The sequence below is a fragment of the Mus caroli genome, unplaced genomic scaffold (assembly GCF_978045245.1).
Source record: "Mus caroli unplaced genomic scaffold, Mus_caroli_1 scaffold_19, whole genome shotgun sequence".
Lineage (NCBI taxonomy): Eukaryota > Metazoa > Chordata > Mammalia > Rodentia > Muridae > Mus > Mus caroli.
The window spans coordinates 44,166,096-44,278,481 of record NW_028227274.1 but is presented as its reverse complement, the minus strand read 5'-3'; the positions used below and the strand labels follow the sequence as shown (position 1 = coordinate 44,278,481).

The following is a 112,386-nucleotide window of genomic DNA, read 5'->3' as shown; positions in this document are numbered from 1 at the left end:
TCCCAGCACCCATAACTGTGTGTAATTTCAGTTCCAGGGGATCTGATCCCCCTCTTCTGAACTCTGTGGGTAACAGGCACACCTATGGTGCATAGACCCACATGCAGGTAAAATAGCCATATACATAAAATAGGTAAATAAAAAATTTAAAAATTACAGGAAAAGAAAAGCCAGATTTTACAAGACGTAGCTTCTATTGTCTTCAGTGTCTTGATTGGGCCACCACTTGAAGGACAATGACCCAGATGCCAACGAAGAGCTGGGGTTCTGTAAGGGCTTCTCAGTGCCAGGCCCACATCCCTCCAGAATGGTCTTCTTGCAAGTCTGCAAGAAACAGACTTGATCTTGTTCAAGGGGTTACTGACAGAGAAGGATGGGAGGAATCACGAACAGAGTAAAACAGCCCAGATGCATTTTCACAGGATGGCCAGGTCTAAACGAGCACATGTAAAACTACTAGACACAAGCCGGGCGTGGTGGCGCACACCTTTAATCCCAGCACTTGGGAGGCAGAGGCAGGTGGATTTCTGAGTTCGAGGCCAGCCTGGTCTACAAAGTGAGTTCCAGGACAGCCAGGGCTATACAGAGAAACCCTGTCTCAAAAAACCAAACAAAACAAAACAAAAACAAAAACAAAAACAAAAACAAAACTACTAGACACACATTACACGTATAATCGACTCATGTTTCCTTGTTGATAAGAATTGATTATATTATATTATTTATTTTTGTTTGCTTTATGAGACAGTGCCTCACCATGTAGTTCTGACTGTATAGATCATGTTAGTCTCAAGCTCACAGAGATTCACCTGCCTCTGCCTCCCGCGTGCTAAAATTAAAGGCATGCGCCACCACACCTGGCTTGATTATTTTTTAAAATGATTGCTTTGATGTGTTCTACTAAGGACAGAATTCTTTGGATTATTTAGGGATATGTTGCCAGCTAATAAATTTTGCATTAAAATGTTTCTGATCAGTCACACCAAAAACTCAATAAATAAAGAAAGAAAATATGCTAGATATATACACAAATGAATATATCTAATCATAAATACAATTATATCATTTATAAGAAAATGGGTGCTATCATATTAACCAAAAGTAGCCAGTCTCAGAAGAAAAAAATAACAAAAACAAAGCCAACAACAAAACCAAAAGCAACCACAGTTTCTCCCATGTGAAAACCTATTTTAAAGAAAGAAAGAAGGAAAAGACGTTTTAATGGAAAAAGGGACCATTTTGAAGGAGGAGCTGCCAGCTGGAGGGGAAAGAATAAGAAAGACTGGAAGCAGGGGAATATGGTTGAAATACATTGTATACATGTATAAAAATGTCACAGTATTATTATTGTTGTTGTTATTGTTGTCTTAGGGTTTTACTGCTGTGAACAGATGCCATGACCAAGGCAACTCTTATAAGGACAACATTTAGTTGAGGATTGTTCAGAGGTTCAGTCCATTATCATCAAGGCAGAAGCATGGCAGTATCCAGGCAGGCATGGTGCAGGAGGAGCTGAGAGTACACATCTCCATCTGAAGGCTCCTAGGAGAAGATTGGCTCCTGTGTGGTTAGGAAGAGGGTCTTATTGCCCACCCCCATAGTGACGCAGTTCCTCCAACAAGGCCACACCCACTCCATAAGGCCACACCTCCTAATCGTGTCACTCCCTGAGCCAAGCATATTCAAACCACCACAATTTATTATTATTATTATTATTTTACAAATTATATACAATAGTAGCATTTTAAAAATACAGAGCTCTGTTTCTTTGCCACTCCTACCTGATGATAGCATTTGAGAATCTCGCAAAGGGCAGCAGCAACTTTGTCCTTGGTGATCACAAACTTCGCTCACCGTCCACATCCACTGACACATAGGTTGATTTTCCATTCAGATTTCCTTTAAGAGTCAGAGATCAATGGTGGCTGGGCCTTGGTCCTTTGTGACTGTCCACTTAGGAAGGAAATTGTCCCAACTCAAAGACAAGCATCATCTGATTCTTTTTTTTTTTTAAAGGATAGTAAGGAGAGAAAGATAACCATTATAGTTCTAGCAAGCTGTGATCTTAGCATCATACAGCTTTGACATGCTAGGAGTGTTAAGTCACCCAAGGCACATCTGAATTATGACTTTCTATTTTTTTCTACAGATTCACTGACTCGCCTTATCGAAAGGAAATTTGTGGCATAGTTTGGTGCTGAGAGATCAGGGAACTTAGAAACAGTGACCTGGTTTCCCTGGAAATGGAAGAAAATGATCGTTTATAGGTCACTGGTTTTTGTTTTTTTGTTTTTTGTACCAAAAGCCTCTGACTAAAGTAGATTATAGCCTGCAGGTCCTTCACCTGTCTTTTATATAAATAAAATTTCCCAACAGTGCCCTTTCAGACCCACTTACCAAATGAATAATTGACACAAAGCCATTTGGGCCCCATATAAATTACATTTTTTTTCCTTCTGTGCTCAGTGGAAATTTGGTTTTCTCAAATGTTATAATATGAACTTCTGTTCAAAGGTAAAAGTGAGTGATAAATGGGTCTCTGAGATTCAAGAACTCCGTGATTCTAGAATATCGTATAGAAATCCATGAGCTCTGACTCACACAAACAAGCATAAGGCTCATGTTTTAATTCAATGTTGTAACCCAAGATTTATTTTTATGTCACATGAATCAGATTATTATTATTATTATTATTATTATTATTATTGTTATTATTATATCAGAAAATAAGCTTTCTTTAGCTCCTTTAAGAACACACTTCGGGAAAGATTTTGAAAGGTCTCAGAGCCTCAGTGAGGGGCCAGAGGACAACACACGGAAACCACATAGGAGTCACACAGCAGGATGGAGCAGGCCGCTCTGGGAGGGGGTGGCACCCGCCAGCTGTGTGCATCAGACTCCTGTTGGAATCTGTACAGAAAGGTGCTGACTCTCCATCTGCCTGCCATGGTGGATGTTGACAGATGCCTCATACACCTCCTCCTGGGGTGTCAATCAGATGACAGAGACCGGCAGGGTCTGGTCCCCAGATCCTGAAGTCTAAGATGTCAAGAGCTTGGTTTTGTTGTTGTTGTTGTTGTTGCTTTGTTTTTCTTTTTAATTTTTTCCCCTTTGGAGCACAAACTGAGAAATCAGAACATTCTCCAAATATGAAACGGGCTCAAAGGTAATGGGTAATCGTATTAATTACTTTCTCTTGGTATGATAAAACACCATCACCAAAAGTGGCTTATAGAAGAGTTTATCTTGGCTTATGGCTCCAGAAACAGAGTCTATAATGTCGGGGTGGGGGTTGTGGGGGTGAGGGGATGGAGGTGGCTGGTTCAGAAAACTAAGGATCATGTCTTCAACCACTTGCAGAAAGAGTGAACCAGGAGTGTGGCGAAGCTATAAAACCCCCGAAGCCTGTCTGCTTGGTTGTACTTCCAAGGCTACACCAACCTAAAACGTTCTAAAAACTTCCCAAACAGCACAACTGGGAACCAGAATTTAAATAGGTGAGCCTCTGGGGGACATTTCTCATTCAAACCACACATGACCAAACAAACAAACAATGACTTCAGTGAAATGGTGTGACCCAGTACCCTTTGATGCCCTGGAAGAGTCAGGGCTTTCTGGGAGAGTCAATGACCTATCAGTGGACTCTTGGCCAATGGGATCCAGATAGTAGGTAGAGGTCAAAAGATCATTTTTCCTTCCCTTCTGTTGGACTGCCTTCAGATGCCTCACCCATCATGCCCTTGGAATAGCATTAAAACGGCACCTGTTACCAACAGTAGGCTGACTGAAGCCTCCCTCCATTCTGTCTGAGGCTGCCTCTCTGGCTTCTGCCTCACTCTTGTACCCTAGGTTGTACCTTCCCCGGACACACAACAACAAGTGGCACCACACAACCCTCCCCTCCCCGAGGCTCTGACGTCTAAGGGAACATGGTTTATAAATACGTCGTGTTGCAGATGCGAAGTTTTCTCACGACAGTCTTCGCCTGGTCACTCTATGCAACGAGCTTCATTGGCAAAGCCCGAGCTGATTTGTAAGCCTACATTTCCATCGCTATCACTCATGCTGGAAACTTCTTTTCTACTATCCCTAATTTGTCTGTGTCTTCTCGGGTTGAAGGGAAAGGAATTGCTCTTTAGAAGGTCAGGGTTGGTGGAGCAGGGGTGGACAGCGGGGCTGTCCGCTCTCAGATTTGCTGCTGGTCTCCAGCTTCCACTTAGAAGCTCAGTGCTTTGCTACCGCCATGAGCTTCCTCTTTTCATAAGCAAGCCTCCCTGCCTGGCTCCTCCATGCTCTCCCTTGCTTTATTGTCTCTCTCAAAAAGTTGTTTACTTGTCCCCTAGTACTGTAATGAACTGCTTCTGGGACTAAATGTCCTTAAAAGCTGGCGGTTAAATCTTTACGGAAGGCTCCTTGAAGATGTCTCCAGTTTTAATTCGAATTGAGCGATACACTCCTATAGCTAGTTTGCGCATCATATTTATAGGAATTGCACTGGACTCCAGCTGTTGCCACTTATCAGGCCTGCATTCCCCAACTTGACCGGAGGTGTCCTCAACACTCGTTGCCATGGCATTAAGTGGCGAATGTAGAGTCTATGATAAAAGCCAGTGGCTGAATGTTGGTGGAATAACTGACTAAACCATTCTTGCCTTGGTCCCTAGGCAATGATGGGAGAATAGTTGGAAGAATTCCCTATGCAAGAGCTTCCCAGTAGGGTGGGGTGGGGGCGGGGTGGGGATGGGAGTTAGAAAGGCTCAAGGGTATCCTGCACTCCGTGGCAAGACCCCATTCAAAGAAATTATTACAATGGTTTTCACAAAAAAAAAAGAATTCATATATTTAATATAGAAGTTGGGAAAGTGGATTTGTTTTGGAGACTAGATATCAGTTGGCTCCACTTGAGAGTCTGAATATGCGAGAGAGCATGTTTATTTGCCTGTCTACATTCTAACTAGAAGGCTTCCTCCTCTTGCTACTGACAGATCACGACAAGAACATTCCAATTTTCACGCATGAAAGATGAAAAAATATTTTCTCATTTGCAGTCAAGTGCAGATCGTTCTTTTTAAAAATCCGTCTCTCGGCTGACATCTGGTGGACTAAGTCTAAAATGCAGTTTTATAAAGGAAAGATTGTCTTCTCAGATCCCACAGGTAGAAAATCATTAAGACTTAGAGCCAAATTGACTGAAGGCTAATTTTGCCTATATTGCTGGCATTGAGTTATTCCGAAGTAGCCATTATGCTGTGAGATTTGATGGGGAAAGCTCTCTGTGCCGCAGTATGTCTGGCAGGCTGTAAATCCTGCTCAAATGTCTGTCCATAGTTAACTGACGTCGTGAAATGTAATTCTTTAAAGCTCTTCCAGTGTGAAGAGACACATTAGCTACAGAAAGGTAAAAATGGGTTCCTATTGGACTTCTTGGTGGCAATATAATATAGGAAAAAACCATATTCTTGCATATGTGAAATCTTAAGGGGTAGGAAACACAAACATGGAAGGAAAATGTCCTCCTTAGGCTTTTTGTCAGCTTGACACAAGCCTGGGGCATCTAAGTGAATTTTGAATAGTAAAATGCCTCCATCGGAATGGCCTGTAGGGAAGTCTGTGAGGGCATTTTCTTTTCCTTCCTTCCTTCCTTCCTTCCTTTCTTCCTTTCTTTCTTTCTTTCTTTCTTTCTTTCTTTCTTTCTTTCTTTCTTTCTTTCATTTCTTTTCTTTTCCTTAAAAAAAAATTATTGATTTATTTGATGTATGAGTACACCATTGCTCTCTTCAGATACACCATAGGAGGGCATCAGATCCCGTTACAGATGGTTGTGAGCCACCATGTGGTTGCTGGGAATTGAACTCAGGACCTCTGGAAGAGCAGACAGTGCTCTTAACCACTCAGCCATCTCTCCAGCCCGAGGGTATTTTCTTGATTAATGATAACTGTGGGAGGGACCAGCCCATTGTGTGCAGTGCCATCCCTGGCTGGTGGTCCTGGGGGCGAAGAAGAGAACAAACTAAGGATGCCAGGAGGAGGCAGGGGGAAGCAGGGGGAGGCAGGAGGAGGCAGGAGGAGGCAGGGGGAGGCAGGAGGAGGCAGGGGGAGGCAGGAGGAGGCAGGAGGAGGCAGGGGGAGGCAGGAGGAGGCAGGGGGAGGCAGGAGGAGGCAGAGGGAGGCAGGAGGAGGCAGAGGGAGGCAGGGGGAGGCAGGAGGAGGCAGGGAGGAACAGGGGGGAAAGCAGGAGGAGGCAGGGGGAGGCAGGGGGAGTCAGTAAGTTCCTTGGCTGTCTCTGCTTCAGTTTCTGCCTCCAGGTTTCTGTCTTGGCTTCTGGCCTTGACTTCCCTTCAGGGTGGACTGTAAGCTCTAAGGTGAAATTCATCCTTTCTTCCTCAAGTTACTTTTGGTCACAGTGTTTATCAAAGCGGTTTAAAAACCCAACTAACCCAGCTGGTTACTAGGGAGGATGAGTGGAGCTATGACGAACAGGAGAAAGAGAGGACAGTGGAAGGGCAGAAACTGTCAAAGGGTATCTATCGTGTGTGCTTATGAAAACACCACAGAGAACCCCACCATTCCATATAGTTAATGTATAGTAAATATGCTCAGGGCTCTGGGGGAAATTTTATTTCTGTCTCGCTTATCTTCCTACTGACAAAATAAACATATTTTCAGACTTGCATGTACGTGAATGCTACCCATGCATGATTCTTCCCTAAAGCAGTAACTAATTTAAAGTGTCATCCTTATTGAACTCTGATTGATCACATCTCTGTTTCTAGAACGTGTGTGTTCCAACAAATACTTTTTACAGCTACTCAAAATTACTGCATAGCAATGCAGCGTAGTAGTGCAAGCCTTTAATATACTCGGGAGGCAGAGGCAGGCGGATTTCTGAGTTCGAGGCCAGCCTGGTCTACAGAGTGAGTTCCAGGACAGCCAGGGCTATACAGAGAAACCCTGTCTCGAAAAAACAAAAAACAAAAACAAAACAAAACAAAAAAGAAGCAAACTGGTGTGGCCATTTTAATAACTGACTAAATATACTTCAAACCCAAACGAATCAGAGGAGCCTGGGAAGAACACCATATACTTATCAAAGGAAGATTCACCAAGAAGATGTTTTAATTCTTAACAACTATTCACCAAACACAAGGGCACCCAAGCCCATAAAAGAAACACCACTACAAAATCACGTATTGACCCTCACACACTGATAGAGGGAGACTTCAATACACCAGTCTTCCAATAGGTTATCCAGACAAAAACTAAATAGAGAAATGCCAGAACTAACTGACATTATAAACCAATTGGTTGAGGGATGGGAGTGGGGGGAGCGGAAGGTTTCCTCTTGCTGTCTCTGTATTACAGCTTTTAGCCAAAGGTCTTCTCTGACCTTCAATGAAACAGCTCCTTTAGATAGATGATCTTAGCTTGTACGCATACACTTAATTCCAGGTGGACTTAAATACATGTACTTTATTTGGGGTGAACTAAGGGTATGTATGGACCTTGGAATGTGGGAAGGAATTTACAAGGTAAATGAAAATCCCTGGTTAGAGTTTGAGAAGGCTGTGAATAGCTCATTTGCATTGAGGGGAATTTCAGGAATCCTAGGTACTTGCTGGGCTGGTTCTTGGGTGGGTGAGTGAGGGGAGTTGAACTCCTCGATCTGCCAAGGACTACTGACCTTCTCCAGACAGAGGGTATGCAAGGTCTGGATCCCCAGACAAGATCAGATAAGGGCCGCCCTGCTGGTAAAGGGAGTCCTCCATTTTGTGCAGCACTCAGAGACACTATCAGGTGATATCACGGCAAACTTTGACCTTAATTAGCAGGGTTTCCCTTCAATGGGGAGCAGCAAATGACTCAGGTAATTTGAGAAGTAGGGTGCAGATTCTTTATTCTTAGTCATATTTTACTGTTGAAGCTCTAATGACAAAATGCTCCGTGTATAAGATACCAATCTGTACTGTTTGGTTCTTTTTCTTACTGTACAAGGAATAGCTCCTTATATATTACTCATTGCACTACTTCTCAGAAGATAAATGTGAAGAACGGGGGGGGGGGGGGGGCTGCAGGGATGGCTCAGTGGTTAAAAGCACTGACTGCTCTTCCTGAGGTCCTGAGTTCAATTCCCAGCAACCACATGGTGGCTCACAACCATCTGAAATAAGATCTGATGCCCTCTTCTCGTGTCTGAAGACAGCTACAGTTTACTCACATAAATAAAATAAATAAATAAAACTTTGAAAAAAAATGTGAAGAACATAATGCCTGTTCAAGGAAATACTTGTTGGAGCGTGAAGGTAGCATTCTGCCATAACTTTGCAAACATCCTCTCTTTTCAAGAGATGTCTGGCAAGTGCTTTGTCCTGGCCTCACATCAGTTCAGCAAGTCCCCTTCATTTCCCCCTTTTTATTCAGCCACATTTTGTGACATATCATTGAATACAGTTGCTTGGTGTTTGTTTTGTCAATTTTTGATGTTGGGAGGTTTTTTTTTTACCAGACCATTAAAAAAAAATAACAAAAGCAAACAAACAAACAATGTAAACATATATGATGTGTTTATAAAAAGATAAAGGGGTGGGGGATATGTTCTATGGAGGTGTGGTGAGGTGTGGGGGCAGGGGGTGCCTTGGCCAGCCCATGCTGAGGCATCCCTTCCCTGTGATGGACCAGCCACATGATGGTATAGTATAGAAGAGAGTTTATTTAGGGCATGGGAAAGGGAGTCAAGAAGGTAGTAGAGGCAGAGAAAGAGAGGCAGAGAGAGAGAAAGTAGAGAAGTAGAGGCGGTAAGTAGAGGCCAGCCATGAGCGCATGGAGAGGGAGAAAGGGAATGGGGAGAGACGGGGGATGGAGGTGAGGAAAGCAGAGAAGAGCAAGAGAGCAAGAGAGTGAGGAGGGGGCAAGCAGCCCCATTTATAGTGGGTCAGGCTGTTGCCAGGTAACTGTGGGGCGGAGCTTAGACAGAATGCTAACAATATAACCATAGGAAAAACTTGCAATCTTAAGTTGATTAAATGGATTTAACTTCTCCAAAGCTGTCAGCAATATGCCCCACCCCCCAATAATTCATCACCAGATAGTCCATGCAACTGTTCTGCAAATGTGAGATTAATATCAGACTGTAATTTCATTATCTCCTGAGTCATTTTACCATAATTTAATAAATGTTTTCTAACTTTATCCCAAGGGAACAAGGTCTCATTCTAACACACAGGAATAACACAGACCTGAATCACATCCCAGTTCCATCTTAACGAGTTGTCTTTGTAAGCTAATAACTTCATTACCCTAACGTAACCACAGACAATTTTAAATTGGTGATTTCAGCGTGCAGCACACTATCTATAGGTCTTTGAGCACTCCATAATTTTCCTGAATCAGGAAGCCATCTTTGAATATAATGTATGTTTTGAATGCTTTGATGTAGGACTGCTTGAGTAGTAACATCAGCGGTAGATGGCAGTGATTCTCAATACAGTGGCAATAATTAGTTCAACCATTCTTTCGATCTTTTTCTTTATTTGATTCAATATATGATAAAAACGCAGACATAGAAGAAGATTATTTCCAAACTTGATACAGATAGCTAAACATTAATCTAGGCTCAGAGTACATAAATGCTCTGGGAGCTCAACTGAACAGGAGTACTGGTATTTAAACATGTATATAAAGAACAATTAGAACAGGACACAAATCCTTCAGATTGATTGTAGCTTATCCAATCATAAACAAATAAGAAAGACAAGCATAATGCCATAATATTAAGAGACACTTTTGGGGGGGGGGGAAGAGAACATAGCCTCATTGCTAGAAGTATTTTTCCACATTTCCATTCCAGACCCAAATGTTACCCAATGCTGACATTAATTTCCACAGATGTTCTCGAGCAGCTGCTTTCTCCACATGAGGAGAGGGAGGGGCCATCCCACTCGCATGCCATACTAACTCCTCCAACCCATTACTATGAATAGTGATGGTATTACTATCACAGAACAATCCTAAGTCTCTGCCTTTCTGTTTGGTGTGAGCAGAAGCTATAGGGCTTCAAAGGTGCTGTTGTTTATTAGTCAAAAGGGCAGCTATTGGAGCAGGATCTTTTCCTGACAGAAAATGGCATCATAGGCTTTTTATATTAACCGAGAAATTTTATCAGTATAAGGGTCTAATTTTTGACTGTTTTATTAGTTAAAAATAGCAATTCAATGATTGTACCATAATTTTGGTGAAATGTACCTGATAGAGAATGATGAGCTACAAAAATTGTGTACTTTGATACTCTGTTGTTGGGTCGATAGCTATTTGGAAACGTTTTATCTCTTGATATATTGACACATTATTACTAGAAAATATTTTTCATGTCTCTGGGAACATTGTTTGTCATCAAATCTAAAGTCTATTTAACTGAAATTAACATAGCTGTTGCAATCTTGTTAGGGCTCCTATTTTTGTAATCATCTTTTTCCATCCCTTTACTTTCAAGCTATTTTGTATCCTTTAAGCAAATGTTTCCTGTCTTGCAGAAAGGACACATTTAGGTCTTGCTTTTTTGCCTCACCTGACAATCTTAGTCTTTCTACATAATTATTGATATAGCTGGACTTTTATCTGTCATTTATTATCTATCCCCTATGTCTCATTCCTACTTGATGTTTCTGTTCAGTTTTCCTGCTTTTTCTTTCCTTATTTATTTTCTTTCTAATTGATCTATTTGGGTTACCATTGCTGTGACAAAACACCATGACTAAAAGCAAGTTGGGGAGGAAAGGGTTTATTTGGCTTACATTGTCACATCTCTGTTTACATCAAAGTTGGTGAGGACAGGAACTCAAACAGAGCCAAAACCTGGAGACAGGAGCTGATGCAGAGGCCTTGGCGAAGTGCTGCTTACTGGCATCCCCTCAGGCCTGCTCACCCTGCTTTCTTAATGAACCCAGGACCACCAGCCCAGGGATAACACCACCTACAATAGGCTGGGCCCTCCCCATGAGTCACTAATTAAGAAAATGCCTTACAGGTAAGTCTTGTGGAGGCATTTTCTCAGTTGAGGTTGCCTCCTTTCAGATAACTTTGTGTCAAGTTGATAAAATACTAGGCAGCGCAGTCCCATTGCTGAAGACAATACCTACACAGCTCACACGGAGAACTTGAGCTGGTACTTACATAGAGACCTTACCCCTCTATTCTAGTATCTTCAGTATAGAAAAGTACTCTGCAGGCTATGACAAGGCTTGCTAGGGCAATAGTAGCACAGAGCTTATGGGAGCAACCAACCAATATCTGATTTGACTTAAGCCCACTCCATGACATGGAACTCAAACTTGACACTGCTCGAGACAACAAGAACCTAAAACTAGATAGCTCAGGGATCTAGGATAAAACCAAATACTTCTGTTTATAAAACAAATGAACAACAACACAAAAATCATAACAAAGCGACTCCTAATGATAATACAGCAAATGGGAACAAATCCAAAGACCCAGAATCAGACATTATACAGAGAATAGGATATCTTGGGTCACTGATCCCTAAAGGGGATGTTGCCATGGAATCCCTCTCTCAGAGCTCAGGGAACCCTGTGGAAGAGGAGATAGAAAAGGTATAAAAGCCAGATGGAGAGGACACCAAGAAAGCAAAGCTCTCTAAAGTAACCTGATCGAAGCATATACAAAATCACAGAGACTGAGGTAGTGTGCACAGGGCTTGCATGGGTCTGCATCAGTTCTTTGCATATGTACTATGGCTTCCAGTTTAGTGCTTTTATGGGATTCCAGAGTGTGAGACTGAGTGGGTCTCTGTTTTTTCTTCCTTCTCTTGGGTTCTTTTTCTTCTGTTTTTTTTTTTTCCAATTCCAATGCATTAGCTTTTGTTTTATCTTATTATTTTTTATTGTTTTCCCCAAGAAGCAGGTTTTCTAATGTGAGACAGAAAGGGAGTGGATCCAGGGAAGAGGTTGGGAGGAAATGAGAAGAGAGAAAAGGAAGGGAAACTACGCAGGATATATTATGTGAGGGAAAAAAAAATCTATTTTCAATAAAAGGAAAAAAATGCGAGCCTTTCACCACAATTCTCATTGGCACAATTCTGAGAGGAACACACCTTCTTATCTGTTACCTCTGGATCAGCAAGCAGATACAAGACCTGTCAGGCCCAGGCTCTCCCTGTGCATGTGGCTAGCTGTCCTAGAATGGATCCTCTTGCCTTATTTCTTTGAAATCATATTTTGCACAAATGCATTTATCTGCTCTGTGAACAATCTACTTTTGAGAACCCTAGCTGCAGAGGGTCCTTGGATATAAAGATTCTAGACATTCATTCTACCTCTGTGGTAATGGATGGCACACTAAAAAAGACTTAAATAGGCACTGAGTGAGGAGCTGTCTTTATTAACCATTGATGTCACGAATACTACTAGATTTATACCTAAAGAAGATCAAGTCTTTATATATGAAGATACTTGTATCCGCAGCAGTATTCACAACAGTCAGAGCCATCTAGATGCCCTTCAGTGGGTGGATGGAGAAACCAAGTGTGGTCTATTTATGCAATGGCATAATACCTCATCATATAAGAGAGTGACATCCTGTTATTTGCACCAACATGGATGGAACTGGAGGGCATATGCCAAGCGAAACACAGAACATACAGAGAGACAAGGGGCATGTGTTCTCACTTTCGAGTACAAACCTGGGTCAGGCTGGTAGATTCCACAGTGTAGAAGAATGAGACGAGACAGCAGAGAGACAAGAGATGGGGAAGGTAAAGGAGGTTGGGAAGGAAATCAGGAGGTCTTTCAGAAAGAGGAAGACAAGGAGGAAGAGGAGGAGGAGTGGGAGGGAAGCAGCATCTGCTCAGAAGGTAGCCAGTGCAGTTGTCCATATTAATATATAACAGTTAAAAATATGCCAACATTATTAGTCTCCCCCCTTCTTTCTGTTTTTTCCCCCTTAAAACAAGTCTTAGTATATTAGCCCAAGTTGTTTTAGAATCCACAATCCTCTTGCCTCAGCATGTCAACTATAGTAGTTACCAGTTAAACAGGGATATAGTTTTCTTGGTGTACAAGTTCTTGTGCATTTATATAAAGGGTGTGGCCATCTGACAAGAATATTCTATTGACGAGGGGTTTTCTTTTAGCTAGGAACTATTTCTGAGCAGTTTCCTGAGCTAAGTCTGAGAGATGACGTTTGAGTTTGTTTTTCTATCTAACTGTAAAATAAAGAACTCTCAAGTTACTGTCTGAAACTCATTTTGAAGTGGTAGACTCGACTTCATCATCTGGGATGCAATTTTTTAAGTGATATAGTCAGAAAATTACAATCCACACTGAAGGTGTGCCTTTGTGAGCTTTTACTGTCAACTTGACACAACCTAGGGTCCCGTGAGAAAGGAACTGTTTAGATCAGATTGGTCTGTGGCCATGTCTAAGGGGGGCTCCTTGACTGTTAATGGGGAATCCATCCCACTGTGGGAAGGTGGTCCTGGGTTATACTTGAAAACTAACTAAGCATGGTTCTGTGAGCAAGCCTGTGTTCTGGGCTCTATCCTTTATGCTTTCCCATGGTCTTGGTTGCAGCTATTTTCTGCAGCATCAAACTTCTGCTTTTTACTGCATCATGTGTAGCAGTATACAAATGCTCCCTGCTAGACCTTGTTAACCCCCCCCCAGCAAAATCTCTCCCGTAGTTACACAACTTGCTCCAGCTACCACAAACCATGGATTACCCCCAAATCCTTAACTCAGACAGTCTTTGTTCTCCATCATCCACTGGCTCTGCTCTTGACAGGATGGCCCACTGATTCCTTTTTGACAAACTCAACTGTCTTTTTTTTTTTTTTTTTTCTTCCTGTGTTGTCACTAGGCTGCCAGGACCGACAGACCATCCTTCTATAGACTCCCCAAACCAGACAGTTTCTTCTGTCCCCAAACTCATTCCCCTCCTTTCTGGGGCAGCCTACTTACAAGTTTCTAGACCCAGTCACCAGACTTCAGTTTGTGTCCTTATCAAAAATTCCATGAAATCTTATTCAAAATAATCTTCTGTTTGTAGATGAAGGCTAAATCCACACCTTTGGGGATGCCTCTGCATCTTTGGGGATGCAGAGGCATATGACTGACAGCCTGTTCAATGTCCTCTTGTGCTATCTGGGCCTATATTTGTATTGTGGTCTCGTCCTATGCAGGCTGGTCTTCCTTAACTTTATTCATGAAATGGAGATGATACTCACACTGCATAGCTATTTGTGAGGATTAAAGGGGAATCCATACTCAAAGCACCCACAAAGGGGCTGCCAAGTACTTGTTCTTTTTTTTTTTTTTTTTTTTTTTTGGTTTTTCGAGACAGGGTTTCTCTGTATAGCTCTGGCTGTCCTGGAACTCACTTTGTAGACCAGGCTGGCCTCGAACTCAGAAATCCGCCTGCCTCTGCCTCCGGAGTGCTGGGATTAAAGGCGTGTGCCACCACGCCCGGCTAGGTACTTGTTCTTAAGTGCAGGGTTTATTTCCTTGCTTGTATTTTCTCCTAGAAGTCAGGAGAGGAAGAATACTGCACATGGTGTTCAAACAAGAATTCTCAGGATCTAGAATGGCTCCTGTCATACAGCAGGAGCTAGAATGATGATTGCGTTTGCGTACGCATAGCCAACCACTGGTTGCTTCTGAAAGGAAGATCCATTTTTCTCAACTCCCCACCCAGAGTCTTAGGAATCTCTCATCCCATGAATACCGTCTAAGACAGCATCTATGGCTTTTCTGGCTCTGATACCTGCTTTTGAGGGGAATTTTTTTTAATTTGAAAATATAAAATAACATGTGTTATTATTTACTAAGTTTCACCAGCACGTGAAACAGAAATAGAGAACAGTTCTATCGTATGAAAAATACATATGTTGGTATAACACGAATACAATTTAAAGGAAGACAAAGCGTTTCTTAGCAGTTATGGGCACGAGCGAACAGAACAGACATCAGTATTGACAAAGCTCATATAAATACAAAACTGAGCAGAGCCGCGTTGCGTTACACCACCCCGTGTCCACCTTGCTCCTCAGTAAGGTTCAGTACCCTCACCCCCAAAACCTACAAGCCGGGATTGGCTCCGCCCCTCCCAAACCCCGCCTTTAACTCTGCTCCCTCCCTTGCGCTCCCACCAGAGTCCTCAGCAGCCACGCCCCGGCAAGCCCCGCCCCAAGCTGCCCGTCCCCATGTAGCCACGCCCCGTGAGGCCACACCCCCCAAGGCTGGGCGGGGTCGGCTTCGCGCTCCGCCCCAGTGGTCCAGCGGTTCGGAACAGTGTGCGGAGCGTGGGAGAACCCCCACGGGAGCCGATCCCGCGCAAGGGCGCGGGAGTCTCGGCGAGGAAACATGGCGGCTCTGACTACGGTGGTGGTGGCGGCGGCGGCAACAGCAGTCGCCGGGGCGGTGGCGGGGGCGGGCGCGGCTGCGGGGACCGGCGTGGGAGCGGCGCCGACGCCGCAACAGGTAACCTCGGAGGCTCCGGCCTTGCTCGGGGCGGGCCTGCGTTTGAAGGCGCTCGGAGCCACGGCTGTGCGGGGCTCGGTCAGGCCTCAGTTTGAGAGGACTCCCTTTCTTTAAAAAATGGGAGCTAATTAATGATGGGAGCTCTGGGTATTAAGTCGGCAGTGGTCCAGGGCTCCAAGCTGGCTTGGAGTCTGAGCACCAAGAAGTGGATCTGTTTGATTGCATCGGTGCTAGGACACAAGGAGGGACCGGATAGGTGTTTCCCAAGATGGGGCTCCTAAGGACCCCAGTCTCCACATGGTGGAATGGAAATCTTTTGTTTAGATGATCAGACTCCTTTTCTGCTTCAGTTTTTTTTTTTTCCCTATAGCATTTAATACCACGGGATATAATCCATATTTTATTCATGTTTTTTAAATTGTGTTTCTGCCTCCAGGAAAATAAGTACCAGTTAGGTAGACATTTTCAGTAGCTTTAGGCATTGTTGTATTTCTAGCTCCAAGGACTGTACCTGTTGTGTGCCCAGCACGGTGTACCTTCAAGATAGTAGGCACTTACTAAATATTTGTGCTTCGGTCCAGACGTGAAGGAAAACTACCGCGAGCTGAGAAGTCTCCATCTTCCTTTTCTAAGGGAATACAGTGTTCTTTCTAGTGTGAAGTTAAGGAAATTATATCTAGGGAAGATTTTTTTTTTTATGCATCCTTTAGTTCTTATCCTTATTTTCTCTGTATCTATATAGCTCTATAACTCCCTAATGTATTGAGAGAAAATATAGAATACATTTTAAAAATAGATTATGTAAAATATTTTAAGTATGTATTTTTAAAAAAATGCATGGCCACTGGGTTGTGGTGTATGCCTGTAGTCCGAGAGGCAGCGGTGGGAATGTGTAGAGTTAGAGGCTGATATAGGCTGTCCAGTGAGAACTTTTCTCAAAAACGAAATGAAACAAAAAGTTTAAAAAATGGTCTTATTTTAGTGGTGTAATTTTGTTGAGTGTCTTTTTTCATGACAACTTTCTGCTGTACTGTAGCAAGCCAACATGACTTCCCCCACCTAAATCAGGTTTTGCATCCTGGTATACCTTTCTTTCCAGCTTCCTAACACTGTTATTGGCATACATTATCATGATTCTGCTTCAGTGATTTGTAAAAGTTGCATTTACCTTCTCAGGGATTGGATCAGAATGACCTGTTGGGTCTGTTTCACTAAATGACATTTAGCAATCCCTGGACACATCTTTGGTTGCCACAAGAGGCAGGATACTAATTACTAACTACTACTACTGAAAGGTGCTACTAACACGGAGTAGAGACTAGAAGACAGTCTCTCCCTGAAGAATTATTTGCCCAATAATGTCAGTATACTGAGACTGTGTTTACCTTATAGCTGAGAATCACAGTCGCAATGAAGTAGACTTTCTCGGGAATATTAATATTAATGCTGGTTTTATTTTTTAATTTAAAATAGGGGCTCACTTGGGTGAAGTGCTTGTTGCATAACTTTGAGGACCCGAGTTTAAGGCTGGGCGCTACAGCGTGTACCGGTAATCCTAGGGCTGGAGAGTTTGGAGGCAGATGTCTGAGGTTTGCTGGCCAGACAGCTTAGTCATATCAGTGAGCTCTGTTCAGTGAAAGAATCTGTCTAAGAAAATAAAATATGGTGGAGAGAAATGAAGGAAGACGCCTGACATCATCTACTGGCCTACATCCACATGCATGTGTACCAACACATAAATGGTACCCATGGGAGAAATTAGGACCATTGGTGTACTATGGTGTGATGTTTTGAACAAGTTTGTGTATTGTCTTTCCTTCATACTCTTCCCAGTATCTCCCTAGCCACACACACACTTACACATACAAAACCTGTACTCTAGCACTGAACTTCAGGATTTGTTAGATGATTCAATGGACATTTGAACTAACCTTAAAAGCAAGCCATAAATGTTTACTTGAGAAAATATAATTCTTATCATTATAGTTTCACAATTCTAGATATCTCTGCCAAAACATCTAAAGTTCCTGTTACCAGAGTTCCCTTGACAAAATGGGACAAATGGGGTGACATAAACATCTTAAATTTCTTCATTTTTCTAGAGGCTTGATGTCCAGATTCAAGATGTCATGAGGGTTACTTTTTTTTTTTTTTTTTTTGGTTTTTCAAGACAGGGTTTCTCTGTGTAGCCCTGGCTGTCCTGGCACTCACTTTGTAGACCAGGCTGACCTCGAACTCAGAAATCCGCCTGCCTCTGCCTCCCGAGTGCTGGGATTAAAGGCGTGTGCCACCACCGCCCGGCTGAGGGTTACTTTCTTGTGAGGTTTCTCTATTGTCTTCTTGATGTCTTCATATGGTCTTTTATGATTCCAGATATGGGCTGGATAGCTCACATGTTAAGAGCACTTGTTCTTCAAGAAGACCTGGGTTTGATTTCCAGCACCCATATGCTGACTCACAAACATTTATACCTCCAATTCCAGGAGATCCAAAGCTCTCATCTGGCCTTTACAGATAACAGTCAGGTACATGGTGCACAGACGTACATACAAGCAAAATACCCGTACACATAAAATGAATCTCAAAAATAAAAAAATAAAAAATAAATGAAAGGACTCCCGATGTTCTAAAGAAAGGTTCTGTAAGGAGCAGGAAGCAAACAACTCAGAAGCTTCGAGAAGACCCTGAAACTGACCAAATGCACTAGGGCCTTCCCTCTCTAAGCTTACATAAACGGGAAGGACTGCTGAGAAACACTCTCAGACTAGCCCAGCTTCCTACAAGAGCTAGATGAGACAAGCTACCTAGAAGAAGCAGTGACCAGAAACACTGCCTGGAAAAGTCACTCTCCAACCTGGTGAACTGTCTGTGTGCTGTGCAGTGAGCTTCAGGCTTCCGCTTTCCTGAGCTGTCTGTCACCCAGGCTGGGGTGGGCTTTTAGTGTTGCAGATGTCTTTGGGTAATTTCTTCTCCTATAAGTCACCCCTCACCTGTACTCTGTAAGTAACCCCAATAAAACTCATTGGTTCACGAAGTTGAATTTTGGCAGTTGTCCTTTGTACTGTCTGGTTTTGTCTCAACTTGATACAAGCGGGAGTCATCAGAGAGGAAAGAGCCTCAATTGAGGGAATGACTTCATGAGATCCAGCTGTGGGATATTTTGTTGATTGGCAATCAGTGGGGTAGGGCATAGACCATTGTGGGTAGTGCTGTCCTTGTGCTGGTGGACCTGGGTTCTATTAAGAAAGCAGACTGAGCAAGCCAGGGGAAGCAAGCCAGCAAGCAACTCCGGTCCATGGTCTCTGCATCAGCTTTTGTCTCCAGGTTCCTGGCCTACTTGAATTCCTGTCCTAAATTCCTTTGGTGATGAACAGTGGTGTGGAACAGTAATGCTGAATAAACCCTTTCCTCCCCACCTTGCTTTTGGTCATGGTGTTTTGCCAAATCAGTAGAAACCCTAATTAAAGCATCCTTACTTTGGTCTGTTGGACTGAGCAGGCCTTTGCTCACATCTCTTTAGGATCACAGCCCTTTTCAAGGTTAAAAAGTACTTTTCTCAAATTTCCTATTTGTTCCTAGGAGCTGTTCTTTTAGCCATATTGGTTGTTGAATTATGACTTTAAAACATTGTAAAACTTAATTATTGTCTGTGCGTGTCTCCATGGGCACATACACATGTGCATATGCCTGAATGCCACAAGGAGCACACGTGGCGTAGCAAGAGCTTTACCTGCTGAGCCACCTTGCCAGCCCCTTTTTAAAAGAATCTAACAATAATAATCCCATAATGGTTTTGAACCAGGTGTTATACCAGAGACAGGCAAGGCTTTATATCTTTTGTTTTGGTTCAGGCGGACTTCCCTGTAATGATCTGAATTTACTGTCTCTTGGCTGACTGGAATAGCCCTTCAATGATAACTACATCCCATGGGGCCTGAGATGAGGCTCAGTGGTGAAGAACCACTCTTCTGGAGGGCCTGAGTTTGGCTCCTCGCCACCTAGATTAGCACCTCGAACTCCAGCTCCAGGGGATCTGATGCTCTCTTTCTGGTCTCTGAGGGCACCTGCATACAGCACACACACACACACAAATTTTAAAAAGTTTAAATTAAAAACAAAATGTACATTCCAGGACTCTCTGATTTTAAATGTTCTTCAAAATGGATTTCCTGTAAAAAGTCATCATGTACATCATGTAGTACATGATGTAGGGCTAAGTGTATGTCCAGGTATGTGAGGCTGCCTAATGATCTTCAAGGTTATGTATGTCTTAATTTCTAGCACCTGTGAATGTATAACTTTATATCATAAAAGAATTAGCAGATATAGCCGGGCGTGGTGGCACATGCCTTTAATCCCAGCACTGGGGAGGCAGAGGCAGGTGGATTTCTGAGTTCGAGGCCAGCCTGGTCTACAAAGTGAGCTCCAGGACAGGCAGAGCTATAAAGAGAAACCCTGTCTTGAAAAACCAAAAAAAAAAAAAAAAAAAAAAAAAAAAAAAGAATTAGCAGATGTGATTTAAAGACCTTAAAATGGGTAGATGATCCTGGGTTGTCTGAGTAGACCCACTGTGACCCCAAAGGTCTTAGGCATAGGTAGAGAAACCAGAGGTTATAAGAAATGCAGTGACAGAAGCCAGAGAATGCAGTTATATGAGGAAGTGGTCTGAGCTGAGGAATGAGGGCAGCCTCTCAAAGCTGGAAAATGCTAAGGAAGTGAATTCTCCCTGGAAGACTCTAGAATGAACAAAGCCTTGCCAATACCTTAATTTTTTTTTTTAAAGATTTATATGTAAGTACACTAGCTGTCTTCAGATATACCGGAAGAGGGCATCCAATCTCATTACAGATGGTTATGAGCCACCATGTTTCCGGAAATTTAAACTCAGGACCTCAAGGAAGAGCAGTCAGTGCTCTTAATCACTGAGCCATCTCTCCTGCTCTTGCCCTGGGCCCTGTTGGCTTCAGCCCAAAGGTTTATTCATTTATTATATGTAAGTACACTGTAGCTATCTTCAGACACATCAGAGGAGGGTACTAGATCTCATTACAGATGGTTGTGAGCCACCATGTGGTTGCTGGGATTTGAACTCAGGACCTCTGGAAGAGCAGTCAGTGCTCTTAACCACTGAGCCATCTCACTAGCCCAAATTAATTAATACTTTAGTGAACAAATTATATATTTATGTGGCTCAATGGGATATTTTGACAAATGTATATAGCATAGAATTGCTAAATAAAAGCTAATTGTAAGGACACATGCTCCACTATGTTCATAGCAGCCTTATAATAGCCAGAAGCTGGAAACAACCCAGATGTCCTTCAACAGAGACATGGATACAAAACATGTGGTACATTTACACAATGGAGTACTACTCAGCTATTAAAAACAATGAATTTATGAAATTCCTAGGCAAATGAATAGAACTAGAAAATATCCTGAGTGAGGTAACCCACTGCAAAAGAACACACATGGTATACACTCTTTGATAAGTGGATATTAGCCCCAAAGCTCCAAATAACCAAGATACAATTCGCAGACCACATGAAGCTCAAGAAGAAGGAAGACCAAAGTGTGAGTGCTTCAGTCCTTCTTAGAAGGAGAAGAAAATACTCACCGGAGCAAATATGGAGATGAATTGTAGAGCAGAGACTGAAGGAAAGACCATCCAGAGACTGCTCCACCTGGGGATTCATCCCATATACAGTTACCAAACCCAGACACTATTGTGGATGCCATGAAGTACATGCTGAAAGGAGCCTGATATGGCTGTCTCCTGAGAGGTTCTGGAAGAGCCTTACAAATACAGAGATGGATGCTTGCAGCCAACCACTGGACTGAGCACGGGGTCCCCAATAGAGGAATTAGAGAAGGGACCCAAGGAGTTGAAGGGGATTGCAACCCCACAGGAAGAACAACAATATCAACCAACCAGTCCCCCAAGAGCTCTCAGGGACTAAGCCATCAACAAAGGAGTACATTTGGCTCCAACTGCATACGTTGCATGCATGGCCTTGTCATGCATCAGTGGAAGGAGAGGTCCTTGGTCCTATGAAGGCTCGTTAGATGCCCCAGTGTAGGGGAACTGAGGGTGGGGAGTTGGGAGTGGGTGGGTGGGTGGAGGAACACCCTCATAGAAGCAGAAGCAGGGGGAGGGAGGATGGGATAGGGAGCTTGGGGATGGGGGTGGGAAAGGAGATAACATTTGAAATGTAAATAAAGGAAATAACCAATTTAAAAAACTAATTGTATCTGTTTTTTTTTTTTTTGTCAGACATCTTGGAAACTTATTTTTCCACTTGATACGTGTTTTTATTGGCCAGAGTTAATTTACTGTACATAACTCAAAACTTCCTGTACTCGGTACCTGTCATTGGTGTGACAAAATCCCTGGCAAGTTGATGAAGTGTTCACTTGAGGCTCATGGTTTGAGGGGATACCGTCTCTTGTGGAGAGGAAAATACACTAGTGGGAGGGAGTGTGATGTTGTTGGTCACACTGCATCTATGATCAAGAAGCAAGAAAGATGAATGAGATGAATGCTGGGACTCAGCTCCTTGCCTCTTCGTTCCCAGACACCAGCACATACAGTGGTGCTGCTCACATGCAGGGCAGCTACTCACTCTCTGCCTTCCTTCTCTCCAGTCGCTGGTGACCATCATTCTCTTGTCGTTTTCCATGAAACCAGCTTTTGTTAAAGGATTTCCATATAATAAGAGCATGTCTGTGTTTGCTGTGTTATACTTAGCGTAATGTTCTCTTGGTTCACACCTGGACCTTAGGCCTGATTTGCAGAACTGTTAGTTTCAGTCACTAAGTGTGTGGTAGACTAGTTTCTGGATAGTTTGTTATGTGGTAAGAGGAAGCAGGGAGAAAGGCCCGAGAAGTCTTCATCTTTGTCTGACTGGAGTCCTGTGCTGATGAAAAGGAAAAGCCAGCGTGTAAGCTGCTGGCCTGCGTATTGAGATGCGCTGCAGCAGCATACCGATGTCCTTCCCTCCCCAAGAGGACCAAGGTACGCGTTGGGTCAAAGCGTTCAGGAGTCTCTGGTGACTGTCAGCCAACAGCTAAGCTAGCTGAGGTTACAGTGTCACAGGAGACAAAGATAAAGACTTTACAAAATTACTTCATAAATTGACTAACATACAACAACAAAACAATATGCAGAAGCCTTGCTTTTGGCTTTAGGCCTTGCCACAGTATATTGCGTTCATTTCTTAAAAAGAAATTATGCTGTGTAAAGAAACCAAGTCCAGTTCCCACTTAGGAGGGAGTGAACAGTGAAGAGCTACTGGATATTGGCTGTGCTAGGCAACTTTATACTAATTCTGGTGGTATGGTTTTGTTTACTTTGAGATGGGTACGTATGTGCTATATGGCCCAAGCTGATCTAAAAGGGTTCCCCTGCTTTGACCTCCACGGCAGCTGGGTCTACAGATGTACCACCATGCACAGCTGTAATCATCTACTCATCTATTTGAAATGTTAAAAAACTGAAGGGACTCATATCTAAAGAAATTAAAAAACAAAACAAAACATGTGAGAATGATCTCTTTCTCTCTGTTGTATTAAATCAAATTTTGGGGATTAAAAAGTGCAAGAAATGGAAACACCACCAGAGAGGCCCACGCCAGGTTTAGCTGGAGAAAAAAAAAACCTGCAAACGTGATTAACACAGATTATACTGTCTGGAAATGCAGAAGAAGATGATGAAGACAATAAACACTGTCGAGGGCTCTGTTCATGTCTTTGAAACTGTGATGGAAACCATTCACATTGTAGAAGGCTCAGAAGCAGCGTGTGAACCAGCAACCAGAGGCTGGACTGTAATCTTCAAATACCTGCTCTAGTGACCCACTTCCACAGTTTCCACCTCCTGAAGGCTCCACAGGCTCTTAAAATAGAATCACCAGCTAGTGAACAAGCATTCAAAACAGGAGCCTGTTGGAGTCATTTGAGATTCCAACTGTAACGTTCCACTCCTAGCCCTCAAAACTCATGCCGTTTTATAATGTGAGTTCAGAAGTTGAACTCTATTGAGACTTGGGACAATCACCTAGTTGTGAGCTTATTGAGTAAAAAAATAAAGTTACTTTAAATATACAGTGGCACAGAATAGACGTTTCCATTCTGAAGGAATAATGGGAGAATGAAGTGAGGGATAGGACCAAAGCCAGACTGAAAGCCAGAGGGCCAAATGTTAAACCCCGCGGCTCCATGGCCAGCACCTGGGCCACATGGTGTCATGATTGATCACCAGTGAGTTTGGGTAGCGTTACCTTTCCACTGTGGCCTCTTTCTTGGGCTGCCTTTCCTTGGTGTCTCGCTTTCTTAGGTAGATGTTCCTATGTCTACAGCATCCCGAGTCTACCTTAAAGCTTAGGCTCATATATTCCTGTTTCGTGGACTCTGGAAGGGAATCTGACTTTGCTACATATTGCCTGTCCTCCTAGGCTTTTCTCTGGAATGTTGTTAGAAGCCTCCACGACCCTGTGACTCATGTACTCCAGGCCTGCAGACAGCATCATGTGGATGATGTGAGCCACCGCCTCCAGTTCAAGCATTAGCCAGATCCCATGGACTGAGACTGTAGAGGTAGTGTAGTTTGTGTCAGCTTGACACAAACGTAAACCTGGCCAGGAAGAGGGAGTCTCAGTTGAAGAATTGCTTTCATCAGATTGGCCTATGGGCATGTCTATAGGGCATTTTCTTGTTTGCTAATTAATGAAGGAGTATCCAGATCACTGTGGACTGTGGCATCCCTAAGCAGGTGGCCAAACCTGAGTCTGGAGTAAGCCAGTAAGTGTTCCTCCATGGACTCGGTTTCAGTCACTAACTTGGTTTTCCACCATGATGGACTGTACAGAGCCAAATAAACCCTTTCCTCCCTAAGTTGCATTTGGTCAGTATTACATCAGAGTAATAGAAAATAAACTAATAAACGTTCTTGCTACATAAGCATGAGGATCTGAGTTCAAATCCTCAGCACTCATGTAAAATTCTGGATGTGGCTGAATGCACTTATAACCCTAAGCACTATGGAGGGCATAGATAGAATTGTTGGGCCTTGCTAGCCACCAGCCTAGATTCAGGCATGGGGAGAACAGTACGAGATCCTGTCTCCAGGAAGGATGGTGGTCGTTGATAGAGCAGGACATCTGATTTTCTCTGGCCTCTGTATACATTCAGGGACCCAAAAGATAAACAAGAGAATAGTGGTAAACAGACTTCTCTTAAAGATGAAAAGATAAAAAGATGCCCATCACCATTGGTCATCATGAACTAATCTAAACCACTCAGAGGGGTTGTGTATGTAATTGATAGAGTGTGTCTCACACACCCCGGGCCCTGAGTTTGATCCCCAGCACACCAAAAAGAATATTGTGAGGTACCACTTTATAACCATTAAGATGGCTGTAATGAAAAGGACAATAATAATAAGTGTTGGCAAGGATATAGGGAAAGTAGAATCATTCACATACTGCTGATGGGAAAGTAAAATGAAGCAGTTACCATGAAAATAGTTTAGTAAGCCGGGCGTGGTGGCACACGCCTTTAATCCCAGCACTCAGGAGGCAGAGGCAGGCGGATTTCTGAGGTTCGAGGCCAGCCTGGTCTACAAAGTGAGTGCCAGGACAGCCAGGGCTACACAGAGAAACCCTGTCTCAAAAAACCAAAAAAAAAAAAAAAAAAAAAAAAAAAAAAAAAAAGAACCAAAAAAAAAAAAAAAAGAAAAAAAAGAAAGAAACAAAGAAAGAGAAAAAGAAAAAAGTTTACTAATACCTGAAAATGTTTTTAATAGTATGCAGTATCAAGGAAGTGAATAGATTATAGTGTGTAATTACTAAAAAAAAAAAAACCACGTTAATGCTGTCTACACCAGCAGTGCAGTCTGTTGCCAACCCGGCACGTAGCTGGAGACCAAGACCTCATGTTTCTCCTAGCCAACACTTCTCTCACAAACACCCAAACACAGGCTCTGCATCTCCAGAGCTCAGAGATCACTCTCTCAGTCTCTGCAATGCTTTTGAGAGCCCACACTCGGCTGCGGTTACCTCTCCCTTGGAGATCCACCTTTGCCCAATCTTCCCATCCCAAAGCCTGGTTGAATTCTGCCCTGTTATGTTCTTTCCCTCCAGCCCACCTGATTGTAGCAAATGGAGAACACCAGACAATCTTAGTTTAGAATCAACAGATGACACAACCACTGGGTGTGGGATCTATTGTCCTAAACTCATCAACTATTCTACATTGCAGATCTTATGGTGGTGGAATCTGCCACCAGATCTAACAGTTCCTGTTGTACATGTTGTTCCTCTTGCTCCTGCCTCCCCGTACCAAAAGGGCTTCCTGTGTTCCTCCTGCGTTCAAGGATGACTCTTCTTCAGGAAGGCCCACCTCCTCCTCCTCCACCAGAGATTGGCTTCTTGTTGCCTTTATTATCCAATCAATTAATTAAAGAAAAAAATTCCGCTACAATAGATGATCATAGTGGAGGAAACTATTAGTGATTTATGAATATAAAATAAGGGGTTTATATTCAGAATGCATAAAGAATGATTCCAACTCAACAATAAAAAGGTAATTCAAATGCTAAAACAAGAAAGTGAACAAGTTACCTTATGACTCAAATTCTGTGGCTAGATGGTAACAAAATGTAAAACATGTTTTACATTAAAACTTGTTTAGCATATTTATAGTAGACTTCATATTGGGGACATAATGGTAATAACCCAACTGTTCATCAGATGATGGACATGAGCAGAGAAAATGACCAATAAATCCATATAATATAGTGACTCCCAACCTGTGGGCGGCAACCTCTTTGAGGGTTGAAAGACCCCTTAACAGGGGTTGCCTAAGACCATGGGAAATATCAGATATTCAGTTATAAAATAGCAATGAAAATAATTTTGTGGTTGGGGGTCACCACATCATGAGGGGACTGTATGCAAGAGTCACAGAATTAGGAAGGCTGAGAACCACTGATATAATACAATATTAATTTAGCTATTAAAGGTATAAGGTAGGTTAGAAGGATGACTCAGTGGGACACTGCTTGTAGCACAAGTATGAGAACCTGAACTTGGACTCCCCAGCACTTATCTGACAGCCAGGTACGACAGTGCATAGCCAACCCTAAGGCTGGTGAAGCAAAGACGGGGGCATCTCATGGTCTTCTTGGCCACACAGCCAGCTAATGAGTTAAATTCAGTGAGTGACCTTGTCTCATAAAGATAAATGGAGACAGTAAAGTGCACCAAAGACTGACCTCTGGCCTCCACACATACATGAATGCATTCAGACATGTGAATATGTATGTAGTGCACACATATCCACACAAAAGGAATGAAATATAGGTCCATAGAATATCATGAATGGGTCTTAAAATATTGGCTAAGTAAAATAAGACATACAAAAAAGACTGTATGTTCTATATACCCATTGATCCAATATAGTCAAACTCAGAAAAGCAGGCTCCTGAGAGAAGGCGTCAGGAGGAAGAGCCGGCTAACGGCTGTGAGTTTATCTTGGCGTGATGAAAATATTTTGGTGCAGGACAGTGGTGCATAGCTTCATAAATATCTAGGAAAGCACTAGTTTGTCAATACTTTTGACAAGTAGTATCTTATGCTGTGCTATTCCCATTTAAAACTGTTCTTCCTCTGAGAAACATAAAGCCTTGTTTACTTTCCCCTCGTCTCTCACACCTCCTTTCTCAGTAGCTGCCCTTGGTCACATACACTGTTGAGATGCTCGCTGCCTTTGACTTTTGGTGGCCCAGGTAGTTGTCACACTCTCATCCCTGGCCTGTACTACTCCTTCTTATATCCTCTGTCCCCATCGCCATAATAATATCAACTGATTATGTCAAAAAACAAAACAGTCAAATCCAGCCAACACATTCTTTTTAAGAATTAAGTATGGCCAGATTTCCTAAGCATTTTCTATTCACTATCCCACTGACCTGAGAAGGTTTTTTCCAAGATTTATTTTATTTAGGAATGTATATGTGGGGGTGGGGTGGAGGTGTGCATGCATGCACATGAGAGCCAGAGTCCACAGAGGCCGGGGACCTAGGCTCTCCTCCCCTAGAGTTACAGACAGTTGTGAGCCTTCCATGGTGGGTTCCAGGAATTGACTTTAGGTCCTCTGCCCGAACAGCATGTATTCTTAACTGCTAACCATCCCTCTAGTCCTCGTGTCAGAAATTTTTATGTGGCACTGGGTATATAGGTATATAAAATGGGTGCTCAAATCAAACATTTACTGATATTAAATTGTAAAGAAATTTAGTTTAAAACGATTATTTGGTAGACATATAATTTAACCATTAATTAATGATGAAAGCAAATGTGCATACTAATGAGGTTAAAGTGAATCATGTGACATGAAACCGACTGCCACTCCTGAAAGGTTGTGAAAGTTAGATTTCTTTGGAGAAATGAAGCCCCCTCGGGGTAAAGGTCGAGTGACTGATTGGCCTGAAGGCTGGCCTCTGAAGAGGCATCTCTGGCCTCCCCCTCTAAGCCTCTCACACCCTCCCTCCAACACCTCCTCATGTTTATACTTTCCTGACTGACACCTTGCTGTTATCATCTGTGTTACATTGAATAACATATAGGTATACTTCAGTATAATGCAATGGGCCCTAAAACATCTGTGTACCAGCACAAAGCTACCACCTACTTTCTTCTCTAGCCACCTTTACTGCTCTCTTGCCACAGCTGTCTTTTCTCTGCTAGCCAGTCTCGCTGGCCCTCAGATTTTACCTAGCTAATCCCTTGACCTAATCACCTTTCCTTCTGACTGTACAGAACTGTATCCCTTCTTCCTTTGATGTGAGCCTCTCAAATAGACCCTTGGAGTGTTCGAAGAGAACAAGCACCCCCACCTTGGCCCCTTTAGTTTCTCATTATCACTCAGCACATTTTCTGGCTTTTTGTTCGTTTTGCCTACTCTTTTCTCTTTAAATCTGTTTTTCCTCACAATACTGGGCCATCCTGGTATAGACTCATCCTTCCCGGATCTACCTGTCAAGTCACAGTGTTCAATCTAGAGATGATAAATGACTTATCATTAAAGTACACCTGTTTTTGTCAGTAATCCCTGAATACAACATTTCATGTTTATTTTAGCATTTTAAGATAGATTTATTTTGTCTTCAAAGTATATTTTTATTTTATCTGTATGAATATTTTGCCTTCAAGTGTGTATGTATGTGTTTGTACCATGTGCATGTGTGGTCACTGCAGAGGCCAGAAGAGGGTATCAGAAGTGGAATCGGTGTTACAGTCAATTATAAGATGTTATCTGGGTGCTAGGAACTGAACAAGCTCTCTAGCCCCCAGAGTATGCTATTTAAAAACCTAGACTGAGCACACGATGACACCCTCCCCGAAGAGATTACAGAACTTTGTTTCTCTAGATGTCTCTTGCCACTTTTATCACGGATGCTTATTCTTGTTCTTTGTGCAGAGTGATGGCGGCTGTAGTGCTTCAGGTGGAATTCGTCCTTTTCAGCTTCAAAACTGGAAACAGAAAGTTAGTCGGACGAAGAAAGCAGAATTCATACGTACAGCAGAAAAATTTAAAAACCAGTGAGTATAAGAATATTGTCTCCAAATGATATCATTAGCTATTTCATAATGAACAATATAAAATTAACTCCACCTTACCCAGTCTCACAGTATTAGGAAACTTCTAATCACTATCCTGACAAACATAGCAAGGAGGAGGAGGGAGGTGTTAAATGCAGTCTATTTAATATAAATTAGCTGTAGGTGAAATTGTCTCCATTTTATTTAATTTTTTTTACCATTTTATATTAGTGTATTTTTAGGAAACAAAACAATAATGTATTTATTATTATCTCAATGTATTTCAAGTTGTAGGTAGGCACTTTAAGAATGTTTCTCAGGAAGGGTACTAAGGAATGTGTGTCCCCTTAGAGGTTGTGAAGTGGGTAAATGATTGATGTAGGGTATTCCCTCCCCTCTAGTTCCTTTCCTGTCTCCCCAACCCTCTTCCCTTCTTACAACATGTGATTTCTGCTTCCTCTTTTTTCAACTCACTGAGTTCTTTTTTTGGTTTTTTGAGACAGGGTTTCTCTGTGTAGTCATGGCTGTCCTGGAACTCATTCTGTAGCCCAGGCTGGCCTCGAACTCAGAAATCCACCTGCCTCTGCCTCCCGAGTGCTGGGATCAAAGGCGTGCGCCACCACGCCCGGCTCCCACTGAGTTCTTATTGCTGCCTCTGTATGCCAGGGTCTAGGATCATCAGTTGAAGCTCCTTCAGGAGCTACATCCTGGAAGAACATTAGTCTCTCTCCTCCAGGAACCACCAGTTACCAATAGCTTCTCAGCTAGAGGTAGGCTGTCATTCATGACATGCTGGGGTTTTGGTTGGCTTGATCATCTCTAAGTCTCGTATAAGCAATTAGGGCTGCTGTGAATTCATGTGTGCAGCATCCATGCTGTGTCCAGCAAATCTGTTTCAGTGAAGCCCTCTTCTACCTCCAGGTCTTATATGCTTTCCCCCCTTGACTTCTGCGGTGATCCCTGAGCTTTGGGGAAAATGCTGTTAAACTGATGTCTCGTTTATACCCGAATACTCTACTGTCTCTCCATGCTGATCACTTGTGGGTCTCTGTATCAATCTCTGCCTAGTGCAGAAAAATGCTTCTCAGATAGAATCGACAGATACACTGACCTGTGGGTATGAAGATAAGAACTTGGCAGGGGCAGTATAACACTTTATCCAGTTAGCAGAATAATAGTGTTAAGGTTCTCCTACAGGGCCCAGGTTGTAGCCAGTCATGAGTTTTGATCTAATTAACAGTACCAGGCACGCATTCTATCTTCTGGAACAGGCTTTAAAAACAGTCAGAAAGTACTTGATTACTCCCATAAATTAGTCCTACTATTTTATCAGTGGCCATATTTTTCCAGGCCAATTTTTACTGTAGATTAACAGGGTCCATAACTGGGAAATATTACTGAATAATTTTTCTCTTCCAGTATCAAGTTGTCTGTCCTAGTTAGGGTTACCACTGCTGTGATGAAACACTATCACCAGAAGCAGCTAGGGGAGGAAGGGGTTTATCTGAATTAAACGTCTACATCATTGCTTGTCAAAGGAAGTCAGGACAGGAACTCAAACAACTAGAACCTGGAGGCAAGAGCTGATACAGAGGCCATGGAGGTGTACTGCATACTTGCTTGCTCCCTGTGACTTGCTCGGCCTGCTTTCTTATAGAACACAGGGCCACCAGCCCAGGGGTAGCCCCATCTACAGTGGACTGGGTCCTCTCACATCAATCACAGTCCTCAACTACCCATGGAGCTGGTAGGAGATGTGGACTTTCTGAGCAAGTGACTGTGGGCTTAACCTGGAGTCAGATCAGGTTCCTATAGAAATCTATAGGTTGACCAAAGCTTCTGGGAAATATAATGTAGGGGCTCTTGCCTGCTGTCCTCAGCCACCCTGAGAGTTCCAGTGTGAAGAACACCCAGTGTTCCTTCTGAGCAGAGCTGCTGTGCAGTGAAGCCATTGGCCCATAAGCACATGCGCTCACTGAAGAAGGCTGTGAACACTTTTAGTGAGAGGCTTGTGCCCTGGGACTAGTTTTCAATGATCTTTTAATTAATTGTCCTCCCTTGGTTTCCGAATCTCTCAGATCCCCTCTGTATATTATAACATTTCCACTTATTTCAAAGTTTTATCATTATAGTTCATGTCTTTCCCCATGAACAGTGGAATTTACTGAGTGTTCATTGTTGATAACAGCATTGTGATACTAGCACATTCTGAAAATCTTTCTGTTAATGTTTCTAGGCCATAAATAGCAAAATGTCGTTATCATTGCATATTCTGTGTTCACGGCAGACATTTCTGTCTGGTCACTGTAAGGTCTCTGATGGCAACCAGACCTTCCTAGGACTGGTTACCTTACTAGTTTGGTAGCCATTCTCCTTCTTAGAGTTTCTATATAGGATGAACTCCTTGGCTTCTATCACAAATAACAGAAGTCCCCGACACATGCATGGAAGCTCAGTGGCCAAGCCCATAGGGCTTGCTGCGGTCCCATCAATTTCTCCTACTGTGGTTATCAATAGAAACTTTTTGTCTGTGTTGCCAGATGGGAAGCTCTGGGAAACTGTGTTGAGTATTGCCTTCCAGGTTGTGTGCAATGATGTCATTGGCTAGAGACATCGTACTGCACATTGGATTCAAGACGAGAGAGTCAATATTCATATTTACCTTGTGGGAAGAGAAAAACGAACATTGAGAAAAAAAATTTTTTTGCCTCCTTGATAATATATTTTCTTTTCTTTTGTTTTACTTGAGGACTGTAAGATTTAGAACCTCACAGCTAAAGGCTTCTGTATTTTCAAAGGAAATATGTAACCGTTCAAATTACAGTTGGTTAAAATTGGACTTAACTAGTTACTCTGTCTTACCTACTATTTTGATTCCTTAGCCTTATTAGTTTAAGTAATTACGCTCTTATTTTTTAAATGAATTGAGCATAAAGTACTAATTATTTTAAATGTATTCATATGTTAAACAATTAAGATAATACTTTAGTCATATTTACAACATTTGTTTCTTTTCCTAAAGAGTTATTGTCATAGAAAAAGATAAACACAGTCATTTCTACAACCAAAGAGGCGACTTCAGAACTGAGTATAGTATGCTGGAAGAACTGGAAAACAAACTGATCAACAGCAGGAAGACAGAAAGTAAGTTGGGTTCAGATACTACAAGATCTCAAGGGCAGTGTTGTTCTGTGTTGTCCTTGTACGTAGCCTGTGTTGTAGTTCTGTGGTGATACAGAGCTGGTGACCAGTCTGTCTCTTAAGAACATGTGTTTCGTTTATTTTCAGGTTCCTGTTTAATATTCTAATTAATTGTTTTCTAAATCTACTTCTTCCATATTAATAGAAAGATGATTTGGGGTCAATAATCAGCAAATGCCATTAATATTTTAAAAAATAAAAATACTTTGTTTCCTGTGCTATCTGCTCATCACTCTGGCATTGTTGACTGAGTGCTAGACCCAGTAAATGGCAGCAGAGTCAGAGGCCCCATCACTGTTTGTACAAAGCTGTAATACTGGGTTACATCCAAGCCTGAGTTTCCTTGTCTACATTCTAAAGCCTACAATTTCTGTGCATCTGATGCTGAGATGAAATACAAGAAAATACCTTACAAGTTATACAGTAAATATGTTCTGTTGTTTGTTATGTAGTTTAAACATTGTCAGAGGGTGTGAGAATACCTTGCAGAGCTAGATTCTGTATGTTGCAAAAATCCTTATAAAAGCTACTTTGCATTGTATATAGGAAAACATGGCTATTACTAAGCTTTACAACATACTGATTTGCTAGGAAAGGTTAAACTGCTTATGATACTATCTTACCACCAGAATTTTCCAGTCATTTTCCTTTCTAAATATAAGATCATACCAGTTTTTTAAAGATTTATTTATTTTATCTATATGAGTACACTGTAGCTGTCTTCAGACACCAGAAGAGAGCATTTGATCCCATTACAGATGCTTGTGAGTCACCATGTGGTTGCTGGGAATTGAACTTGGGACCTCTGGAAGAGCAGTCAGTGCTGTTAACTGCTGAGCCATCTCTCCAGTCCCAGATCATGCCATTTTTTTAAAGTCATCTTTTATTATGTAGTAGTGAGACTCACTCTCCCTCTTCTTTTTTTTTTTAAGATTTATTTATTTATTATATGTAAGTACACTGTAGTTGTCTTCAGACACACCAGAAGAGGGCATCAGATCTCCCTACAGATGGTTGTGAGCCACCATGTGCTGGGATTTGAACTTGGGACCTTTGGAAGAGCAGTCAGTGCTCTTAACCGATGAGCGGTCTCACCAGCCCCATTCTCCCTCTTCTGATGAACTTAGAATAGGCTGTAATAGAAGCACCACCTATCAAGTCTCCATTCTTGAATTTCTAGAGCAGTCTAGATTGTGATGTCGTAACCACTGCTACGTTTGCTGACACTGGCTGGGTGATCGTCCATCTCTTGCTTATATCCTTAAACAAAGGATCCAGATTTGTTTATTTTGGGGTGACTTGTTTCATCTTTCCTTTGGATCCTTTGAGACAAGGTCTCCTGTGGCCCAGACTGACTTTGAACTCTCTATATTGCCAGGGCTGACTCAAGCTCTTGAGCTCCCTACCCACTTTCCAAATGCTGGCATTGTGGGCACATACCACCATGTCCCACTCACTTTTCTCTTGTTTCAATGCAACTTTATTTTTTTTGTTTTTTAAATGTTTTTTCTTCAGTTTTGCCGCTCATAAGCTCATAATTCATGTGCCTATCTAAAAAAGGAGGGAACACATGGCCTCTGTCTTAGGATTTCTATTGCTGTGAAGAGACACTATGACCACAACTCCTATAAAGGAAAACATTTAATTGGGGGCTAGCTTAGCAGTTCAGAGGTTTAGTCCATTGTCATCATGGTGGTAAGCATGGCACATGTAGCAGACATGATGGTCAAGAAATAGCTGAGAGTTCTACAACCAGATCTAGAGGCAGCAGGAAGAAAGAGTGACACTAGGCCTGGCTTGAACATCTGAAACCTCGAAGCCCACCCCCAGTAACATACTTCCTCCAACAAAACCACATGTACTCCAACAAGGTCACACTTCCTAATAGTGCAAGTCCTTATGAGCTTACGCAGGACATTCTCATTCAGACCACCACAATCTCTATGCAAAGAGACACACTTTTTTCATGATCCCAGCTCTAAAGAAGTAACCTCAGGGATTCTACCATGGTTTTTGATAAATGCCTTCATTTTTATTGACTCTGAGTGATTTGGCTGTATAGTGTTTCATTTCCAAATGACAAATAAGATTGCATAAGATATGGCGTAACTGATAAGCTGTGGGGAAAAAAAAAAGACAGAAGCCACTTCCTAATTATTTAACTTGCTAACAAAGGTCATTTCAATCTGTCACTGGTTTCCACCCTTGCCCACCACCCACCACCCTTTCCTCCTTGTCTGCTGAATGCTACAGGTTACCAACGAGTACCACACGCAGCCTCAGGAAAGTTTCCTGACTTAAAAATCCATAGAGGACCAAGTTTTATACAATGAAAAGGACGATAAAGGGATTTCTATGTCTTGTTGAACTTTATAATTTTATAGAGTGTAACTTTAAAAGTGAAACTAAGACACCAGTTCTCAACCCAAGGGTTGCAGCCCCTTTGGTGGTCACATATCAGATATCGTACAGATCAGATATTTACATTATGATTCATAACTAGCAAAATTAGTTATGAAGAAGCAACAAAATAACTTTATAGTGGGGGAGCCTCCACAACATGAGGAACCATATTGGAATGTTGCAGCATTGGGAAGGTTGAGAACCGCTGAACTAAGGGCTGGAGAGGTTGCTGCGTGTAGAAGAGCAGTGGCTGCTCTTGCAGAAGTCTGGTGCTCCACATCCACACTGAAAGGCTTACAAAGCTTTGGGCGGTTCCGTGCCCTTGTCTGGCCGCCACTGGGACCTACGTACGTGGGTGAATGCACACACACACACACACACACACACACACACACCATGTTTGGAGGCTTAATCTGGACATTGCCCTGGCTCTAAACCTATTGATAATTTTAGAAAAGCAAGACCAAATGCCAGTATCTCTGTGTTCTAGTTGTTGCCTTGTATGTGCAAGAAGACTTGGGTTTGATTCCTGGCCCTGGAAAAAGTTGCCATTAAGGATTCTTGTGATGAAGCCTCTGAGTTGCAAAATAAACACCAGAAAAGAGGGCTACAAAGACTACTTGGCTATGACAAAATGATACTGTCACCCGCACAGCTATGAATGCGTGTGAGTGTTTATGCCATGAGCCAGCCTACTCATTAAGTAAACATCCCAGCAGGATTACTTTGTGGTGCTATCATCTGAAAATGTCCCAGGGCATTATTTTGTTCTTATACTTTTCATTATTGACCTACCATTTTATTTCTGGGTGGTTCTCTGGTTATTCTTGGTAAATTGTGGCATAGAGACCAGTAAGTGCCACACATACCCATGAAAGAGCATGTGTTTCGGTGAAATGAGAAGTTTGTCAGTCTCCATAGAGTTAATACCAGTCATGGGTTGCAGAGGAAGCCTGAGGACCCGAGGTAAGATCCTTAGTAGCCATGAACATCATGTGTGATGTGTGTCTCTGTAACTTCAGTGCGGTGGAATAGAGACAGGAGGATTCCCAGAACTCACTGCTGAGCCAAGCTGGCTGGATTGATGAGCTCTGGGTTCAGTGAGAGACCTTGCCTCAAGAAATAAGAAATAAATGATAGTGGAGGTTCCAACAAGATGGCTTGGCAGGCAGAGACACTTGCCTTATGACTGGAGTTTGATATCTGGGACCCACATGGTGGAAGGAGAGAACCAACTCCCAAAAGTTGTCCTTTGACAACTTTTATACAATATACATGTACTGTGACATGTAACGCATGTATAATGTAATACATTTTTGAAAAGAAGATATAGGTCTACCCTCTTATTGAAAAGTTAGTAAGTTAGAGAACTATAAAGTGATACATCTGACATTGCCCTCTGGTCTCCACACCTATGTCCACACAAATAAAATCACATACACTATAAATGTGCCTCTGCACACACACACATGCGCACGCATGCACACACACACACACACACCACATAGAATTAATGTTGGTTAGATAGTTTTAATATTTATAAAATAAGTTAAAGGCAAATTCTCTTTCCAGAAATAACAACATGTTAAAAAGAAAGATGCTTTTAAAGAGTACAATGTGTTAAACATCAGTTACCCATCATGTTTTTTAAAACAATAGTCAGCAGCCCATTCTCCACAGAAGGAAGACTGAAGGGCATCCTCTCCGTGTCTCAGGCTTTCAGTAAGGCAGAGCCAGTGCTCCGTTCAAATATTGGGTGTAAGCTGAGATGCTTTTTATGCTGATGTGTTCTGTGGTTCTGACAGAAATGGCTGCTCTTGACTGCCTTTCAACTAAGGGACAGTGTGTGGTTTACCTGCAGAAGGTCAATTGTAGCCACACTTGTCACAGTGTGGACTTTTCCTTACAGGAGCAAAAATCCAGCAACAGTTGGCCAAGATACATAACAACGTAAAGAAACTTCAGAACCAGCTGAAAGATGTGAAGCCCACACCTGACTGTAAGCAGAGCTCATAGAAGATTCTCTTTCATACATTGTTCTTTTCTGCTAGAGCGTTAAAAAATGTATGCTTTTCTCACCCTTTCCATTTGGAATTGGTGGAGCCAGCCCTCCTTTGTTAGGAACTAATCAGGGTAGAGTGGAGAAGTATAGTATCAGAGTTTATGTGACTTTTTCAGCGTTTGAACTACCATTCAATCCTAAAACAGTGTAAAGTAGGCAGAAGAGCCACTGTGAGGCGGAAACACCATGGCACAGGAAGGTTCAGCGTTAGCCAAGTGAGTAGAACACGACTGTTTTCCCAATTCCTAGTCCAGGCCTTATCCTGTCATTTGTTTTTTGAAAAAAAAAATCTTTCAAAAGTATTTCAAACACATAAGAAATGGTTTGACCCTCCTGGGACAAATGCTAGTCTGGAGGAAGAAGAAATAAAAAAATTACATCCTCACCTCCTGTTTCAAAATTCATTTGTAAAGGCTCAGAGCACTGTGCTCGAACCTGTAGAATAAACTGTGTCAAAGCCTCGCTCTGTCATCTATTAGTCAGAACATCTTAGGCTGAACTTTGTGTCTTCAGCTGTGCATGAGATCATAGCCCTTCCTGTAGCTTGTGGGGCAGGATGGAGGGGGGTTAGTGCTCTAGAATATGGATGCAGTGCTTGGAGCACAGCAAGCATTAAAACTGACAAACAGGAGAGGAGTGACAAGTATTCATTAAATGAAGTGAAGCCATAATATGTTAGAGGGAACATGTAACATCTTTCTCATAGAATTCTGTTGCATAGGAAAAAAAGAACAAAATCTAAAGAAAAAAAATAACTATAATTAATTACTTTAAGAACATGTAAACCAATAAAAACTGCTGAAAGACAAATGAGACAACTATAACTTCATATGCAATTTTGTAATTAAATATTCACAAGATTTATAAAATGCCTACAAATTAGAGCAACCAAGGTAACAATGAGAGGAAAATGGACAAAGTTTGTCAGGCACACACTGTATCAAAACCCAGGTGAGATACGTGCCCGAGCTTCTTACTAGTCACAGCACCGTTGGTCAGTTGATGACAGTCCTAACTTAGTTTGCACATGATGGAAAGCACCCAGAAGGAAGGCAGTGAGATGAGTCGGCAGAGCCTCTGCAGGACAGACAGACGGACAAGTCTGATGCACTGTAGAGGAGACATGCTTTCCTTAGTCGGCATTTCAAGGTTTAGTGGCTATTTTATAAAAATACTTACTTGGACATATTATAAACATATGTTCACAGATTTTTTACTGTACAGTTCTGCATATTTAAAGGTTCATCCTTGGGAAAATTAAATGAATCAGGAGGGTTCTAGACTCTGAAATGCCATCTGTAGCCTTAGAAAGCATGAGGCAGTTGTTACATGCTTACATGCTAGGTCAAGCATAACTTTTTGTTTCTTTTGAGGCTCACTGTGTAGATCCGGCTGCCCTCTGACACACAGACATTCAGCTGCTTCCACACGCCAAATGCTAGGTTTAAAGGTGTGCACCACTGTGCCTGACTGCCCACATTTTTTAACCAAGATATTTTCTTAAATAAAAATTAGAACTCAAACAATAGTATGTGTTATATGAACTAATTTTTTAAAAGTAATACTGATTATAGGATTTAATAATATGGGTGAGGAAAATACCTTTAATCAGAAATTATAACCACTAAAATGTACTTATAAGCAACTTTTCTTAATTGCTTAGGCTAAAAAATGTTTTTAAATAGGGAAAGTCCATATTTATTATTATTAATTATTAACTCAGCTATATTAAAATATGACTTTTTTTTTTACAGTTGTCGAGAAGCTCAGAGAAATGATGGAAGAAATTGAAAATGCAATCAACACTTTTAAAGAAGAACAGAGACTAATGTATGTTTTAAACTACCTTCATCTAAAATTTTTACTTTGATTTTCCAATAACTCACCCTTTCATTGTTGCCTATGAATGTACTGAGTCTTATACAAAAGGAACATTCACACTGCCTTCTGTCCTACTGTTTAAATGGCCTTTCATACTTAAAGTAAATTTTCATTTATTTTGGACATCAGAAGATCACTAATAAAAGTTTGCAAGATTGTTTATGATCGAGGAAACAAACTTCCTTTAAGGCTTATACATGAATGTTACTAATATTAGAAATGTCAACAAAGGTAGATGAAACAGTCAGGGATAATTAAATTTTCAGAAGAGCGAAAGGTTAATGTGGATGGGTCATCGTGTTATGCAAACTTCATTCTTGTTCATTTTAGATATGAAGAGCTTATTCAGGAAGAGAAAACAACCAATAATGAGCTGAGTGCTGTCTCCAGGAGGATCGAGTCCTGGGCCCTGGGTAATTCAGAAACAGAGAAAGCTTTCAGAGCCATCTCAAGCAAAGTTCCCGTAGACAGAGTGACACCGAGGACGCTTCCAGAACAAGTGGTAGATTTTGAAAAATTCCTCCAGCAAACGGGAGGGCGGCAGGGGGGCTGGGATGCCTTGGACCACCAGAACTTTGTGAAAGTGAGGAACAAACATAAGGGGAAGCCGAGCTTTATGAAGGAGGTTGTAGAACACCTTCCGGGAAGAACTCTGGATGAAGTTCAGCAACACGAGAAGTGGTACCAAAAATTCCTGACATTAGAAGAAAAAAAAAAAGAGGTAATAGTAATTACAACAGCTGTCTTAATTGTGTGTGTCAGTGTGCCAGGTGTGCAAAGACTAACTGTATCATTAGCTTTCCACGAACAGCATAAAGTAGCCCATGGTCTCTTACAGCAGATGAAACCAAGGAGTTGAAAAGCTAGGAAACTTGTACTCTGTAGTACAACTTCAGTTAGATTTCCCAAGACCAAACATTTCTACCACAAGAAACCATATAATGCAGTGTGAGATTCTGTCTCTCCACTCCCAGGACAAGGGCTGATTCAGAGCTGCGCAGACAGCAGGAAAAGGTTATCTCAGCAAATGCCACATTAGTTGCTATGGGGACTCTTAAAAGTTTCTTTACTACTTTTGAACTTCAGTATCATTGTGTAAATACTTAAATTTTAGCTACTATAAGAGGGTTAATATCCTAAAAGGTTCATTTTCAAATACATATTAGCCCAGCTTTGACGTAGGTCAGGGTTTTATTATCAGCATCTGGTGCAGACTAACTAGGTTGTGGTGGCTGTTCTGTTCACGGTGGAGTGGTTAGTGCTGTCAGAGCTGGGCTCCAGCACTAGGTGCTTGCAACACTCCCCTCACTGTCATCATCATCTAGGCCTCTAGACATTTGTCACTTTTGCCTGGGGAGCAAAATCACCTTGGCCATTAATTTAAAGAAATAAGCTACCTGTTGAAAAGTCTGAGCTGAGCCGGGCGTGGTGGCACACACCTTTAATCCCAGCACTTGGGAGGCAGAGGCAGGCGGATTTCTGAGTTCAAAGCCAGCCTGGTCTACAGAGTGACTTCCAGGACAGCCAGGGCTATACAGAGAAACCCTGTCTCGAAAAACCAAAAAAAGAAAGAAAGAAAGAAAGAAAGGTAGGTCTGAGCTGTTTGTGTAGTTCATGTGTGTGAATTTAAACTTGTTTAGTTTATCGAGAATACATGTCTTATAAACAAACAATCTCCTGTATAATCTGAAGTTTAGAGACAGCTGTGGGTTCTGTGATCTTGCTCTCATTGTTTGACCCTGTCTAAAATGAGGTGAAGATGTGAGGAGATTGACTTTGGGAGTTTTAAGCAAGTTTTATCATATAAATAAGTTTTAAAGACTCAAAATCATAAGCTACTAAAATATGTGTAGGCTTTTCTTCTACCACAGCTTGGAACATTAGACAGTCGGTGATCTGCAACACAACACTAGCACTGTCCTGGAACCTGTTAAAACTTTACAGACCTCAGCCCCCAACCCTACTGGAACTCTGGGCCCAACAAGAGTTTTTTTTACCAAGTTGTCTAGCTGTTTCCCCGGCTTTGTGGGATGCCGTATCACAAAAAGGAGTAGACCCAGTGCTCCTTATACTAGAAGCAAGCGCTCCACTTCCATGCTAGTCTTATGCTCTATTTCCTAATGTTTGATGGATTCGATGTGATGCTGAGGTAGAAGGCGGTGTGAACACAGAAGTAGTTTTCATGTTAGAGGTGAGGGAAGTTGGGTGAAATGCAAGTATTGGGTGCAAATATACAGAGTTTAAGATTTTAAGTAGAGAATTTACCATTTCTACCCCAGATTCCTTTAGCATAGACTGTGTTTTGCATAAATGATGACACTTAATCATTTTCAGACATGCTCTGAGTGCCCTTGAATACCCCCTCTTTTTATGTACATCTCTCCTCCCCATCCATTCCCTGACTGACAAAATATTCCTAGATCAAAGGCTACCACCTTCTTTTCAATCCAAAAATAAGTGGTCCACTGGGGCATTCACTAACGACTTGTCCACCATGCCCTATAATGTGCCTATGCTGTGTCTCACCTAGACCCGGCACTCAGTGCTGATCCATAGACTTGATGCCAGTCTGTAAACTTTGACCCCTCTATCATGAAATGAGGTAATAGTCAGTAGCCCAGTAAGCATACTATTCATTTCAGTTGACTTTTTTTCATAGATTTTTTTGGGGGGGTGTCTTAGTAAAAGAAATGCATTCTGCCACAAATCCATGATGTGTTTGAGGACTGCCATATCAAGAGGTCCTATCTAGATGGTATTGGGTATTGTTAATCATCTCTGAATCCTATAGCTTTGCTTTTTACATTATCTCACTGTGTAGGATTTATTGAATGCATGCATGCATGAATGAATGATATACTATAAGGAAAGATGCAGAAACAGTTTCCTGACGGAGGCAGGGACTGAGTGACACTTTAGATGACATACTGTATGGCACAAAGGTTGCTAGAATTCTAAATCATCTTTGGCGTGTTCATACTTAGAGATGAGATGGTTTTATTCTTTCTTCCCTGCAATTATGAAGCATCATGTACCAGGCACTAACTTGTCACAAGACCTCTGTGTACAAATCACTTCTTCCACTTGATGTGGGGTATATGGTTCCAGGGGTTTTAGTGTTCACAGCCATCATGGCAGAGAACTTGGCAGGAGACAGGCAGGCATGGTGCTGGAATAGAGAGCTTGCATCTTGGTCCGTAATCATGAGGCACATGTCCTCTCACAAGACTAATCCCTCCCAAACAGTTCCACCAACTAGGACTAAGCATTCAAAACTAAGAGTCTAGGGAGCCATTCTCATTCAATTCACAGAAGGTTCAGTCCCATTTTTAAATCTTCTTTTGATTGTCTGTCTAAAAATAGAATTTGAAAACAAGTGAGGTGATTAGAGGGAAATGCAGTCCCTGAGAATATTGGGGGAGACAAGAGGGCTCCCACATGCACAGGAAGGCCAGAGAATAACTCAGGACCCAGAGATTTACAGCGGACCATAAGTTTCTTAAACGTGAGTAGAAAAAATTGCACTGGTTTAAAACAAATCCTAAAACCCTAAACATCCAGCATCGACAAATGCCCGTCTTTAGAACTGAGGCTGTGCTTGGAATGCCTCTGGCTGATCTGATCATAAGCTTGTTTGGTTTTGTCTCCTTTCACTCTGATTATTTTAGTCTATTCAAAATTGGAAAACCAAAAAGCAGCAAAAGAAGGAGGAAATACTCAAGTTGAAAGAAAAGGTGGACACCATGCCTCTGCCTTCTCAAAGCAAACCAGAAGATAGTGCAAAGCAGAAAGAGGAACAGAGAAAGAAGCAGAAGCTGGCAGTGGAAGCTTGGAAAAAGCAGAAGAGTCTAGAGATGTCAGCGAAGCTTGCTTCCCAGCTCAGAGAGGAGGAAGAGAAGGAGAGAAAGCAGCAGAGAGAGCGGCAGCGGCAGTCCAAGCTGAAGCTGCTCCTGGAGAGCTACACACAGCAGAAGAGGGAGCAGGAAGAGTTCCTGAGGCTTGAGAAGGAGATAAAGGAAAAGACAGAAAAGGCAGAGAAGAGGAAGACTGCTGTGGAGGAGATTTCCAGGTTTCAAGAAAGAGTGAGTAAACACCCTTCCTAGGTAGCTATGAGTGAGTCCTGAAGGCCCTGCTTCCAGGCTCATGTAGACTGAGTTCATCCCATCATCTTCCACACCACACCTGCTGACATCGCTGTAGCACAGTGAGTGAGTATGCTTTACCCTCTAACTTCTAGTAAGTTATGATTTAGTGGGGAAAGGTGTTTGCATTTGCAAGTAAAATGACAGTGTCCTGGTCAGTTTTTTTGTTTTTTTTTTTTTTTTGTTTTTTTGAGGGGGCAGGGTCAGGTTAACACAAGCAAGGGTCTTTCTGGGAAGAGAGAACTTCAATTGAGAATGCCTCCATTAGATTGGCCTGTAGGCATATCTATAAGGCATCTTCCTTATTGCTGACTGATGTGGGAGGGCCTGGCCCACTGTGACCTGTGCCATCTTTGCACGGGTGCTCCTGGGTTATATAAGAAAGCAGGCTGAGCAAGCCATGAGGAACAAGCCACTAAGCAGATTCTTTCATGGGCTGTTTTAGTTCCTGCCTCCAGGTTCCTGCCGTAACTTCCCCAGTCAGCGATGCACTACAACTATAAGCTGAAATAAACCTTTTGTCTTCCAAGTTGCTTTGGCTTGTGGTGTTCATCACACCACTAGACACCTAATTAGGACAATCAGTGTGGTAACTAAGGTATAGTCAGAGTATTACAGGGGGTAGATAGTGCAGAGGGTGCTTCCCAGAGCTGTGAGTGTTAGAAAGAAGGGGGGCTTGAATTGAGTCTTGAAGGAGAAGGGAAGGAAACTTTTCTCTAACAGAAGGGAGGGCATGTCTAAGGGCTTAGAGGAATGTCAGCTGTGTTGTTCGTGGGAAACTAAACACTTTAGGGTACACTGCTGGGGATGTAGTTCAGTGGATGAACACTTGCCTAGTAGGTTGGAGGCTCTAGGTTCAGTTCCTAGTGCCCCTTCCCCCCTCCCCCCTGCACGTGGTTATACTTCCAGTGTCTTTGAAACATCAAGCAACAGATGGGAATCAGCAGTTGAGGAGGCTATGAACCAGGCTGAATGTGTTCTCTAGGCAAGACAGGGAAGGTCATGCCAAGGTGCACAAAGTCTAAACAAAATAGCTCTCCGTGAGTCAAAATGTTATGGATTGTTAAGGGCATCAAAATGCACAGCAAAGATTCATAAAGGGATGCACAAAGGAAAACAGATAAAAAGACACGAGTTGTGTGAAAGTCATTTCTTTTAGTTTATAGAATCTCACTGAGCGGCCAGAGAACCCACGCTTACTCATTCTCCTCCCACACAGTAAGCAGGCGTCGGAATACAATTTTTAAAAAGATGAAAAAAAAGAAAACAAAACTGAAAATATGAACTGACACAGAGATTCCAGACTAAATGAAGCTTTATTGATAGGTAAAAAATGGGTTTAGTTTACTCATTAAGAGGTTTAGAGTGAACTTTTGAGTAAAATAAGTGACATTTTAAAAGACGTTAATGCAGGAAGGCCAGCAGGGGCCACAGTCAGTCAGGAAAGTGCAGCTCTTAGCCTTCCTGTGAGAAACCCACCACCTTTGAAGGAGTGGGCAGCTGACTTGACTTAAGTTGCAAACACTTAGGGAAGCAAATTTATGTTAATTGTGTTTTTTAATATAATCTTTTTTTTGTTGTTGGTACTTTCTTAGGATTTACATAAACTCGAATTGAAAATTCTAGATAGACAGGCAAAAGAAGAAGAGAAGGCAGAAAAACAAAGGCGACTGACAAAATTAAAAGAAAAGGTATTCTATTCTGTACACAGCTCTTGCTATGTAGCCCAGGCTGTCCTTGAATGCATAGGTGTATGCCATTATGTCCTGCTTTACTTTTAAAACTTAGTTTCTCAAACAAGATAGAGTCATAAATTTTTCACATTAATGAGTTTTTCATTTCCTCATGTACATAACATGCATATATGTATATTTCAATGAGATTGAGCATAGTCATTTCTTCATATATTTATCATTTCTTTAGGGCAAAATCAGTACACATCCTTTCTTTTTGAAATGTCCAGCAGAGAATATCTGTAGTCAGGCCAGGAGCAGAGCACACCAGAATGTCTTCCCTTTCCCTGGCTCCCTCCCTCCTGATTCCTTAACTTTAAGGAGACTGGCAGAACCACCCTGTTTATATTTCATTGTTCCCTCTGCCTTATATTTCACACTTAATACTACAGAGCAGAACTTAATACATTTTTGGCAGTTACTTGGGTTCCGCCACATCATTTTAGAAGCACTCTTTCCCGAACCTTCTCGCTCCTCACACATTATTCTTTCTGATCCTCCATTCAGCATCTGTGCCGCTGTGGGCATTGCTTAGTCCCACTGGTAACGGCTCAGAACCAATGTGGGTGCCCTCATGGGTCAGGTAGATGTCTTTATTGGTGTTATTTATCCTACCTTTATTGTCCAATTACAGTGCTCTTATATAAGCTGTAGTCTGTTTCTTGTAATTAAAATAGAAAAGAAATAACACAGCTCGGAAAGGATAACTTAGTAGTTTATTAATTAGCAGCATAACCACAGTGGTAGCTTGTTCATGTTTGGCTAATACCACGTATAGTTTTAAAACTCCTTTGTATTATTGACGACTTTGCTCAGTACATATTTAGTTCATAGAATTAACTGATACTCTTTTACTTCTGATCACAGGTTGAAAATAATGTCAGTAGAGATCCTTCTAGGCTTTACAAACCTACCAAAGGTTGGGAAGAACGAACCAAAAAGATAGGTCCATCAGGCTCTGGGCCACTTCTCCATATCCCACACAGGTGAGAAGGTAGTAGAAGGTGTTCACTATAGAAATTTATAATGTGTTTGATTTTATGCAGTTCTATGCATGGTTGTATTTTATGCAGTTTCTGAATATATATTTTTATCAATAGATTGAAAAGAAATCTCTATTTTTAATGTTTTATTATATTTGTATTGTGTGTTTTGTGTGCATGGGTATGTGAGAGCTATGGCTGCTATGGTGTGCATGTGACTGTCAGAGGATAATTGCTTCTTCCACAATGCAGTCTCAGTAACCCAGCAGGGTTGTCAGTGGCTTTACCCACTTTCCCCCGAGAGCCATCTCATCAGTGCTATATGTACTTTAGGTTGCCATTTAATCTGTTGTTTTTTATCTTCCTACATATTTATAATTGATTTTCTCTTTTTCTCCTTAGGGCCATTCCTACCTGGCGACAAGGAATCTAGAGGAACTATGAGATATTACAGTTGCTTGATAAGAATGTTAGTATATTGCTATTTCAGGAGAAGACGATTAACTATGCTATTTAAATATCACTAACTTAGTCAGGTTGGTTATTGTGCTGTGTATGCATTGAGAGGTTTAAGTGTCTTATAGCATTGTCAGTATTTTGTTCCTACGAAGATGGTATATATTAGCCTGTTCTTGATATGAAAGCTATTTAAATAGGTTTGTATTACAAATTTAAATACTCAAAATATTTCCAAGATGTTTTTATTATGGCTTAATGATGTAATTTGGGAGAATCAGTCTTTTTTAAGCCAAAATTTTGTTACTTTTATAACTTGCAAGTAACTAAGCTTGAGTAACAAAAACATAAGGTTTTTTGTCTTGTTTTTTTAAAGAGTTGTTCATTCTAAGTTTAACAAAATGGTAGTTTGTCAATTGTTTCATTTTTTGTGTAATGGCTATTTGTATTTGATTAAAGCATGCTTTGTTTTATATGAAGACTATTTTAAATAACCTCCCTTCCTACATGTTCCTATCTCATATATTATAATGGCATCCTCGGGATTTCCTGCAACTATGTCAGATTTCCTTTCAACCTTTTTTGACTGCACAGATTTATAAAATCTTTGTGTCTTTGTACCTTATTGGCTGGCACCATTTTCTTATGCTTGCCCCAAAGTAGGGACATCTTTCTTTTGAAGTAGGCTAGTATTAAACAGTTTACTGATGTCATGATACTGCATAGTAGTAAACTTCATGTGTGAAAGCAGAACTCAAGCCAGCTTTTCACAGAAAGCACCTTATGTCATCCTAACTCTAATAGATTTCAGTTCACAAGGACAGTGCTGTATACACAAAATACAGGACATTTACTTATCACAAATTTGATCTTTAGATGTCTTTAATTATAAATGGAGACATATAGTCTGAATGGTTGCTGTTTTGTAAGAAATTGATTTTCTACAAACCAAAATTTAGTTGGTTTTTGAAGAATCTAGTTTCGGCCTAATCTTTCATGGAATCCTTTCTCACGAGTGCCTTGTGAACTTAAAGGGGATAGTATATGACCAAGGCAACTTAAATTCTATTTTTGTATGAATAAAGTTTTATCAAAACAGCCTTGCCTGTTGGTTGTACGTTGTCGATAGCTAACTATGCACTATAGTGAAATTGCAGCTGAAGGCCTGAATACTTGTGACAAGCTATCTGATCCATGAAGCCTGACATTTTATAGTCTGGCCCTCTGGGGAAAAAAGTCAGTCCATAATTGAATGTCTATGTATTTGTAAACTTAATTCAAATTCACTATTTTGTTACACTTATTAAGAAGAAATCTATATCAGTATTTCTAAACTGTCAACAATAAGGAAATAATGTATAAGTAGAAGTAGTTCTTAAATTGTCTAATTCCCTTTACAATCATTATTTTTAAATTTTAAGCAAAAATTAATCATTATTAAGCAAACACTTTTACATATACTTCCTACTTATATTTCTTCGAATCTTTTGTTTGATTTTCATAAATTCTGCTTAGATAGCTTTATCTTCTGCTCCTATTGCCTGAGCTTTCTTAATATAAGCCAGTGCCTGATCATATTCTTTTAATCATAATTATTTTTGAGTTCTAACATATAATGCTTTGATCTTTGATGGGTCCATTTCAAGGGTCTTCTCAGTCAACTGAATTTGCTCCCTTTAATTGCCATTGTCACTTTAAGAGCATCACACTCAGTACACATAGGTCAAACTATAAAATAAGGACCATCTGTGCATGCATTTTGAAATAACTTCAGATATTCTAAAGATATTTAGGGAAATGTCTGAGTCTTCAAAACGTTGGTAAATTTCTAGTAAAACGTTTGTCTCCAGTTTCTAACTCTATGTTTAGCTTCCCTACTCATTCAGCTTAAAAGTGTCCCTCCAAAAATGTGTCTTTGCAGAAATAAAACTTTGAGATCTCACACTCTTACTTTGTCTAGAGCCAGGATTTAAAATGTTTTGGTTAGCACAAGAAGAAATAGGTTTCACTCTGAAATTTTAACAAACACAAAACATCTTATTTATGTGTCAGACCTGGTGGCACATGTCTTTAATCCCAGCACTGAGGATGAAGATGCAGGCAGATCTCTGAATTCGAGTGCAGCCTGCTCTACAGAGAGAGTTCCTGGACAGTCAGGGCTACGTACACACAAAGAAACTGTTTTGTTTGAAAAACAAAAACCAAAAGTTTTTTGGTGTTTATGAACTGGTTTCACGAGTCGCGAGAATGGAAAACTTTGGCAGTGAGTAGAAAAGACTGTCCAACCTAGGGAGAGGAGGGACGAAACGCTCCACTGAGGGTTTCGGTGGTCGACAGGATGAGCCTCCCACTGTTGTCTTGGCTGGAGCAGGCTCTTGAGCTCAACCTGGCGCCTGGGAGTAGCCTGCTAGAGTTGACTTCACGCCGCGCGCCAACTGCTTCCGGATCGCGGTGGGTGTCACTTCCGGAGCAGCATGGCCGCCACCGAGGACGACAGGCTGGCGGGGAGCGGAGAAGGAGAACGGCTGGATTTCCTGCGGGACCGGCACGTGCGGTTCTTCCAGCGCTGCCTCCAGGTCTTGCCGGAGCGGTATTCCTCGCTGGAGACCAGCAGGTAACTGGACGCTGCGGCGGCGGGGCTGCCGATGGCGGCCTTCCGGCTTCGCGCCGCGGACCGGCTGGACTGCCGGGACCTGCCGGGTTGCGCTGCCGCCGGACCGGGCCGGGCCTTCACCGCGATCTCTGCCTTGTCCGAGGCCCCCGGCTCCCCGCTACTCTAACTGCCTCCGTCCCGGCCTCCCCTTGTATCTCCGCTGGCTGCCGACACTCACTCCTAGCGCCCTGGGAGGTGTGTGGAGCGCCCAGCTCAGGACTTTGGGAATCTCCCCGGTCCGCCTCCTTTCACTTGCCAACCATTTTCTGTAAGCTTCCTTTTCCTACTCCCATAACATCCTGTGGGTCACTTTTGTTTCCTTAACGTTTACAGAAGAAAAATGCAAAGTATTTGTCCCTCTTCGCTCCTGTCCTGCCCTCCCCTGTTAATTAACTCTTATTAAAAGGCAGGGAAACCCCTGAGATCTGATTAGAAGTTTACTTAGGAGGAATTGTAAATCTCACGGTAGGATAAAAAAAGGTTCGGTGTTGCCTGAAGCACCCTAAGGCTGGAATTGACAAATGTCTGACATCTGGCAAAGGATAACGGACTGTTATAGAAGTAGAACTGAGAAAACAAAAGGAAGAAATGGTTGTTGTGCACTGCTGTGTTTTGGAGCCTGGTATCAGACATACCTAGGATTGGATGATAAGAAACATTGGTTTTATTTCATTTTAGACAAGATCTCATAATAGCCTGGAACTCACTGTGTAGACCAGGCTGATGTGTGAACCACCTGCCTCTCTCTGCCTCCCAAGTGCTGGGATTAAAGACAGGCGCCGCCACGCCCAGTAACTCCTTGGTTTTGTGCCGGTGTCCCCTACATTTTCTGAACTAGGCACTTATGTATTTTGAACGTTTCATGACTGGTTCAGTTTGGAGATTTTTATAGATGACTTGTACAAACATGATCAAGGAGTACTTAACTGTGGTAGGTGCGGAAATAGAACAAGGCAGGCTAGCACTCTTGAGTAGAGTTCTTTGCTATTAATTCGTTTCTGAAGTAAATAGCAATAACATGTACTGTAATCCAGATTTCTTTAGAGAGGCCTTTCCTGACAGCCATCCAACTACCTATAGTTATTGGCTTGTTTAATAACTTTCTGTCTTTTCTACAACTCTGGGGCTGCCATATTTGAGTAGTCAGTAGCCATATTTGGCTGTCTGACTTAATTAGGTCCGATTTACAATTCACGCCTTTAATCCCAGCACTTGGGAGGCAGAGGCAGGTGGATTTCTGAGTTCGAGGCCAGCCTGGTCTACAAAGTGAGTTCCAAGACAGCCAAGGCTACACAGAGAAACCGTGTCTTGAAAAACAAAAAACAAAACAAAACAAAACAAAAATCAGTTCTTCTTTTACAGTGGCCAACACACTGCAAGTTCTCCACAACATTTTAGCCACCGCTGCTGTCTCCCACTGTTTGCCACATCGGTCACTGTGTTTTACAGGATAGCGCTGCACTAGAATCTTTGGTGGCAGCGGCCGGATACAAGGCATAAGCAAATACTTGTCAAACAATGTGAGCTGAGCCCTAGAGGATGCACAGAATTTTTTTTTAAACATTAAAAACTTTGTATTCCATGTGTCTGAGTATTTTGCCTGCATTGTACCAGATGCCCAAGGATACCAGAAGAGGGTCTGGAACTGGTTGTAAACCACTATGTGGGTGCTGGGACTTGAAACCCAATCCTTTAGAAGAGCAGCCAGTGATGAGACATCTCAGCAGCAAGATGAACAGACGCTGTAAAAGAAACAGTTACCAAGCCAGCTCAGTCAGTCAACAGGTTCTCCAGGGCAGTAGCGAGGATTAAAAAGAAAAAGACAGTTAGACATCACTGTAGCCTGACCCCAGCCAGCTCTGAGGCTGAGGTGGGTTTATTTTCTCCCAGGCTGCTTTTATACCATTTTAATTACATGCATATGATAAGGTCAGTTCTGGGTTGAGGAACAGCAAGACAATAAACACAAATAGTGAAGGAACGAACAAGACAATAAACAAAGCCTCCCCCCCCCCATCACTGTTTCTAAGGTCTTATCAGGATGACCAAGATATCTGAGCCTACTTCCCTGTCCCAGCCCAAAGTTATATTCCTGCCTGAAGCCTACTTCCTTGTCCAAGTGGCCCCAAAAGCTCTCCACAGATACAGATTGGCCAGCATGAGTTGCTGTACTTCATGTATTACATGCCTAGACTTCAAGTTACTATTTCCAGAGACAGGAATGTGGCTCAGTGATAGAGCAATTTCCTAGCATGCTGCAGGCCATGAATTAATTCCACCATTAAAAAAAAAAAGTAAGAAATTTGCACCATTAATACAGTGAAAAGATATTTAACCTAGCTATCAGTAAAGATTTATAATTGCATTTTCAAAATCCCATTGTATATATTTGTAAAATTAGAGTGGTGCATGTCAGCACCACTACAATTTCTGCTCATAACTAACAATAAAATTGTCTGAACTTACAATTCATTAAATAACTACAGAGTAACCGTAGCAGTCTGCACCAACCATTATATTAGTGTGTGTGTAACATCTCAATGTATTGCTGATAGCTGCTGTCTTCACCCCTATTGTGTAGAATTTTTAAAGACTTATTATTATTAATGTGTATATATGTGTGTGTATATGCATGTCTATGTAAATCTAGATATATGCATGTGCATATGTCTGTGGAGGCCAGAAATAGGTATTAGAGCCCCCAGAGCAGGAATTACATGTGGTTGGTTGAGTGCTGCCTAGTGTGGGTGCTGAGAACTGAGCTAAGGTCCTATGTGAGAGTAGCATAAGGTCCACACCTTCCTAGAGAACTTTTTGGGGTTTTTTTGTTTGTTTGTTTGTTTTGTTGTTGTTTTTTGTTGTTGTTATTTTTTGTTTTGTTTTTCAAGACAGGGTTTCTCTGTGTAGCCTTGGCTGCCCTGGAACTCACTTTGTAGACCAGGCTGGCCTTGAACTCAGAAATCCGCCTGCCTCTGCCTCGCAAGTGCTGGGATTAAAGGCGTGTGCCACCACAGCCAGCTTCTATAGAACTTTTTAAAATACAAATACTTTTCAGTTTTCATTAATAATGTCATTTAAAAGATCTGTCCTAACAATGTATTGGATTTTCAGTTTTTCTTTTTCTTTGTTCTTGATTCAATTTGTATTTCACTTTGGTTTTGAGTTTGCTTTCTGTGGTTCATAATTGATTTTAAGTTGCTTGTGTTCTTACTGCCAGATAGGAAGCAGCTGAGTTTACTTATTCACAGAAGCAGGGTCTCACTGTGTAGTCTGGTGGCCTGTGGCCCTCAGGCTCCGGACTTCTTTCTCTCGAGTCCTGGGATTACTGGGGTGTCAGCCACACTGGCCAGAACACCTAACTCTTGGGCTAACGTTGGTTTGTATGTGTATTTAGACACCCAGTGATATTTTCTAATTCCCTGCTTCTGTAAAAGCACACAGCATTTCTGTTTCTGCTGTGCTAATTTGGGTTTGTGAACCAAAGTTCCTAGAAAGAACTCCACCTTCCACTGAAACTTCTGCAAGGCTGGCTAACTGATTAGAACGTCTTTGGTTAGAGCTTAGAGCCAAATTGCAGTTTATCTTGGGCTATTCCTTGCCCACCTCCCTGTCTGACCTAACATTCCTTGAATTCCTTGTTCCTAATAGATAAAACACGTTTGAAGTGTATTAACAAACTCCCACCAGCAGAAAGGCTAGGAGTGTCAGGAAATAAGGAAGGAGCCTGTGGCAGAGACTTCCCTCCTTTACCTTATTATTATTTTTTATTTAGTGATTTTTTTATTATTTTTTTATTAGATATTTCTTCATTTACATTTCCAATGCTATCCCAAAAGTCCCCCATACCCCCCCCCCCCAACTCTCCTACCCACCTACTCCCACTTCTTGGCCCTGGCTTTCCCCTGTACTGAGGCATATAAAGTTTGCAAGACCTATGGGCCTCTCGTCCCAATGATGGCCGACTAGGCCATCTTCTGCTACAAATGCAGCTAGAGATACGAGCTCTGGGGGGTACTGGTTAGTTCATATTGTTGTTCCACCTATACCTTAATCTTTTAACATCCACCTAATTGGGCGGTGGTGGCGCATGCCTTTGATCCCAGCACTTGGGAGGCAAGAGGCCAGCCTGGTCTACAGAGTGAGTTCCAGGACAGCCAGGACTACACAGAGAAACCCTGTCTCCAAAAACCAAAAAAACAAAAACAAAAACAAAAACAAAACAAAACAAAACATCTACCTAATATTTCTACCATATATTTGAAAACTGATTTTATTTATGACTTTCTTTGTTCTGTTACTATAAAAACTTCATTAAACTCTAACTACATTGGATTACAGAATGTAGGATAACTTAAACCTATGTTCCTGGGCCATGATCACTTGTATTTGGCTCCAGAATAAATATCTTTTATCCCCTTTAAGGTGACAGTTGCAGTTTTTGTGTTCACAGAATAAATGATTTTTCATCTTTAAATGGTACTGACCCCGTGAAAAGAAGTATATTGTTTACTGTTTCACCAAAAAAAAAAAAAAAAATCCATATTTTAATTAACAGAAATGAAATTTTCAAAGACCATGTTTTTATCAGTGTTGAAATTTGGTTATGGGATTTGGAATTTCCTTGGGACAGATGTGTAGTGTGTTGTGAGGGTGGAGCAGTGATAATCTGACAGTGGTTTGGAAACACAGCTCTATGTGAGCTGAGTAGGGTCCCAGGCACTGAACCCTTGTTTTGCTCCCTTCCTGAATAATCACTTCTGACTGCAACTGTCAAGTGTCTTCAACAATGAAGACATCTTTGTGAAACCTTGGGTAGAGCTATGCATAATCAGGTTGCATTCTTCTAGAATGTTAAACAAACAGTTACAGGAAGAACTGGTTGGCACTGGAGAGATAGCCCACAGGTTAGAGTGTACTATTCTTGCAAGGACCCAGGTTCAGTTCCCAGCACCCACAGTGGTTCACTTACAAACTGCCTGCAATTCCACCTTCACAGACTCTGATAACGCTGGTCTCTCTCTCCAGGGACCTGAAGCCCTGTGCACAAACCCACATTCTCTCTCGGGCACACCATACCCATTGTTTACACTCTAGCTGGTGGTGGGACCTGGGAGAATGGAGCTGATAAATGAGGCAGACTAAGGTCTTATGCAATAGCCAGCTTTATCCAGAGTGGCTGTCAGATGAGATTCTGAGGGTTAAGAGGAGTCACGTGAGTGAAGTGTCCACCATCACGGGCAAACCACACATGATGGGCAAACCACAAGTGGCAGAAACATGTATTTCTATAGAGGCATGTAGACAATCAGAGTAGCTGGTTGTAATGAGTGACCTGAAGTAAATCCTATACACTACACCGGGGAAGGGCATGGAAAGGCAATCCAAGAACAGTTCTGGGATTTTGAAGGAACTGAGGTCAAACTCTTGCCTTCTTTTCTTGGAGTTTTCTCTCAGAATTCTCCTCATACCACTGCATTCTTAGACTCTGTTCCCCTTTAACTAAGAATAAAAAAAATGTTTAGTGGTGTGTCTGTCAGAACACACAATAAACACATCAAACCTACTTTAGTCTCCAAGTTGCTCACATGTAAGCCGCAGTTGAGAAGGGCTCATGATTCTAAAACTCTTCTTCGTAAAACGTTAAAACAAGGGTTTGACTGGTACGCTCCAGTTACTGAGAATAAATTGTGAGGTTTTATTTGTTTGGTTTCCGTATTTGTCAAGGTGGGGGATGGCATGTAAATTATTTTAAAAGTAGAAGGAAGGGTTTGCTTGGTTTTATCTTGTTGTTGTTGGTTTTTCCTTTGGTGTTTTGTTTTATTTTGTTTTGGGTTTAGGCCAGAAAATGGTTCACCGGTGAGAGTTAGGGTGACATTTCCCTTTTCTTTTCTTTTAGGTTGACAATTGCCTTTTTTGCACTCTCTGGGCTGGATATGCTGGACTCCTTGGATGTGGTGAACAAAGACGATATAATAGAGTGGATCTACTCCCTGCAGGTTCTTCCCACAGAAGACAGTGAGTGAGTTTTTAGCATTTTATTTTTGGTATGATTAGCTGTTCTTGGTATGACATGCATGGGATTTGCAAATCATAATATTTATTCATACTCATAGCATACTTTGCATATCCTTATTTTCCTTGTAGTTCAGGATCCCTTTCTGCCCAGATAGAACACCTAACTAGTATTAGCTTTAATCTATCTTGAGGAAACAGAGTCATGAGAATTACATTGAGATTCACAAATGTAGTCACACACTATATATATATACATATATATATATATATATATATACATATATATATATATATATACCTATATATATATGCCTATATTAATGACTCATTAATTATTTGTATTTAATGTTTATATATGACCAGTCCTTTAGTATTTGCTCTATTTTTCATTCCCAGCCATTGTTTTTTCCTCTTCAGAAAATTTCTTAGTCATCTACTGTATTTCTTCAAGTATAAAGTTTTTTCTTTAAATCTATAAAATTTATAACTTCATGATTGACCTATTTTGAGAGAAATAAGTGCACAGTGTATCTCTGATTTATACAAAATGTAAATGTAGTTCACATGACCCGAAGTCCTGCCATGTGCTCAGAAGGAAGTGGGAAGGTCCTGGAGTTCTTCCCACGTGCATTTCAGAGGCGCTCGCTTAGTTTTGACAGATGTGTTCCCCTTTGCTTATCGCACTTTGGTAACAACGTTAGAGCTTCTTTGGAGTTAGAATTGGGATTTTACCATGTCCTCTGAGATGTATTGAAAGGCTGTTCTATTATTAGTTGCGTGCACTTCTTGTTTTTTTTTTTGTTTGTTTGTTTGTTTTAAAAGCTATCAGTCTTTGTAGCTTTAAATAGCTTTACTTCTGTTGGGCTTGCCAACTTCTGGAGGGCATTTGTCTTCCCCGTCAATATTTTTAGGCTGGCAGTCCCTTGAGTCTCCCCTTTCCTCTTTTATGGTTTCGCATTTAGTCTAGAACATTTTCTGTTCCTTCACATATTTTCTCTTATAATGTGTTTGCATATCAAGTAGACTTTGCCTTTGCTTATAGGTGCATATTTATATAATTCTGTCAGACCGTGTAAAGTTTAAATACTAAATGAACCCTGCAGATGATTAAGAATTAGAAAATGTTTAAATTAAAAAATGTTCTGCTTAACTCCTTTTCAAATAATAAAGATAAACTATTTAAAACTGAAACTGATTTACAGATATTTATTGGCTAATAGAACAAATAATGTACATCATTTAATATTTTGTAATTTTCAAAGAACAGCCAGATTATTATCAGATTTGTTCTTTACCTAGCCCAGAAGAAGAAACTAAGGCAGGGTGTTTGGGGATAACCACCTCCCTTCTGATTGTACTTTGGGCTTTAGCCCACTTCACAGAAGCAAATGCATGCCGGGCACTGTAGATCTGACCAGACAGAGCCCATGGCTGGGGAGCTGACAGGCCCCAGAGGGGAACATATTACTATTATTCTGCTAACCCAACATGAACACCAAGCTGCCCTGTAAGCCGGTGTCTCTCCCTATTAATTGGTACAGCTCTCAGGCCTCTGCAGAGGCTTCTTTGTGCAGTAAGGAGTGGTTAAAACAGAAACGCAGAGATGGTCGAAGAGCAGAGACAATTCTGTCTGTCTGTTTCTCACGTTCTCTCTCTCTCTCTCTCTCTCACTCACACACACACACACACACACACACACACACCACACACACCCCTCTCTCCTTCCCTCCCTCCCTGGCCCAGGGACCATTGTGGTCAGGACTGTAAGAGCCAGCAGTTGTGGAGAACAGGGACATACATAACAGGACTGCTACACTCACAAACTCACAGCAGCTGTGGCTGCCTAAACAAAAGACCCTCACAAGATCAAGTCAGTCAGCACTCTAGCATGGAGTGGGGAGGGGCTCACAAGCTCTCAGCCCTACCTGAGTTGCTGTGAACAGTTGGTGACTTCTAGAAGAGAGACAGACCAGTGTTCTTCGTAAAGCTTCCTTTTGTAGATGGCCCCATACTCAAGACTGGATGAGCAGCACAAATTGGAGTTGGGGTTATTTAAAAGAGAGGACCTGGAGTTGGCAGGGGAGGTAGGGTGGTAGGGGTGGAGCTGGGAGGGTCAGGGAGAAGAGTGAGTCACAATATGATCAAAGTACATTGTAAAATTATAAAATCATGGATTTCTTTTTTTAAAAGAAATGTGTTTGAGTCCTTGCACAGCTGTTTAAAGGATAGAGTTGGACCAAAGTAATGGCTCCCAGGTGTCAGTGCTGCCTTACTGTCCCAAGTGCCATGCACAGCATTTAAGGACATTGTAAATATTGGGTTGTAAATACTCTGTTGGCATCTTATTAGTAAGTATGTTCTTAGACCCTTGGCGCACTGGGCCATTCTTATCAGAGGGACTATTTAGGTTGGGAATTGTGTACTCTCTTCTGACCTCTAATGAGAGGTTACATCACATCGTTGTATAGATAAAGATAGCAAGGTTCAGAGACTTATAATTTGTTCACAGTAACACAGACTATAATGATGATCGAGGAAGCACTAGGTAGAGTTTTCTGTTCTCTATTGGTTCAGGGCAGCAAATGCTGTACCTCTGAGGCTATCATGACAGTAAATGAATTGGCATGTAGCTTAGTAGAACCTATAAGATAACAGACCAGGTCAGGCAGTATGGAACATCAGTAAGAAGATTGACTGGTGAGAGGATATGGTGGTTTGAAAATGCTGGGCCCAGGGAAGTGAGTGGTGCTATTAGGAGGAAGTGTGTCACTGTGAGGGTGGTCTTTGAGACTATCCTAGCTACCTCCTAGCTACAGTCTACTCCCAATGCCTTTGGAACAAGATGTAGAACTCTGAGCTCCTCCAGCATCATGCCTGCCTGGACACTGCCATGCTTGCTGCAGTGATGATAATGGACGGAACCTCTGACCCTGTAAGCCAGCCCCAATTAAATGTTGTCCTCTATAAGAGTTGCCTTGGTTATGATCTCCATTCACAGTAGTAAAACCTAACTAAGACAGGTAAGAAATACTCACTGGTTTCTATGTAGATATTTTCTTTTTTTTTCTTAATTTAATTTTTTTTAACTTACTCACTTTACATACCACTTACTGCCCTCATCCTGGTTACCCCCTCCCACAATCCGTCCCTCATCCCTCCTTCCCCTTCTTCTCTGAGCAGGTAGGACCCCTCTGGGTATGCCCCCCACCCTAGTATTTTAAGTCTCTGTGAGGTTGGGCCAGACAAGGCGGCCCAGCTAGAAGAATGTGTCCCATGGACAGGCAACAGGTATTAGGATATCCCTGTTCTGGTTGTTCAGGACCCACATGAAGACCAAGCGGCACATCTGCTACATAAGTGCGGGGAGGCCTAGGTCCAGGTTCTTTGGTTAGTTGTTTAGATTCTGAGAGCCCCAAGGGTCCAGGTTCGTTGACTCTGTTGGTCTTCCTGTGGAATTCCTATCCCCTTTGGGGCCCAAAATCTTTCCTCCTATTCTTCTGTAAGAGTCCCTAGGCTCCATCCGTTGTCTGGCTGTGGGTGTCTGTATCTGCATCTGAGTCAGCTGCTGGGTAGAGCCTCTCAGAGGACAGCTTGGTCCTGTCTGCAAGCATAGCAGAGTATCCTTAATAGAGTTAGGAATTGGTGCTTGCCCTTGAAATGGCCTCAAGTTGGGCTGGTTATTGATGGCCATTCCCTCAGTCTCTGCTCCATCCCTTGTGTCTGCATTTCTTGTAGACAGGATAAATTTTGGGTTAAAAGTTTTGTGGGTGGGTTGGTGTCTCTCTTGCTCCACTGGGGTTCCTGCCTGGTTACCTTGCTCCTCTTCAGGTTCCATATCTCCAGTGTAGTGAGTCACAGCTAGAGACCTGGGATAATGGAAGTACCCAAGAATCAGTGGGGGTGACCTAAGTCCCTCTCACCACCTCTCCCTCCCCTCCCCCCCCCCCCCCCCGTCTCTGTCTTTTTTTTTTTTCTTTTTCACTTTTTGGAGACGAGCTCTCACTGTAATCCAGGCTACTAGAAGTTACCATTTACCCTGAGGTAGTCTCAAGCTGTGGTCTTCCTTTCTCACCTTTCTGGAATTTTCAGCCCACCACCATACCTCGCTTACTATTTAAAAAACAAACAAACAAACAAACAAACAAGCAGCATCCTTTCTACTGTAGTAAGTGATGTAGGCTAGATTGTGCATAGTGCATGTTTAGGGAATGACAGAGTATCGGATTGATAAACATGGTGATCCAGCTCTTCAGCCCATCCCCACCCTGTCCTATGTCTGAAGGACTCTGGGAATCTTGAGGAAGTCCACCATCTTCCATCTCTTTAATTGGTCTCCATCTTGTTCTAAAGCTAATCTTTGGAATTTAGAAAGTGCACATGGTTTGGTTTTGTTTCACCTGTGCATTTGTGTGTTTTGCGGAGCTGTGGATTGAACTGAGGCATGCCAGGCAAATACTCTCCATGAGCTACATCCCCAGCCCAGCACACCAGCTTTCAGGGTTTGGCAGTCTTTCTTGGCATCTTTAAACAAGGAATTTGGCACAACACATCCTTCTAATAAGAAAGCCTTATATTTTTTGAGATGTGTGAAGAATTCCTTCTATATTCATAAAAGCGCACATTTTAAAATAAAATTACCACATTCCTCACTGGAATTCTGTCTGCTTAGTGCAGAAACCTAACTTTTAAAGTGGAAATCAAACAATGATTAATTCATGTTTTGAATTATACTAGCACCTGAGCTCACAGTGACGGTGATCCTCTGGCCTAAGCATTACCTTTTGTTACATGTGCCTACATAAGATTTGGAATGTGTTTACTTTTCATAATACAGTTATCTCTTAAAAGAGGGGAATAGAGTATAAAGATTTTTTTTTTTTTCTTTTTCTTTTGAGACAGGGTTTCTCTGGGTAGCCCTGGCTGTCCTGGAACTCACTTTGTAGACCAGGCTGGCCTCGAACTCAGAAATCTGTCTGCCTCTGCCTCCCGAGTACTGGGATTAAAGGCGTGAGCCACCACAGATTCTTATGAAAAGAAACTCCCGTTATTAAAGTCAGTCTTACTATTGCTGATGCCAAGATGTGTTTGCAGGCAGGAGCCTGGTATGGCTGTCCTCTGAGAGGCTCTGCTAGTACCTGACTAAGTCAGATGCAATTACTCACAGCCAACCATTGGACTGAGCCCGGTGACCCCAATGGAAGAGTGGGGGGAAGGACTGAAGGAGCGGAAGGGGATGGCAACCCTATAGGAAGAACAACAGTATCAACTAACCCAACTCGTCAGAGCTCCCAGGGACTAAGCCACCAGACAAAGAGTACACATAGGCAGGTCCATATGTAGCAGAAGATGGCTTTATCTGGCATCTGTGGGAGGGGAGTCACTTGGTCCTGTGGAGGCTTGTGCCCCACAGAAAGGGTGCTAGAGGGGTGAGGCAGGAGTGGGTGGGTGGGTAGAGGGAGCAGCTTCTTAGAGGCAAAGGGGGTTGGGGTGGGAGGTTTGTGGAGGGGAAACCGGGAAGAAGACAACATTTGAAATGTAAATAAATAAAACAATTAATAAAAAAATAAAGTCAGTCTTTTTTGTTGTTTATTGTGTTCTATATACCCCAGGTTTAACACACACTCATGATTTCCTGCCTCAGCTCTGAAGGACTGGGATTATAACCGCACTACCACACAAAGTGCTTTTTAAATTCTCATTAACCCTTTTATTTTGTAAGCTTGTGTGGTGTGTGTGTGTGTGTGGGGGGGTGCATGCCACAGCACTTGTATGGAGCTCAGAGGACAACCTCATGGAATGGATTCTCTCCTTCCACTTTATAGGGGTTCTGGGAAATGAACTCAGGCCATGAGCCTTGCCTGCCTTTACCCAGTGAGCCATCTTACCTGTCCAACATTGTTTTTTAAGACTGTACATAAGCCATCTTACCACCTCAATATTGTTTTTTTTAAGACTATCTAAATGGTGGATGCTCAGAGTCATCTATAGGATGGAACACAGGGCTCCCAATGGAGGAGCTAGAGAAAGTACCCAAGGAGCTAAAGGGGTCTGCAACCCTATAGGTAGAACAACAATATGAACTAACCAGTACCCCCCAGAGCTCGTGTCTATAGCTGCATATGTAGCAGAAGATGGCCTAGTCGGCCATCACTGGAAAGAGAGGCCCTTGGTCTTGCAAAGATTATATGTCCCAGTACAGGGGAATGCCAGGGCCAGGAAGCGGGAGTGGGTGGGTTGGAGAGCAGGGTCGGGGAGGGTATAAGGGACTTTTGGGATAGCATTTGAAATGTAAATGAAGAAAATATCTAATAAAAATTGTTATAAAAAAAAAAAGTCCTGCTGAATCCAGTGTAGATTGTTGGGGTTGGGGTGGAATATTCTCTAGATGTCTGTCAGGTCGATTTGATGTGGGGTTGATTGCATGAAATTGACAGAAGGTGGGATATTAAAATAGCCTACTATTACAAAAAAAAAAGACTATCTAAATATACCGATACACCATCTTATATTGCTAGGCATATAATTGGTCTTTATTTTGAACTTGACACATAACCTTTAAAGGGAGGTATTACCCAATCAGCAGAAAAAAGTCAATTTTAGTGTTTATCTTTCAAGCATACATTTCAAACACACATGTTCTTTGATAATACAACTCCAAATATTTTATCATAAACATATTACATAAACAAATTATTATGATCACAGCATCTCCAGCTACTGTTTTTCTTAGTTTCTATTCTGCTCTGTCAATTTCCATTGTAACATATACTTGCCTGCCTTCAAAGAGGGTGCAACAAAATTAAAATAGGGAAGAAATATTACATTGTGCTCCATATGCTGTGACTGTCTCTCAAGACTATAAATAGATTTTCATGGTGACACTGAAGAAGTAGTTCTTTAAAAATTGCAGAAAAGCGGGGGGCGGGGGGTCCTTGTTTTTTCTTGGTTAAGGGTGCCACCATGAACCAAGGTATTTTAAGTTAAAATACGATTATCTAGGCTTCGTATTCATTGTTTTCATGTAAGTTAGAGATAAGACCCAAAGTATCTCTACATCTTGTCAAGTTCTGTGTACAACTGATTCTAGTGGGCAGGCTGTATGTAAGGAACTGTTCATCGTTTTGCTGATGCTAAGTATGAACGCTAGATGGTGCTCTTGAATAAAGTTTCACCTTTACCTGGCATATACTTGCAGTGATAAATTTGGAGAGAATTACAGTTATACTTGAATATGATGAAATATGTAAGTTTCTAGAATTATAAGGGAATTTCCAGGAGAAAACAAACTTGACAGGAACTAGAAAAGAATCCTCAATGAACTTAAAAATGGTAAATATTGTCCTGTTAACATCATTTTCAAAACATTGGTATTTAAAGTGTATGGCTGATAAACCAGTTTGATGAATAAACCATCTTTCTCGGGCCCTAGGTTAGAAGTTAGTAAACATGCCATGAGAAATAAGGTCTTCATTTGATGCTGTTGTTTACACTGAAAGCGGTTTTAAATCCAGTTTTACAGCCCACAAGCAGTTCAGAAGAGGGAAGAAGTACCACACTGTGTTCCATATGTGTGACTGTCTCTGAAGGCTGTAAATAGACTCTCATGGTGGCACTATATTCTCCTATGTGGAAAAGAAGAAAGGACACTTTACTTTGAAGAAGTATTTCTTTAAAAATTGCAACCCCTCCCCCCAAAAAAAGGGGGGGGGGGACAGGGGCTCTTTGTTTTTTCTTGTTTTGCTTTTGATAATGTTTAATTGGCCAGTTTTAAATGGTTGCTGTTTATTAAGCCGTGGTCACTCCTAAATTATAGCCTGAATATGCTCTTTATCCTTTATAAGAACCCTGCAACATTCTACTTACAGGCGATTACTATTCCAGTTAGGAAGTGGAATAAATTTCAGCTGGGAATGCTTGTAATGTGCCTGTGGTCTCATCTCTTGGGAGGCAGAAACAGAAAAAGCTGGAGCTCAAGGCTTTGACGATAGAAGAGTTTGACGACCAACCTGGGCTACATGAGACTGTCTCAGATAGGTAGGTAGGTAGGTAGGTAGGTAGGTAGGTAGGTAGGGAAACCAACTTAGACAAGTTGTTCCTTGCATGTAGAACCCAAGTACTAGGAAGAAAAGGGTCATGCATTTGACGAGCTTGTTACTTGTGTCTGTGCTAAGGTCTCCTAAGGATACAGTATTTTTGAGCATCATTTTCTAATGCTGCTTCTCAGGAAGGATTGTAACCTTAGAAGCAGACACGTGTCCACTTTGTAAGGAAGTGATATTTTACTCAGAAGCATTTTCTTTGAAGTCACACTCTATGTAAAATACCATACTGAATTGTCCTAAGTAATCAGTGGCCCAGGAACTGTAGCAGTGAGTTTGGGCTGCACTGCTCTAGCTCTGTGGGATGCACTTGTGTACTCACTCGCCCAGGGGCTCTCTGGATTTGAAGATGGAAGACAACACACATATGCCAATTAATTTTTTAAAAAGATTTATTTATTTTATGTATATGAGTACACCATTGCTCTCTTCAGACACACCAGAAGAGGGCATCGGATCCCATTACAGATGGTTGTGAGCCACCATGTGGTTGCTGGGAATTGAACTCAGAACCTCTGGAAGAGCAGTTGGTGCTCTTAACTGCTGAGCCATCTCTACAGCCCGCCAATTAATTTTAAAATGCTATGGCTACATCAAAGGCTGGGCACTCCTAAACCTTTCCCTGCTACCCCAGGCTAATCGGGGAAGTGGCCAGTGGCCACCCACCTGAATTCTCACATGGCTAATTGGCTTTATCTCCTGCAGCTCCTACGTCCAACCATCTTCCACTGCTTCATGACAAGTCCTCCGTTCCTCTCTCCTGCATCCTAGCCCATGGAAACCTAAGGGTCCTGTCCCATCTCCCTTTGCCCAGCCACTGTCACATTCAGATTCCCAAGTAAATCAAAGCATTAGAACCGATCCCCAACAAAGAACTTCCTAAGGCGGGGATTATACTCAGAGTATGCATAGAGCTTTGATTTTTAAGCTGAAGTAGAAATGGGATCAGACTCTTATAGTGCAGTGTCAATGAGCTGGTAGCATGGAATGAGATCTTTATTGCGGAGGAAAAGAGGAAGCTGATGTTTAGTTTGGATCATATAGGAAATACACGTTAGACACTGCTTACCACCTTGAAGGTGATTAGAACAAAGTCACGATGAAGGAAGGATAAAGGCATCTGGTGGAGGCTGTGTGGAATGGTGCTGACCCTGTACCACAGAGCCTGGTTTATTCCATGTCTGTCAGACATTGGGTTACTGCTGGTGGACTTTGTAGATGACAGTTAAGGTTAAACTAATCTCCTGAATTTACAATGCAGTGCATTCATAGGGGTCTCTCCCACATGCATACTCTGTGTGTGTGTGTGTGTGTGTGTGCACGTGCAGTGCAATCACATGAGCAGCAGGTCGGTCAGAATGTAGTGGAAGAGCAGAAGAGAAAGCAGAAGAATACTAATCTAGAATTTGAGTGATAGCTGCTCTCTGGTAAGAGTCTGGTGTGTAAGAAACTGTAAATGAGGCTTCAGGAGCCAAGGAGAGCTCGTAGCTAAGAGCCCAGTGAAACTGAGATTTCAGTCCCACAGTACAGGAAACTCATCTGCCAGCAGCGTGACTGAGCTTAGAGGCTGACCTTTCCTCTAGAACTTGAGTAAGTAAGGTCGTGCCACAAAGGCTTTGGTTGCATTTGTGAGACTTGTGTTGGATCCTCATCTTCTGAGACAGTACAATGATGACTATGTGTCTTCAGGTCCTCCATCTGTGATGACTGCTCATAGAGGTGGTGACTCGTAGAAGACGGACTCTCTGTCTTGTCATCCCACTGCTATTTTGCTATTCCCTCTAGGCTGTTAAGGCTGTACCATTCGCCTGTCTATAAACACCACGCACATCCACTTGATATCCTCTGTTTCTCTTGTTCAGATGCAGCTTTCCACATTGTTATTTAGCTTTACTAATAAGTACTTTCAAAATCAGCATAAGGTATACTTTGATAGATGCAGCTTGATATTTTAAGCCTGTTAGACTTTTTTTGTTGCTTCTAAACTTTCGCTGCCAAGCTGCACCAGACACTTGTGTTCATGAAGGTCCTGGAGCACACTCTCAGTGTGTTATCACTTAGGGAACGGTTTGGTTACTCTTTTTTTTAAAAAAAACCTTAAATGGCTTACATTTTTTAAAAAATATTTTTTAGTCTTACCCAAAATAAGGCATGTTCACTGAACTTGTTGCCACCATTAGTACTTCCAATAGAGAGACATGAGGTAGGAAGTTTTCAATGTTTCTTGTTTCTGCAAAGCTGTATAAGCCACTACTAAGTGTTTCAGGGAACGGAGGGTGAGCACAGTCAGAGCCTGCTTTGGAGAAGCAGAGTGGGAAAGCTGTGATTTGGTCTTCCACCCATCATGACAGATGAAAGGTCCTGGCATCGAAGTCCATTTTAAACCATCCTGAGTTTTTATTAGCGCCAGTTTTGGTAAGCTAATACATTCTTACCTTTTATAGCTATCATAATGGTTTTCTAACAGACATTTAACCCATAATTATAGATGAGTTTTTGAGTTCCCAACTTCTAATATATTTACATACATTTATGTATATATCCAGAAAAAGGAAAACTTATATATATATATATATATATATATATATATATATATACATATATATATATATATACATATATATATATATACATATATATATATATATATATATACATATATATATATATGTATATATATATATATATATATAAAGGTACAGACTTAAGTGTCCTACATATGTCAAAGCCAGGCACCTAGGACACAGGTTTAAGACTGAAGTATGAATATCTGTTTTCTCTGAGGTGAATAGAACAGTGTACACCTTTACTTTACTCATGTATCAAGGAGCAGTGAGTCAAGGTGGAAGACACTGGGTGGGAAATCAAGATTCTAGAGCCTGTTGTATGAGCTGTTCCCTCTGACATGTCACTTAACCTCTGGCTTGTTTCCTGATGAGCCTTCAAACATTATCTCACATAGAAAAGGAGACAACAAACCTTAACACGTAAGAGGACTTGCTATGAAATCAAGAGGACCTGAGTTCAACCCCCAGCACCCACATAAAAGACAGGCATGGCTGTGCATGTCTGTAACTCCCGCTGTTGGAGGGTGGCCTGGCTAGCCGGCCTAACTGAAACAGTCAGCTTTGGGTTCAGTAAGACCCCATCTCTAAATATAAGATGGGAGCAGTAGGGGAAGACTCCTGGTGGCCTCTTCTGGTCTCTGCGCATGCACACAGCCATGTATACCCTCACTTACCTGCATGTACCGGATGTATATGCAGAGAAAGTGGAGCTTTGATATTAAAATACTGTTACTGAACAATTGTATAGTTAAACTGCCTGCATTCTATTCAGAGATGGTATATTTTAAATAAGCAAATACTTTGTTTTCTAGGGTCAAATCTGAGTCGCTGTGGTTTCCGAGGTTCTTCATACCTGGGTATTCCATTCAATCCATCAAAGGTTAGTTTTCTGTATGTTGGAGGGTTGGAAGAGGATAGAAGGAAATTTAGTGCGAGAGCAGATGAAACGTTTAGAGCTGGGTGTCTAGGTTTAATATGCTAAACATTTGTGATTTCCTAGAGAAACAAACTCATGAGGTACTTTCTGTGCAGACAGTGAACTTGCCTGTGTCGCAGGGTTTATGCTGGGCTCTTGTTTCTCAGGAGAGAGACTAAGCTGTCCTCCAGGAAGTGAACGATTAGCTTAGCTTCCCCAGCCGTTTGGACAGAGGCTTTTGAACCAGCTAGTATACAGAGAAGTCCCAGGGAAGCAAAGAGCTTTTTCTTCAGAGAAGTAGGACCAGAACAAGCGCCATAGGTTCTACTTGTGCCCAGAGTTACCAAGATTCTTTATAGTGCAATGTAGAGACAAGTTTGATCACCCTCCTCCTCTTCTTTCTTTCACTAGGATGGTATGTATGGCACTCAGGATCTCCAGCATTCCAGGATCCTCCAACTGAGCCATAGCCCTACTCTTTTCCTTCTCTTTTAAAAAGAGGTCTCACAGAGCCTGGTAGAGGAGGCTCTACAACGAGGTTAGGGTTGGCCTGGATTCTGTAATGGTTCTATCTCGACCTGGGCTGGGTTTTTTCTTGATGAAGTAGTCTGCTGGTAGCATGGTTGTCAGTCATGGGATTACTCGGAGTATTTCAAGAATTGTATACACTTGGAAGCTGGGCGAGAAACTCCCAGTTTTTCATACTCTGAAGCTTTTAGAAGAAGTCACAGTGGTCATAGTGATAACAAGACTTGACTGAGACTGTTTGGGTTTTATTCCTCTCACTGATGCTGTACACAAGCTTTTCTGAGTAAGGGTTGGATGGCATCGGCCAGATGTCTCCAGTTAAGTAAGTGCCTTCCGAGCAGGGAATATGGCAGCAAAGGACTCATAAAATGCGTGTCTTCCTTTTTTTCATACATGTATCTTCCAAGTTAAGGCAACCCTGAGTAGAGGGAGGCTCTTGAGTTGGTTACAGTGAACAGGATCACCTGCTGACCCAGGCAATGATGCCTGTCATGTAGCACAAGGCCATGTGCAGATGGAAGCTGTACTTGCTGGTGTAAAACAGTGATTTAATTACACCTTTCACAAGACAACCTCTACCTCCAAGGCATTTCATATCATGGTATTTAAAGTTTATTTTAAAGGGTCTTGTAGCATTGCTGAAGCTGAACCTACAATCCCGGGTTCAAGCTTCCACTGTAGCACCATTGTACCTTACTCCCTGCATGTTTTCCATTCCAAGAACTAGAAGGTCCCCTAAGAATTAAATGTTTGCTCCTAGTTCATATGCTCTTGTGACACCCAATTTTAACCCTCAGTGTATCTCACTGAGGAGCCACATCTCACTGTGTGTGGCCATCATCTGTATCTCTGTGGTAAGAGGAGCTAGAGACTCTGATGCAATCACATAGGCCTACAAAAAGCTGTCATAGAGGTTGGAAGCATAGCTCCGTGGGACAAAAAAACCCAAGGAAATGAAGAGATTTTCCAGTACCATATATAAATAAAATCACTCCATCAATTTTTCCCCTTCAGAAACCACCAGACCACCTGTGTGCTGTTGTCCTCTTAATATATGTATGGTTTTGACAGGTCACAGCCTTCATAGATCTATCCATCTTACCCTTTCATTTATTTTGCATCACAAATCCTATATTCTGTTAAATTATTGTGTAATACCTTTAATGTCCAGGGATTTTCTGCTTCTGCTTCACTGTGAAAACTTCCCAAGCCTTTGATATACTGCAGCAAAGAGTCCCTGTTTAAATCTGTGTGGAGCTGTATCTTCTTCATGACCATTTAAATAATCCACTTTAGATTCTCTCATTAGAATCACTCAGCTTTCTCTTCATCTCTTAAAGTTAAGGGTCACATTTAATTCATGTTCACATTCCCTACCATTCTTTCAAAATAGCAGGTGTTTGGTTTGAATACTGAAAAATGAGACATGCTGTGGGCATTCCAAGAAGCCCATTATACATGTGAAATAGAATAGGCAAGAGAATTAGAGCTTGAGTTCTGAGGAAGGACTCAAAACGGTGCAATGAAAATTGGTTTGGTGTGAGTGAGACTGTGTAAAGAGTTGTATGTGGGGTGGGTCAGTGGGTGGTTCACAGTTAAAGGGATTGAATTTCATGCAGATTTGCCCTGTGAAAAAGCACAGGTCACTGTACAAGAAAATCATGGGATCAGGTTTCTAACCCTTTGTAATACACAGACCTTGGCTAGATTCCGCATATGAGGTTTAAACAGGTTTTATTTCTGAGATTGCGTCACCTTTCTTACTGTTATACAGATGAATAATATATAAAATTAACTAGTTATATTTCTTTTTTACATTTGAATGCTAATGTTTATTAGAGATTGAAATGATTAAACCTCATGATAGAATGATAAGGTTATATGGTGAATAATACTGTGCTATTTAATTTAGGTTTATACCATATAGACTACATTTTCTTTGTTTTTTAGACAGTGCTGGGAATTATACTCACAGCCTCAACACACATTAGGCAAGCACTCTACCACTGAGTTATATTCTCAGCCCAAATTTTACTTCTTTTTATAAATTTTTTTTGGTTTAAAATATTGAGTTTCTAACTTTATAAAGACATAACTTTTTTTTTTTTTTTTTTTGGTTTTATGAGACAGGGTTTCTCTGTGTAGCCCTAGCTGTCCTGGAATTCACTTTGTAGACCAGGCTGGCCTTAAACTCAGAAATCCACCTCCCTGTGCCTCCCAAGTGCTGGGATTAAAGGCATACACCACCACGCCCGGCTAAGACATAACTTTTATAAATTGGGTTGAACTAAGTAGAAAGTTTTAAATACGTGGATTATTCAAGTGACATAACTACTTTCATAAAGTTGGAGGATCATAATATTTTGAAAGTTATATAGCTTGTAAGAAGACATATTGAGACACCTAAAAATTAAGGCATGTTTTCCTCAGTTGGATATCTATACAAATTAGTATAAGCAACATTTACTATAACCTCATGCTGAACGTTATTTGTGAAAGAAAATTTAAAATCTCAATTAATGTAACATAATACGCATCTTGAATTTAGAATCCAGGAGCAGCTCATCCTTACGACAGTGGACACATAGCGATGACGTACACGGGGCTTTCCTGTCTGATTATCCTTGGAGACGACTTAGGCCGAGTGGATAAAGAAGCTTGCTTAGCAGGCTTGAGAGCACTTCAGCTGGAAGATGGGAGGTATGAACTGCTCGCTAATATTGTCCTGTGTAGGTAAAAACTATTTAGAACTCAAAAAAACTGGGCATAGTGCTATAGTAGATTGTTAGAACCCAGGACTAGAAATATAGTTCAGAAGTTAGTACATAATTAATGTGTTGAAGGTCCTGGATTACACCTCACTCATACAGTGGAAATGAACCACAGCGTGTTTGAATATATAGTTAAGTGCTTGATGAAAAAGCGTCTTATTTTACAGGAACAAAAATAAAGCTGAGTTTCTAGTAGAACTCCTTTCTCCTTTTTAAAATTTCATCTTTTAGATGAAACAAATATTTTGAAATAAGCTATTTGAGTGTTGGTTCCTTAAAAGTACTGATGGGAGAGAAAGGATTAGACATTAACTATTACATTCAAAGTTAGGTAGCCTGCCCTGCTGCCACTGAGGAACGTATTTAAATGATAGAAGCTCGTGCCCACTGATGCCTGATGCTTTATGTTTTGTGCTTGAAGATTCTTCCAAGAGTAAGAAACAGTTCTAAGCTGTTAATGTGGTGAAGTCGTCATCTCCAAGAAAAGGACTCTGTGGTCCAATCCACTGCTGTGTTGCAATCTTGCACTGTACACTGGGACCCTTATTTTCTTGTCTGTGTTTTCAGGACACTGCTCTTGATGAGGGAAAAGTTACTGTAGACATAATGGTCATTTAGGAATCCAGTGTTGCCTCAGATTTCTGCCAAAAAGAGGAAGGGAACACAGACCATTACCTCTTGAGAACTGTGTAACGAAACACAATATAATAGGTCAACTAATAGTTCTCTGTATACATTGAGGAGAAATTTCTCATAAGAAAACATGGGGTTAGGAGTTTCTTTTTTTTTTTTTTTCTTTTCTTTCTTTTTTTTTTTTTTGGTTTTTCAAGACAGTGTTACTCTGTGTAGCTCTGGCTGTCCTGGAACTCACTCTGTAGACCAGGCTGGCCTTGAACTCAGAAATCTACCTGCCTCTGCCTCCCAAGTGCTGGGATAAAAGGTGTGTGTCACTACTGCCCGGCTTGGTTTAGGAGTTTCTTACTACTAAATAGTATGTCTGTGGTTTTATTTGCTTCTTTTTCTGCAGCTGTTGTGGCACAGCTTCCCTTCTTGGGAATAAACAACTTAGAGTTGTGTAGTAACATACGCAGTGAGTGACAACTTGTGAGTATGAGTACCACCCAAGTTATCTAGGGGTCATTTGTAGTATGTGGTCCTGGGAAAGTCAGCAGTAGATGTTTCTGTGAGTGAAGACGCAGAGCACATGCTTCTGGCTTGGGGTAAATGAGCTTAATACTGTCTCACATCCTCGTCTCCAGCTTCTGCGCTGTTCCTGAAGGCAGTGAGAATGACATGAGGTTTGTGTACTGTGCATCCTGCATTTGCTATATGCTCAACAACTGGTCGGGCATGGATATGAAGAAAGCCATCAGCTACATTAGAAGAAGTATGGTGAGTTATGTTGATAAAACAGGACCAGTTTAGGTTAATATTGCTGGTCTTCTTATAACTTTTTAGACAAAGGTTCTTTAGAAAATTTTCCATAGGTAAAATGTTACACAAAAGGGGAGTTACAGAAGGGCATTGATATTAAGTTCAAAGCAGTGTTTCATTCTGTGAGCTCATTATAAGTTCAAAGCAGCAGTTTTACATGGCCTCATAATCCCACCTTTATTATCATAATCCCACCTGTGGCTTTATCCTTGGGCCTGACCTAGAATGAATGGTTTTCCTTGGTAGTTAGTAAATCTGTCCCAAGCCTGCTTTTATATCCTAGTGCAATTAGCTTGTGACACATGAAGGTTTACAGAGCCCTATTTGCAGCTTTTCAGAGTGCTAAAAATTACTTGTATAAATTTAGGAATTCTATAAAATCATTATCAGGAATTATGAAATCATCAATTTGTCTACACAACGTTACTACATGATAGTATATCTTCACTGACCCGCAGAAAATCTGCCCAGTAGGGTCGACTAATGCCCAGGAATTATTAGGGTATGTGATAGTGACAGGAAAGGCATATCAGTAGCAATAAGCAATTCTCGGATAAAAGTCTTTGAAGGCTCTGCAAATCAGAGCTTACCCTTCACAGCCATGCAAAGCATTGGGCTATCTCCAGGAAACTTACTTGCATGCCTTTAGCCTTTCCTAGTGGCCTCTCAACAAGGCAAAAAGCAAAAATTTCCTTCTTCCACATCCTTTTTTTTTAAAAGATTTATTTATTTATTATATGTAAGAACACTGTAGCTGTCTTCAGACACCCAGAAGAGGGCATCAGATCTCATTACAGATGGTTGCGGGGATTTGAACTCAGGACCTTCAGAAGAGCAGTCAGTGCTCTTAACCACTGAGCCACCTCTCTAGCCCCTTCCATATCCTTTAATGTGGGCTGCCACTTGAAGTGGCCCAGATTTAGGGTTAGTCTTATGATCTCAAACAATCCAGCTTTAGGATGGGTCTCCCCACCTCAAGTAATTCAATCAAGAAAAAATCCCTCATAGGTATGCTTAGCTGTGTGGGTTTTTAGTTAATTATATATATATAGTTAATTATAGAATAGTCAAGTTGACAACCAAGATTAGCCATCACACACAATCATATCTCTTTATGTAATACTTAATTTCTAAATGAAAATCATAACCAGGTATAATTATGCCTAACAAAACTATCCCACATAGAACTGCAAATATATCATCTATTTAACCAGGTCATAACATACTGCAGATACCTTTTTTTGGTAAATTGCCTTTTCCATATTGAATGACATACCTTGAAAATCAGTTTTCCTGATTTTTTTCTTACATTTTTCTTATAATGTATATTACTTAACTGTGTGGCTATGACATAGTCTCTTCTAAAATTCTTTATTTACAACTATTCTGTATAGAGACTATTTTTTCTACTTACAAACAGCGCTATTATTGATAATCTGCATATCTTTTTATGTATTACAGTTACATCTTCAGGTATACTACTTGGTCAGAAACTAAGTACATATTCAATTTTATTAGCTATAGTTTGTTTTCTTCTTCCCAAAAAATGGACCAAGTGGACCAGGCCATGAGTAGTACTTTTGTTACTGCCCAGTCCACTGCTCTTACAGTGTTTCCAAGAAGCCTGTTTCTTCCTTAAGAAAAAAGAAAAAACTTAATAAAAAGATAAGCCAAATTCTATTCCAATCTCCATTAGGAAAGCACAGTTTTTCAACATAGCCTTACCAATAGAATGTTAAACTCCTTTAAAAAATCCCTTGTCTTGTCTGTCTTGTCTTCTCTTCTCTTTTCTTCTTTTGCCTTCCTTCCTTCCTTCCTTCCTTCCTTCCTTCCTTCCTTCCTTCCTTCCTTCCTTCCTTCCTTCCTTCCTTCTTTATCCTGTTATAATCCACCTGCCTATCTCTACTGTTGAAACACAGGTCTTTTTTGCCTATTAGGTAAGCACTCCCACCATGAACTATATTACAAACCCTGGTCTTTTGGCTCTCTGTATTTCAATTTGTGTGTGTGTGTGTATGTGTATGTGTATGTATCTGTCTATACACACACACACACACACACACATACACACACACACACACACTTTTCATTACAACAAGTTTCTCTCTGGCATTTTTAGTTTTGATTGCGATCAAAGAAATGTTTAAGGCCCAGCCCAGGGCTGGGTGCATGCTAAGCAAGTACTCCACCACTGAGCTGTCTGCTCCACTTTTACCTCCTTATCTCAGTTCTGTATTCTTCTTTTCTGCCTTTATTTGGTTTCCCTTCTTTTTAGAAAAAGATTTATTATTTGCAATTCCGTGGGAGTGGGCTATGTGCACATAGTTCAGGTGACTGTAGAGGTCAAAGAAGTTGAATCTCTCTGGAGCTGGAGTTATGGATGGTTGTGAGCCTCTTTATCCCTCCCCAACGTAGGTGCTGGAAACTGAACTTGGGGCCTCTCTCTAATAACAGTCCACTCTCTTAACCACTGAGCCACGTCTCCAGCTTTTCAATTTCCCTTTTTGTGTTTTTATTTTAAATAATTGTTCTTTAGGAGTCCTGTAATTTAATGTCTTTTTGTTTTGTTGGATTTTTGTTTGTCTTTTTGAGACAGAATATCTCTGTATGCCTGAATGTCCTGGAAGTTACTATGTAGACCAGGCTCTCCTTAAACTCAAAGTCATATGCCTGTCTCTGCCTCTTCACTGCTGGGACTAAAGGTGTGGGCTAAACATACCTGGCTAATCTTTCTTTGTCTCCCTCCACCCCCAACCCTGAAACCGTTTAGTACATTATTATTCCTTCCTACTGTCAGTCTAGATTGTGTGTGTGTGTGTGTGTGTGTACTTGCATGTGTGGAAGCTGAAGGGCATATTGGGTGTTCTCTTTTGGTTGGTCTTTAACTTGGTCTTGTGATACAGTCTCTTATTGAACCTGAAGTTTCTTGGTTAGGCTGGGCTACCACTCAGTTTAAGGGTCCCCTCTCTTGGCATTACTGCCCCAGTGTTGGGGTGATAGGCATGTGCCACTAAACCTATGTTTTCACTCTTAGATGATCTTCCTCCTGGGTAGTGATTTTAGATCAATCTTACACCAAACCTAGCTCCCTCCTTTTTCTCCCTTAAAATTCTTCACAAATTACCATTGGACTTTGTAAATGTTTATCAGAAATAGTTTGCTGAGACTTGATGCCTTTTCTATAGCAAGTAATCTGAAGCTTAGGAGTTTCTTGGCAAAGTTCGTGTTTTATAACTTTTATTGTTCTTACTGTTTGGATTTTAGAAGATGTATGAGGACTTTGAAGTTTAGGAAGCTCTCATCCTCAGTAAAACAAGCATCTCAGAGTAGATTTAGTTTATGGCTGGAGTTGACTAGGTGTGAAATCCTTGTATTTTAATTCACCATCTAGTCACTTGCAGGAGTGTGAGGAATAAGGGTTGGAAATTATTGTTGAACAGAACCAAGAATGCAGGGTGCCCTGGACATGGCTCAGATGTGCCTCTCCTGGAAACACTCAGTGGGTTGGCCTGCTGGCTATGAGAAGAATGGAGACTGCAAAATTCCCACTTCTACTTTTCTGGAGAGAGTACTTATTTTAGAGAATATAAAAGAAATTAAAAGAGTTAATTCACTGACAACTTATCTACTATGATAATTACTATTTCTCCATTAAACTAAACTTTTTCTTTTTCAGTCCTATGACAATGGGCTGGCACAGGGAGCAGGCCTTGAGTCTCATGGTAAGTTCTCTTAAGTGGTTGTATAGTTCTAAGAGAGCGTGCAGCATCGTCAGTATGGGAACACCTCAGCCTTTCTCAGCCCTTGCTGTAGCATGAGTCTGTCGCTTTCCCACATCTGTCTTTTTTTTTTTCTTTTCTTTTTAAACACTGAGGTACTTAGCTGTTTTTGAAACCTCTTAGATCACTAATCGTTAAGAGATTATTCAGACCAGAATTTCTAGTAATCTGTTAAAATGTTAGCTGTATGAAAATATGTTGGTATTATTTTTTTAGGCTATTACTAGGAAAAACCAGGTTATTCACTTTGGCATAACACTTGAAAGACTAAACCAAAGAGATAAACTGAACATGAAAATTTTTATTTACCTTCCATACTATCCTTAGTGATAATCACATATTTCTGTTGAACCAGTCTACTCTCTCACATTTCTCTCACTTAGGGCAGGACTAGAATTGTGTGAGGGTAGCCAATAAGTTTGTCAGCACATCGACAGTATGGAGTCTCAAATCCAGATCTGCATTCAGAAATAATCAAGCTTCCGTTCTGCTTTTCTAAGAACTCAGCCAGGCGCTGGAGCCCAGGCGCTGGAGAGCTTGAGGTTTCTCTTCCCTGGCTGTGCTGTGCTCACTTCCTGCCGCCGTTTCTCTCCTTGTAGTATTGGAGAATGGCTTTGGCCTGACACTGCCAACAATGTGACCATGCTTCCTGAGTTCCCTAAGCGTCTCCTCATAAGCAAAACAGACTTTTTGTCCTTCTGAATAGAAAAGTGGTTTGACCTTTTCTCTGACTCCCTATTACAGCATGACACCAAGGTTTCAGTATATGCTTGAGTTCCACAGATGGGTGTAACTGTAGCTGGTGACAGAGATACCAAAGAAGATTCACTTCCCATGATACATAAGAGCCAAATCTGTGCCACTGAGCTTGCAAAAAGAAAGGTCTTATTTCATGACTAGTCGGCATGGAGGTCAGGGGCTATGAACTCTGCCTTCTCAGTTTGTCAGTCCTGGGAATTTATAGGCAGAGAGAAGGGGAGAGGCTATTTATTTGTTGGAAGATGGAAAGAGAAGTTTCCCTAAACATTTTTTTTAGACATACATGGTCAATCATACCTCTTTAGAGGCCATGCATGCTTTGAAGTAGAGTGTATTCTAGGTTGGGGATTTTGTGTTTGAAACTTTACATCAAATGCCAGTGACCAATGGCTGGCTTCTCTGTATTTTCACTCTTGAGAAGTGAATTTGCAGCTCTCTTTGGGTGAATTTCAGGGACTTATGCTATGAACCAATAAGCACTTAATTACCTGAGCAATCCTCACCCATGCGTGCCCATGTGCTAGTTGGTTTCAGGAGCACTTATGTTGCTGGCCCTCCCCATGATTGGGGGGAGGGTGTGGTTTCATGAAGAGTGAATATGATAGCTCCAAGAATTTCTGGAAGGATAGGCTCTTGTGCTTGCTGCTTTAGCACTCCGAGGAGACACCTCACTGGCACGGGAGAAATTGGAATATTATTTTCTGTGATATGAAGGACTGTGCAAACATGATACTTACTCTCTGGAGCATTCTGTGAGGAGGAACAATCTTCCTGGCTCCCTCAGGTCTTCCTTTGGAGTTGATTTAACCTGAGCAGCCATCAGCACCATCGGTCATGGATTATAGTTTATGTGCACAAGTTGGACATCTTCTGATTATCTGTTAACTGTGGCTTTGAGGCTACCACACACATAGCCCATTCTGTAATTCTTTTTTTTTTTTTTTTTTGGTTTTTCGAGACAGGGTTTCTCTGTATAGCCTTGGCTGTCCTGGAACTCACTTTGTAGACCAGGCTGGCCTCGAACTCAGAAATCCGCCTGCCTCTGCCTCCCGAGTGCTGGGATTAAAGGCGTGCGCCACCACGCCCGGCCATTCTGTAATTCTTGTTCTGGTTTTATTTTTCTTTCTACAATTTGCATTTTCTAAGTGACCTGTATTTATATATTTGTTTACTGTTTGCTTCTTTCCACTTAATTATATCCCCACAGGAACTTTGCCTTGTTTTATCCAGTGGTGTATTCATAACACATTTGGTATATAGCTGAGCAGATCATCTTTATCAGTTAACCCTATGTTCACTCAAATCTGTCATCCCCCTTACATGCTGACCATGTCTCATTTTACCATCTCAGAATGCATACTTTAAATTTTTTAATGTGTCTGTGTGTTCCTTTATAGTATGTGTGTACTTGCGTATAGGCATAGGCATTGCATGCCACATAATATGTGGAGATCTGAGGACAGCCTCAGATGTGGGTTCTCACCCTCCACCTTGTTTGAGAAAACTCTCTTATTTGCCAGACAAATTAACTTGATAGCTTGCTGGGATTACAGACCTGTGCTACTGTGTCCAGCTTTATGTAGATTTCAGAGATCTGAACTCAGGTCCCTACATTTTTCCTGCAGGGGCTTTATCCACTGAGCCGACATCTTCCCAGTCTTGTTAATTTTCTTAAGATGAGGGCTATGCTGTGTAGCCCAGGCAGACCTCAGGCCTTTGCCATTGTTGTGCTGACATTACAGGCATTCCACTACCACACTCAACCTGCTGACAAGGCCACAGTGGGAAGGCGGTTCAGTTGGTAAAGCAACTGCCATATCAGCATGATGACTGATGACCCGAGTTCAGATTCCCCTCTGTAAGCTGGGCATGGTGTCATGGACCTGGAACCCCAGCACTGGAACCTAGTGATGTACTTTGTCTCAAAAAGTAGCATTGAGTCCGGCGTGGTGGTGTATACCTTTAATCCCAGCACTTGGGAGGCAGAGGCAGTCGGGTCTCTATGAGTTTGAGGCCAACTTGGTCTACAGATTGAGTTCTAGCTTAGCCAGGGCTAAACAGAGAAATCTTTCTTCAACAAACATATATGTGTGTGTATGTGATATATATGTATCAACAACATATATGGGTGTGTGTGTGTGTGTGTGTGTATGTATTATATATATATGATACCTGACATCAGCCTATGACATACATATGTGCATGTGTACCCGCATACATATATGCACACACTACATGAATAGCACATACCACACAAGGTCTTCTTCATTTCCAAGCCTGTTAACACTGTTTGGAAATATGGAACAACTTACTATCAGATTTACTGAGTTTTTAGAGTATCCCGCAGTTCAGGAATTTGAATGTTTTTTTGTCTCGAGTTTTTTTGTTTGTTTGTTTTTTAGTTTTTAGTTATCCAGTTAAACTAATTGTCTCCCACATATCACTAATTTGTAATCTCAGATTTGTGCACTAAGATGAAAGTTACTATGTAGTTTATCTACTGCTCTGTGCTAGCTACCATTTGAGAACTTACATATAGTCTCATTTATTCAGAATACCAGACTGCTGAGAAAAGGCACCTTTCAAGTGACAGAGTCAATTAGAAGGGCTAAACCACTGTGAGAGGCAGAAGGAAAAAGACCTGTTGGAGGAACATGTCTTTTCCTACTTAGGCTGGTTGACTGCTGCTGGGACAAAGTACCTGAGACAACCAGGGAGGAAGGGTTTCTTTGACTCACAGTAAAAGGGCACAGTCACCATGGAGAAGGCATGGAGGCAGAAGATTGAGGCATCTCACCACACTCATCTGCAGGGAGGATGCAGAGAGATGAAGGCTACTGGAATGATGCCCTTCTCCCACCCTCTGGAACTTCCACAGGAAGTGTAACTCCTATCACATTGACAGTCAGGGTTAACCAGTATAGTACTCACGAATAAACAGTCTCAGAATTGTAGAGTGGCTGTGCTGGGACAGCACCGCCTGCCAGTGCTCAGTCCCAGCCCCGTGGCCCTCCAGCAACCACACTGAGCTGTGGGGGATTGCCAGCATGCTCAGTGCTCCTCTCCTTGTTCCCCTTTTGTGTGAGCTATGCCTTTCCTCTCATTGTCCCAGTGTCACTTGTTAGGTGAAAGTTGGTCCTTTGTCCCCGTCCAGCCCTGAGCAAGCGCTGATTTCTGTAATTCTGGCTTCATGCTGCTTTCATTGTCACTGCTGATCTGCTAGGCTGTAATCTTACTTCCTGATGCTCACCTACTTGTGCATCGAGATGTGTGCAATTGATTGGGAAGCTGAGTTTGAACTGTTTGGGCTTAATGGCATTCTTGCTTTTTCCTGTGCTTTTATTCCTGACTCCCCAGTCTAAACATGTAATCTGTTGTGTTTGGTGATGTTCTTTTCTCCTTTTTCTAAGTCAGTTGTTTTGTTCCTATCTTTTACATGGTCAGTATCTGTAGATAGAGAGACTAACCAGGCAGATGGTGACTGATGTCCTGGGCCTTGATCACCAAGTGTGCTGTTCACTTTATCCTACTAATTCATCAGGAGCAAAGCACTTTTGGGGGTACAGTCTGAATATGTTGTGTAAGAATTGGGCTGTCTGAGTTTGTGATGACTACAATTATTTTTATCTCTCAAGATTCATGCTAGGAATCTCAGACAAATTAGTTTCTATGGTTCTTTAAAAATGATCTGTATTCCTTAGTCCAGAACAAAAATGTTAAATCCCTTTGGCCCTAATTTCCTTTGAACACTGAATCCCATGAACTCCCTTCTCTTTATGTTTTTTGGTATGGTGATTAAGTAAGAAAACGGACTTGTTTTATGTGCCTGTGTGCTTAGTTTCCTACTCTACCTCTGACTGTGTGCTTGGTGACTACCTTAAGTCCCATGTTTCAGAGGAGAGAGATTCTTATGGATAACTTGGTATATACAAACATGAGTGCTAATTAAATTAACAAACTTGATTGGTAAAGCCATTATGGGACAGAGTTTAATCTGCATATAGCCTGTGTTGCTGCTTCTATCTTTAAGTCTCTTGGGCACTAATGCCTGTGTAAATACTGTTTTGCTGAATTAGCCAGGAAGTGATAAGAGGAAAGTCACTTTAGAAGCTGTTTGCTTTTTAATGGTTTGGATTCTCAGCTGCCTCCCTGAATGCAGATCTGTGGACGTAGAGAAAGTTATGGGACATAAGGGGGTAAGGGGGTTAGTTCTGGTGTAAGTGTAAATCGTGTAATTTGGACAGATTCTTTGATCTTGCTCCTTATAAGTATAATGCCTTAGAACTTTAAATTATTTTAAATTCTGTTCTGTTTTTCCAGTTGGCACGGGAGACTTGACTGTAGTATTCTGAGTTTTTTTCCTGAACTTTATTTCATTGTCCTGTAGGCTAATGGGACTGTCCCCTCTCCCGACATGTCGTGCTGCTTTCATAGGCCATAGACATACAGTTTGTGTTTTGATCATCAGGAGGATCCACCTTCTGTGGCATTGCGTCACTGTGCCTGATGGGTAAACTGGAAGAAGTTTTTTCAGAGAAAGAACTGAACAGGATAAAGAGGTGGTGCATAATGAGGCAGCAGAACGGGTACCACGGAAGGCCTAACAAGCCCGTCGACACCTGCTACTCCTTCTGGGTGGGCGCAACACTGAAGGTAATAAGACACCCCAGCCACATGATACCTGGACCTGCTTAAACGTCTGTAGGACTTGTTACATACCCATTAGACCAGACACCTTGTTAGTAAAGCTAACTAAAGCATCTATAACAGGAATTAATCAGGAAGCCATACCTGGAAACAGGAAGTTAACTTTAAAGAAATAATGTTGGCCATTCACTGGAAATCCATTTGAAAATTTTCTTTCCTTTTTATTGTTTGTTTTGCCTAAAACTTCCAAAATTCATGGATTGAATTTGCTACATAAAGTCACTGAGCCATTATATCATTTTCATCTTGAAATGTGTTTACATCTTTGTGCAGATGTTCTGAATATAACAGAGCTTGTGTTCTTCTTGTATGTAATGTCTTTCTGTTAGTTAGGGTTTCACTGCTGTGAAGAGTCACCATGACCAAGGGAGCTCTTTATAAAGGACAACATTGAATTGAGGCTGGCTTACAGTTTCAGAGCTTCAGTCCATTATCATCACGGTGGGAAGCGTGGCAGTGTGCAGGCAGACATGGTGCTGGAGAAGGAGCTGAGAGTTCTGCATCTTTACCCACAGGCAGCAGAAGGGGACTGTGTGTCAGACTGGGTGTAGCTTGCCCTTATAGTGACATACTTCCTCCAACAAGACCACTCACTCTAACTAGGTCATACCTCGTAATAGTGCCACTCCCTATGACCAAGCATTTAAACACAGGAGTCTATGGGAGGCATACCTATTCAGACCACCACGGTCCTATTTTTTCCCTCTTAAAAATCATGTATGTGCTTGAAACAAATATGAAAATAGACTGGTTTAAAATGAAGGCACTAGCTTATGCTAATGCCATTTAGCAATGTGTTTAGACTTACATAAAATAGAGGGGCTAGTGTACTGAGCGCCTGTGTATTCCTCACCATCAGTACTGGCCACCCCAGAGCAGCCACAACCATCCGTCTCCTATTAACTCCTCCCAGGCACCAGGTTGACTTGAAGCCAATCTTTGTTTTCTGGAAATCCCTCAGTATGTCTTCTAAATGAAAACAACTTAACAGAAGAATACCGCTAGTATCTATACCACATCTAAAGCATGAGCTGTAATTACTTTCCACACTAAGTATCACTTAAGTGATGCTGCTGTTTCCTGTTGCATCACCCTAGGAAGCTCCCAATACCAGACCATCCCTTTTACTCAGAAGGGTCTGAGTTGTCAAGCTTGTTGTTCTGTTGTAATGTTCCTGTGAACACTGTGGTGAACATAGCTATAGCATAGTATGTCTAGCACTTTAACCATTCAGTAGTAATAGTGATATCCAAAATAAGATATAACCACCATTGCCGTTGTACACAAGACCTGTGATCCTGTCAGCAGTAGTGCCTCCCTGTCTTCTCCCCAGCTTCCTATAGTCATGTTGTGCTCGCTGTCTCCACGTGTCCTTTCCGGGCATCTCATCATGTTACTAAAATACCTGACAGAAGCAACTTGAGGGAGGAAAGGTCTGTTGAGGCTTAAGAGTTTTGGGAGTTACATCCCATTGTGGCAGGGAAGGTCTGGCAGCAGGAGCAGGGATTGCTGGGGTTCACTTAGCTTCTCCTGTCTGTGCAGTCCACCATCTTATCCTATGGAAATAGTGCTGCCCACAGTTAGGGTGGGTCTTCCATCTCGGGCAACCTAATCTTGATATTCCCTCAGAGGCATGTCCAAAGGTTTGTCGGAAGTTGACTCTAGATCCTGTTGAGTTGACCTTGTAAGCTATCACACTCATGCAATATTTGTTCCTCAGTGTCTTCCTTATTTACTTTAGCATGATGTTAAGAGCCATCTGTTTTTTTTTTTAATATATATGATGTTTTCCTTCTTGTGCCTAAGTAATGTTCTTCTGCATGTGTTGTGTGTGTAATTTTAGTAGGTATTTACTAAATCTATAGGTGTGCCTTGGTAGAAGTCATATCTTGACAATATCAAACCTTCCTGCTAATGAGCTTGGTAACCAAATAAAAAAGCTACCATAGTTGGCTAATTTAAGTGCTCAAGTCTCCAGAGATTTGCTCTGAGAGTCTAAACTAGACTAAGTCTATCTGAGTGATCATTAGCTGAACTGTGAGCCATAGGCCAGTAAGAAGTTTTGTGCCTCTTAATTTTTGTCATTTTGTTTTTAGCTTTTGAAAATTTTCCAGTACACTAACTTTGAGAAGAATAGGAACTACATCTTATCAACTCAAGATCGCCTTGTTGGGGGATTTGCTAAATGGCCAGACAGTCATCCAGGTAATTACATTTGACACAAATCTCAAGGAGTAAGTGTTTTACTTCTTGAGTAGACCTTGTAAGTATTATGTCTTCTTCAGAAAGTGTACATGAAAGAAAATACTGCCACTAATGATATAGTTAATAATATGTTTGTAAAAGATGGTATCTGGAGGCCAGTGAAATGGCTCAGTGGATAAACACATCTGCTGCCAGGCCTGCTGACCTGAATTCAGTTCTCAGGACCTACATGGTAGAAGAGGAGAACCAATCCATATGTTGTCCTTTGACCTCTAAATGTGCACCCAGGCACCTACCCATGGCTACATACAAAATAAAAATCATAACCATTATGTTTGAGACAGGTTTAAGGTATGGGTAGTATAAAGGGAGGGTAAATCGTTAAGTTCTGTTAGTGTGTGTGCATCTCTCCACATCCCTAATACTTAGCGATGTTTGTTTATTTCATATGTGAAAGTAAGGCAGGTGTTCTGAGTGGGTCCTAGCCAAGGAGTTACTTGGCTCATTTAAAATGTCAGGATTCTTAGCTGTGATAGCAGGGTTATTGGCTTTGACCTAAGCTGTGTTCTAGGTTGCTTTTCTATTGCTGTAATATTACTTTGACAAAGGCAACTTGAGGAGGAAAAGGTTTACTTGGCTTGTACAACTAGGCTTATACACTATTGAGAAAAGTCAGTTAGGCTTGCTCTCTGCTTGCATTGTCTTACACTAAAGCTAGCTTTTTATACAGCTCAGGATCACCTGCCTAGTGATGTTACTAACCAGAGTGGGCCAAGCCCTCCTACATTCAGCAGGAATCAAGACAGTGCCCCACAAACATGGTCACGGGTCAGTTTGAACTGGACCTTTCTGTAACTGAGATTCTCTCTTCACAAGTGATTCTCAAGTACTTCACATTGATACAGGACACTGAGTTCTGAGGGGAACAAGAGAGACTTCTAAGTTAAAAAAAATTCTCAAAACCAAATTCATCAATACATTAAAAACATTGCTCAAGGGCTTGCTCAAGTCAAGTGTGGCTGGTTGGTTGAATGTTTGCTAGCATGTTGGAGCCCTCGATTTGATCTCTAGCACAACATAAACCAGATGTGGTGATGCACGCTTGCAGTCCCACCTCATAAACAGTGAAGTCAGGAGAGTCTGTGCCAGTTCTGGGTGTATACTCAAAGGAGCATAAGGTACCGCACTACAGAGAGAGAGCCTTGGGCCATGTCATGCATCCTCAGTAGCCAAGATAAGACCCAGCGTTGGTGTTTAACAACTGATGAATGGGTAAGTGGAGTTTAGTCAGCCATAAAAAATGAAATTGTGTTGTTGGCAGGAAATGGCAACTGGAGACCCTCATATTAGGAAAAGTACACCAGGCTCAGACAGGTACCTGTCCCATTTTCTCTTGTTTGGGATCTTTGACTTCATATAGACACAGATCATTTATATACATATGACCCTAAAGCAACAGAGACTGTCAGGTTGGAGAGAAAGGACAGTGCACATGATACTCTTCAATGAAAATTTCTTATGCAATTCATTATGTACAGTGAACATGTACTAACTTAGTTAAAAATTTCTCAAATTCTGAATTATAAGTATGCCATGCTGCCTATAAATTTTGGCAATTTCAGTTAGTTTTTTTTTAAGACAGGTTCTTACTTTGTAGCCCCCAGATGGCCTAGAATTCACGGTGTAGATCAGGATGTCCTCAAACACACAGAGATCCACTTGCCTCTGCTTCCCAAGTGCTGGGATTTAATCCCACTACTCAGCTTTCAGTTAATTTCTTTAGACCAGTACTTTAATTTCTGGGTTCTTATGTTCATTACCTAAAACACAGGAACCAAATAGCAACAGACCATATGACTGGCACCCCCAAATTAGCACCCCTCTCTAGCAGCCTTCTCCAGCCTTTACTCGCCCCATTTTTATTTTACTTCAACAAAATGAGCCTGTTTGCAGCTTGTCTATAAAAATCACTGCTAAAATAGTGGAACACTCTGGTGTATTTGATCTGGTGTATTCTTGGGGGATGCGCACTAAGGTGTGGTTGCTGCAGCACGGAAGGGCTCATGGTCTTAGTTACCGTGACACTAGGGACCGCTTTTCTGTTCATTTCTATAGAACTTCTGTGCTTGCAATGTGTGCTTGAATCAGAACATAAAGAAGAGGCTTGTGGAATTTGTATTTTGCTTAAAGTAAAAGGAATAATTTACACTTGTTTTTATTAAAAACATGTTGTCTTAGAGAAAAATGTGGGATATTTCAAAGGCATACACCAAGGTATGTTTTCACAAATTTCTCAAGCAAAATAATAGTTTTGAGATCTTTTTTCTTTTGATATGTATAACACATAGCCAATAAGTTGGCTATGTAAATAAGTTTGATGTCCAAGAAATCTGCTGATTATTTTGTTCCTGGCTCCCCCCACCTCCTTTTTTTAATCTATCAGTCTGGCAGTGTTTTAACAAATAACAAATAAATTCAACCTTTCGAGTCCGTCTTACATATTTGAAATGCCAACTATTTCAGGTACCGTGAAGTTTTATTTTGTAGGCTGTAGGTTTTTGAGACAGGATCTTATGATATGGCCCATGTTCTTCTTGAGCCAACTGCATAGCCAGAGATGATTTTGATTTATATATATATATGTATATATATAAAACACTGTATAAGACACTAGCTGTCTTAGCAGAAGAGAAGAGGGCATCAGATCCCATTACAGATGGTTGTGAGCCACCATGTGGTTACTGGGAATTGAACTCAGGACCTCTGGAAGAGCAGTGATTGCTCTTAACCGTGAGCCATCTCTTCAGCCTGATTTTGATTTCTTAATCCTCCTACTCTTGCTGTCAACGTGTTGGCTTCAAGGTGTGGACCGCCACAAGGCCTAGCTTTCTAGTTCTGTTTCTAAAGAGATCAGTTGCTAAGTTTAGTTGTTTGTATCTGTATGAGGCTGACTTAGAGACAGGGTCTTGGAGCCTGTGCACCATTGAACAGAAGGTCTGCGGGCAAGGCCTGCTCAGCGAGCCTATAGGAAAACCTCTGAGCTACTGTCTGCCAGATGAGCACCCTAACTGTTTTAGTAAGATAAGTAGCAGATTTGACTCAGGGCTTCTGTTACTCTTGTGGAGAATAATGTCTACAGAAGATCGGATGTTAGACTGCTTGGGTAGTTTTGCTTTGGTTTGCTCTGTTTTAATGATTGGAGGTTTAAAATTAAAAGCAGATCTCTGACTTTTACAAAATTTCTTTTGAGGAAAAAATTTCACATGGAGAGATTTAGATTTTCTACAAGATCCAGTTGATGCTATACTCAGTGTGTGTTGTACCCCTGTTAGTCACCTCTTTTAACCCTTATTTTATGTGTATGGATATTTTGCCTATGTGTATGTCTGTGCACCACATGCATGCTGTGCCTGCAGATGCCACAAAAAGGTGTCCGCTCCCCTGGAACTGGACGTGCAGATGGTTGTGAGCTATGGATACTGCAACTCAGAGCAACCAGTGCTCTCTTAGCTATGGAGCTGTCTCTCCAGTCCTTTCTTTTTTTTTTTTTTGAAAGCTTTTTGATTTCCAAACGAGGTTAATACTACTTTGTTCACCTTGTAATTTTAGAGTAACTATAAGGAATAAGGGGAAAATTATTCTTTTACTCTGAAAATTAGAGGAAAGTGAGCCATTTAGCTTATAACAAAGTTAGACTTGTGAAGGAAGGTATTCTGAACTTTAATAGCTCTTACGATCTTAAATGCTGGCCATTTCAAAAATAGAAACACATTTTTGGCTTGCTGTGAAACCTCTTTTTTTTTTTTTTTTTGTAGTGTCCCATAACTGCAGGGTTCTGGGCACTTGAGAAGACTATATAAGGTTGTCGGGCAGGCAGAGGCCATGCGTTTGCATGACTACTCAGTAGAGGGTTGTGGCTCCTAAGCGGGAGACTGGCAAGGCCAGAGCACAGGGTCGTTCCTAGCTACACAGAAAGTGAGTCCTTGCTGTCTGTCAGGGCAGAAGCTGCACAGCACTCCAGGTGGCCTCTCTGCTTGCACTGCACACAGGCTTGCTGTATGCCTAGGACCTGTGGAGACAGAGCTCAGGTGGCCAGGCAGGTGCTCCTGCTTGCTTTAGGAAGCTATTCTTGTTTTCCTATTTAGAAATTTTTCTAAGACTCTGGTAAAGGACATACTGAGTATCTAGAAGGCCCTGGATAGAGTTAGCACCACAAAAACAAAATAGGAAATGAAAGAAAAAGTTATTATATAATATAAATTCTTTTTTCCCCTGTATTTTGTAGTCAGCAGGTATTACTGTCAAGATCCTTAGAGAACATAGGCAAGAAAATCATGTGGTATATTCTTCTAATAGTAATTTTTATAGTAAAATGCATGATTTTGATCGACTTTAAAATAGTGTTCGAAATTGAGACTAATTCTTTTACAAACTAGCATTTCTCTAATTTTATTTTATTTATTTTTCATTTACATTTCAAATGCTATTCCCAAAGCTCCCTATACCCTCCCCCTGCCCTGCTCCCCAACCCACCTACTCCCGTTTCATGGCCCTGGCATTCCCCTGTACTGGGACATATGATCTTAGCAAGTTCAAGGTCTTCTCCTCCCACTGATGGCCAACTAGGCCATCTTCTGCTACATATGCAGCTAGAGACACAGCTCTGGGGGTACTGGTTAGTTCATATTGTTGTTCCTCCTATAGGGTTGCAGATCCCTTTAGCTCCTTGGGTACTTTCTCTAGCTCCTTCATTGGGGGCCCTTCTAATTTTAAATGTAGTGATTTGCTGTAGATACTTTGCAGTGTGTCCAAGTGAGAGTGCTGATCGTAGCTTCAAATGCCTTCCAGATGCTTTGCACGCATACTTCGGGATCTGCGGCCTGTCACTCATGGAGGAGAGTGGGATTTGTAAAGTGCATCCTGCTCTGAATGTAAGCACACGGACTTCTGAGCGCCTCCGTGATCTCCATCAAAGCTGGAAGACCAAGGACTCCAAACAGTGCTCAGACAATGTCCACATTGCCACCTGACTAACCCTGGGGTATTGGTTTTGTAGCATAAGTGTAGCTCAAGGTTAAAAGCCATGTGTAACCAAGTGTGCTCTTCTTTAAGGGGTAGTTTTAAAAGTCAAAAGCTTGTACTGCTAATACTTCAGCATGGGCTCTTGAGCCAGTAACCACTGTACTGGACTTCAAGAAAATTCTTGTTGAAGTTTGAACATTAGCAGGACTCTGGTATGGTTCTTAACTGTTTATGTTGTGTTTCTGAGACGTTTCATGGGGCAGATTGACTATATGTTTGTAGGTTATCTTCTTAAAACCCTCAGTACAAGTTCTGGCTTACAAAATGGACACAAATCTTCAAAACAAGTTTACACTTCATATGGCATTGATAATCTTCAGTGAGCATTTAATGTTCACTTAAAAAATCTCTACTGCTGATGGTAAGAAATTTGTTTATTGAATTAAGTATCTGGGATTATTCTTTAAAAATTGACAGTCTCATAATTTTCTTAAAGAATAACATATTTTGTGTTATTCTTAAGGTGTGCCAACTAAACATGTGTAATGTATACAAATACAAATGAAAAGTCCATATAAGAAAAAAGTAGGCTTAACTAATACTATAGTTTTCTAAAGGGAGAGTATTATCTAAGTGAGGGAGAAGTAATGAGCTGTTTAATTATGAATGAAAAAGTTATGTCTTTATTAGAGATTCCTTAGGTGAATACCTGCTGTGTTTTGTTTTAATCCCAAATCATTGACTGCCATTTGTCTGGGGCAAGGGAAGAAACAATCTTCGCTCTCTAGAGAAAGACATTCAGTGTTTTATTCTTCTGAGAAACTATAAATTATACTTGTATGGCTATAGCTGAGTTCTTTTTAGTTGCTTAAAAATTTTTTTTTCCTCCCAGTGTTTTGTGGCCATTATAGTTAACTGTTTTATTTCCCATCTACCAGGTTGAGCATCCTTAATCCAAAATCCAATATCTGGGTCAGGCATAGTGCCATATGCATTTAGTCCTAGTACTCAGGAGGTAGAGGCAACCAGATCTGTTTGAGATCAAGGCCAGTCTGGTCTACAGAGTGAGTTCCAGGCCAGCCAGAGCTATATAATCAGACCCTGTCTCAAAAAAACAAAACAAAATAAAACAAAACAATAACAACAACAATAATAAAATCCAGTATCTGAAGTGCTCCAGAATCCAAAATTTTAAACTTGACAGCGTGACACAATTGGAAAATTTCACTCTTTATATGATAGGTCACAGGTAAATTTCAGAGACACTGTAAATAGTGTATAAAATTACTTGAAACTAATGAATACAGTGTATGAAGTAAGTACATTCCATATTTAGACCCGGACGTGTATATGCAGAATCTGAAAACAGAATCTAAACTCTGGAACATTCCTGTTGGTCCCACGCATTTGGATAGTGATACTCAGCCTGTAAACACTTTTCTAATGTTCTTAAGTTTGGTAAATCTGTAAATATAAACAGAGCCACTGGAGTATACATACTCATTTATATTTTTATATTTTTGGCTAAGCGGGGGTGGAGGGAAATATATTCATTTTGAGGGATAAACTAGGGTTTTACTTACTCGTTGTCGTCTTGTTTTATTGTCTTAGTTCTATGAACTAACAACCAAATGGAGATGGTGTAAAACCTTTGTTAGCAACCAACATGTCACATTAAATTACATCTATGACTTGGTGACAAGAAGGAAATTTTTTCAATAGAGGAAATGGGTGTGTTAGTTTTGGTAGTAATCAGAGTTGTACTAATCAACAGACATCATTGTAAAAGCTAAATTACTAGTGTCCATGGGTAGATAATAGCATTTTCATTTATTTCCTAAATTAAAGAGATATTTCCTACATAACAGTTCTTCTAAAGGGAAACCTGGCATATGATTAAAAAATACATCTCTTGTCAGCTTGGCTTAGACTTGAGTTTCTAGTGCTTGAGAGTCTAGCTCACTGCCTGATACGCACAAAGCCCTGAGTTCCCTGGCTTTGATCCTTGGTCCTCAAACTAACAAACCAACAAATCCTAGTTAGAAATAAGTCTTCCCGTAGTAGAGGACAAAGCTTTACCAAGAAATGTTGTCCTCTCATGAGTTTTTCCAGTTGCTTCTATTTAATCATAATATTAATCATTCCCATCCCAAACTGAGTCATCTCCTAGACATGAGAGTAGCTGAGGGAGCGCGTTGAGATGCTGTAGGAGTGTTTCAAGGCAGTGCTTTTCCTGAGCTGCCATTAGTTGTTAAAACGTTAAGAAATATGTTATTGCCAGGTGGTGGCTCATGCCTTTAATCCCAGCACTCAGGAGGCAGAGGCAGGCCGATCTACAGAGTCAGTTCCAGGACAGCCAGGGCAACACACAGAAATTTTGTCTCAATCAACAACAACAAAAAGTGACTACAAAATAGATTTATTTAACATAAAAGTAATTTATATTTTCACACTTCTTAAATAATTTACTAGCAAAGGAATATTAATGGCAGAATGATTCTAATATATCGAAGAGATAAGGTTCCATGTGATAAGGACCAGTGAATGTTCATGTTTCATAGAAACCAACCAAAAAATACTGAGTTGTTAATGAAGTATGGAAAAATTGTTTCTAGCTTTTCCTAAGTAGTTATGTATAAGGAAAATATTTATTAATAAATTATAAGCACCATATATAATGTTTTCTAGAAGTAGTGGCAGAGGAAGAGGAAGAACACGTAGCTCAGATGTACAGCGCCATTTGCTCCTCACCAGCCTCTCCTCCTCTTACTGTACTTTCTGAAGAGTAGCAAGAAACATTTATTTATCACCTATGTTTTTAGCTTTGACCTGTAATATTTGTTTTTATTAGGTTTTAAAATATGTAGCTATAAGTAATTAAGTTCAAATATAAATTTTGCTGACAATGGTATAATTTAAGAAGTGATAGACACAGTGAGAAGGAGGTTATCTATAGCTAGATGGTTTGCAGCTTATCTGTCTATTGAGCAGCACGATTTTGGACCCAGTTCTGCCACTGGAAAGATGAAGTAATAGAATTTCATTCACTGAGCTGAGTCAGAAATGAATGAGGTGGTATACATGAAAAGCACTTTGGATAGAGCAGATATCTAACTATAGTTTCATGTGATCATAAAAGTGTAAAATCTCTGGTACAATAGAACTCTTAACAGCGTTTAAACTGAAGGAAGATGCTACCAATGGTGTAGTTTTTTTTTTTTTTTTTTTTTTTTTTTTTTTAGCAACAGAAGGAGTAGCAAGTATAGCCATGGTCACTGCAGAACTAGGTGACAGGTGGTCTCCCACGAGCCTCAGAACAGAAGTGAAAGAACAGATGTGTGGGGGATGTAGGCGAAAGCAGCCATAGTCTGACTGACGCCTTGCACATGGGAGCATTGCAATGTTCTTAAGTCAAAGGACAGTGGGCCAATCTGAAAATAATGGCTGACACTCAGAAGAGCTCTACAGATTCCTGTCCGTGGGCTGGGGAGTGTTGAAATAGTGGGATGGGGGCCTGGCCTGATACTATACTATACACCTTTTGAAATTAATGAGGAAAAACATAGCACTGGGAAGTAACTGCCAGAATTGAATCCAGATTGGACAGGATAGGCATGAGACATAAAGAAGAGACAGCTAAAATAACTGTTGGGAGGAAAAGCCTGTAAATCTAGGTGCATACATATAGGCCTCCATATTCATTTAAATCACAGGGAATGGAAGGGAGCTAGAAAGATGGAGCCATTTTCTAGAGCAACCCTTCCTTCAAGACAGTGACTTCACTGAAAGTCAAATGTAAGAATGCAGTCGGTTCCTGATGGTAAAATAAGAGAGCAGCTCCTCACAGACCGGAGCACAGAAGGCACTGCAAGGTCCCTGCGACATCACCCTTGAAAAGGCAGTCAGCAGATTTCTGAGTTCAAGGCCAGCCTGGTCTACAAAGTGAGTTCCAGGACAGCCAGGGCTACACAGAAAAACCCTGTCTCTTGAAAAACCAAAAAAAAAAAAAAAAAAAAAAAAAAGGAGAAAGAAAGAAAGGAAGGCAGTCAGTAACATGGAGAATAGAGTTTGCAGTGATGCCCGTGGTCTCAGAAGTGGATCAAGGAGCAAAACAAAGCAAAGCAGAGAAAGGAGGTAGGAAAGATGAAAGCAGGAGGCAATTAGTCTAAAGGCAAGAAATTCAAAAGCTGCTTGGCATGGTGAGGATGCTCAGGGAAACAATCCATTAGCTAACCTCTTAAGAGACAGGAGAGGAATGGAGGAAACTTTAAGTGAGATGGAGAATGGGTTGTTAAACAACTGTTTCCAGTTGCCTGAGGAATCTCACACAAATTAAGAGATGAAGTTTTTAGAGAAAAATACTAATTAATAAAATTTAATACAGAGACTATAACTGCCATACTGAAATGCAAATAGAAGACCATTGTACAGACTTGGAAGATTGAAGAATCTCAATGTTGCCTTAATAATTTCAGAAGCTAGAGAAGGGGTCTTGAATCTTAAATTACTACATAAAAGAAATTTTTTCCATATTTACTTTGTATAGTTGGTATAATAACAGTGATTCGAAAAACACAATAAAGATTGTGTGAAAAAGGAGATTTTCGGTAAGTGTGGCTTGCTCCTGTCTCCAGAGCCCAGGGCAGTCGCTCTTTCAAGAGCGTTTCCCCCTCCATCCTGAGGCCCGAGTTGGATCTGCAGCACTCAGGTCAAATACTGGTCCTGAGCTTGAGCACTTGTTCCCAGCTCAGGGAAAGGCAGAGCGAGGCAGATTGCTGGAGCGTGTTGGTTAGCCAGCCCAGCCTAACTGATGAGCTGCAGATCCCCCTGACAACCCCTGTCTAGAAAATAAGGGGTGGGGGTGCAGATGAGCTGTTTCAGTTAGTGGAGGCTCTTGCTCTACAAGCCTGGCAACCTGGATGCGGTTTCCTAGAACCCATGTAAAGTGGAGGGAGAAAACTAACTCCACACAGTTGGCCTCTGACCTCCATATGCACGCCCATGACATGTGTACCCACCCCCCACGCACGCACACATACTAAACTTTAACCCAACGTGAAAAGCTGAAAAACAGCCTCCACATATCTGCAAATACAAACATAAGTATCAAGTATCAATACAAGTTATTTGTTAGGCCCACAGCTCAGTCGCACTTGAAAGAAAGAATAAAATCATGGCTCATTTGAGTTTATATTAGGAGTGCAAGGATAATTCAATTTTAGACAATCTTAATCTGGTGTTAAAAGACATTTGTTTTGATAGAATTAAGCACTCCTATTAGGAGCTGATCTATAATTCGCTGGCAACTCCTCTCTAGAGGCAAGCTTCTTACCATTGAAACCAAAGACCCTTTCTGACAGAGCCAGGCTATGCTTAACTGTCTCCTCTACTACTTAACACCACACTGGAACTTTTCACCAAGGAAGTCAGAGCAAAGACATGAATCAGGAAGGGTTCAAGCTTGGCACATAGGATCATCTACTTGAAAAACCAAACCAAAAAAAGAAGCTAAGTAGCTGCTGTAGTTACCATGCAGGCAGCAGTAGGATTTAGCAGGCCTGGGCATAAGGCCTTCATTTCCACAGTTTCAGATTGGGCTAAGTGGCGTCAGAAATCTCCCTCTTTCAGCAACTTCCTCCCTGCCCAAAAGTAAGCGCTATCAGGACTGGCTCGATCAGGACTGGCTAGGGCCACCTGTTTGTGTACAACGCGTGCTCTGTGCAAGTGCAGCCATGTGGAATACACTGGATTTTACTTGGCTTCTTTGCCCTCGAAGAGAACACAAGGGCTCTCTGGTGCTGGTAGTGTTTGTTTTTGATCTAGGTGCTGGTTACATGGGTGCGTTCTACATTTTATGAGTATTTCCCAAGCTGTTCAATGAATCATGCTTTGCGTGCTGTTCTGTATTGTAAATATAATTCAATAAAAATGTTTAGTTTAAAAAGATTATCTATCTACCTACATTCATATCTATCTACATAAACCTAAACAGCTTAGAAGACAAACTGCAAGACCTCTCTTTGTGATCCCTGGAACCCAAAGACTTGTGTACGAACTCAATAAAACATGTCTAAAACTACAGGAGAAAATCCAGTTTGTGTACGAACTCAATAAAACATGTCTACAACTACAGGAGAAAATCCAGTTTGTGTACGAACTCAATAAAACATGTCTAAAACTACAGGAGAAAATCCAGTTTTGGAAAAAGAAAACTCCTGGCAGACAAAATAGACTCAAACAAGGATGTGCCTTATTGTTACTAGGAAGATAACATCAAAGCAGTTTCTTCTTGGGTTAGTTTGTAAAGTTACTACCACTGCAATACATAATATGCTTGTTCTCATTTAAGAGGACATATTAGAATAGACATTAAAACTGAAAAGGTGAGAAGAAACCAGCCCCGAGAGACACTGAGTGTGTTGGCAAAAGCTGTCAGAATTAAATACATACACACTTGGCTTAGGCAATTCCATATCTACAAATTTAGATTAAACACACAAATGGATGGTGAAGTGTCTCAAGGGTCTTCTGATGTATTTGTAAGTCAGAGGGAAAGATGCTGTTTATGTTTCATTGATACAGTGTCAAGAAAGGCACAGTGGTATTCGTACTATATTGCTAAATGAACTAAAAGTTTGGTATTGAAAAATAACCCAGTGAAACAAGGGGGATGAAGTGTTCGAAACAGTCTCTGCAGCACATAGAATACAATAAAGGCAACATCTGAGTTGAGTAAGAGAGAGAACTTTTACCTAAGTGTGTTGGGGTGTCCTCTGTAACTGTTCACATATTTCCAAGTTCTTTAATATATAGCTTTATCTGTCTTGAACCTTTGCATGTTGCACTGTATGCCAAGATGTGTTCTGTATTGTTTTGTAACTCAGTGACACAGGTGTCTTAATATGTGTATTTTAACGATTGTTGAGTATTGCCTAAGTTATCATTGGTGCCTTGATTTTCAGTTACAAATGTGTTGCTGTAAAATTCCTAAAAATATATCATTGCCTATTTGTATAGAAAAGGCGAGGTGTAGGGGTGGAATTGGTTCTTGATCTATCAGTAAAGATGCCATGAGCCAGTTGCTGGGTGGAAGGATAGGTGGGACTCTTGGGTCCCCTCAGGCAAACTGAGACACAGGAGAGAGAGGAAAGAAGTGTTTGTCATGCTTAAGAGGGAGAAAAGCCAACCAGCCATGTGAGAGGTCGAGCAGAGTGGCCATGAGCCTCTTCTCCACGTGGGAGGTTGGGCTGTTGAGCTGGGACTGAAGCTGGCTAAGCAACTAAAGCTAGGACAGGTTGAGAGGTGATGAGCTAAGAGTATTGGGAAGGGTACGCTAGCCACGAGAGATGAATAGTGCCCGGCAGTTGAGCCAATAAGGTGGGTTGGAAACTAATTAAATACATGTGTGTGTGTTATCCATGGATCTGAGGAACCTGGGTTGGGGCTGGTAGCACGGCATTCCTGGAGCTTAGGCGGGGTAGCAAAGTTACACACAACATATATCCGTGCTTATTCACAGTTTGATGACACTGCCAGCATCAAAACGTTCAGCACATGCACAACAAATAGTATGTGTTGATTAAATGAATTGAGAAATGAGAGAATACTTGAGTTCTGCAAAATACAGTATGGCATTAGAACCGTGTGAGGCAGGAGTAAACCTTCCTGAGTTCCTACAGGGCTGGAGGAGAAACCAGGCTGCAAAGTGGGACAGGTTACCAGGCCGCAGACCTGCCTCTGGGTGGCATTTAGATTAGAATAGGGCAGTGTTTAAATACATTCTTGTTTTCTCAGAATTAGCTCATTCCTCCCCACCCCCAGTCAATTAAGCAGTGTCTGTTGTTAACAGATTGCACCTTCAGAGTAAGTGAATGGACCTAAGTTGATGAGTGAAAGTTCTCCTTTTTCACAAAGTTCATTAACAGAAGCAACGGCGTGTTAGTAATACTTAAGTGCTGATGTAACAGTTAGCAGTGGATGCTGAAGCTTTTAGGAAAAATGGTGACGGGGAAGTTAAAAGTGGAAGGTTTAAGCTGCTACCACCTGAGCCTGCTTACACGCGCATCTCTAGAAGATGCTGGGAGCGATGAGAAACTGGCGTGCCTTCTGACAGCATGAAATTCTTTAGCAAAAGTATTGGGACTAGAACCAGTTGCTGCTGGATTCAACCAGCAGGCCTAACAAGTGAATTGGGAATGAATATAATGATAGCACAAAGAAGCAGGGGACCATTTCCAGAAAGTGAGGCATCCAAGGACGGGGCTGGTACTTAGCAAGTTTTTGGCATAAGGAATGTGGAGAAGCATCATCTCTAGAAGGAAAGAAAACTGAGATGTAGCTGTTAAAGCAATGCACGGACTCAGGGATCTTATTCAAATAGACCTCAAATATTCTGAGATGCTTACGAAAATCCAGATATATACTAGCCATTAGAGAACATTAAAGAATTATTTGGTCTTATGAGGATGGCTATATTATATCAAAGAAATGCCCTGTTAAAGACTTCTGAAAATGGAGTTGATGTGAACTCCCTCCGCACCAATAGGGTTTCTCTCTAGCCCTGGCTAACCTGTAACTCTCTTTATTGACCAGATTAGCCTCAAACTCAGAGATCTGCCTTTCTCTGCCTCCTTCAAGAGCTTCACTTTGTAAAAGAGTACAGTAGAATTTCCACTTTTCCCAAGACAGAGTAGTGAAGACTGGATTTATCTTCTTCAAGAAAACATTAAGACTTTAGTGAAGTCTATAGGCTGGTGCCTATCAAGACATTAAATATTAGGCAATGGGGAGTGGGCCTTGTGAGACCAAAAAAAAAAAAAGGAAGGAAGAAAAGAGAGAGAGAAAGAAAAGGAAGGAAGGAAGGAAGAAAAAATGAGCTGAGCAATTTCCTATCTTGCTCCTTTGAGACTTCCTAAACCACCATCACACAGAGAGGAGACTCAGGCAAAGAAGGCAGAGGTTTCTAGGAGATCAAGATGGGCAGAGTTCATAGGTCAAAGTATAGGGAGATGAGGTCATAAGGTTTCTCTTTGTGTAGCCCTGGCTGTCCTAGAACTCAGTTTGTAGACCAGCATGGCCTTGAACTCAAAAAGATATGCCTGCCTCTGTCTCCTAAGTGCTGGAACTGAAGGTATGGACCACCATCCCCAGGCCTAACAGTTATCTTCTTATAATGCTTATACTCAAAATGAGTAGAAGACATGGAAAATGTGAACTCAGCTCTTACATAGGAAAAAGTGAGATGAGACAGTATTGGCAGTAAGACATTACAGGGAAGGTTAGTGAGCTTGAAGACAGCAGTAGAAGCTTACGGAAGATGAAATGCAAAGAGAAATAATTTTGAAAATGAAAATGCCATTCATGGGCAGTGTTTAGGATCTTAATGTCATGACTTGGAGTTTCAAAAGGCTGAGTGAGCATTCAGCAAACCTAAAATGGTGACATGTTTCCAAATTTGAAAGTGTAAGGGGCTGGTGAGATGGCTCAGTGGGTAGGAGCACCCGACTGCTCTTCCGAAGGTCCAGAGTTCAAATCCCAGCAACCACATGGTGGCTCACAACCATCCGTAACGAGATCCGGCGCCCTCTTCTGGAGTGTCTGAAGACAGCTACAGTGTACTTACATAAAATAAATAAATAAAATCTTGAAAAAAAAAAGAAAGTGTAAATCTATAACTTCAAGAAACAAATTGCTTAAAGTCAGTAACTAGAAAAATAGCTATGCACAGAGCAGAGGTATGTGGCACTAGATCTCTAATCAGAAACTATACAGGACTCGAGAAAACCAGCAACCTCAGCCTTGGGAGAGGCTAACAGCTTGAAGTTCTAAACCCAATGCAATGACTTAAAGACCAGCCCTAGAGTCCCCTGTCTCCCCATATTACTTACATCCTGCTATCCCCATCCTGTGAGGCGTCATTTTCCATCTGGGTTCTTTAGAGCTTTGGGCCTCTAGAGGAGCTAAGCTGAATACAGAAATCGAGGAGATTTGAAGATCTCTCACAGACTGTATTTGAGGTCCACCTCAGAGAATCTATACCTGGGATATATTCTCACTCAAAGTCCATGAAGGTTGAGGTCCTAGGTCCTCTTCTGTTATGTAGCTAATTGGCATGGCATTGAGCTGCCTTCTAAATGTTTTTTTTTTTTAAAGATTTATTTATTTATTATATGTAAGTACACTGTAGCTGTCTTCAGACACTCCAGAAGAGGGCGCCAGATCTCGTTACGGATGGTTGTGAGCCACCATGTGATTGCTGGGATTTGAACTCTGGACCTTTGGAAGAGCAATCGGGTGCCCTTACCCACTGAGCCATCTCACCAGCCCCTCTTCTAAATGTTTTAACCCACAGATAACCACTCTTAGCCTTAATCAGAGAAGCAACTGCCATGAATGCAGAGACTTATGACTTAGTGTGCTGGGAATAATACAAGACGTTTTTACTACCCACAGTAAGTCTCGGGGATGGCTACAGAAGAGGGTGAAAATAATGCACAATCCAGGAGACAGGGAGAAGAGCTACAAAAAAATGCCATCCTTTCAGCAGTTACAACCATACAACCAAATCCCCCAGATCTTCCCAGGGCCTGCAAAAGAATGCCCCCATCACCAGCCAGGCATGGATGGAAGAAGGCTCAGGAGATCCTGTGCCTCACTGCTGAACCATTTCCTATGGGTAGATCAGGGAGCGAGGGAGTTGTTGCCTTTAGTTCTTGTTTGTAACCCTACCAGGCTACAACCCAATGGTCACAACAGGTAGCCCCGGTTAAACTAAGTGGTCCACAAAACCAAACCTAATGTCATGAATCTGGAAAAAAAGACTGGTAAGGAGTAGGAGGGATATTAAGATTAGGAGGAGAATATGGGAGGGGGGTAGCCAAGATATATGTATACATGTACGAAATTGTCAACTAAATATTTTTAAAGAAAGGAATTCTAAATGTCAGGTGTAACAGATGTAGGTAGACAGGTGAGTTTCTGGAAGCACTGTTAAGTCTTTTCAAACATATTTAGAAAGGTGTAAGCATCGTAGGATGAGAGTTCAGCCCTGGTCCTAATTGCTACAGTTCGCCCTTGCACACAAGCATGTACCAACATAACTTTAGAGTCCCTGTGACTTCAAAGCTCACTCCGGTTTATTAAAAAGAGGTTTTATGTAAGTCAGGGGATTGCAGACTGGATTCTAGCTTCTGAATGTCTGATAAAGTATTTATGGGAGACAATAATGCTCCTTCCGTGCTTATAAATATATAATAGCATAATGGAAGCTCTCCGTTAACTGTTACTGGTCTGTAGAGTACAGAGCTGGGATGTGCTTTCCCCTAGACTTCTATGATGAAGTTGGGGGTGAGGGATGGCTGAGAGATGGGCATTGAAAACGCTTTTCCACTAGTTCTTTTTGTAATGCCGTGTCTTGTTAATTATCTTACTATTGTCTGAACATAGGGCAGAAACTGTCAGCTGAAGGCTTTATGTGTGTGTCAAAGGTTGACTTCAAGCTTGCTAGACACCCTGAAGATGGTCTTGAATTTCTGATCCTCTTGCCTCCACCTCTCAAGTGGTGGAATTACAAGCGGGAGTCACTCCAATTTGTGATGCTAGGAACTGATCATGAAGCTGGGGCTTCATGAATGCTAGCCAAAGATTCTCTCAGTTACCCTATGCCTCCAGCTCTTGGGAGCCTTCTAAAGACATGATTGCCTTAGTTACTGTTTTGGTTCTGTGAAGAGAGAACACGATCAATGATGTAACTTATAAAAGCATCTAATTGGGGCTTTGCTTGCAGTTTCGTAGGGTTGGTTCTTAACCATCACGGCGGAGAGCATGTCAGCAGGCAGGCAGGTGTGGCGCTAGAACAGCAGCTGAGAGTTTGTATCATAATCTCAGAGCAGCAGGTGGGGGTGGGGAGACAAGTGGAGGAGGAGGAAGAAGGGAGAGAGACAGAGACCAGAGAGAATGTCATACTGGCTGTAGTTTGGATTTTTGAAACCTCAAAGCCCACCCCCAATGACATGCATTCTCCAACAAGTTCACACCTTATATCTACCTCCTTAGATCTCTCTTCTTCTCTCTTAAACACACACATGCACACACACAGTGGAAATCAAAACAGACAAAACCCAATTAAGACCCTCTGCCAAACAGTCCCCCTTCCCCAAAAACCAACAGAACTATGGAGTTCATTTTGTGTTAGCCAACTACTCTTGGTCATGTGATCTGCCATGGATATACGCAGTGGTGATGCTCCATTGGAGAAAACTGACTGAGACCCTACTTCCCCTCTCGGTGCTGGGACAACATCTGGCTTGAACCTGTGCAGGTCTTGTGTGTGCTGCCACAGTGTCTGAATTCATATGAGCATCAGTCCTGTCCTATCTGAGAGATGGTGTTTCTTTGGACTCATCCATCACCTCTAGTTCTCACAATCTTTCTACCTCCTCTTCCTTGAGCTTTGAGGGGAGGGGTTTGATGAAGATGTTCCATTTAGGACTGAGTGCTCTGAAGTTGCTGTCCTCCCCACCCCCCCCAGCACATACTCATACATATACACATGGCCTTGTTATGGATCTCTGTGTTAATTCCCATCTACTGCAGGAAAATGCATTTAATGATGAGGGTTGACTGATGCTTCCTTCTGTGAATAGTGTCATTAGGGGTCTTTTTATTGGTATGTTTCTTTAGCAGAATAATAGTAGGTTTCTTCTGGGGCCTAGAGTCTAGGCTGATGACTTATCTAGGCACAGGTTCTTGGCCATATCTCATAGGCCTGAAATCCAACACTAAAAGAATAGTGTTTAGTTACTCTCATAATATTTGTGCCACTATTGGACCAGTCTGTCTTGCAGGTAGATCACTGTTGTAGGTCACAGGGTTTGTAAATGGGTGATACTGATGGTTGTCTTTCTCCTCCAGTAGTGTGCAGGCAGGGTACCTTCTAACATCATGAACACTAGTCAGTAGGGGTGAGGCTTCTAGTTAGGCACCAGCTGAACGTCTCCATGTTTGATGACATAAGTGTTGGTCTCAGCAACAGGGCCTTATCATTAGGTTGTAGAGAGCAACCAATAGCCTCTGGCTATGATGCATAGAGCATCAGTGAGCAAGCATCTCTGTAATGGGTTGCAGAGCTTTTTGAGTATATGCATGTGATGGCTATTATTAGTTGTCAACTTGACTAATCTGGGATGAATTACAACCCAGAAATGGAAGGCACACCTGTGAGAAAGGTTTTGCTTGGTTTGAAGTGGAGAATCCACTTCTAATCTGGATCTTTGAGAGGGGAAGACACACATCTTTGAGTTAGATCTTGAGGTAGGTCACCATTAATCTGGGCAACTCCTGCTGGTTGCCTAAACAAAGACATTGAAGAAGCAAGCATTTTTTTCTTTGCTTGCTTGTTCTCACCTTGCTAACAAGTCCATTCCTTCACTGGTGTTAGAGCCACTGGCATCATCATCTACTGAAGACCAGCTGAGACATCCAGCCCCTTGGACTGAACAACTTAGGGATTCTTGGATTGTCCATTCATAGCCAGCCATTGTTGGCTTACCTGGATGACAGCCTGTAGGTTGTTCTAAAAACGTCTGATCTATCTGTCTGTCTGTCTGTCTGTCTGTCTGTCTGTCTATCTATCTGTCTATCTATCCATTTATCTATAGAAAGATTCATTGTATAAGTTCTGTTTCTCTAGAGAACCCTAATACAATGCTCAAGAGTGGTATAGCTGGATCTTGAAATAGATCAGTTTTCAACTTCCTGCTACACTGGTCCTTGCTGTGGTTGTACCAGTTTGCACTCTCACTAGAAATGAGTAAGCATTCTACTTTCTTCAAATTCTTGCCAGTGTGTGCTGTCATCTGTTTTATTGATCTTGGCTATTCTGACTGGGGTTAGATGAAGTAGTTTTGATTTCAAATTTCCTAATGTATGCCAAGTCATCAGTCACTCTCTTCAAAGATTCAAAGAAATCATCCCAAACCCTTCTCTATCCATCTTAAAAATCATGTTTTTATGTCTTAGCTCTTTTTTTTTTAGTTCCTTTATTATTAATGTAGTTCCACATAGTACCTTTCAAATCTTCGTCTGTTTGTTGGGGAATCTGAAAAAAGAAAATATGAAAAACCAGCTTCCCTGGGCTGGAGAGCTGGATCATCCCTGAGGAGCACTGACTGCTTTTTTGTAGGATTCGGGTTCAATTCCCAGCACCCGACTGGTAGTTCACAATGGTCTATAACTCCAGATCTAAGGGACCGGATGCTCTCTTGGCATCGGAGGTCACCACACACAAGTAATGTGCAGGAATACAAGAAAGGGAAAATGCACATGTAAATTTTAGGCTGGATGTAGTAGAAACACTTGAGAGGAAGAGGCAGGGAGTTCAAGATCAGGCTGGTCCTACATAGGTCCATGCTAGCCAAAGGTACATATCAAGACCTTGTCTCAAAATAACAGCAAAATGTTGCCCCTGACTGCTCAACAATTAGTTGTATAATTTGCCAACAACTTGCAGCCTGTGTGGCCACTCTGGTGCTAAATAAAGGCTAGCAGGTAGAGTTTCTGGTGCTGACAAAAGTGTCTGTGATGGGAAGGATATCACCTCACCTGCGCTATGTGATGCACCTGCCTTGGAGAGAAGTGGGAAGAAGAGGGGGATGAGGCCGTAATAGGTGACTGTTCTCCAGTCCTCAGAAAGTGACGTGAGAGATGGGAGATTAACTCCAATCACTGTCGAGTGGATTCACAAGGAACAAACAACTGACTTGGAGCCTTCATGTTGGAAATTTGCTTTTCTGATGTGATGACCTAACATCAAAGAAAGAAAAATCCCCTTGTTGGCAAAATGGGCATTGCCCAGTACCTGGCACTAAGAGCTAAAGAGAATATGACTTCTGAATCTCACAGAGAGTGAAGGAGTCCAAAGAAGGAATCTTCCAGGTCTGGCTCATATATAAAGGAGGAGGAGGAAGGGGAGGAGGAAAGGGAGTGGGAGGAGGAGGGGGAGGAGGAGGAGGTGAAAGGAAGGAAGAAGAAAGAAGAAAGGGGGCAGGGGGACTACGCCTTGCCTCAATATCACAGGATGTGAGAAAGACCATTCCTCTCCATTGACCTCCTTTGCGAATCAGCCCGAAGGCCATCAGCAGAAAGTGCAGGGTTATGTCCACCCTCCCAGGGGTGCCAACCTGTTTTACAGCCTAGAAAATCCTGCACAAACCTCTCTTCACCATTCATACTTCAGAGGCGCAAGAGTTAGCCAAATTCCTTGGACTATGAGTTTGCTACTCATGTATATCAAAGCCCTTTCATGTTCTCACAAAAGCCGGACTGAATGCCCTGCCAAGAAAACTGGCCTTAGTGTAGTCCCCCTACTGGTACCAAGTAACTTTCAGAAAGCCTTGAGACTCTGAAAACCCAGCAGTGCAGAGCCCCTATAGAACTAAGCCTTTTTCCCCTGGCGAGAATTCTTCGGTACTTTAGACTCAGACTTTGCCCTGGGGCTGAGTAACTCTCTCTACTCTAGTGAAGTGCCCCCCCCCACCCCAACACACACACTCCACACCCTTACCCAGTGGTTTGCTTCTTGAACTCTAGTCGCCTCATAGTTGTTACTGTCCTGCACCAGGTGGACTTGAACAGGAAACAGCCTGCTTCTGTTTCAGATTCCTAGCTCTTACAGTGCAGAAGAAGCTCAAGTTAACATTTATTGAATTGTGTGGAATTGAATTCATCTAAGCAGCTTTCCCACCCAGCCTCTAAAGGCACTGGGAGTGGTAGACGACCACACCCAGCAACGCCCCTTGTAGTGACCTTTAGCAAGCAATTCCCCAGCCAGATCACAGGACTGTGTAACACAGGAATCATAATAAACTCATTGCCACCTAGATCAGCAGGAACAATAAAAGCCAGTGTGTACTTGTCTATAAAGTGGCCAACGAATTGCAGAGGTGAGGGCAGCGATTCAAGGTCTCCATGAAGACGAGAATACCACAGCAGCCAGCCCAGGAGACTCACAGACTTCACATTGAGCTTTTGAAAAACACCCAGAATCTTCTTTAGGATGCTTGGATTTATAGAAAAGCTACAAATGCAGTAGAGCCCTAAATCCTCCGCTAGCTTTCTATTATGAGCATCTTGTTTTAGTTTGGTTTATTTATTATTATAGCTAATGAATCAGTATTGCTGCATCATGGTTAACCATATACATACAGATTTCCTTAGGGTTTTCTCAGTGGCTGGCTGATTCTAAGACATCTTCCAGGATGCCACGTTACATCTCATTATCATGTCCTCTTGGCTATGACAATTCTGAGGCTTTGCTTGTCCTTGATGACTGGCAGTTTTAAGGATAGTCATGTATTTTGTGGAATGTTCCCTAACTAGGATTTGTCTGATGTTTTCTTGTCACAGTTAGACAGGAATTAAATGTTTGGGGAAGAAAATGACAAGAGGAAAAGGACCCCCCCTACCCCCACCCCCATCCCCGGATGCTCTCTTGTGCACACACACCTTTGAAAAGTTCCTCTTATCCCTCCAGTCCTCATCTCCACAAGAGCAATAATTGTATTGGCAGTGCCTGGTAGGGTCAAGGAAAAACGCCATTATTTTCTGTCCAATACAGGAAGTCAGTCTCACCCAACTGGATAGCCCTTAGAACTAAACCCCTGGAGGGCTGACCTTGGACTCCCAGGGCAGAGACTCCCTGGGACTTGAAAGTGAACAGAATTGAAGGAAGGTCCTATCAAAGCAACAAGCCTCCACACAGAAGTCAAAACAGTGCAGGGAGCCAACTGGCAGCGGGTAATCCTGTGAGACGGTTGAAAGGAAGGCGGAGTGCTGGTGATAAAAGTGTGACCACAGTTCAAGGCACCTGGCACTGAAGCACACCCAGCCCTAGCTCAGCTTGAAACACCAAGGCAGAAAAGTCAGGTGTTTACCAATACAGGCCAAGGAAGCAGGAGCTGCCTGAGACTGGGCTGCCAGGAGACGGCCACTCTTTCATTTCTCCTCTCCTTCAGAACTCTACTGCTTGATCCTCTGACCCTCTCAGAAGGGCAAATTCCTGCCTTGTGGAATTCTGTGGGATCAAATGGGACGATACGAGTAAGCGTTGGCACAGGGGCCCTGCCCAGAGTGTCGGCATATACTATCGCTGTCACTGTGCCTGTGGAAAGATGGCTAGAGAGCTTACTTGGAGGGATAGTACAGTCCAAACCCAAAGGCTCATAAAGGCCTCTAAACAAACTCTCTGCAGAAACGTTTCAGATTTCAGCCAGGCCTAACAGTTGCAAACCTGTAAGCCAGCGGCCTGGGAAGCTGAGGCAGGAAGGTTGAAAGTTCAAGGGCAGCCTGGGCAACTTAGGCCATCAAGAGAAGAGGTACCATATCTATATATCTATAGCTGTATCCATATCTGTATCTATATCTATATCCAATCTCTATCTCTATCTATATACCAGTGGTAGAGTGCCTGACAGCATGGTTGCCCCAGTTTCCAGCATTTTTTAAAAATAACTGTCCCTTTACTGCACATGTAAAACTTGAAGCCATTGATTTGCTTTATGTTTGGAAATTGGAATCACAGCCCAGCGACAGTTAAGCAGTCTAGGGTTATGAAATACACACAGCCTTTGTTGGTCTAGTGAATGTGAACTCCAGCACCAGAGCACATCATCAGTCATTATGACCTGCCACTCAAACCAACACCAACCTTCCCCCCTCTCACTCAGAGACTCTGGCAGGTACTAGAGCCACCCAGATGTGTTGGAACTGCCTCCCAGTCTGCACAGAACTCTTCGCTGAGAAATATCGTGTGTACTGTTAAGCTCTGTGCCTGTGCCCAGCTCTGCCACTCTAGTGAAGGTGATAAGAAACCATGGCAGAGATTTTCTTTTTCCCTCTTCATATGCCAATTCCATTTACACTCCCAACTACCACATCATGGGTGACACAGGTGTGAACAGCAGCAGCAGAGAGGATTCACTGAGCCCTCCGTCCATGCTGTCATTCTAAATTCTTAACATGTATTAGCTCAATCCTTGTAATAATCTTTGGGTCCATACTATACCCATTAAAAAAGAGTAGGGTGAGATACAGAGAAGTTAATATGTTATTAAAAGACAAACAAAATAAAAGGCACTTGCTGTTAAGCCTCGATCCACAGAATCTGTATGGTAGGAATACTGGTGCCCACAGATTCTTCTGAGCTCTTCCAAACTCTCTGACTCTCTGTCTCTCACACACACATGTTTTTAAATTAGAGTGTTTTATTTATGCATATTAGTGTTTTGCCTACATGTATGTATGTATATTATATGGCTGGTGTGTGTCTGAAGATGTCAAAAGAAAGGAGTCAGATCCCTTGGAACTGGAGTTAGAGGTGGTTATGAATCACCATGTGGGAACAGAGAATCAAGTCCAGGCCCCCTGCAGGAGCAACAAATACTCTTAAGTGATGAGCCCCCAATAATATTTTTATCAGTTAAATGGCTTTGAGGTGACTCTCTCATTAGGATCTGTGTTTACGTGGACTTAACAGAAGACATGATTTAAGTGAATTCTTGAATGGAAGAAGTAGGAGGTGGGTAAGTAAGAGTTACAGTAGCAGCTCCACTGTTTTGTCCCCTGGGTCCTCTCTTCTGGGGTCATGTAACTTCCAGCCTCAGGTTCTCCTCAGCAGTTCAGGATGGTGAGCCATTGTGCTTTCTCCAGACGCCACTAAACAACGAGTGGATCTTGCCATCCATGGGCAAGCCTTTCTGCAAAGAAGGCTACCAAATGTGGCTGTGTTTTTGTTTTGAGTTGCTCACATTTCTCTGGATCCTGTGACAAGGAAGGTGGAACCATGTATCATAAATGACAATTGTCAGACTGGGGCTGTGCCCTTGCTGGCAGGTGACGACAAAGCTGCAGGACCATCTCTGGTCCCCATCTGCGCTAATCATCTGGAAAATGCAGGGAAGGTAGGCTGAACAATTCAAGAATTAGAATTGGACCAAGGCGGCCAGGCTTAGCTTAGACAGAATTTACTGAGAATTAAGGAAATCCTTTAACTTCACAGTATTTAAGCAGAATTCTCAGACTTACAATTGAGAGGGAAAAAAAAAAACTGGTAATTCCTTCTTTTATTCTGAAATTTTAATTGGAAGATTTTCCTCCTGAGGAATTGTTTTCAGTTTTTTTTTTTTTTAAAGAAGGAACAGTCAGCATTAAGCCCTTGATTTGTCTTTTAAGGAAAGAAAGGGACTATTTGCATTTGAGAGTTAGAAGTTTTCCTAACTGAAGTAGGCTAAACCTTTCCTCTTGACCCCAGTTAAAACGTTGATAACATTCATTTAGCCCTTGAATAGAACTTTCTTAGGACTTAGCAGGTGTTGACTACATCATTCTTTATAGCCATTTTTGTTTTGTTGTTAGCAAAGCAATGGGGTAACTTGCAAGAAATGTTTAAAACTTTGTTGCTGAATGAGTACCTCTGTGGCTTAAATGAGTGGTGTGTTCCCTTTAATACACCTTAGCCAAATATGTCTTAACAGTACATTAAGAAAGAAGACTTAAAACCCCCTTGGGATGATATGAAATACAAATATTTCAAATAAATATGAATGATGTGGAACAAGACACATATATTATGAATGTTTACATGTTACAAGAGAAATATTAACAAAAATCCCTTTTTGAGTGTAACCATCATACTGCAAAATATGTTTCTGAAACCCAGAGCTCTCCCAACAGGCTGATGCAGCTCTAAAACAATCTTCTCATTTATGCTAAGGTAGCCCTAGAGCTTCTCTAAGGAAATATGCATAAATTTTGCCACTGCATTCCAGAAATGCCTTAGGAAGAAAATTGCAATAGACTTAGTCGAAGCGGAAGCTGTTGTGAGACATTTCCCCTGATAGAATGCAATGCTATGTGTGTGTCAGTAAATGAAGAGCTATAACTTCCAGTACAAAGCCAGGGCTGCGGATAGGATGCTGTTAATCATGCTCGGTGTCTTACTAATTCTGATTATCTTCTGACATCTGGCAGGCCGTGCAAATGGTGGCATCCTCTTTTATCTGCAGAGTGTACCCCTCACACCCGAGGCTGGGTGGGGGGAGTACTTGGGGCTGCAGCAGTCCAGCTGGAGAGCCATGCAGGTGCTGTGGCATTATGGGCACAGGTCAAATGAATGGCTTGGTCCATAAGAGACAGTATATTCAGGTAAAGCAGAGTTCACGAGAAGGCATCAAGAACAGTAAAATCCAGGGGAGGGGGAAGGGTTCTGGATCAAGGGAGTAAAGGTAATTTCCTAAAATTAATTCTTAGTGTGTGTGGCTAGGAGGTGCTTTTACTATATACACAGGTACCCGCAGAGGTCAGAAGAGGGCATCAGATCCCCTGGAACTAGAGTTACAGACAATCGTGAGCTACCATGTAGGTGGTGGGAATGGAACCAGAGACTTCTGGAAGAGCAGCCAATGCTCCTAACACTGACAGCCATCTCTCCAATCTGAGGAACTGTGACATTGTTAGGAGGTAGAAAACAGGTCAATAAATATAATTCTCAACATGCTTTCAATTTTATGTCCCTTGATAAACGGCCTTTAAAAACACACACACACACTTACATACATACATACATACAACATATAGATAGACACAGAGACAACACACATACACAGACACATTCTCTCTCTCTCTCTCTCCCCGTCCCTCTCCCCCCCCCCCCCCCCCGCTATGAAATGGCTTAGAAAGTTAAGGCAAAGCCTGGCCACCTGAGCTTGGTTCCTGGCACCCACATGGTGCAGGAGAAGACTTAACAGCAGAAGCTGAACTCTGACCCCCCGCACATGCACTGTATGTAGCATGTGTGTGACCCCATGAACACACAGACACACACTAAGTGAGTGTAATAAAATATTTCAGAGAGTCTTAAAATTTATTAATTTTTTATTTTTTGTTTTTAAAAGATTTATTTATTATTATACATAAGTACACTGTAGCTGTTTTCTGACACACCAGAAGAGGTTGTCAGATTTCATTACGGATGGTTGTGAGCCACCATGTGGCTGCTGGGATTTGAACTCAGGACCTTTGGAAGAGCAGTCAGTGCTCTTAACCACTGAGCCATCTCTCCAGCCCTGTCTTAAAATTTATACTTCATCCCCAACACACGCACACACACACACACACACACACACACGCACGCACGCACGCACGCACGCACGCACACACACACCTTAGCTCCTGACCTTGTGGCACAAGACAAGTTATAAGTTAGGAACAGATGAGAATGTGCCTGGGCAAAGGTTGTCCTTCCTGCTCTTCAAAGTTAATGCAATTTTTATAGTATGATGTGTATAGAAGCTCTTCCTTAGCACTAAGCGAATTTTGTCTCAGACACTTCCATCCTCTATAAAGAAACAACTGTGCTTAAGCCTTACCAAATACTCAGTTTAATCAATAAGCGAGTAGCCCATGGTGATGTTATTAATATTCTGAACTTCCATTTAATGGAGAGATGTGTTATGCCCTTTATTGGAGATGCCTGATGCAATAGGAAGGAAATCTTAAAAACATATCTCGGTGGAAAAATAGAGCAGTCATCATGATTTGTCATTTTTCTCTATTTAACAAACAGTAGCCAGCCTTTCACTATTTTAGACCTCCTAACATGTTCCTCCTTTTCTCTCACTGCCCAGAAAAAACAATGCAGATACATACCTGAGAGCCTGTGGATTAACCCTCTTCTAGTCCTCTTCCTAGTCTCCCTTAGTCAATGCCTATCAAGCAAACAACTTCCCAAGTAACTGAAGAACACGGGTCGGGGTGGGGGCTTCTGCAGTCAGGCTTTCTACTGGTTCTCAACTTGTCCATCACGACCCCTTGGTGGGTCAAGACCCATTTGTTGATCAAATGACCTTCTCACGGGGGTTGCATATCAGATATTCTGCATGTCAAATATTTACTATTCATAAGAACAGCAAAATTACAGTTATGAGGTAGCAATGAAACAATTTTATGGTTGGGGAAGGTCACCACAACATGAGGAATGGTATTAAAGGGTCACAGCATTAGGAATGTTGAGAACCACTGCTTTTTAAAAAACTCTCAGTGCTAGAAGGAACCCTAAAGCAGAAATGCCCAGCTGCCTCAGAAACACATACAAACACAACACTCAAGCTTAACCACACTGGATTAAAGAAGATTAAAGAAGGCAAAGTGGACCTCTGACCCAAGATGACCAATCTCCTGCCACAAGGTCCCTCAGCCTTGAAAGAAGTAAACTTTTGTGTCAGTAACACAACCAGGCCTGATGAGTGAAGCAGATCAAAGAAACTAAAAACGGAGCCCGTGGCTAAATTATTTATGCTGCTGCTGCGGTTGTATTGATCAGAGTTCCCACCGAGTGCCACCTTCATGTACCTACAGAAGCTGACGTCTCCCAAAGACTCCTGCCCCAGTGTTGGGGGTAGGGTGGCGAGCTAGACAGGACCAGTTATCCGATATAGTCTTGCCATATCTAATGACAACTGCTGATGCCTCTGTATAGTTCATCTCCCGGGAAAGAAGTGGTGTATCATTTCACCCAGTGGCCTGAAGGAGAAAAGGTTCTGCTGGACCTGCTGAGATCATATTTCCTCAGCATCCAAAAGCCCAATGCAGATCTGCAGCTTCCCAAGTCATAAGCATGACGCTAAAGGGACATCCCTCCTTTGAGAACCTTCTTTCCTTATTCGCTTTGGAATCTCCATTACCAGAGCACCATGTAGCCCACAGTAGGTAGTTGTTTCTGCTTGGTGGATGAGTTTGTGAGTGAAGATTGTCACACCGGGATCCAGGTCCTGGAGGTCATAGGTTTAGAAGCACATCTTAGGCCACTGTTTCCCAAGACAGCCTGGTCTTGCTGTCATAGGAACAAACTTCCTTCTAGCGAAGTCTTGCTTGTCATAGGAGCAGATTTTCCTCCCTTGGAGCTGGGGATGGATTTAGGCTCTGGCCACACTGTCCCAACTCCACCATTAGGGAAAGCCTAGGCTAAGGATTGCTTCCTTGTCCTTACGTAAAGGATTGCAAGGCATTTGCTATCATCTTTGGGCCAAGGACTGTGCTCCATAAACTCTTGAAGATAAGAGTCTGTGAAGGAAGCAGTGTGCTTTTTACCTCAAGAGAAAAAAAAAGAAAGAATATGGAGAGAAATCTTGGTTTTTGGGTTACTTTTGTGTCACCAGCGCTTCATTTGCTAAGGTGGGATAGGGTACTGATATAGTGACGTAGACGGGAAAGATAGTTGATCAAACTGGTTTGATCAGAGGAAATTGTAAGAAATGATGGTAAATGTTGCTTGGAAAGCTACTTAAGAAAGACATACAGAGACACATCTTTGGCTAATGCACTGCTTTTCTTCCCGCTAGTGTTTTATGCAATTAAAATTTAAAGCCCACAGTATTGAAAGAGAAGAAAATAGTAGGCATGCCTTCTTTCTTATGAGAACCAAAGTCCTCTGAGATCACGTCCGTGCTGAAGACCCTGCAGACAGAGTGGGATTTAGGAATACAACACAGAGAGATGGTTGTTAGCAGGTCAGAGTCAAAATTGCCCTGAGCTCTTGTTAGTCCCCCTTAGTAGCCATTTTCCACCAACCCCCGACCCAATATCTTTGTGAGTGCCAGGTAAACCTTTTAAAATGTTTTGTTATTTTTAGCAGACCATTTTTCTCTCATCTTAAAGCTAAGAACATTGCAAGATACAATCGGAATCCTATAGAAGACATCCCTGCTCTGCTGGACCCATCCAATGTCTCCAGCAGCGCACTTGGTAAGTGTATTGGTTAAAGACTGCCTTTTGTTCTGTGGCTGTAAATTTTCATGTAATCTCTTTGGACCACAGGACTGGAGGTATAAGAAATTAAAGACCTGAGGATCCCAGTCCTCATAAGATTGTGGGGAAATGGGTACCGTCCAGATTCTTCAGTTTTGAGCAGGTGAAACAGCTGTTTAGACAGGCAGTTTGGCAACAGGAACTCTCATTGTACGAGGCCCGGCATTTCCACTCTTAGCTATTCAGAGATGAAGGCTTCCCGGGGACTGTAAAAAGTGCACAGGAAAACGAAGTCGTCAACTATCGTTTGAAGATCTACAGGCGGAGTGACTGGTGAGGACCTTATGACTGTGAAGGATTAGAGCATCTCGGATCCAGAGCAACCTTCTCTGTGGAGATTTTTATTTCCCATAACAGCCACTTGTTGTCCTCCCTCGAGTCTGATTTAATCTCCTTTTGACTATTAGGTAAAACCTTTGGAGGGTATTTTTAGCTGACCACCAACGTCCACTGAAGCAACGGCCAAGTATGCCACCAGATAACAGAATTTCCGCCACTTTTGTAATCCTCCCTTTCTCCAGTCCCCGCTCATGTGTTTGATACACTGATTTATACAATGATTTATAACTTTCTTTCATTCTGAAATTACTAGAAGCTTGAGTAACTACTTCCACAGAGGAACAACCTCAATCCCAGCTCTCAGGCCACCGTCACTCATATTTGGCTCCTGGTGAACTCTTTATCTTTGAGGCTAGAGGTGTGGTTTGCATGGATTGCTTACAATGTTATTATCTCCAATATCCTGGGATCATCACTGCAACTCAGGCCTCACCTTCAAGCTTCACAGAGTGCCTGATCAAGGCATTGCATCCTTGCAGGGAATGTGACCCTTACAAATATTGTTTGGCCTCAGGTTTTTTTTTTCTAGAACCTTCATGCAAGCCTCCACAGACCTCTCATTGCATCTTGTATGCCTGTTAAGAGAGTACCATATGGCTGATACTACCAAGTTTCCAGACCATGGGATAGTACCATCCACCTTTAGGGTGGTTTGTTCTCGCTCAGTTAAACTCCACTGGAAATACCTCACAGACTCATTCAGAGGTGTGTCTCCTGGGTGATTCTAAATCCAGTGAAGTTGAAAATAAGATTAACCTTCATGCCCAATTGTGTATGTTGTTGGAA

General features: G+C 41.7%; 2 protein-coding genes across 4 annotated transcripts; both read left to right on the top strand.

The window, feature by feature from the left end:
* Positions 1–15,291: 15,291 nt before the first annotated feature.
* On the top strand, positions 15,292–46,420 carry Ccdc112 (coiled-coil domain containing 112). Its single transcript, XM_021150836.2, has 10 exons — positions 15,292–15,485; positions 28,965–29,086; positions 32,109–32,230; positions 36,600–36,689; positions 38,507–38,582; positions 38,964–39,354; positions 42,302–42,715; positions 44,371–44,466; positions 45,376–45,494; positions 45,894–46,420. Exons 1-10 carry the CDS (start codon positions 15,369–15,371, stop codon positions 45,922–45,924), a joined length of 1,578 nt encoding a protein of 525 aa, XP_021006495.1. The 5' UTR covers positions 15,292–15,368; the 3' UTR covers positions 45,925–46,420.
* A 1,997-nt stretch (positions 46,421–48,417) lies between these two features.
* On the top strand, positions 48,418–93,349 carry Pggt1b (protein geranylgeranyltransferase type I subunit beta). Of its 3 annotated transcripts, XM_085833699.1 has the most exons (10): positions 48,418–48,561; positions 54,497–54,615; positions 66,094–66,161; positions 69,274–69,425; positions 70,756–70,888; positions 74,607–74,652; positions 79,937–80,121; positions 82,272–82,380; positions 83,111–83,208; positions 87,229–93,349. In XM_085833699.1, the coding sequence occupies exons 1-10, from the start codon at positions 48,422–48,424 to the stop codon at positions 87,307–87,309; spliced, it is 1,131 nt and encodes a 376-aa protein (XP_085689825.1). In that variant the 5' UTR covers positions 48,418–48,421; the 3' UTR covers positions 87,310–93,349. The 3 variants fall into 3 exon arrangements, with proteins under 3 accessions (XP_085689825.1, XP_021006233.1, XP_085689824.1); XM_021150574.3 differs by lacking the exon at positions 83,111–83,208; XM_085833698.1 differs by lacking the exons at positions 48,418–48,561; positions 83,111–83,208 and having other exon boundaries at positions 54,537–54,619.
* Positions 93,350–112,386: the final 19,037 nt, after the last annotated feature.

What these genes read in the sequence shown, in the direction of transcription:
- Pggt1b (XM_021150574.3), top strand. Translation starts at nt 48,422, where the DNA reads ATGGCCGCCACCGAGGACGACAGGCTGGCGGGGAGCGGAGAAGGAGAA. An exon ending in GGTTCTTCCCACAGAAGACA is followed by an intron (nt 54,616 to 66,093) that starts GTGAGTGAGTTT and finishes TTTGTTTTCTAG; the next exon opens with GGTCAAATCTGAGTCGCTGT. An exon ending in GGGTGGGCGCAACACTGAAG is followed by an intron (nt 80,122 to 82,271) that starts GTAATAAGACAC and finishes TTTTGTTTTTAG; the next exon opens with CTTTTGAAAATTTTCCAGTA.
- Ccdc112 (XM_021150836.2), top strand. Translation starts at nt 15,369, where the DNA reads ATGGCGGCTCTGACTACGGTGGTGGTGGCGGCGGCGGCAACAGCAGTC. An exon ending in GCAGAAAAATTTAAAAACCA is followed by an intron (nt 29,087 to 32,108) that starts GTGAGTATAAGA and finishes CTTTTCCTAAAG; the next exon opens with AGTTATTGTCATAGAAAAAG. An exon ending in TGTGAAGCCCACACCTGACT is followed by an intron (nt 36,690 to 38,506) that starts GTAAGCAGAGCT and finishes TTTTTTTTACAG; the next exon opens with TTGTCGAGAAGCTCAGAGAA.